Below are 112,500 nucleotides of genomic sequence, written 5' to 3' on the forward strand. Positions count from 1 at the left end.
GCCAGCGGACCTCTGACGTAGGGGGCCTCCCCCTCGCTAACCCCACCGCTGAGTAATTGTTTTAAAGTGACCCGTCTTAATTGTGTAGGAAAGCAATGATCTCATCCGTTGTGGCCGTACATCACGGCCACTTGTCTCTGAAATTCATTTAGAGCGTTATATATTATTATGAAGCACTGGGGATCACTAATAACGGCGGAGACAGGAGTTTGGTGGTGAACCAAGACAAACAAAACAGAGAGATTCCACCTTTGGAACGCGTTCCATCATCAAGCCGGCAAATGAAACGGTGTGCGACTGAACTCTAGGCGGGAACCCAGCGTCAGGGGTGTGGGTGATCCATCAAACGTGATCCCGCACCACTCACGGGGAACGCGTGAGCGTAATATATGGTCGTCTGCGTTAAAACTCTCATTTTCTTAAGCTTAAGGGCTTGACTTTCGCTCAGAGACCCGTTCATCAAAAGAACAGGCCGCCGCGCTCCAAAGCTTTTCGCAAGGGCATACCCTTGCACAACTGACAAGTTAAGTATCGACTTGCCCGACTGGTTATGTGTTTACATTCCGGTTCGCGCCGCGATGCCAGAGACGATGGTTCGATGACATTTTGTTCTGTTAACAAGCCAAATACACAGCAGCACTTACACATGCAGTACACAACTCAGGTCTGTCAAAACACTTACAGGGGCCGGTCTGGATTTTCCGTTAAGAGGCAACATGCCTGCATCGTTTCCGGGTCTAGGAGCTGTTTGGGAGCTGTGTGTCGTGATATTAATAATGCCAGGAGGAGGGGAGGTGGGGGGGAGAAAAAAAAAACCTCTTGAAGAATGTGGCATGACAACAAAGCATGGCATCCAATCCAGTGAAATTACCTTTTGTACTTCCAGTTCATGAACTGACTTGACAACCTGTGAGTAAGTATGAGTAAAGAAACCAAAAGAAAGAAGGCGTGCACAAACCACACGCGTTCTAGTCCCCAGAAGCATAACATGGCATATAGGTGTGGTTAGCATATTGCATGAGGAATAGTTGTTGCTTTACTTTCCCTTCAAATCAACAACTGCTCCCAGAGACAAAACAAACATTATCAAGATTTTCTATGAATAAAGAAAACAATTGAGGATATTATTTCAATTCCTTCACCAGGATTTGTTTTTTTCTTTTAAACGATGGGCTCCTCCAATAAAGGTAAGCAGAAGACCCAATCACCCGATGCCTTCACGGGCTTTGGCGCTTTTATCTGTTTACAAAACCCACTTAGTCCGACCATGAGCTGGCGGCAGTCTCCACGCGGCGTTCAGAAATGTATACCGCCGCTGACTTGAAAGGGACCTCCGCGGTGGGGTGAAAGTTTCTTTTCCCGGCGGCAGTTCATCACAATGTTAGTACGAGGAGTAGGGCAACGACCCAGCCATTGTTCTGCACCTCACTACGTCTGGGGGGCCACGGCAACACGATAGTATGGAATCTCTCTCCGTGGTTACTGTCATTTCTTACTGTTTGCATGTCATGTTTATAAACGTCATGTGTGTTGTAGGCAGCCTGTGATCGCCATGAGTAATTACGTGGTTATGATGAATTAGTAGAACACACTGTTTTAATTATCTTGATGTTTAACGGGGTCTCTCTCTCTCTCTCTCTCCTCTCTCTCTCTCTCTCTCCCCCTCCCACAGAGTTTCAATGCTCCTCCACGTTCTAAGATGAAGTTATGGAAAGGTGCTACTTTTGCCTTCATGCTCTGTGGTGCAGCAGCGCTCTGTCCGTCCTCCCTCACTAGAAACATGGCTCCCGTCAGGCAGTCCAAACCCAGGACTAAATACCCCAGCATGTCGCCGTCCTCCTCTTCCTCTTCCTCTTCCTCGCGAGGACCACCGTCCGTACTCCCCTCCACGCGGGCCACCCCGGCACTGTCGCCCTACTCTTCCTCGTCGGCCCTTTCGTCCTCCAAGACGGTGTCCGGCGAAGCGCTGGAGCGGAGGGCCCGATCGGCGGACAGCGGCCGCTCGCTCCTCTCTGAGTGTAAGACACCCTTTTTGATTTCCTGTTGTTTCCTGTTCCTGTTTTCTCTTTGGGATTTGTTGGTTGTTGGTTGGGTTGCGCTCCCTCTTGCAGAGGTTCGCCGGGATGCAGAGGTTTGACTGCGTCATGGCGTTTGAGTCGGTCAAAGCGCAGGTCTTGGTGTCTCACCCTGTCACTTATAAGTGACAGGGTGAGACACCAAGACGGGAACATGTGACCCCTACGATGCTAATTCTCGTAGGGGTCACATGTTCCCGTCAGGTAAAGGTAAAGGTGAGAGGGCGGGGCAAGTTAAAGATGAGGTGAGAAGACATTCATATCATGTCTTTTTCATATCATGTTTTTTATGATGGAGCGAAAGTTTCCCGGGAAAGCTGGTAATTAGCCCGGGTGGAAAACCATAGAAGGAATGTGATATGATCCTTTGGGATTTTATCGGAACGTGTGGAAGAGCCAAAAACACACTAGCCAGCTGTGTGTGATAGGCCGATTCATGAACGATGCGAAGGACAGCAGAAAGATGTTACGATATCATCGGATGAAATGTTGGTGCAACCAGCATAGACAGGTAGAAGTCACACACACAAGAATTCTGATAAAGATCTGTACAATAAGGTCAATTTATTATTTTTACTTGAATAATGTCAATAATTCCAAGGCATCAGCCTTCATTTCATGGTAACTACAAGTTGACAAGTGTACGTGATCGATGCCTTCTCCTCTGAAGGAACACGGTTAAATTGTGGTGTAACAAGCATCACCTTGACGGTTTTCTATCATCCATATCGTCTTGAGGAGCCCTTGTTAAGGCCTGTCCAGCGGGAAGACCCTGAGATATCGCACAAAGTAAACACAAACCTTGAAAAACAAACGCCTCCATCTGCTCAAACTTGATATCTCATTGTTTTCAGATGTGTTTTGTTTGTTCAAAAATGTCTCCTGGTAGGCCCGGTGGCCCTCATCCTTCCAGTCCCAATGCCACCAGAGCCATGGTTAGATGAACCAACGCGCATGTGTGGCACATCTGGGCATGTAACCCATGTCTCTCTCTCGCTCTCTCTCTCTCTCTCTCTCGCTCTCTCTCTCTCTCTCTCTCTCTCTCTCTCTCTCTCTCTCTCTCTCTCTCTCTCTCTCTCTCTCGCTCTCTCTCTCTGCTGCACCGCTCTGCAGTCTCCAAGCTGTTCCAGAGCTTCACCGAGGGCGAGCTGCGGCAGGTCGTGGGGACCCTGCTGGACCGGAAGGACCGCAGGAGCCGGCGCCTGGAACAGAACCAGGCCCGGAGGACTAAGCGGGCCCGGAGACCCAAGCCCTGCTCCCTGAGGGAGGTGGAGCTGACGGTGAGCGAGCTGGGCCTGGGCTACGAGAGCGACGAGACCCTGCTGTTCCGCTACTGCAGCGGCAAATGCCTGGACCACCGGCGCAACTACGACATCACCCTGGAGCGCATGCGGCGCACGGGCTTCAGCAAGAAGGGCCGCAAGGACAAGGTGAGCAACGGCCCCTGCTGCCGGCCCGTCGCCTACGAGGAGGACATGTCCTTCCTGGACAACAATAGCCGCTACCACACGATACAGGAAGTGTCGGCGCAGGCGTGCGGCTGCGTATGACCCGCCGCCCCCGCCCCCCCCCCCCCCCATCCCATCCCGTTCCTCCCGTCCCCCGTGCTGCCCCCGCCGCCAGGCCCCGCCCATGCGGCCGTGGGCGGGGCATTCGGAAACCCACCACAACGACCACAGCAACCTCCGGTGGCACACGCACTCTGTCGCTGCATGAAGACTTTAATGAGGACGTTGACGAACGCCCAACGGCTATGTGGAATATAAACTCAGAGGAGGAAGCGCAATGAAACAGATTTGTGGCTGTTCCCTAATGGACGATGCCTTTATATATTTTTTACAGCAAGACATTCCATAGAGGGAGTGGAATGTCCCAAGCTGGGACCAAACCTTGTTCACATGGCATGTGCTGCATTAGTGTTGGATATAATATCACTAAACATTACAGAAAAGACTATTTATACCCAAAATAAACGTGTTTTTTTTTTTTAAATCTAACTACGTAGTGACACTGTGAATTGTAGTGTAAGGGACAATTCAGCGACAGGACTGGTTGCTATGGTATCCGTGCTCAATAGTCACACAAAGGCAGGAACACAAGTACGATCGATAGGAATAGGGGTGATTTCCACCGCACAGGGCGAGGAAGAATGCGGCTTTGCTCCACGACGTTTAGTGCTCATCTCTCGACGTTGAACTCTTTGCTGAAGCCATATGCTTAGGAAGAGATTCATGCTCCATTACAAACTCTATGCATCAGTGCAGGACACTTTGGCAACCCATAACGAAACCGGGCGACTAATGTACTTGTCTGTCTGTCTCCCACCAGGAATCGTGGATACCATGCTATACCAAGTGATTGTTTTACCATATTGAAGTTGACCCCACATGTATGCATAGTTATTTGTTTTTGTTACTGAAGCAGTTGCCATGTTATTTCCAGGTATGAGAAGAGAAGTTTGGACGAGAATCCAAAGAATAAAGAAAACAGAAATGCATTTCCATAGCTCCAGGAACCGTGCTAACTGTCCATTGTGTATCATTCCTCAGTGTTGTGTAGGTAATTTAGGCCCACCTTACCCTAGCCACTTCTTAATCAGCTCAGTTTGAAATAATTATACACTGCTCTCCAAGAAAATAAATGCTTAGATAATTTTTCAGATTTTTTATCGTCATAGCCTTTGGGTATCTACTACCAAATGTCTGCATGTTATGACCACTTATAACCCCGATGGAAGTATTTTCCCCTCCTAAAAAGCATTGCCAAAGTACAACGAGTCAAACCCCAAGCATAATAATTGTTCTTACCGGCATAGCTTTATAAACACATTTCAAGTTGCAGGTGACAACAAGTCCTGAAAAATGTATCGGGGCCTGGGTGCATGTCAAACGTTGAGCTCACCCAGCCGGTGGTTTTATGTAATTATTAGACGCAAATGCGAGTAAGAGAATCATTATAATCTTTTTAAGCAGCGGAATGTTTTTCAGACGGAAAGAGAGCAGACTACTTTGTCGAGTTCGCAATTAAGAGTTCCATGTTGGTGCCCATCCCTAACAAATCCATAAATGACTATGATCCACAGGCCACAGTACAGCCTTGTCTTGCCTCCTCTTTTTGTATTGCCTCGCACAATCAAACAGGAAAAATGAGCTGCTGAGATGAACGATGATACATATTTTTCAAATTATTCTCACCGTCACCCATTGCAACTGTTTTGCCTGAAGTATGATAAATTATATACTTTTTCATTTTGTTTTATTTGTACGTGTGTCGTTGACGAGGCGCGGCGCAAGGTGCCGACGCCGCGCGCCTCGTTCATTTGTGGATTCTTATGTGTATATTTATTCAGGGCGTAAATTATGGTTTTGCATATTTATTTAGACGACCACACAGAAACAGGACAGCTTGATAACCGTTGAGCAATTGTGCCAAAAAAATGTTATATCTAACATTCTATAAGGACTGCTGAATAAACGTAAACAATTTCAGAGGTATCCTTGTTTGCCATTTTGTGTCTCCAACACTCACTTTAAGTGTATATTATGCTTGCCGAACTGACAATAATAACTGCCTGTTTACACTCAGCGTCTGATGACAAGAAATGAATCAAAGGGAGTCACCTTTTCTGAGACCAAACTCGGTTAGCGCCCTGAGGAGTTTAGACTTAATTCAGCACTAGATTATCAAAAATAGATGAAAATATGACAAATTCACCCACGTATAACCTTTTGGCCAAATGTAAGGTTAGCTAGGGTATCCTGGCTAATAACCGTTGAATCCTTCCTTCTTAGAACGAAAGGATCCCTCTCACATGCCACTTATCATCCCCTCCCTCTGAAACGAGCCATTCATATTTTAAGCCCCTAAAGTGTTCCTAGCCACATTAGCACTTCACAGCCGCTACGCAATACTTCAAAGAGGAGAAATCTCTCCACTTAAGCTAGGGCCGGTAGCTGCAGACACCTACAAGGTCAACATTGCTGCATGACATAATAAAATGTCAAAGTGACAGAATAAGCAAAATCGAATTTTACTGCTAGTTATCTAGCAGTAACCTACAGCTGTGGTCACTCATTTATATACTGTATAGATTGTCTTAATAGATATGCCTAAATTATATATTCACCTAACCCCATTATTTATAATAACAAAAATATGGTTGCATTTATTCAAATTACTTCAATCAGTCTAAAATGTCATGGTTTAACATTTAATGCAATTATATTATAGTATATTATAACTGGATAATGAGTATAGCGTATACGGTTACAATATAGGTAGCAAGCTACGGCTAATGCTCTTAGCTAATGCCTGATTTAGGCTCTAGATTGACCCCAGTAGGGGATCTTGTAGTATTTAGACTGTGAGCGTGGCTGGGATTTGAATCTAAATACGGAACATGTGTTTTGGAAGGTACAATCCCATGGTACTTACAAGTGCTTACAGGATATAAGTGTTTCCTAAATGTTAATCATATTATCATCCTCGTCAGTTTTAGGTAATCCGATGGGAAGACTTTAAAACTGCTAAACAAAATGTGTCACTTTTATAAATCCTCTTACTAGATATATAAAAAAAAGCTGTGGTTGTGCCACAGTGTTTTACTCAGGCAAACCTGCAACAGCAGCCCTCACTGTGATGCCATTTGGCTTGTAATGCTTGCACCTGTGTATGTTTTAATAAACCTCCCTGTATGGTACGGTTTCTGGATATTTTTCTTGTCTTATCATATGCCAGTAAAGTGCAGAAATAACAGATGATGGCTGGCTAGTATGGTGAATGAATAGGATAGGAAGGAAATTGTTCTGCGAGATCAGTAAGGGGCCGGAAAGTACATGTTTGTACGATTGTTTTGGAGCATAGTGGGCCTTTATGGCTTCATGTGGTCAGAAATCGATGAATGCAGCACTACTGCAGATAATTTGCCATGAACGGACACCATCCATAACACAGCTACACAATATCTAATTTAAGTGAAAGGTTTGGGATGCAAGATAATGTAATGTATGTATATATTACCTAACTTAAATTATAATCGTTTATGTTCATATTCTACTAGAATAAAACCTATTTTGTTAAGTCTGATCACTGAAACCTAATTTAACAAATACATCAATACATATTTCACGTCAAAGTTAAATTGCCAACTTACATTGAACTGTGAACTAAGGTTTATGTGTAATCGCTGAAAACTTCTGTTTCCACACCTGTGATTTCGATTCAGATCACATTTTAAACCTCTCAACAGGGGAGTCTATTCAAGATAACTCACAATCTCCCAGTAGTCATTGTATTAATTCACTGCCTGAGTATTGTCATTTCAACAGGGTAATGCCAACGTTGCAATAACAACTCTTCTGCTTTTCCAGTCCTCAGCCCAAATGAGCGTTGCATCAGTGGCCGCAGGAGAAAATGGAACGTAAACGTGGCCATTTTGTTCTGCTATAAACATATATTTCCACCCCTTGTCACAGCAGCCTGAAAGAAATGGCCTTGGAGGGAGAGATGGTTTACACAGAGAGACAGAGAGAGAGAGAGAGAGAGAGAGAGAGAGAGAGAGAGAGAGAGAGAGAGATGGAGATGGAGAAAGAAAAAGAGGGGAGGAGAGAGCGAGAGATAGACTGAGCGACTAGGACATTCAGGGAGAACAAATGGGACAGGTTGTTTCAAAAACACAATAAATGTCATCTCTGCCATTAAGAAAAAACGTTTCTTCCTTGTACAAAAGTGGACGACATCTTTTTGCATGATTTGGTATTTTTTGGTATAAGGCATGTCTAAATAATTGTAGTACCGTTTACCTTTAATCATATCTATGGACTTTGGATAGCAAGAATATATTGCACCATTGTTGGTGAGGGTAGAGATGACCTAATAATGTTTTTCTAAACACAACTGTTTGAAAGCTGGTTTGAAAGATTTAAGACGGAAGCCATCATCATTAAGCATACTTTGGGCACATTTTTAGCACTGCGTTCTTTTATTGAGCCTGCTATGTTCTTGCTTATCTTGCGGTGTTTTGTTATGCATGGGAGCTCACCACATAAACACACACACATGCCTGCCCGCCCGCCCGAACGCATGCACGCAGGCAGGCACACACACACACACACACACACACACACACACACACACACACACACACACACACACACACTCATGGACACACACACCCACACGATTAATGATGTTAACACGATTATTATCACCGGCTGCATACAACCAGCTATGTGCTATGTCAATAGTCTCTCTTGTTAGCGAGGAGTTTAATGGTGAACCCAAAGCCAAGAAGTGAAAGAAATATCACTTAAGGAAGGAACGTAGGAAGGAAAAGGAATGGCGGAACCTCAATCATAAACAACCCAGAAAAAAAGAAAAAGAAAAAAAAGACTCCTGAGATTGGTTTTATTGTCATATTTTTTAAGAATGCATTTGTGTCACTCTACAGGACAGCTGTTTCTAGTAAGACCGCTGACAGGTACAGCAATAAACACGTCAACGTTTTAACAGAGCCTCCTATGTCCAGCTGGAAAGCTAGTTCATGGTTTCAGACACGGGGAAGAAAAGACAGGGCAGAGGATGCTCTCATAACGAGTCGTGTCTATTGGCAATAGGCGTGTCTCGGTGGGGGGACGAAAAGACTCCATGATGTACAACTGAAAAAAAAGATGTTGAAAGAAAAGAAAAGGGAAGGAAAAAAACACGCAACAGACACAACCACGTGGCCCTGTCGACGGCAGGTGGTTTGTATCCTCACAGAATTACTTTCATACTTCTTAACGAGGAATCACGGGAAAAAGATGTCATGGCATTCTTTCGTTGAACAGACAAGCAAAAGCATTTCTCAGCAATAGGCCTGGTGTTTATTTATTGGACAATACAAATTCTTCTCGCTCTGCAGTTGGTTTAGGCATACCGACCGAGGAGAGAAGATCAGGCTAGAATATGTGGACACACACGAACAAGTAAACACACTGAAAAGGGTATTATTATCAGAGGGTTGTGGTTCCATTTAATGTCATTTAATGCCATTTAATATATTTAGACAATGCTATAGGTCTTAAGCTATGTATATGTATATATATATAGCTTTAGACATATAGCATTATATGTATGGTGTGATTCTATTTCAACATCCTTTGTCATAATGTTTTATTTTTAGCTATCCAAAGAAGTGCATTGCTTTTCATAACCTTCCAGACACACATTGTATATTTTCGCCCCCAATCTTAAGTATGGGTGATCCAAGAGATTTGTTTTGTTCAGTAAATTGTGATTGTTTTCGTGGTCCCGCTGTTTGTTCTTGGGTCATGTCCAAACAAATTTCCTCATCCCGGCTTCTGGCATGACAGTTAACCAATCAACATGACTGAACGCTCTTGCCCTGTGCTGCCCCCTAGCGTTGACCTCTATACATGAGATTGATGCAAACCTTTTTATTGGATGTTCTTTAATAGCTGGAGGGACTGATGGATGGATGGATGCATGCATGGTGGATGCCAGCAAGTCATGTTTTTGGCAGTAAGAGTCATTGTTGCATTAACAGAAGACAGTTGCACACTGCAACAGGCCAAATAAGTTATTGTCCTCCCATGGATATTTTGAGAAAACCAATGGACAATTGTAGTCTATAACCTATCGAGGTTAAGGCCTTAAATTAAGTCCTAATACCTTACCATACCTTTTTCTAATATGTACTACACACTTTGAGACACACACACACACACACACACACACACACACACACACACACACACACACACACACACACGTTGTACTGTATGTAGGAATTAAGAGCTATTATTTGATTGTAATCTGTTAGAAATGGCATGACCATCCGTCACATATTAGTAAGTGAAATGCATTGTGAGAATATCTCTTTCAAGTTTGGCTTAGGATTTAGTTTGATGCGTGGGTGTGTCTAACAAACACTGCATCAATTATGTGATCTGCTAAACACACCCACACATCAATCTTAACAGTAAGTCAAAGTAACAACAAGTAGTTACAAAGGGAACCATTTTGGTGGGGGAAATAGAGGGCTTAATAATACCGGTTTAATACCGGCCTATTCAGTTCCTTCATACCTCATATTTTACTCAACCATCTCTAAAGGTGAGCACTTTTGGATTTGCTTTTCTTTATTTATTTATTTTTTATGTCTCAAATCATATTAAGTCCTGTTTTCTAGAACATAGGAGAAACATGAGACTGAGTTACAATACGGTGTGTGTCAAAATGACCCTATCATTGTGAGCTTAAATCTGACCTTTGACCTGGTTCTGTTTGTGCATATTTGACCTTTGAACTAATGAGTAACATTGCGCTCTTCCCCCCCCCCCCCCCCGTCCTCCTGGCCTGTAGCTATGGGGGGGCCATTAGGGAGCCTGACCCTGATATACCCCTGTTCCTCACCCCAGTACGTGAACAAACTTTCGTGACACCTTGTGGTTAAACAAGAACCTGCAACAGTAGATTAAACATAACCACGGGCGGTTTTATATGCTCACCATAGGTTAGGTAAGGGGTAAAATATAATACAATAAGCAATAGTATATGGCAAAGGTATGGCTTGGTTGGGGTGATGGCTTTGGGTTGTAATGTTATCCCAGTGAAAGACAGAGGACAGGGGGACCTGCTGTCTATACCCAGCATTGCTGATTACAGTCAGTGTAGTCTCACAAATCAGACTTTAGACTAATATCTAAAGTCTGATGGCAGTCAAGCTCATATCTGGTTCAATGGGTCGTTTCATTTTGTAACGCAACCAATCATGGGTATCATCGTCTACCTGTTGTCGGTATCCCTCCTTGGCCAGCAGCGAATACAAAATCGGCCAGTACTGGTAAACTATGGAGGGAAGAAGAGCTCAAATGTCCTGCCTGGACACCAATGTCCTGAGACAAAGTGTCTGCCAAGGTTTTGGGGGTTAAATACAAGTGGCAATGCACACTAGTAACAATGGTATGGAAAGCCCAAATGATACTTGGGCAGTCAACTGTACTTACCTGACTTCTGAAACATCTGGATTCAATACATTTGGCGGCTGACTCGATGACTCATCATGGCAGCACTTCTCTATGGTCTTAAAAGAAGCTGATTTATTTATGACTTGTACGATACCTAATAATTAAATGAGGTAAATGCGAGTGACTTTACAACGGGTGAGCACTCACCCTTGAAGATGGATTCTCAAATATCTCCTGATACACAAGCACCGGCCTCCTCTGCCTTTGATTCTTTCCTAGGTCTCCCATAGGCGATGGGATTCTTCCTACGCACACGCATGCAACATTCCGTACGGTATGAATTGAAGGACCACTGAAGTTAGAAAGTGATCATTGAATAATGAGATGAACTGTTGTTTCTGAAACGTTGAAGTGACTCACGGCATGCATACTCTGGGTCCATAATGTATGTTTGAGTTTGTTAAATGAGCATGTGGTTCAGGGAGTTTGGGCTCATACATCAGACCCTTCAGACCTGTGTGGTTTCTGTCCATCTCTAAAGCATTCCGAGTGTGTTAAGCTGCATTATGTCAAGTTTCTTTTTTGGATTTCCTGACACCTTTGGACCATACTGTGCAATAGTGCCACTACCAGACACGATCGTGAAGTTGACTTCTGACCTCCGGGGCAGCTGGATGTGGTTGTGATTGGCTAATACTCATAACCAACCTTGTGATTGGATGTTAGATCCACTGGTTTGATATAAATGTATACACCAATGGCTAGCATCCCTAGATAGACATGTATATATGAATGGCTAGCAAACCAAGATATACATGTATGCATCAATGGTTAGCCTCCCTAGATATAATACATGTATGTATAAATGGCGAGCAACCCTAGTGATGATAATGTAATAATAATACTAATATATTTTAAATCCTTAGACTGTATCTACAGAGGGGGTGTAAGGGACATCTGTTCTTGCAGACTGCGGTGATATATATACATGCTCAAATATAGGCGAATTCCTCCTCTTCATGACTTCTAAAATTGGGGCCAACCTTGGCAGATTACACTTATTACAGATCATTCTTGCCTTGCCATCGGGTCGGGGGTTCGCAATTGAAAACTCTACAGTACGATTATCCGTGACACAACAGCAACTGTTAGGACTATTCTTAGTAAAAAAAATAATGCTTTAGAGTTGAAGGTAAAATGCTGCTTATTTTGTTGGTTGGTAACTGATTTCAAATTTCATTGAAGATTGATCATCAGTTAATGTGCAACTTCTGCAGAACAAAAAGCTATATTAAACATCAGGGAAGCTAAGTCCTTGTTACTTAAACACTAGAAAACCCAGCTGCCTATGCTAAACAACATACCAATTTAAAATGAAGATTTCTCAAACATCACAAATATGTTCTCCTTTATCCCAGAAACAGATGGTAACTAGTTAGGGTAAAACACACATTTAGTTTTGAAATGATAACTGTCAAACAATTCTCGTTCATAGAAATTCAGAGAGAAACCATGTTAAAGGGATAGTTCAGGATTTTGGACATCGGGTCTCATTTCCAAGTGAGCCAGTGTGTTATTTATCATTGGAGACCGTTTTCAACACTTTTCATTCAGTCCTTCTAGTAGAAGAAATCACTAGTGCAACTCGAGGGGAACTGCTAGCCTGCCAATAAAAACAGTTTTACTCACTCCAAAGTACACCCGATGCAAACCAATTATAATGCCCAACTATCGATGTAAATGTCTGTGTTGATAGAATAGTGTTAGAAATAAACTTACCCTTGCATCACATTGCATTTAGTTTATAATCCCTGTAGTTGGAAGCAAACTACGGCAGCGGCGGACTGATATTACCTGTGCGCTTCTCTGTTTACCTTCTACTGTAGTGAATTGGTTGCTACACCAGAGCAAAGTGAAATTCTGCCACTGCAGTAGTCCCCCAAAATGTAATGTGATCATTGCGATGCAAGGATAGTTTTATTTCTAATATTATTCTATCAACACAGACATTTACATCGATAGTCAGGCATTATAATTGGTTTGCATCGGGTGTACTTTGGAGTGGGTAAAACTGTTTTTATTGGCAGGCTAGCAGTTCCCCTCGAGTTGCGCTAGCCTAGCACCAGCAATTTCTGCAACTAGAAGGACTGAATGAAAAGTGTTGAAAACGGTCTCCAATGATAAATAACACACTGGCTCACTTGGAAATGAGACCCGATGTCCAAAATCCTGAACTATCCCTTTAACTTGAGAAAGCTAGAGCTTTGCGAGAAGCTTAAAGTGCCAATTTGAAGATTTTCCCATAAATGAATGTCAGTTAAGGCACTATCTTTCACCAAATGAGGTAACACAATGGTGATTACTGTGGCCCACAGTCCTTGAGGCAGTGTTATGAATTTTACGAACTGGGTGTCGGTGGCAACACCGTTGGGATCTATTGGAACAATTACAGCTTATCGCCAAAGATGACGCCAAAGACAACGAAATGGAAATATATGCGATAACTTTCACAATAAAAGAAGATGTGCAAGAATACTTCTTCAGAATGCTCTCGAAATGTGTCGTTCTTAATCTTATACATCCTGTGCTGTTGCCAGCGTAATCTCCAATCTCTTTCTCTGCAGGTAGTGACCCCCACACTACCTGTTCATACTCGGGCCAGATAATATCAAACAGGTTTGATACAACGCTCGGTGGTTCCCAATTTCAAGTTTGTTGTAGCGCTCTTGGCAGCCCCAGAAAGATGATCAAACTATTTTCCATGATTCCTCTGTTCGTTATTTAGTAAACATATTTCCAAACAATTTACTTTCAGCTATTGTATACATGGCGAACATTTTTGAATCAAAGTTCCAATCTAATCTCACGATCAAATCAGAATCATATCGTTGGCACTGTTGGCTATGTTTCCATATGCAAGTATTTGACCCGGTTCTTCAGTACACAACACATCAAGCGAGGCGTCAATGTGTATCTGCCCAGACATGCGTTGCGAGTCAAAATTCTAACAACAAAGGAGAAAAAGGAGACAAAGGAGAATCAGCACCGCTCAATCAACTGAAGTGCAGCAAGACATCACTATCATCACACAACTGCATGCCACTTGGGCAGGGAGGTGTTATTAGGTGAAAAGTCTAATTTGGCTCCCAAAACCAGGTCAAAGGTCAAATATTACCCACAACAAAGTCATCAATCAGAGTGTTGCACATTTTTGACACATACAGTAGCATTCCCCTCTCCTACAGGGACCTGGCTGGCATCCCTGGCCAACCACTCTGCAAGACCCTCTGACCTGCCAGAAATGTTTGTCAGCCCTAACTCTTGTTGTCACTTTGACTTACATCCAATTAGGCAAATTACAGGAGTTATGCACACATAACTAATTTGACTCTATCAACAGCCTATTGACTATATTCCCTCCTAAATCCACTTTTAGTATCATCTATAATTCTACCTCAAGAGTTCATATTTAGTCCTACTTTCTGAAGGAATTATGAACCTGTCCCATTAGCTATCTATCTAGATAGATAGACACTACCATAAAAGAAGATGGCTGTTCACTGATATAAAGTTTCATTAAATTCCTGCTCACTTAAATCAGTGCAGGAATTCTTATTTTAACATTTGCATTGCACCGTTTTATCGTTCTGCCTGCCACAGCTTAATTTATTCTGACACAAAGGTCTTATAAGCTTTGCCAAAACAATTCACGTTGACTGAAAGCCATGACTCATTTACAAAAAGTGGCTTTTTATAAGCATGATTCGACGGTCAGATAAGAAAGCCTGTAAAGATGCAATGTCTGCAGCTGTAATCCGTACAGGCTTACACCCCCTCTGAGAACACGAGTGGCTTGACGGTGTGAACTGAACAAGGACTGCGCGTGACCAGCATATTGTACAACTCAGCTCATGTCGCAGAGATAGACCTATCATAAATATATGCAGTACGTCTATTCAATATCCATTAATACATGCTATATTAAATACTACAGACATTAAGATGAAACCTTTTAGTTGGTATTTGGCAGCCAGAAAAGGGGTGTGATTTGTAGGGTTGAAAGATGCAACCGCTTCAGTTTTCTTCCTTTCCACTGTTAAAAATGTCTCAAAATATAAACAATTTATGTCAGCATTAGATGGTAGACGTTGTAAATAAAGAGAATAACCCTGTTCATCCGGTTATCTCAAAATTATTTCCCAGACTGTGTGCAGGCTACTTAACTTGAATAAATCCTCAAGATTTGTTTCTGTGATGTATGGAATGAGAAACATTTCAGGGTTTTACGGATGTTTGTAAACATCAGAGGATCTATGCTAAATGTGCTTTTTTCATGTGCAGGGTCAGTAGTGTGGAAACCCTCCAGTTAGTCAGACATAAACCAGTGGCAAAAGATAAAAGGTTAATAGAGATAAGATACAAAGTTAATAGAGATATCAAAGAGCGATAAATTGTTAAATAGCAATTGGCCCTTACAGCAATAGACTTCTGGTAATATTGCCCTTACTTACTTGGTACTAGTGAGATAGTGCTAAGAGTCAATCATACAGAGTTATCCTGTAGAGCCAACGAAGGCCTCCTGGCACATTCCTTATGTTCTCTCTAAACGTTTTTACGAAGCCTAAAGATAGATGGCGAAGTTTTCTTCTGGGTCTTTTTATTAAGTCGTATTAATATATATATATATATATATATACCGTGTATATATATGGCTTTCATATATTTGGTTCAACTGATTTTTTATATTCTATATTCAAGAGAAAAGGGAAGACTATTAAGCAGAGTCGATCTTTCCTTTTTTCACTTACTTCAAGCTATCGGCAAGCCTGAATTTCAACTATTAGGACAGACTCAGAGCCTGCTAAATGTTTTACTTTAAACATATGGAAATCGTGAGGCATTGCGAGTGCGGCTCATTAAAAAGGTATGCCATTGCATTATAGAACTCTCCAAGTCTAATACGTCCAAATTTTCTGTAAGTTAACGAGTGTTTATTTTGGGAGAGACCTTGCTTGACAGAGCACTAATTAATTTATTCAATAGATGGGCTGTTTTGGAAAACGTCTATTCAGATCATGAATGCAAAGTACGACGCTTCCGATAGGTCTATTTCAGTGATTTAGAGACTGAAGTAAGCAACCGTTTCTAACAGTTCTAGCGCCCCCTGGTGGAGCAGTGAATATTAAATGTTCACAAATGTTTACAGAAGAAGCCATTGGGATATATCAAACAAAAAACATGTTTACGTTGAAACAACTTCACAATTTTCATATTTTCCATCACGCTAGAAGTATGTGAAATTGAAACAATTAATCTGTGACACTTTGGAAATCTATGAGGCTTAAGATGAACTAGCAACTTTTGCCAAAATTCAAGGTTTAGCAAGAAAAATAGAATGCACTCAAAGGATGGGATTTTTGTCTCCGACAACCCAACTGAAGTGTGTTTAATGTGTAACAATTCAAATGTGAAGTTTAGTATCGTTTTATGGTCGCATGCAAACTACTTAATCCATAAAAACATCTCAAGAAAGCCCCCTTAAAGCGGGGTTTGGTCAAGGATGCGAAATAAGAGAGGTCAGTCCAAAATGTTTTTATTTCTGTAAAGGGGGGTCAGTCGGGGGAGTTGAGAAACATGGTGTGCTACTAAATGATATATTCAAATGTACATGGCATTTAAGGGAATTAACAGTTAACACTCCAATATTCCACACACAAAAATAAGTCCATCATTCCAAGATGTAGTTTTTCTTTTTTTTTTCTTCTCCCAAACAGAGATGGATTAACAGTTTTACATAATATTTCGAAAGTAAAAAAATATGTATCAACACAATATAAACCCTTAGGATGTTTTGGACAGAGAAGCCGCTGACTTGCAGAATGTCAATCAGTGTGGAGTTAGACACACGAAAGAGAAAGAGAGAGAGAGAGAGAGAGAGAGAGAGAGAGAGAGAGAGAGAGAGAGAGAGAGAGAGAGAGAGAGAGAGAGAGAGAGAGAGACGAATGAGAAACAAAATACACACGGGGTCAATGACTAAGACATTCCACCATGTTCGGCAAAACCTTCCGGGGGAAAGCCGCCTCTTACCATGGAACCCTCGACTCGGGAGCGTTTGCATTGATTACGTCCTTGTGTTAACTGAACTAACTCACTAGGGAAGCGGAGGAGACGGCCGTCTGTCGACTGGTGTACCTCGGGGCGGGGCCGGCTACAAACAAACAGTGCATATGTGTTAAGTTGCCTTTATGTAAAAGGAAAATAGAAAAACTAAAAAATAAATTATGTTTGCTGGGAAAACAAAAAACAACTACATCGGCGGAACGAGTAGAGGGAGGGAGCGGGGTTGGGGGGGTACAGAGAAGGTGGAAGCCGGGTATGGTCGTCGCGGGAGACGGCGTTCCGGCTGGTCGCCCGCTGTACAGATGGGGCTCCTCCGGGAGCGTTGCGGCGGGTCGCGGCTGTGCGACCCAGAGTAAAAAGGTCCCCCGAAAGTAGAAACTGCAGTCTTAACATGTGCCGCGTGTGTGTGTGTGTGTGTGTGTGTGTGTGTGTGTGTGTGTGTGTGTGTGTGTGTGTGTGTGTGTGTGTGTGTGTGTGTGTGTGTGTGTGTGTGTGTGTGTGTGTGTGTGTGTGTGTGTGTGTGTCGTGTTTTCTAAAATGTAGAGGAGAACACCCTTACGCTCATCAATATGATGAGCAGACAAGTCCCAAACCAAAGCCTTGAAGTCTTTTGTATTTTTTTTCGCTATCGAAAGGAAGAAAAAAATATATATAATACTCGAAAAAACAAAAATAGAAACACAAAACAGGTGGGTGGGGGGGGGAGAGGGGCAACGAGTCCAGATATTAAAGTTGAATGCAGAGAAGATGAACTGCAGTCGGGAAAAGGGGGGTGGTGGGAGGTGTCCGGGCCTAAGGAGTAGGAGGAGGAGGAAGAGGCAGGGGGGTCGGGAGAGCGGGTGGGTGGGGGTGACAAAGTGGGTCAATGGGTGGGGTGGGTGTAATTCCTGGAGCTAGACTTCTAAATATCCAGAGGAACTGGTGTGGAGGACCCATGTTGGTCAACGGGTGTCCATGGAGAGATGCCTACAGCAAAATGCCTCCAACAGCAGCAGCATCCTAGGAGGCCGTCCCAAGAGGGAGGGGGGGGGGGTGTGACGCTATGTGCCTCCCGCCGCCTGGTTCTCTCCTCCCTCTGAGTTACCTGGAGAGAGAGGGACAGAGAACGAGAGACACAGACAGACAGACAAGACAGAGCGAGACAGAGCGAGATAGTGACAGAGCAAGATAGAGAGAGACAGGAACACAATGGACAACAAAATGAAGGGAATTGCAGAGAGAATTTCCTGCATAGTATATATGCAGTATTTTATACACCATTTATCTTTTAAAAAAGGTCCCATGACATGCCACCAGGTGTGAGTGTGATTAGCCGTTACAAGCTGTTTTGACATCACAAGTTGGCGTGTCCACCTAGATGTGTGACGGATAGATGAGCAACGTTGCTACAGTCCACTGGGTAGGCTGGTAGACTGATCGATCAAGCATACATCTAGGTGGACATGCCCACTTGGGATGCCATATGAGCCCGATTTTCAAAACGGCTTACACCAGGTGTAATCACACTCACACCTGGTGGCATGTCATGGGAACTTTAAAGTCAGCAGCCTCAATGGTAAGTGACAAGAATAAACGTTTCTGAAAAGAATTGTCCAATGTGGTATTTTGGCCAGCAGAGTGTGCTGTTGCTTTGCACATCATAATCAAAGCTTCTCACAGTTCAGTTGGGGTGAGAAAGAGCTAAAGACACAGCCGTAGTCGGGTGTTGGTCAACATCATAGCATTTGAAGCACACACACACACACACACACAAAACCTAACATGGGTTGTCAACAGTTTCGCAATATCCTCTTTTCAGATTAAGGGTTATCTCCAAACATCTAAAAGATAATACAGATTTGAACATCGTTTCCGTTAACAATTACAGATATATAAAAAATAACTACACTGATGAATGCAAGTATTGCTTCCCCAATGCTATTGCTTTTGCATTATGTGTATTGTCAGGTTGACAAGCCTTAGTAAAAAATAAATAAATTAAAGCCAGAAAACTCTAAACCTAGTGGAAGAAATCTATAATACCGTCTCATAGTGGGTGCCTGTGTAGAATGTCAATTTGCATACAAACTAAAAAACAATGGTGAACCTGTCTCACCAATCAGACCGTCTCCCTGAGAAGTTCTGCTAGAACAAAGGACTGCTGGGTCCAAGTTCAGTAGAACCGCAGGTCCAACCTGGAGCCAATGTTTACGTATGGGTGTACCATATGGGAATACATACGATTACAACACGATCACAACTAGGGATGTAACGGTATGAAAATTTAACCTCACGGTTATTGTGACCAAAATTATCCCGGTTTTCGGTATTATCGCGGTATTTTTAAAAGTGTGTTCAATATGTTCAGAAAGCACTGATATGCCTACAGAAACTGAAATAGTTAAGTGTTTATTATATTTATTTATATATTATATTATCAAAAGTGCAACTTTTAACATCAAAGGAACAAGGGTTCAGCATGTAAACAGCTTATTTATCAGGAACATTTACAGTAGTGCAGGTTTAATCCAAACATTCAAGACATAAAGAACAATATGTAAACAATTACTCGCTCTCCGTCTCCCGCCGACACTTCCTCCGCAGATCGCCGTGACAGCGACCTCATAATGTTCACTTTACATGCACATTCTTGCCTTTGACCTCAATGAATTTTAAGTAGTGCTTACATCTCCACCTTGAAAATACCAACTTTTCATCGGATTGCTCCGGACTCGCCATTTCTACTGCTTCATCGAATCTGTTTGGTGTTTGTGTGTGCGTGTGTGTGTGGCACGCGTATCCTGGCTTGTGTGTAAAAACACTGGCTCCGATTGGCTACCATGAAACATGACTCTGCCTTAGCCAATCATAATCGCTAACCCACCCGGTCTCCGTCCTCACTAGCCGTTTGTGTGTGCAGCCAGGGGTGCGTTCGGATTACGCAGTTTATTCAATAAATTAATGGTAACGCATTTAACTGTCAGTAACAGTAACAGCGTTGTATGACGAATTAATTAGTTAGATTACCCGTTACCGGCGTTATTCCAAACACTGCTCTGATGAAGCGCTGGGAAGGATTTAAGCACACGGTTTCCACACCGCGGGCGTGGTTATCCACCGCGATAATAATTTTATTTGAAATGAAAACGGTAATTGTTATTGACAACATTTTTATCGCGGTTTACCGTTACACCGGTAACCGTTACATCCCTAATCACAACACACAACTCGACATCAAATCGAATATTTACAGAATTGACACACATATCTCGTAGACACTTAGAAATCACAGCTTGAACTGTGACCTCCCTGCTGCTCCCCTGTCCCTACAAACAAGGGCCCCACTAGGACACACGCATCCAAGCAACTCACCTGTGGCAGAGTTGGCCACCTGGTCCTCGTCACTGTCTTCCTCGTTGGACTGGGACACCTCGGCCTCTGGGATGGCCGTCGCCGGGGCTTCGGGCTCCTGGTCGGCCCGGCTCTTGAGGGCCAGGATGCGGTGGTGCAGCGCGGCGGCCAGCTGCCCCGTGTCCTTAGAGCTGGCCTGGTGGTCGCAGAACGCATGGGTACGGGTGAGAGGACATACGTACAGGTGTGTATGGGATGATTACGTCTTCCCCCCCCCCCCCCCCCCACGTCGCCTGGGGTCTCCTCGGCCCCATGTCGGCGAGACACCGTCACCACTCTAGTCTATGGTTTTAATATTTTCTGATTCATTTTACCCGGCGATATCCTTCTTTAAAGATTGACCGAAAATGAAACCTTTACAAACCTTTTTTGAAAACATCTGAATTGCTATGGGGAAACTTGCAGTGAGGAAACCTCAAATTTCCCTGTGTGACGGGGTGACAGCTATAGTGTCCTATAGTCATGTGATGTGGGCCGCTCACATCAGAAGGAGCAGTCATCACGTAGAGCGTGATGACTGGTAACCGCAAGGTTGCTAGTTTGATTCCCGGCTCCTACTAGCTGAGGGTTGAGGTGTCCCTGAGCAAGACACCTAACCCTAACTGCTCCTCGACGAGCGGGCTGTCACCTTGCATGGTTGACTCCGCCGTCGGTGTGAGAATATGTGCATGAATGGGTGAAAGTCAGGCAATATTGTAAAGCGCTTTGGATAAAAGAGCTATATAAATGCAGTCCATTTATGATGTGTCGGCGTGGTAGTTACCGTTATTAGGAAGACCTTGACCCCCTGGTCCTCTGTGTCCATGGCAGTGATCCGCACGCTCTTCTCGCTGGCCTTGTCCACCTGCATCTGGGGCCACAGCTTGGTGTTGAGGATCAACCGTAAGCTGCCCTGGGTCCTCATCACTGGGGGGGGCACAACATGCACACATTAGGTCTTCACCCGTTGGATTTAGTCCAGTCCGAGCTCATCTCATTTTGAGCTAGGTTACTGTAGCTGAAATGACTAAGATGGCCGCAGAATCAGCAGAATGGCTGCAGCCCTATTTGCATTGGATTAGCATGTCCTAGAAGCCTAGACGTTATTTAGAGTCAAGGATAAACAACAAGAGTAATTTGCTTGCAGCTATGGATCATTTCCCTGGGAAACGACTTAAAGGGTAAAGGTCAAACCTTCCCTTTTTTGGGTTCATATGAAAATAGCTTGAATGTAGGCTCCCACACGATTTGCATCCAACTTAAAGTAGAAGAAAGAAGAAGTAGTAGCTGGGGAAACACCCTTCTCTACAGGGAAAGAAAGGCCCTGAGTGGCAGAAAATATGACATATATAAAATATGATGAGTTTCACTTCAAAAATTGACCTACATGACAAACTGCCATGGGATTACGTCCCTAGGCAGACCTAGTCCAGCCCCACATTGCTGCTTGAGATGCAAACGTGTCAGGCATGCCCGTCTTACCACGATTACCCTCTGAACCAGGGCCCAGGCTCAACTCTGGCCGCACATCCTTACCTAGGCGGGACTGTAGCGAGCCGTCGTCCGTGGACGCCATGTCATTGAGCCGCAGCAGGCCCCGCCCCCGCTCGATCCAGGACTGGGCCGTCTTCTCAAACACAAACAACTTGCATTGGATCTGAACAGGGCCGAGAAGGGGCAGACGGTGGGAGGGTGAGCCAGAGAGTTAATGACCGACTGTTTGATCTGCTCACACCGTGATCAGTCCAGGAGAAAGAGAGGCCAGACGGCCGTACGCTCACCTGGAGAACGTTGCTCTCCGCCTCCTCGCCGGTCTTCACGTCTACTTTCTCTAAGATGCACTTCTTGGCTGTTGCTTTGGTGTAGGCTGCTGCAGACTCCTCCAAAGACTCTGTAATCAGCCCGTCCCCCGAAAGAGGATTAAACCACTAAACCATCTTGTGTGCATTTCATCCACCAGCGATAGAATCCCTTACACAAGACTTCTCTTTAAACATGCATCCATGGGTGGAGGTCAACTTGTGCTCAGGCTCATGGTTGCTACGCTCACTATCAATCAAATTGAAGTAGTCTTTGTCCCACAACATAGGTACTTGGGGAAAGAAATACATCACATCCATTCAAAGTGAACGACGACCACCACTCTTACAATGAAACAACCAAAACATGAGTTTACCCTTCTCTGGGGTTGCGACCTCCTGTGGAACGGGTTCTGACGCTGGGGGACCCAAAGTTGCATTGTTCTCCTCTGTGGCCGACGCCCCCTTGGGTGGACTCTGAAACATGTACATTCGGCTATTGAGTAGACTATGCTTTTATCCGAAACAATATGCAAGTGACACACACACACAGTTTGGCTGGACCCATTGAACTCTATTGGCTGCAACTTTGTACAAACATGTACTTCACATAAAAAACAACCCATCCTTGCCTTAGTCACTACAGCTGGGCTGTACGCGTCCACAGCATATCAATATTTGTTGTGAGACTAAATCTTTGGGGGGGGTTGAAGCTGAGGTTCAGCGTCTCAAAATAACTTCCCTTTCCTAGTCTTATCGGCTTAACATTAAAATAGATAAAAACAAACAAACTGCCGTTCAAGCACAAATCCCTTTGTTGAAAATAAAAGCAAACCATCAGGAACACCTTGAACCCCATGCCCTGTCACACGCTCAAAAGAAACAATATCAGTATTACAGCACCGCTCGTTCCACCTAGCAACATCGGGAGGAACTTAAGCCTGTGCTGGGTTCATCCATACTTTCCAGAGAGAATGGATAAAGTCCAACAAGAGGGCTCATCGTTCGTCACTAATGATCCCAAATACAATCTGCTCTCAAAACAAGAAGTGCCGAAGCTCACCAGCACGCGTTCCGACATGTTCTGTCCGAAGACGAACTTCGCCCCGGAGTCTGCGTTGTTTGTAGCATTTTTTGAGCTGCGGGAAAAACCAGAGCAAAACAAAACGTTGGGTTTGAACGTTTAAACCCCAACTGAAAGGTTGGGGAGCGGAGGACACCGAGACTGATCAGGGAAGAGGAGTCACTCTAGAGCATCCGACATTACCTTGGGGTAGAGATGTACTGTAGGAAATAATTAGTGCCCTCTGACTCCTGTGGCGAGGACTTGTTGTCTTCCGTACTGTTCTCCTCCAACTGGGGAGTAAAGACACGTTAAGAGTGCACCTCTTACCTATCCAATGGAACCCATACCCCAATAGATAAATAAATACTGGAGACATTCATTTGAACTCAAACCCTGTATAAACAGCATGCAAGCTAGTGTAAACAGCCCAGTAAAAGGATGTGAAATGAGGAGACCTTTGCTCTGTCCTTGATATTCTGACCGAAAACGAAAGACGACGCGACGTCCGTGTCGTTCTTCTCGCCTCTGTTTCCTTCTTTGTCAGGGCTCACTGCGTCATCGTCGTGTTCGTGTTTCTGTAAAAGAAGGAAGTATCCGGAGCACATCAGGCTGACGTCCCAATCACGGTTACAAGGTGGTGCGTCGCAGGCACCTCTTGCAGTCGATCCTTTAACCACTTCCCTTCAAAAAAAACACCATCCTGTGTGTTGTGTTGTGTTGGGCTGGGTTAATGAGCCGGTGAATTTGTAGCATTTCAAAGGGCTATCCCATGTTGGGCCTCAGAATGCTGGAACCCTAACCTAATTTTCATATTTCTGGCTCGACACTGGGAGCGGCCCAAGATCACAGTGGGTGTTTCGCTGGGCGGCGCTGCTAAAAACAGATCGCAGGGTTAAATTAAGGAGTGGGCTGCTGCTGCTGCTGCTGCTGCTGCTGCTGCTCACCGGCGACTTGGCCGGGCTGGTGGCATGCTCTGTGTTGTTGAGGAAGAGGGATGGTGTCTCGGCCGCCTCGTCTGAAGATTTCTTCACGCCATTGGTCCCACAGCTGGAGTCTGCAGGTGGACAGACAGGAAATATAACATGATCAGAGACTCTGACATGTATATTGAGACTGGGAGGCAACTGAAAGAAATCAGTTCATCGATTTAAGTTTAGGACAGGGAATTGGTAACGGAGAAGAATCAAAGATCACATCCTAACAAACTTCAGTTACATTGGATTCATGTGATTTCAATGACTAGGATAGACAGATAAACAAAATCTTGAGTTGGGCATAGTTGATTTTACCCAAACCCTGACAGATAACATGAATATATTCATTCTTAGCAAAACAATTCACTGCCCATACGCAAATTTAAATCTGCAACATTAGTTATAGTAAACTGCACAGTTATGTTCTTCAGCAGAAATTTAAAGAATGCACTGTGAAGCTGGAAGCCAATGTTCCAATAATGAAATACTATTATTCTAAGGCAGCCTCAACAACCAGGGAAAGACAATATTGCCATATTCCACAATAAATATATATATTTTTAAAATCCTGGATAATGTGTAGTCAAGGAGACAGATACCTTTTCAATTGGAAGAGCCATACCAAATTAAACTATTTGAACCAATTACTTGCTACTTATTCCTGAAAGAACCAAAGAACAGTTTTGCATAATTATCACCCTTTTTCTCACTACATTTTAAAGGGAAGATATTCATTTCATGCAAATTAGATGTCAGCGTTTGAGCTGGAAAAAAATTATGCTTTGTCATATTCCCCTTTCTGACATTTCATTATCTACTGATGTAGATCATGGTAAATATATATATAATTTGATCTGGAAATTACCCTAGCTTTGTGACTTTTCCCATGGAAATGTAGCATTGCATCCCGGATAATACAGTATATTTTCAGCATGGCTGATCAGCCAAATGCAATCACTGAAAGAGCCACAGGTCAAAAAAGGTCTGAAAGAGCACCCATGGTCTAGTCTCACATCACACCATACAGCAGATCAGCCTAAAGCCACTCACTGGTCTCCATGTGGGTTTTGGCGGGCGGGGCTTGGAGCACCGCAGGGCGGAGCACACTTCGCTGCAGCTCCTTGGGCTTCTGACTGGGGAGGCCTGGAACACCGCAACACACAAATACATCAGCGTACTATACTGCATTCACTGGGTTTACTGTGGATGGTGTGTATACTGCGATACTGCACAGGCATCATTCAAAACAGATCTTATCCATTGTGTTATTCTGTAGACCTGTTGATTCGGGTCAACTGAGAGAACATGGAGTAAAACATATTGTAGAAGTGTACTGGTCTCCAAGACCAGATAATTAACAGATGCATCAAATAACAGTCTGCTTTGAAATAACTGGTAATAAACAAATGTAATAATATGGACAATATTCTTTTTCTTTGGCACAGTGTGGTAGCAATGCATTGCATACCCTGAGCTAGTTTTTTCTCCTGATGAAAATGCATTTCTAATAACCTTCATGCCTAATGATGGGCTTTGAAGGTTAATTATCTCAACATTACTCAACATTGTAATTTATTCTGCAATACTGATAGTCCAACAGCAATAACGTCAACACATTCCTCTTGGTAGAACCCATCAGAACAAAGAGACGCCTGCGACCGGTGAGTGACTTACCTGAACTGGGTGCCTGTCCATGTATGAGAGTCGGCGGCTTCAAACGGAATCCCACAGGCTTTTCCTCTGGACAGACGAAACACAACCGCCAGCAGACATTAAACACACCCAGCAACGGAAAAGAAAGAAAAAGCCTAGCTAGGGAGGCTGCAACCAACTGAAATAAATAAAACAAATAAAAGAAAGAATAGAGCCCCTCAATCTGCCTTTGCACCTTGGTAACCAGGAGACACATAACCACGACAACCCCCCCCACCCCCTCCCATTGAACCCTCCAGAGGGGCTGCCGCTTGGTCCAGACCCAGTGCTTGGGTAACGGGGATTTCTGAACCACTGGGACCACAAGCTTAATCTCATTAGTCTACCTGGGAAGCCTCAGTCTACTTAAGGGCTGTATCACCGAATTCCACATGTAATGGAAGTCAACGAAAGCTCCTCATTCCCTCTGATGGCACTCCAGCAAATCATTGAGATTTAGAGTGTTTTTGCTTTGGGCAACACACACACACACCTCAGAACCCACACCATGCTATAGCAATCTTTAGACAGGACCTCCCAAGGGTAAGCGGGACCCGTGGCCATGACCACCAATGACGGGGAGAGCAAGAGACGGCTGGGCCCCAAGAGGGAGCAACTCACCTGGCTCCGAGTCAGAGTTCCCGGTCGGAGACTGGCAGAAACTCGAGGGCATGAATACATTGTTCTTGGGCGCTGCAAAAAAAAGGAAAAAAAAAAAGGAATTGGCATTACACTCTGCATACAAATCAAAATGAGCATCCTCTTATACAGGAAATGGGGGAGCGGGGGCATAAGACTTACCCGAATGTGAAGGAGGGAACTGCTGTGTTAAAGAGGACGTTCTCTCCCTCTTCACAGGGGGGCAATAGGTTCCTTCGTCTTTGTCGGAATCTGCGTGGGGAAAGGCGACAGACGACAACAGCACGTAAAACGGAGTCGTGATAACACACTCGTGAAAATACACTCAGGACCTTAAAATGGAATGAGGAATGTTGACTGAGAGAATGATTATCATCTGAGATTTACCCTCGCCATCTTCCGCACTCGATCCGTCCGCTGACCGCTGTGAGGAGAGGAAACAATATGTCAGTTAAATATTTTAAAAGAAACGGAATAGTGGAGCAGATTGATGAGGATGCAGAAACAGGATAGTCCAATTACGAGTTCAATTATGAACTGAACAATTTGGCTTTTGACTGGCTTTTTTGGGTTCTCACGCTTTTTAGCTCATAATTCTTTCGTCATAGTACTTTCCATAACCATTTTATGCTCACAGAGGTTCCTGCTTCCCTGTACAAACTATCATTAGCAGCAACCCTAATCTGTATTGAATGAGCAGCATGATAGAAACCTTTTATATAATCAATGACAACTGTGAAATTACTTCAGTGAGGCGTAGTATAACCCATGACATACAAGTGGCCAATGTCAAGAAGTCAGTCAGTAACTGCCAGGCCTGATAGTTAACACCTTTTGATTGACGTTGCTACTATTGGCAAAATAAAGATTAAGATGAACGCTTACAAACGTGTTCAATGGAAAGTTACATTTCATTCAGTGATGATATTTCATTAGAACAGTCACTTTCATCTCACACAAGTACATCTTTGACAACTGTGCCACTTTTAGTTGGTACATAGCCCGCACAAACATAAAATGTTTTTGCGTGACTTTCATACATTTTCCATGACGTGTTCTAGCTTTTTCCAGGATATGTGATAAATTTGAACATTTTCCATGACTGGAAAACAACTTTATAAAATCAGGGTTTTGCAGGACGCGTGGTAACCCTGCACCGAACTAAATATTTTTAGTGTCATCTACAGCAGACATGGTTTGATAAATACATTTATCGATTTATAAGTGTTTATAAGTGTTTTAAGGGGCTGGATTAACCCAGCCCCAAATGCATAGGCTATTCATTTTTGCTATGCCATCTTTCATGTGCATGTGACCAACATGATAGTATAGTGGTCAGTATCCCCACCTGTCACACGGGAGGCTGGGGTGCAAAGCATTGAAAGTGAGTTGGGCACAACATTGGGGTTTCATTTGTGTGGTGGCATGAGATGCCATGCAGCAGCATAGGTCATGTAGTCACAATGCTAGGGAAGCATGTGCAATATTAAATGGTATTTTTGAAATACCATTGTAGATCAGTATTTCTTATTTTCACAATTGAATGACAGACCATTGATTTGAAGTCAACACATTCAGTTATAAATAAATAATACATTACATTCCAAAAGGAAAATAAAACATGTATTTTTCTTGAGGCACCAACCCATATCTTAGTATATCTTACCTTCAGTGCTTTATCTTTTTGGAAGACAAACACAGGAGGCGCTATGGCTGGCTTTTCTGTCAAGAGAGGATGTAGGCTGGTCATATTGTGTGCAAGTTAAGCAAAACAAAGTCTGTACACACATACTGATTAAAACTTGTGTTCTAACACAATCAATAACATCAATAACAAAGTGCAGAACTGTTTACTCCAGAGAAATCTGCAAAGAACCAAACCAACCCATATTGTCAATGGTCAGGGCAAAGCTGGGTGTGCTTGATGAAATAAAGTGTACATAACAACAACTGCAGACGAATATAGAAAGCAGCCGAGTTTCTTCTGTGGGTATCTTTTCAATATTTTCCACAGTACTACAACACTTGTTTGTATGCATCAGTTATCATAAACTATGAGTGTTAGACAAACAAACAAGGTGTTTGTTTTGTTTTGTATAAGAAGTATGGTAAGTGAACTCGCTGTTTAAGTGGATGTGGCCTGTTTAAAAGGGACAGCTGTCACATCTATCATTGTAGCGCTGCATACAGCAATAGTCCGATGGGAAACGACAAGCATAGCGACGGACGTGAATACTACTTTCAATGGCACTCCCAACGATGGATTAGACGTTTGAAGGGAACAGCAAACCATGTGAACGTGTGACCCATATTTAGCCCACTTGGGATCTTTCGGCCCATTTACCCCCCTTCGACCAGTCCCCTAATTTACGGGACAGACGTCAAATGACGTTCACGTCTATAAAACAGCAAATAAGAGTCTCCTTCGCCTGATGTCCCATTTTATACTAGCTGATCCATACCAGCAAATAGTCTCCACCACCGGCATATACGGAGCGCAGCTTAACAGCTAAGCTAGGCTAACTTGCTAATGCGCTCACTGATAAGTAGCTAGCTGGCTAATACGCCTGACAATGAGTCATCTGGCATGACTTGCAATGACACCAATCACTTGGTTCCACTCTGAAACTATTCACCATCCAACGTGTCTCTCTTCAGATTATTACATGGACGTAAAGGGAAAGCCAGAGCCTTGGGTTGCAAGACTTGACATCTCTGGGCTCTCCTCAACGCTGTGCCCGCGTAAATGGACCTCAGACAACCCACCACTGGGACCTGCCTGGATTCAATCCATTACGAAACTATAATTTAACACTCTCCGCCATTGCCTGCGGGACCGACTATTGTGTGTGCACACATGTCGCCCATTGTGTATCTCCGATTCTGGGGTGATCCTGAACTTTGAACCAAACAGCGAACCCATACACTCGTCCGTCCACTCGAGGGCGTTCTGGGGGAACACAGTCATCTCCAGGTGGTAGCCGACGCCGAAGCGAAAGCTAACGTTAGCTCACTTACGTTGATATCTTTCAATTTGCGAAAGACCTGAAAACGTCTCAGGGCTCTGGATGACCCAGTGAACTAGAATAGTTTGTTAGGTTATCAAAGACGGAACCGGCGCATATCTCGCCTATAGCCCGAGTCTTTGTTTTGTTTTCTCACACCGCCACTACTCACCTTCGTTTGCCAAGTCCGCCATTTTGCTTCTACGCTCACACCCACAACCCACCGCGAAGATAATACGAGCTGAAGACTGGGATATGACCAGAACCGAGCGGTCTGCCGGTGTGGTCCACCACTGTACACATCGTGGTGCTGTACATATGGCATCTCGATGGCCACAATCGATTAGCAATAACGCTCTTTCGGATTTATTCGAATTTCTTTACAAAAAAAACAACATATTACATCTATTGTGGCGTCTCCGCGTTGCAGCCTAATCATAGGGGCCTACTTTGTTTTGTTGAATTGTATCAAAACTTGGTCACACAAATTTCAGACTACTGCAACTAGAACATGCTGCATTGTTCATGACCGATTTCCAGGCGTATGTGTTTCCAATGAGGTTCAAATGATTTATTGATGGTAAACCACTGACGATTATGTAAAATCATGCGACGGGTCTCATGAATGAACGTCCGCGTGCATGTCGATGCTAGTAAAAAGCCCCCCCCCCTGAAGACGGGGCCCATTCTGGGCGATTAGTTAGGGTCCAATATTTTCTCACCATGTTCACTATCTTCAGTGACTTTATTGTTCTTAACTTCCCCACTAGGTGGGGATACTCGGACCAGAAATAACCTGGGAAATTATTCTACAATCCCACATATTGACAAGGAATGGTTGTAATACAAAAGGCTATACAATTGTTATTTTTTTGTTAAATTAGTTACATTATATTATATCTAGTCAAATATTAGCCACATGTAAATGTGATTTGAGTGCCCTGGGACACTGATGTGTGAATGTGTAGAGTAAATTCTTTATAAAAAACCTACCTGTGGGGCAATCTGCCAGAATGAACTACAGCACAACAGTCATTGTGGAAATATAATGTGCATTCTTTATTATTTGCATTAAAACTGTTTCATTTAGGTTTGGGGTAGTTTTCATTTTAAAACAGTTCAACAGATTACGAAAATATTTGTCAGGTTTTTGGAGACCAAACGAGAATACAAACAAATTATTAGACAAGTTCAAATTAATGTGTTTATAAGTAAATAGATTTATTGTATTCTATGCGATGTCCTCTTTCTCCAAAACCAGAGGGCAGGAATGTTGATAATCTTTGGCTGCAAAATAAGTTTGGCCCTCACTTTAAAAGGGCCTTACCTGCCAAAATAATAGTGAAACAAGTCAAAAAGAAAATTAAACAGCCTATTGGAAGGATAATTACAACATAGAGTGGCATCCTATGGCCTGCATCCAAGCCCCCATGGCAATGTGTCATCTTTTGACAGTTAGGCCTACTCGCTCCCATTGTTCTGGTCCAATGCTAGTCATCCTCCTGGATCAATAAACATGTAAAGACAACCAGGAATGAGCCAATAGATCTCCACAACTTATAAGAGACCACTTGTTAATGGATGGTAACTTTTCTGAACATTTAGCTGCAGTTTCTCATCAGTGTTGTCATTGTTGATTGTAATCCAGAAAGAACTGCAGAGAACCTTGCCACACTCAAACTGTGCCTGCTAATACCTTAATTAGAATTGATTGCCTGGGGTTAATAGTGATTAGTGCATTGTATATTATTAGAAGGACATTTTTGTCACTTTTAAAAAGTGACAAAAACTGCAAACTGCACTTGTTGTTTTTTTGAGGTTCCACAAGCGTACCTCAAGAACTGATACTGAAGGCAAAGAAAGAAGAGCTCAGTGAAACGCCTCATTGGCACTAGCAGGGTGGTTGCGAGTATCAACAGAGAGTAAACACAGAGATCCACTCTGTCTACCTGGGCCTCGCACGGCCCATTACTGAGTGTCACAAAATGCAGCTTGGTGCACAACATCCACTGTGAAATGCAAACCGCACATTCACAAGCAAGAATAGAAGCATTGGGGCGGATTTGGTATGACATTGCTGACCTATCACCTCTCAACTGCTAGATAATATGATAAAATGCAAGGAAAGGAGGAGGAGGAGATAAACAACAAAGGGAGGTTTAGGCACATGAGATCTTATACAGATTATATATATATATATATATATATATCTATATATATATATATAGATATATAGATATATATATATAGATATACATCTTTAGTCATTATTAGAGTAGTAGAAGCTCATGTACCCCTGCCATGCTAATTATGAAATTGAAACATGAAACAACGTTACTACATTTTATAATAAACATGCCTAATAAACACAATAGTTGGTTAGTCATTCACTTTTATGGTGTGATAAAGATTATTTTATACCATATCTTTGGGAAATTCCACTTTCCATATAAAGCCCAATAGGCAGCATGAGTAGGAACATTTCCTTTGAAGTAATTTGGTACTTTCCCAAAACAATAGAACAATATAAAACTACACCAAACATTTATTTATACAAACATTTATACATGCAGGATCAAGACAACAGGATGCTTCATAAAAAAACACTGTGAAACTACAAATACAAATTAGTTTATAGAAAGCGCATACATTTAATTCCAAAGGGAATCAACACTTCCTGCTTTTCTTAAACCTCCCTGAAGTTATTGAAATCCATGGCTTTCATAAACCTTCAACAGCAGTGTTATGGCCAGGACTTTTATTTAAGTCAGTGTTTTTGTTTCTCCAAACTGATCAAAGTCAAATCAAGTAATGGATTATAACTGAAAAGCTTTCTATCAGCAATCCAATCTTTCATTCTCGCTCAGAACTAAAGTATTGGGTCTCAGCTTGTCAGCTACATGTCTTTGACATATCAGTTGGTATTTAGCCCCAAGCTATGTGAACTTGGAGGCATGGTTGGGCTTTCATGAAGCAAAACAACTAAAAGTGAAAGAACATAGAAATGAAAGAGACCAAAAGGCACAAAGGTGAGTTGTTGAAACATGATGCCTGGCAAAACACCCAACGCACAGCCACCATATAAGAGAGCCTTACCTGCACAGAGCTGGGAAGGATTGGATAATAACACAACTCAGTGAAAATAAAAGGTATGTGATCTGATTTGTTAATTCTTATTCATCAAAAGATATAATTCATCAAAATCATGAATGTGCGTGTTTGAGTCCTTTTTTTTTATTGTGATCATAGAGCATCACATTATAATTGTTCGTTATTCATTATATTTGCAATTTTGAAACATGTTTAAATGTTTAAAAAAGTCTATGACAAAAACTTCTTAAATTGGTGTCAACTAAGTCAATGTTTACATTTTCCTATTGGCTAACGAAAAGATAAAGAAACTCAAAAGTGAAATAATATGTTTAACAAGCTATTCCGGATTTGCCTTTTAAAGCAAAGGGAAAGTTAGGAGATCAAAGGAATGTGGACGATATTGGTTCAAGGTCCACACAGTGTGGGCGTGATCTAGCCTTGATAAGATGTATCGATTGCACACCTCTTTGCTTCTTCTTTGTCGCAGTGTTGTGGAGCACAACTGTCACAAGCAGAGCCATGCGGTTTCAGATGCTCTCCTTCCTGGTCATCCTTGCCTGCCTTTATCTCACCATGGCACAAGGTAAGGGACTTTCCTTAAAGCTGCATTTTGTACATTTTTGGACTGCAACTATTAAATCCATTTAAAAAATATCAGTCCATCCCAGGACTTTGAAATAACTCTAGATCAATACAGGTGGCTTATGGTAAAATGTACAGTACAGATTTAAAATAATACAACTCACTTGATTAGACTCATTGTGGGAAATACCATTTTCATATTCCATACATGTTTTAAGACATAAATGGTCAAGGAGTTATATTGCATAAGTTATTGAATTCTTTATTTTCTTTAGGCTCCTACGATGACTGCTGCTTGAACTATTCTTCAGAAATTAAGCATAAATATAAAAAGTTGGTGGTGAAGTACAGGATTCAAGAAACCGAAGGAGGCTGCAACAAACCCGCTATAGTGTAAGTGTAAATAGATGGAAGGATGAACAGAAAGACACTGAGACATGGTATAAAGACTATGAAACAGATTATCAAAACAACAATTCCACATTGTTCTTTAATTTGTCGTTCCATGTTTTCAGTTTCACACTCAGGAAGGGGAAGCGCTTTTGTGGAGACCCTAAACAACCATGGGTGCAGGAATTGATGCAGAGAATCGACAAAAAGAAGTCCTTCTCTGTCACCAAGGTCCAGAAGGAGTTCATTTCAGAATCTTTCAACCTGAATGTCAGTTTAAAAGCATGAACTGTCGTCTCAACCAATGTTTTCTTTTGTTGCTTTTACACAGAAGCACCACCACCAAGGGCCAAAGAGAGGCTGAAGCCATACTCTCCAATAATATACCATTTATTCTCCTTCCCCTGTTATTGCAAAATCCCCCTGGACACCTGGGACTCCAGGGGTTGGATGTTGGTCAGATATAACTTTGGTTTGCTGTTTTTTTTATATAGTTTTATATCCATGCCATGAAACTTCATATACTTTGACAATATCTAGTATGGTATATGGAGCATTGCTTTTCTAGTGCTAGATGTAATTAGGGGGTGATGGCTTATTGATGTGCACAATGTCTGGGGAAAAGGTTGCAATAGTATTGCGATGCGGTGATGGACTAAACTGATATATGTTTAAAAAAAATGGGATGATTATTATGGGCTTTATTTTTCTACGTTGATGCCAGATGTGTTGGCCTATTTTAAAGACAACCAGAACGCCTTCATGGTAATGTCACGAAACATGTTTAATTCCTTAACAATATCATTCTCCAAGGTGTAACTGATAGAAAGAGATATATTCATTCCTTATGTTCATGTCACGTAACTACTCTATGATTAACAATTAATGTGCTTTTTACTTTATCTCTTCTGGAGTTGTTTTTTTGTATCTTGAACAAACATTCCGCAAAGTGGTTTTTGATGGTTGAGTTGTGTAAATAAATAAATTTCTCATCTTCTCTATCTGTATGGTGCAAAAACAGCAAAACATTTGCCATGACTGACGGCCTCTCCATTTAAGAGATGGTGCTACAATAAAGTGAAAGAAAGTAGGTTCCAAATTAATTTAAAACTAGGTAACACTTTAAAATAAGGGGAAATTAAAGTAATAATCTCGACCATCTCAAAATATGTTCAATGAATATGACAAATATGACATGAATAAATGGTAACACAATGGTGATTCAGCTTTAGCCCAATGATGAAAGCCCTTGCATTTGCAGCATAACCAATCTTACGAGTTGGGTGTCAGTGGGGAATTTCACATAATTAGTGTTATGCGTTGCCAAATTCCAATCAATAAAATATACAAGCACATTGAGATATAAAGCACATACTTAATGCTCTAAATACCGATTAGCGTTGATTTATTACAACTAGTAGGCCTACCTAGTAGGAAGTAGACTTTGGACATCCACACTGAAATGTCTGTGAGATAAGAGCTGAACAGGAAAGGAAGAACAGGAAAGTTTATATAACAGCTTCCAAAGTGAGACACAATTCATTTGTTGGTCCCCAATTGTGTATGTTTGCAAGGGTTTGACTTTGTGAGAACATCTTGTTGTTCCATGTTTCTCGCCCACATGTACAGCGAATGTATTACGTCACCACGTCTCTCTGGCACATGCTGTGTCTTTACTGTGGCCCAATGGCCCCTCTTTGTTATTCTGCAACTACACATTCATTCAATGCATGCACAAAGAGCCCTCATTGCATTTCAACATCTTAAGCTGTCATGCACAGTGTGACAGTGTTATCATATGTTGATCTTTAACGCCACTTGTTCTTTCCCCTGAGATACCGTTCCTCGGTTTTAAGTGATCTTTGAAATGGGAAAAGAAAATTGTGAAACCTTTATAGATGTTTTTGGATAAGACAGTGATCACAGTTGTTGTTGTTGTTGTTGTTTCCGAACTTGGGGCCCACTTAGGGCGGACAAATTGCTGACCTGCTGCCACAGATATTTTATGATACATATTTGATGAGGTGTGTATATACGGTTCGGCCATTTAAAAGGTCCTCATAAAGGTGTTGATGGGTCATGATGTACATAAGTCCACTGATATGATTGGTTTAAATGATGTAGATGCAGAAAAATAAGTTGGGGGCGGACATTTCCTAACCTTAAAATTGGGTCACAGGCTTAATAATGTTAGGTACCACAAGGCTATCATGTTTAACATGATAACAGATGTCTTCCAGAATGTTTTTTCTTATTGTTTATTGTAGTATTTTTGATAAGATCCATAGCTTCTGTAATAACATTTTAACATGGTCTGATAAACAACATACACATTATAAGATCAGTGGTAATGACCCAACACAGAAAACATGTGCCTTAACATTATCTAGGGTGGGGTCACATGTAATCAATGCGTGTGAGAAAAAGGCGTAGCCTATGTGAAAAATCATTAATTAATAAATGACTGTGACGACAATTAACCATAATGATTAACAACATAGCCTACAATCTTCTCTCGCCAAATATTTTCCCACCACATTCATTCACATTGTCATTGTGTTTGTGCGTGTGTGGGCATGTGTGTATGAAAAACAAAATGCCTTATTGCCTTTGGCTTGTGTGTGTATATTTTACTCTATTACTTTTCATATCTTCCCAGACATTTAACTGCCACAACAACACTCATTTTTAATAACAATATCTAGCGATTAATACATCCCTCTATGGATGCCAGCGGATATGCGATGTCATCCATCCATTTGTCTTGTTCTCATACCCATGCAAAGCCTAGTGATTGGCTTGAAGTGTTCTTTCTGTTTCCACCTGTGCTGAGTGCACACAATTTGTCCTGACACCTGTTTTGATTGTTCTTTCTTGTTCAACCTGAATGCATCACGTTATAACCGTTTTCCCCTGAGCAGGATTTAGGTGTTTGCGCAATCAGCATAACATGGAGTGTGTTATACGATTGTAAGAGCTGGATGAAGTAGGGAAACGAATAATTCACTGCTATGCCCTCTATAATCCAGTTGAACAAGTGTACATATAGAAGACAGGTGTCGTGCCAATGTAGTTAACCCTGATAAAAATTGTATCACCTACTTAAAATGAGCACTCTCTGTCCTACCATCAAATACTTTATTTTACAAATACTTTACATCATTAATAATAACTATTGAGAATATAACTTCCTCTTTCCTAGCCAATGTTATAGGGGGACACACATTTCATTTTATCTTTAGCAGGTCGACTACTTTCGACCTGCAAAAATATGTATCCCCTACTCAAAATGAGCACTCTCTGTCCTACCATCAAGTGCTTTATTTTACACATAGGCCTACTTTAGATCATTAATAATAACTATTGAGAATATAAACATCAGCCTTGGGTGAAATCGAAGCCTAGTGTGTCTTGCCGCCTGCACTGGATGCATGCGCGCTCCCGCGGCAGGGGATACAATTTTTATCAGGGGTAACTACATTGGCACGACACCGGCAATGGGTTAAAATATATTCACTGCCGGCTCTCTGATAACTTAATATGTTTATGGACGTCTCACCTAACTGTTTACGTTTCAGCGCACTGAACCCTCAAAGACTGTGGTAACGGCTTGAAACCCAACGCCAGGAACAGGGACCCATTTATCATCTTGATGCTGCGTCCCAACAAACGCCGCTGTTGGCCCCCGCGCCTCGACACGTAGGGGGGGTTTATCTGATACCAACCAATCGCAACCGATCGAAATGGCGATTATGAATTTGTAGGGGAATAAGGAATTCCCGTAAGGAATTAAGAGGATGTGTGTGTGTGTGTGTGTGTGTGTGTGTGTGACAAAAAGTTGTTTTGCTCAACACTAGACTAAATATTTGAAAAATGAACCCCCACTAAGATGCAGAAAAGTATTCTCAATCAAAATGTAAAAAATTTGATTTTTAAGCCTTTTGATAACAAACAAAAAAACTTTATTTTTGCACTTTATTAAAAAAAAATAAAGTGCATCTTGTATTGTTCTGAAGCACAGACTGTAAAGCAGCAATGTATTCTTTTTTTCAACAAAGTGCCTTTTGACGTAGTGGAACAGGTAACTTGGTCGATATCCACTGCTATCTGTTCTTACTTCATGTGTCCACCTGAGTAAACCACAGAAGCACCAGCTGCCCCATGGGACCCCTCCCACGGCTATGTCCTCCATCGTCTACCTTAGCATGCCCTACATAACCACGCAGACCACCGAGGGCCTCCGGCCGCCCCTGCCACCGGCGTGGACCCTCTCCTGCCCCAATTGACCCAGTGACACGTAGGGCCCGGGGCCGTCGTAGCCCAGGGCCTCCGCGGACCTCCTCTTCTGGATGCGGTGATGCAGCACCCTGTAGGTCCCCGTGATGGGGCCCCGCAGGTCCGGGCTGCGGTCGTGGAGGAGGTGGAGCTCCGTGACGCCCAGCGCCGCCAGGGCTGCCTTGGCGTCCGTCTCGTCAGTGCTCAGGACGCGGGAGGCGTCGGCCAGGTGGCCGGGCGTGAGGCCTGGCGCCGGGAAGGCCTGTGGGTACTCCACCCCCCGCAGCCAGTCGCTGGCCATGATCTGCTCCACGGCCGGGCGGTCTGCCGGCACCCGCCTCAGGATGCCCGTCAGCAGCCTGTGGCAGGGCTGGGGCACGTGGGCCGGCACGGCAAAGCCCCCCAGCAGGATGGAGCAGCGCAGCGTGTGCAGGTTGGTGCCGGCGAAGGGCAGGGCGCCGCTCACCATGAAGTAGAGCAGCACGCCCAGGGCCCAGACGTCCGCGCTCTGGCCCACGTAGGCCTTCTGTCCGAAGAGCTCGGGGGCTGTGTAGGGCGGAGAGCCGCAGGGGGTGGCGAGGGTGCCGCCGCGGCCGCAGGCGGTGCTGAAGCCGAAGTCGCCCACCTTGACCCAGTGGCTGGCCGTGAAGAAGACGTTCTCTGCCTTCAGGTCCCGGTGGACGATGTCGCTGTCATGCTGTGGCAGGAAAAGGGATGGGGATAAAGGCACAAGCTTACATTTTCATGATCATTTTATTGTCTATACTTGAATGTATACTGTATACTCCAGTATACTGGAGTGAAGGATGACTTTTAATGGCTGTAGTGACCTGGAAAATGAGGTTACGTTTTACACATGTTCCTGTGTAGTTCAAAGGTATCTGATCTCTACCTCAGATAAGTACTACAGAGCATACATTATGTTTAACTAGATGCCTGTGGGATGTTGTTTTCAAATAATATATCACAGATTATCGCACACACATACCTCAAGCCTGGCATGTAAATAAACATAAAAATAACATACCTGCTGCTATCAAAAGGCTACTTGTGTCGATTAACAATATTTTATTGGTAAACCATATCTTGGTTCTTGTATATAATATATATATATATAGAACTTAAATAAAAATGGAACCCTATAATAATCCAAAGTGTGTCTACAGCTCATCTGCATAGATTTAACTTGGCACTATGAGATGTGTAAAGCAAGGATTTTCACCTCACAGTTCACCACATTCTTACCTCAAATAGATTTATTTGATTTACTTAAAGCTGGCATTGACTTTTGAGCTACACAGACAGTGTGCTATGTGTGCTGAAAATAAGAAGATGCTCATGCTTTTGCAGTGATTTACCATGTGTTTGACTGCAGACAACACCTGGGCAAAAATGAGCTTGCTCTCAAGGTCTGACAGGCGCCCCCTGGTGCAGATGTGGGAGAACAGCTCTCCGCCGTCTGCGTACTCCATCACCAGGTAGAGTCTCTTGAAGGTCTCCACCACCTCATACAAGCGCACAATGTTGGGATGGGCCAGCTTCTGCATGCAAGAGATCTCAGAGTGGAACAGTTCCTGGCACTGCTTCTCAAAACGCGCCTTGTCCAGGATTTTGACTGCCACCCTCTCTGTCCATTAGAATCCATGGAAGGGAGGGTAAAATAAGATGTTGGCACTTAGAAGGCATTAAACAGCTTTGCATTTATTTACGAATGCATTGTTTCTTGCTTTGTCTGTCCTTCTATCTATCCCGTGTACCCCTACCTAGCTATACATACGTTTGCGTAATATGTGTTTGCAATACTGACACTTCAAACCAAGGTATTGGCTCATAGACAGTATGCATCTTAAGTGCTCTTCGCCAGTCTTTGCTGAGATTCCCTACACAAACATAACAAGGGTCAAGTGAGCACTCACCATTGGTCAGGTCGTGTATCCCCAGTCGGACCTGGGAGAAGTTTCCGGAGCCGATCTCCCCTCGTAGCTCGTAAAGAGACACCCTGCGCCCGAAGGTCACCTCGTCCATCACCCTCTCGCAGTGCTTCAGGTCATAGACGGCTTTTTCGAACATGCTCCTCCGCTTCACCTCTCCCTGGACCTCCGAGACGTCTGCCTCGGACCGGTTCTCTTTGTTCTCTTCTCTCGGCGCCACCTTTTTTCCGTGTTTTTCAGATTTTGGGAAGGCGGGCGGTAAGGCGTCAATGCGGCGAGAGATGGCCTTGTGCTGGGCTCCTTTCCCTGGCGCACGGAGGACGAAAGGGGAGGTGGACAAGGCAGGACCATCGGGGAATCAATGAAAGTATCTGGACATTCCTTTCAGAATTAACATAACCCCAAATAATCAGCAAGTCTGTGGAATGTCTGGGGAAGCATAGGTTACTGTGTTGAGAATTGGTACGAGGGGAGGTGTTCATAATCTGGGACATATTATTATATTATTATTATGGACCAATTTTAGCCAATCATGCAGTCCCAATTCTCAATTGCAATAACAATGTAGTTGCTATCACTGTTCGGTTTTGAGTACAAGAGAAGGGATGCAATCATTTTGTTTGTATTTTAGTATCTTTAAAATAATAGAAAGAAAAGCTCTGTACTTACATAACAACTTCCCTTTTGCATGCTTCTTATTCTTCTCGGCGAAGACGTTACTTCCGTTCAAATACATTCTTGATTCTGTCTGTATTTTTCGTCATGGAAAACTTGGAAGAGGCAAGGTTTTCTTTGAGGACTGACTCCTGCTTAATTAAAAGAATGACACACTCCAGACCTCGAATGGCCCTGATGATCCGCCACTGTTCCCTGAGGAGCTTTGTAGCACAGAGCCAACAGCCTCTCCTGCAGGGTACCTGGTCGTATGACCTGCTCCGGTCCTGTACGTTATGGCTGACATAATCCCAACCTCACGTTCCTCAGCATCCAAACTCTGTAATCCCTGAGTATGGGCCTGTAATCCCTGGGCGCTGGAGTCTGTAACAGGGGCAGATGAGATTAGTCCTGAATTACAATGTAACGGGCTGCATGTGATAGATAATAGGTCTGGCCGGCATCGGGGGGGGGGGGGGGGGGGGGGGGCCTTGAGACCTTACCGGGGAAGGTCACAAGTGATTTAAAAGGTTAGAATTGCTTGTTGCTGTGGGTTCTGTGGTGGATGAATATGTATTGTTTTATTGCTATATATTGCTGTACTTGAATGGTTCAAAGTCTTTCATTGAAAAATGTACCCTGATGAGGGAGAGAAAAAACAAATCATGTACCTTCTATGTGGTTTATCCAAATTTTGGTTATTTACGTTTTGTGTCTGCATGTTTTTCATATTCATACACGCGTCCACAGCCCTGCTTTACATACAGTGCCGGGTTCAGGTGTCCGGTTAAATTATGGCGAGGCTGCATTATGTCTGGAGGACAGCCTGTGACCGAGCCTCTAGCCAAAAGGTAAGACCTTAGCTCCACACTTAAAGGGCCCCACTCACTCCTGAGTAGACATGTGCCGTCTCTCTGTCTGTCACACTTTAGCCCTCCCCCATCCTCTGCCCTAAACAGGGCTTATATTATGGATTGGAGTGCAGAGGGTTCAAGGTGGATGCACTCTGCAGTCATGTTGCAGGTGATGTGTCATAATGGTATCCTCATAGGACATTGTTTGGCCACTACAGATTTAATTTTAACGCATCGTTACATCATGGGCAGGAAATATACACTTTTCATTAAAAGGGTGAGCTTAAACATGTTATGGTTCGGTGTTGTTGTGACGTGTCCATAGTAACAGGCTACAAAGAGTTAGAAGCCTAATAGCCTCAAATTCTGAATCTAGGCCTGAAAAAAGAATCTTAAATGTGTGGAGTTCAGACATTGTGTTTATCAACAGATGATTTGGAGTTGATAATTAAATTATCTCTTTATGTTGAATAGGAGTATCATATCATGATGACAACGTATCTATCCAAAGATTCTAAATGATTTTGGGGAGCAGCCATTGAAACTCCTGTTAGGGTATCGCCTTAGTCAAAGTGTCTGGGGGCTGACGACTATCCTAACGATGATCCGGTGATGGAGGGCTGCCATGAGGGGATCACATTAGCACATCAAAGCAACGCGGGCTTCTGATAGAGATGTTGCTCCAGAAGGTATCAGGATGCTATGTCTAGAGACTACCACAACGTTTGCTATTTACTCAAATGAAGTTGCATTTTAAAGTTTTATATGACTTCTTTATTGATATTGGGTTTATAAAAAAACTGCACGTTTCACTGATCGTTTTCCTGGGTGAAATGAGTTAGGGGCCAGAATAACACCAAGTAGTATTTGGTTTTGGATTCCTTTCTATTTTTCTATTCCACGCGTCGTGTCTTCTTTATAATTCCCTCTTTACCCAAGAGATGACAAGATAACAAAGATAAGAAAGGATAATATTATCTGAAAACAAACATAGATGTTAGTTTGTACACAACATGTACTTATCTCTTGACTATAGTCGCTCCCTCCTTGAAACCTTTGGGATTTCAAGGGCTGGCCATTTGGCCCCACGTTGAATAAACACAAAGGTGCCTGGGGCCCCTCCAAAAGGGAGCTTCACGGCCCCCATGCTGAGCCTGTTTGTGTGTTTAGGCCGGGGTTTTGAGGTGCTAAACACCTACCCCCCCCAGAGATAAAAGATGATTAATGCCTTTGAATGAGTCCCGCTTAAAGGCTCAGGCCTACTTAAGCCCTTCATTAAGGTCCAGGCGAGAGGGAAGGTCCACACACTGGAGACAGGGCATCTCACCAGAGCCCCGGAGGAACAAGAGGTGAAAGCTCACCACGTTGGGAGAACTCTGGCCTTTGAAGTGGCCCCCCGTCTGCTAGGAACTCCCTGAGGCACTGGGAATGGAAATTTGATTAGCTCGCACTTTTTCCTTCTTCAGCTTCTTCAGAAAGGAGTTCCCACACCATTGGAGGGAGACGTTCTCTTCCAGTGTCATTCCAGACGGCAGCAGCGGCAGTGAAGTCCTGTATAAATATCAGAGGGTTCGATAAGCACAGGGGACACTCTGGAACTGGCTGCTGAGCAGGAAGTACGGACTACAGCTATGGATACACATGGGTCCAGTCTACTCTATCTGACCGTCCTCTACCTCACCCGTGAGTACTGTTCTGTTGTGTGTTTTGTTGGCCCTTAGGTTGACAGCTATTTGCTAATTGATGTTCATTATTTGTCTTAGCCAAGATACTTTGTAATCATATTTAATATGAATTTATGTGTGAGATGAAGGGGAGGGGAATAGGGAGGGAAGAGGTGGGGAAGAGTGAAAGTTCTGTCTTTTAAATCAAGTAATCAAAACAAAAATAGATGTATTCTAGATAAGTTTAATCAAGTATTTTATCCAAATGTCATTGCTATTTGTTTATATATTTTTGGATTTTCTTCCAGATTGTGACACATATATTATTACAAATTTTAATTATTAAATAGCAATAGTTTTAGAATATACTAAATGTGCCTTCATTTACATTTAAATGTACTATTGAACTATTTCTGGACCTGAATTAAAACAATAATTTTGCTTGCACTCAGCAAATATAAGGAGTTAAAACGAATGTTGATCTGAGCAGCTGTCTGTATGCACTGTATTAACCTGTGTGGTGTGGTTCTCTTTAGTGGCAGAGGTGTGGAGCAAGCATGGGGAGCAGAGAAACCTGTTTGCCTTGAGAGCATGCTGCAGAAGACAGAGCCACTTTGTTTACATTGGTCAAGGTAAAAGGATTGAAAACCAGTTTAACAAACAGATTAACACAACCATTGTTTTGTTTGAAGTAAAACTTCAAATGGGTTCTCTATATGAAAACAGAAGTCTTCTCTCATTTTCACATTATACAGGAAAGTTAAACCAACATGATTTTTTTTACACATCATTCTTTCTTTTTATCAATTAATGGGATTTTTCTCATACCAATAATGTATATTTGTGCGTTGTTGACAGACATCTCTGGGAGTCCAGTCAGCATGGACGTGGGGATGTGCCGGTCCCACTGTGGGGGCGCGTACAGGACATCAAACGATCGCACGCAGCAGGATTACCTCAAGTATTCCTCAATGCTGGAGTTTCTCCGAAGCAAAAAGGTGAGGCGGCCCTGCAGTTTTAAAAACCGCCACAAGGGCGCACTGTTACCTCATTATTGTTCGCGAAGGCATACAAATGAAATATCCCTTTGTTGACATTTGAGGAAATTACGAATCTACTTAACTTTTAAGTCATATATTTTATTTTCAGTCTTTCCACGAAAATATGATAGAGATAGCTTTTTGCCTATTATAAATACATAAATACTCATTATCGAAACCCAAAAGCACATTCAAATGGTATAATAATGAAACGATACCATCAACTAAGGAACACGTTTCAACATGTCTTAACAATATGATATCTTACTAAAAGATGGGGCCGCGAACGGCGTCCACGGAGAGCGCGGACCCACCGGAGCACACACCGTCGTGCGGGCAGAACCACGTGTGCGAGCCCACGGGGGTGAGAGTGGACCGGGTGCTTCTGTTTGAAGGGCCACGGGAGGTCGAGGTGATCCAGGAATGCCATTGTGAAACAAGAATCACCCAGTGTCTGCGGACCCCTGCATTGAGGACCTATTTCTTCGAGACGCCATACGAGACTGTTGTCGACGTAGGAGGATGCGCCAAGTCCAAGGGCTCCCCAGGTGTGTATGGCCTCCATGGTCATAGCTTGGCCTGCCTGTATTATTCAGTTATTCACTTCATTATTCTGCCAGTTATTCCCATAAGTGACAACTAAGGCAGTCACAGAAAATAGAATACAGGCCACTAACCACTACAAGTTTCGGTTTACATGGCGCTGCTTTGTAATTGGCCCTCAGTCTTGAGGGGAACATAGGCCTACATCAATATTAGGCTAAGGTACTGTCTGTTCCTGTAGTTTTAACACAAGGTTGATTTTATTTATGTCTGTCCATGTATATGCCCTTCGCAGCACCGACATGGTCAATGTTATTTCTATAATGGTGCCCTAACAAACCCGATGGCCTCATAATTAATGTTATTCCTAAACCTGTGCTTTTTCTCCTGTCAAAGGGGTCCCTTGGGAAAATTCCCCTCATTGAACATTCCATAACACTAAAAATAAAGCCCTCAAGTCAAATAAAGCTCAAATCAATTGTAAACTTGACTATGTATAAATTAATTCTTGTGTCCTTCTCAGATGGATTCTCCTGTGTCCCCACAAAGTTTGCCTCAGCCATAGTGGAGACTCCTAACAAATTGAACCTCGTCCAGACTGTGGTGGCCTGTGAGCTGAAGGAGAGTTGTTACAGAGTCCCATCTATCGAGTACTACTACGAAATAGTGGACCAAACGGACGGAATCAAAGAGGAGAAACTAAAGGTTGGTTCAAGCAAAATCGTGTTGTTTTTCAAAGGTCTTCGTACTATTTGAAAAGACCACAAGCCTTGAAGCATAAATGCAGAGTTTGTAATGTCCCCATGTTTAGGAAGATTAAAAGTCTTATTCTGATTAGGGCCAGTATAATCCACATGTGTCCTTTAATATGCTAGTGTACAGGAAGCTGCAAAAGAAAAAATGGAAGTGTCAGACAGGGTAATTGCATTTCTTTAGGCTCATCAGGACGTCTAGAGGAGAGTACTCAATCCCCAATAGGGCTAGTGGCTGGCACCGCACACACTCATGTGTTAAGTGCTATAGGATATCACACGTGCATGGCTCCATTGGGCCTACTATACCAATACACATTACACAATAGAGCAGTCTGGCCAGCAATAACATTTGGAAAAAGCCAAATGTTTAAATCTTTAGATTTCTGGTTAAAGAACACACAAAAAACACACACACAAAAAAAAAAGTTGGGTTTTAATTTGTTTTTCACTGATCAGAAGGAAGCCATTCAACGTAGATGTAACTACAGCTCTATCCTTGTCATCATTGTGATTCAAACTATTTGGTGAGGTTCATTGAAATGGACCACTCAATCCTTTTTTTCACAAGGCTCCTCCACATCATAGACATCAGTCATAATCAGAGAGCATGGCCTTCTGTAAAACCAGATTTCATGTTGTGGTTTATAAATAAACTCTGAGCAGAGGCAGAACAAGTAATTGGGCCGGCCCTGCGTCACAGCCGTCTGCCAGCCTTCACACCAGAGGTGTAAAGAAAGAGCAAACACAAATGGTGTCGCAGGTGTCAAATCAAAGCAGTTGCCATGTTAAACAGCACATGGCCCACCCCCTACCCCCTGCCCCCCCACACTGGTCAATATTTGTGGGCTAGCTGTGAGCTGATGGCCCTCTCTGTGTTTTGCAAATTTTTTCCACAGGAAATAGATGTGGGCAGATGTATGGGAGGGTGCACCGCAGGAAACCGATGCCTTCTCAGGTAAGCATGAACACAGCTGGCCCAGTGTCAACACCCACCACCCCCCCCCCCCCAGCCACACACAGAACCTCCCCTGATCCCCCCACTGTGTGTGAGCAGGGCGTTAAATTGATCCTCCTTAACCCAAAACACCAAATGTGTATCATCATTTTTCTATCGGTGTGGAAATTATTTCAAGTCAGTTCATTCATTCTTCTGCAACCAATGCTTGCAAAGCAAACCAGTATTAAAAAATGGATGTTGTAACAGTGAATATATTTCTGAAAGGAAAACAAGGAGGTTTGTTGTTTGGCGGTCCATATATCAACAAAATATCTGATGTTAATATTGCTGTTTTTCATTTTCTTATCATGGTTATTGTAGCACTTAAGCAAAATCTTGGGCAGCACATGTATGTGTTTTAAGCTTTGGTAAACCAGGAAATCTAAAAAATCTAAACAATCCAAAGTAGCTACTATAACAGGAATCCTTTTAGTCAGATAGACACAAGCCTAGTTACCTACTGTCTCGAAATGAATATTCCACAGCAAGCTAGAACATATATATATATATATATATATATATATATATATATATATATATATATTTACAAAAGGCCTGCCCCTGGCTCCAGCCGGGCTGTCTGGTCACCCTGAGGTATAGCTAATGTGTCAGTTGGTGGTTTGTGGGAGGACTATAAAATGACTACATTTCTTTACGATCCATATCCATTATTCATCATGACAGTCCATCTTATTTATTAACATAAAAAACACATTGCCAAAATGTACCTTTCAGGAATTGTTTATTATATATGCGTGAAAAGATGTGTATAAATGAATGGAAAATTATACTTTGTTTTTTAATTGTACTTCAAGTGTATTCAATCACCATTTTCTGATTGCAGGAGCCCCTCTGATCCAGAAATGTGTCGCCTCTGGGCTGAAAGACCACAAACCTCTTGTGCTCCACAAAGCCATGAGAGCCACACTTTCCTGAACCAGCATGGACAGACTCGCACCGTTCTTTCCATTACCTCGTGCCACTGCCAGAACTGAATATAGCGCCCTCCAGTGGAGCGCAACTGAACTGTTCACCGCTAGGACGGTTCGGGACGTGTATTTCTAATGCGGTTTTAGTATTTTTTATACAATTTTGATATTTCACGTAAGCCTTCCATCTCTGCTTAAATAGTATTGTATTATATGTAATATATGTAAACTATATAATTTGTAAATAAAACCTATCCTAAAGCTCTGGATAAAGAGTGGATAATATTTATTCCATTTAGCAGACCCTTCTGAAGCGACTTTCACAGTAAGGTCAGATAGGACTACATGTAATGAATTTAGTATGAATGATTCTAAAAGAACGAGCAGCGTAAATACTTTGAATGAAACAATAAGGCTCTTGGAATAACACGTAGGCCTAGGCCTGTTATCCCTCATAAAGGCTACAGCAATAAAAGACCAAAGGCCATGGTAGAGGAGCTATTTTCAGTTATAACCAAAGGATCCAATTTCCAATTATTAGTTGTCTTTAAACACGTGTCGGAGAGCAAAGAGTTTCTTATTTTTGTATAAACGTGTGAAACAACAAGTTGTGTTATCCTTTGGCTACGTGAGAAGTTTATGACTTGCTTATAGGGTGTTAGGTGGTGGACAAAAAACACTTTGATGTCCCTGATAACAATTATATTGAGGGCAAGTGAGTCAGAATTTAAACTGCACATCGTGCGTAAAGATCAAAGATGACACATGACACGGCACTTAAAACATTCAAAGGACTGTTTTCTCGCATCACACAACTATCTAGACTTTGATCGTTAATGGGGTTTCAAAAACATTGATTGATCAAATCTAGCCCTCTCGTTGATTTTAAGCTTTCATTTTCTAAAGATCAATGCGTAAAACAAGCATCTGGAAATGTTAAAAGGTTACAAGGCTCTTGCCATGCCAGTCGGTGTTGAATCTCTATAAAAATCATTGCATCAGTGATTATCCACATATAACTGGATAAGAAGTTATGCAAATCTCACGATGTGTAGCCAACGACACCCTTCTATTTAAGGCAGTAATGGGAGTCCCGCAAGACACTGTCCCGATTATCCTAAATTAATGGATTCCTGCAACAGCGGTTAGCCTCCCATGGCGAGCAGCAAACACTCCTCTACAGCCCAAATCAAATTTCGTCCGTTTTGTCTTTGCATTTTCGACATCCATAACCAAATAAATAAGATGTTCACATTAATACGCCTGGTATTCCATTTGTCCAAAAATGTCTCAAGGGTCGGTTGGAATTCGTTGATTTGAAGTTTAATGCCAGACGTCTGCTGAATAAATCTGCAATCGGGTTCACACCTTGTTAACCACGCCATTAGTATCCCTTTATATTCGCTGATTGGTGATTTACATTTGCGACCAAATAGCATCTTTACTACTGTTTACCGAGGCCAGGGGGACCCTATAAACGGGGCCTGAGTATTTGATATATAAAGTCGAGCTCCAGGGACCAGCACTCACTCCAATTCCCAGGTCCTGGCTGGTTCGGATGCAGCTGCAGACCATGTCCGAGATGCTACTCTTCGTGCTCAGCGTCGCCTCTCTAGTGTGCAGATCTGCCGGTAGGCCCTCCGTCAACTATTTGGAGAACCACTTCGAGACAGAAGAGGTCCGCTCCGAAGCCATCAAGAGGCTTTTGGAAGTTTTTGGGATGGACGACCCCCCTCATACTCGGGGCCACAAGCAAGCGCCCCAGTATATGCTTGATTTGTACAATACAGTGGCAGATGTGTACGGCGTTACCAAGGACCCCTATCTTTTGGAAGGAAATACCGTACGCAGTTTCTTTGACAAATGTAAGTTCCACGGACAATGCAAATGATCCATCCGTTGTTCATGCTGTAGCCTATATCCTCGTTCAATAGCCGTATGCCGTGCACTGGGAAATAGAGCTACAAACTGGTGGATGTGTATCTTATGTGGTTTCTTTGTTGTTTTTTGGATAGTGCGCAGTGAACAAGAATACAGGTTCAATCTGTCCAACGTGGCCCGAACCGAGAAGGTCCTGACTGCTGAGCTGCATCTTTTCAAGTTGCGCCCTCAGTCATCCGTTACATTCAGCAGACATCATTTCTGCCAGGTAAACATTTCATGGATCATAAGTGGAGGCAAATATCCAACAACAATACCGATCCAATCGCCAGGCGAAAAGAGCTATTTATTTGAACTCAATCAATATTTTTTTCGTCTTCACCTTCAGGTCAGCGTCTATCAGGTGCTTGATATTACGAAAAATAACACCACACAGGACAGAAAGCTGCTGTCCTCTCGACTCATCCCCATCCACTCAAGTGGCTGGGAAGTGTTCACCATCACCCAAGCTGTAAGTGTGCACTGCTCTTTAAAATCCGTCACAGTTTCAATATATATATATATATATATATATAAATAAACAAATAAAAAAACATAATAAACAAGACTTCCTGTATTTAGATGAACTGTGGTTTTTATTAAATTTGTATTATTTTTTGCTAAAAGGTACGCTCCTGGATGGTGGATGAGGGCAACAACCAAGGTCTCCAGGTGGTAGTCAAGACCCTGGGGGGCAGCCAGGTAGACATGAAGCTGGCGCGCTTCGCCTCCGGACGCAACCACCACCAGAGCAAGCAGCCCATGCTGGTGGTCTTCACAGACGACGGCCGGCGCTCTACAACACTTGAGGGAAAAGGTAGGAAACGTGCTGGGCTAAACAGATAATTTCATTATTATCCTTCTCCTGTTGTGGGATTCATACATTTGTATTCAGTAGTGGTGCTGTGTAAAGATATGTGTACTTAATTATGCACGTTGATAGGTGTAGAAATACATTGTGCACAAGTTAGCTCGGCTGGCCGTTGCATCAGTGAGTTTCATTATTATGATCAAAGCAAAACATGACCAAACCTCACCCCTTGATGGTCGTGGTCTCCTCCTGACCTGTCCTTTCAATCTCCAGCTCTACCTCCGCTGTTTGCCTTCAGACGGCTATGACTTCCGCTCACTATATACCGATTGTAACGGGTTGTTCCCTTCCCCCCCAGATCCCATGGACACGCCCCTGCTGCCCCACATACCCATGGCGGGCCCCCCGCCCTCCCGCAGCGCCCGCTCCCTGGACTACGGCGAGGAGGACCCCGGCAGCGTGGCGGCGGCGGCCTGCCAGCGCCTGCCCCTCTACGTGGACTTTGAGGAGATCGGCTGGTCGGGCTGGATCGTGTCGCCGCGCGGCTACAACGCCTACCACTGCAAGGGCTCCTGCCCCTTCCCGCTGGGCCAGAACATGAGGCCCAGCAACCACGCCACGGTGCAGTCCATCATCAACGCCCTGAAGCTTACGCGGGGCATCGAGACGCCGTGCTGTGTGCCCGACAAGCTGTTCTCCATCAACCTGCTGTACTTTGACGACGAGGAGAACGTGGTGCTCAAGCAGTACGACGACATGGTGGCGGGCAGCTGCGGCTGCCACTGACCCCTATCTCTCTGCAAGGCACTAGCCACTGACCTCTCTCTCCCTCTCTCTCTCTCTCTCTCTATCTCTCTCTCTCTCTCTCTGCGAGTCACTAGCCACTGACCTCTCTCGCTATGAGTCACTAGCCGCTGACCTCTCTCTCTCACGCTCTCTCTCTGTGAGTCACTAGCCGCTGACCTCTCTTTCTCGCTATCTCTCTTGCTCTCTCTCTCAAAGACTCTACTAGCCACTGACCTCTCTTTCTCTCTCTCTCTATCTCCCAATGGGATGGCTCAGTAATTGATACAGCCCATGCTACAGCACACACTGCATCGATCAGCATTGATGCAGTGTAAATATCCCCACAGTCTGGATTTGTACATTTGATAAGTGATGAGTGAATTCATTTTATTTTTTTATCTCAATGAATCATAGTTTAGAACAGGCTAGAAATTAGTTATGTGTTATTTGTTAAAGTGGCGTTGTAATATATGTATATACTTATAAATTATAATATATGGCAGTGCAGCAAGTGATATCATGTGAAACATGTAAATATGTATATTTTATGTTTTCCATTGTGAGCCAAAGTTGTAATAAATGGTGAAGAAAAATAACTTGATGGTGAACTTTCTGTACTCCCCAAGGCCTCATTGAATAGAGACTTAACTGGGACTTAGCAGTGTTGTCATGTAAATAACCTACAATTATAATGATTAGTATATTTGAAAATTATCGAATTACATCACATTGCTTATAAACGCCTTTATTATTATATTATTGGTAATATAATAACTTGTAATCTGAGTGGCCATGTAAGATGCGTCAAAGCTTGTAGAAGACACCTCATTATAAATGTGAGAGAGTGAGCCAGAGTGCATGGTTCCCCAGCAGAGGACACTGGGTCATCAGCCAGAAAGTGGCAGACTGGTGATGCTTGTGAAGGTACGATACATGGGTGGTTACCATTCAACAACTAAACCACTTTCCTCCTGTGGGATATACGGTTAAAGAGATTAAAAAGAAAAGCTTTCAAAGCAGAAAATAACTGAAAATATTGAAAGACAGTTCACTTTAGGTACAACACTATTCAAGGCATGGCGTCAAGATGATATAATAAATATAAACATGATCAATGTAACAAAAGCATTTAGTTTAACCCCCCTTTTGGAATCTCTTGCTAAATCTTGCAAATGCTTTGTTCCTTTTTTACAAAAAAAACCCACTGATCCGTAGTCACAAGATTATCTAAGAACACATCAATCTCCGGCCCTGATGAAAGCAGTCAGCTCATCAAACGGTCTATTTGCCCACTACAAAACCCTGGCTCCGCACAGCAGTAACCGGAGCAGGGCCAAGGCGTTGGTCATACAGTGGCACTAAAGGGGGTTGATGGCACTCGGCATGATGCCGGGCGACAGCCCTGCCTCATTGTCAGAGGGGCGCCCATTCTCTGTGGAGAAAATGATGAAATGCTGCCATTATAATGGAGGAACCAAAGGGCCCCAGGGCTGCTGGATACCTGATATCCCTCTTGGCCACGCAGGTACTCTTTTGTCCTGGTATTTCATATCTGACATATCCACAGGGCCCCCGATGGCATTTTAATGTTGGGGCGAGCGATGGAGTTGCTGCTTTGCCGGTTCGTGCAGAGTCATGGGGAATAAACAGACCATATTTTCGGCACAGCAGCTTGATGCCTATCAGGTACGTGTGTGGGTGTGGGTGTGCGTGCATGTGTGTGTGTGTGTGTGTGTGTGTGTGTGTGTGTGTGTGCGTGTGTGTGTGTGTGTGTGTGTGTGTGTGTGTGTGTGTGTGTGTGTGTGTGTGTGTGTGCATGTGTCAGCCCTTGCTCAAAGTTTGTTAATTGTCACGGCCTCTCGTTTTGGAAAGAGAAATTCTGCGGGCTGCTGAGTGAGACTTTGCTTGTGCCGCTCCTCTTTCACATCAATACCTACTTTGGTAAAGGAGAGAAGTCATGCTAGAGAAAGGTGCTGACACCTGTCCAATTCCCCCGTATGGCTTGACGGTTTACTGAGAAAATAAGACTGGAGGCAGCTGCTTAAGATGTCATGGATTTTTGTATTTTGGTCGTTCATCAAACCCTATTGAAACAGATACTGAATGTGCTTGTTGATTATAGATTAAACAGGATTTGCTCTCTACAAACGTATCTTTGAGGTGAGGAGGTTGCTCAGAAGTCAGAAGTTTCTTAAGGTCAGAAGTAAACATCCAGGGAAAGGATGATTGATACTACAGTGCAGCATGTCTTTTGTTAAACGACAAAATTTAAATTAATTTAAATTGATTATTTGTGTAAAGATTATATACGTCAAATCCACTTTTATGTATTCATCAATCATTTAAAAGTCTTACTGCATTTGCAGGATTGCACATATTTTACAAGAAAAGAGATTCTCAGGTGAGTCATTTTATAGATTGTAATGTGAATGTCTAACCATTGTGGTGGAAGATAACAAAGTCATTATTCATCTTTGCTCAACCTAAATCATCAGTACATTTCCTTATTTGAATAAATCAAATGTGATTTCTCGATCAAAATTTAAAAATGTCATTGCATTCATGGTAAATGTTACTGTTACATTTGTACAACAAAGTAATAACAGAGTCTTACGTACCTTTCCAAAGGCTGTTCTCTCGCTATCGGGACTTGGCACCTCAGCTGGTTCCCCTTGACTACACAGACCAGCCAGATGTGAAGTTACCATATGAGTTGATTGGCAGCATGCCAGAGCTGAAGGTAGGCCCAGTAGCCCCCCCCCACACACACACACACACACACACGCACACACACACACACACACACACACACACACACACACACACACACACACACACACACACACACACACACACTGCAGACCCGCTATCCCCATGTTGTCAATACATAATTAATGGGCAATTAATCGACAAAAGTATTTTGAAAGGTTATATGTTACCCAACGCTTTCAAACTTAAAGTAAACCTTGATGTCCTAAAAGGTGCGCTTATCGTGATAAGATAAACGATGGCCTACGTCCTCACAAAACAAAGAAAGTTAAACACCTGAGTTAGCAGGCGTCTCCTTGCCCCCATGGCCGAAAGAGAGGATGGGGTGAACCTGTAATGAGCAAGGGTCTGTTATTTAACCAGAAAACCATCAACCAATCAAATGGACAAATACACTAGATGTACTGCTTGGGTCACCCATCTTTGGAGCATATATTGTAGAATTTACAGGATTGTCTGAGTGTCTGAGTGCATTAGACTATATCATGAATAATAGTGTACATATTGTACACATTATGCATACAGTATATAAAAAAAGGTAGTATTAAAGTATTAAGTATTTAAAAAGTTGGTTAATAATGAAGAGAGGGTAAAGATGCTGGGAAAACAAGTGAGGGTCAGTCATTAAAAGACAGGATCAGCACCTTGTTCCATGCCTTCAACCGAGGATTCATTGCTGATTCAGATGTGGAATGAAATCAGCTCCTGAAAGCATGGAGTCCCCTTTCGTTCCCAGGACAACCCGTTCCGCCAAAGGATCGCTGAGGTGTTCTCGGAGGACGGTGAGGGGAACATGACCCTGGACGACTTCCTGGACATGTTCTCCGTCCTGAGTGAGATGGCCCCGCGCGACCTCAAGGCCTACTACGCCTTCAAGATCTACGGTAGCTACACCCGCTCCACAGGTCAACCAGCGGGCGGTCAACCAGCGGGCTGTCAGGGGGAAGACGAGAGGGGAACCTCTTCAACAAAGGGGATGACCATGGAGGCTGAATTCAGTCCCACAGCCAAATGAAATATAACAATATAATGCTATATATAGGGCTTCTGGCAGGCAGGTAAGACTGAAGAAAGAAATAAAGATTAAAGAAACACATTCCAATAGATAGATAGACGGATAGACAGTAGACAGGTAGAATATAGATAGCCCTTAATGTAAATAGATGTTAAAAATGTTTTAATAGTTAATAGTTAATAGACAGATTGACAATCTAATATATGTATAGATAGACAATCAATAGATAGATAGATAGATAGATGGACAATTAACATTTACAGACAGACAAATCTGATAGATAAACAGAGAATGCGTTTTGCAGACAGTTTGCAGACAGACTAATGTAGCTATAGATAAAGTTAGAGACGGTCAGACAGAGAGAGTGAGGGGTTACAGAGCTTTAAGCATGATGCAGGGAGTTATTAATGATTCATAACGGCCATTATACAGGGGAACAGCTTGTGAAAGCACCGCTTGTGCTGCGCGCCAGTGTCCCCCCCTAATTAAACAAAGCTGACAGATGAAGATATTGCAGGCACATAGCCCTAGTCATGGGTCAAAGGAAAGTTGCCATCTATTATTCAGCATCGATGGAAAAACAGTAAGCAGGCCATTGTTCGAGAAAATAATGCTAAATCCCTCAGAGAGTTCACTGTGGATCCGTGGAGGTCTATAGGTCCCTGTCAGTGTGTCGCATGTATTATGTATATTCTATCTTGTTTAATATCCACTATAATGGGATATATTATATGATTGAAGGATTTATTTCAGAACAAAGTAATTGTAGTGCTTCAGCAATACAAAGGCACAGAGGATAACAACAGAAAATCCACAGTGCCATCAATTACACACTACAAATGAAAATGTAACAAACACACACGCTCACACACACACACACACACACACACACACACACACACACACACACACACACACACACACACACACACACACACACACACACACACACACACACACACACACACACACATACACACACATACACATACAGACACACACACAGAAGTGTGTCTGCAATTTCCCAGCTTGGGATCAATAAAGTAAATCTATCTATCTATCTGTCAGTTCAAAGTACATTAAGAGAAAGAAACCCTGCAAAATAATCATGGTTGACCTTTTCCTTTCTCACCTGCGTTAAGATTTCAACAACGATGACTTCATCTGCAAGCTGGACCTGGTGAAGACCCTGAACAAGCTGACACGCAACGAGCTGACGGAGGACGAGGTGAGGATGGTGTGTGAGAAGGTGATGGACGAGGCCGACATGGACAACGACGGACGCCTCTCGCTGGAGGACTTCCAGCATGTGATCGTCAGAGCACCCGAGTTCCTCAGGTACAGACACACCTCAATATGTTTTGGGTTATTTTTGTTCTTAAGTTAATACTTATAGTGATGATTAAGGATGACCTCAAGTGCTTATGGCTTTATGAGAGAAAGCATACTGTAGAGGTTCGAAACTTCCCCAAAACAAAATTGAGGAAGCAGATATTGGTTTACAATCAATTTCTATGAGACCACACCCAAGTGCTGGGTTGGAGGGAATTATATGTTATGAGGGGAATGATCAGGATTGTAATTGTAAACACAGTACTTGGAATTATTGTATGCTGGAGTTAGACAATTTATTAAATTACAATATACGGTATATGATCGGTATATAACGGTATATGATCATGTGCCTGCTGACGTGCTGAATGAATTTAATTTTGATATAAACTAAATGATAGAGTGGGTAGCTGGCCTTGAACTCGGAAAAAAGATGAGGCAAATATATTCAGCATTCAATAACACATCCAGCATGTATGTTCACAGCACCTTCCACATAAGAATATGAAGACAAAGACCTTCTGCAGCTCACAGACCACACTGCAAGATACACATCGGTCGTTTCACTTCTCCTTTGATGATTATTTTTTTGTACTGCTCAATGTTTTACACCAAAATACATACATATTATTTATATATATATATATATATATATATATATATATACATACATACATACATACATACATAACCATGTTTTTATACAGCAGAATAATGCTGCATGTTGCACTGAAAATAAACTTGAAGACGCTAAACGCTAAAGATTATCCATTCTCCTAAAACCTAATGCATAATTTTTTCTCATAATTTTTTGAGTTAGTTGTGATGGCTGACTGATGACTGATGACTGTTCTGCACCTTATCATATATCAAGTGACCGGAACAATGGATCCATCCCGTCATGGCTCATTAACTGACATTTTGGAAACTTCTACCAGAATACTCGACAGAATAGAATAAATAGACACATCACTCAATTCAATTCACTCACCACATCATGCAACAATACCACAAACCAGGTTTCCTTTTTAAGAATCTCATTTTATTAATTCAAAAGTACACATCTACTAATAGTAGATCCATTTCCGTAAGTTTTACAAAGTACAGTACATTTTTAGGTAGGCTTATAGAATATTCAAAATGTGGTAAAACCGTTTCTCAAATTGCATGTTATTCTTTGCCGGATTGAATGTAACAATGAAAATGTGTCTGTAAAAAAAAGCAATGTAAATAAAGTTTTGTCCACAGAAATGTCACAAAAGAAAAATTTAACTCAAGAGATCCATGTTGCATGAAAATGCTGAACCAACGGATTAATCTGGTGGTCTATGTAAATTAAAGCTATTATAATGACATACAGCAGTGTCTCCACACAATTGAAAGGTCTCTCTTTCTTTCCTCAAATAAGTGTTCACTTGACAGTGTGGGTTTCTACAACAGAGCCCGTCCCTTCCTTAGTGAAAGGTTAAACAACACATCCTCTCTCGCCTTCATTATGTGGGCTAAAATTAGAAAGGAACATCATAACATTTTAGGTCCAAATTTCACAATGCATAGTTCAATCAAGAAGAAACAATTTAGTACGACGCCATTAAGACAAGTGGTTGTGTTGAGGAAATAACAAGAACATTGTTGCAGTCTAGAGAAAGCGTCTAAAGAAAAATGTCTATACTTACAAAAGAAAATGAAGGAAGTCACCAATATGACATGATGGCATTCATATTAATCGTTCACATACCAGCAGAGTAAATATATGAATCAGAGATAAAAAATACTTTATATGGCATATCTTCTACAAACAGGTTATATTTAGATATTGGGTGGTGCTATACAGTGTGGATGCTGTGCCACAAGTGCCACCTAGCTGTCAAACAAGTGAACATTATTAAGACAGCGCTTACACTCATCGTAACACACAACAATAAAAGGAATATGAGAATCTTTTGTAATTTGAGTCCAACTTGGTTACACAATCCAAGAGTATGTAACGACTTAAGGAAACAGGTGAAGGCTGTTGAACTTATATGCTTTCCTTATACAAACACCTCTAATAGAAACAAACAAACAAAAAACAATCAACCAGTGGTGACAATGTTTGTATCCTGCTCACAAGTAATAACCGACCAGCCTCCGACAAATAGAGGTTTGCCTTTGGGTGTCGTAGACTTCTATTGTTCGACTTCCACAAACACAATTAACACAAGTCACAGAGTGGTCCTGTGGCTTTGATCAGCACCAGAAAGCATCACTCGCACCAATAGCCCCATTAAGCATTCCTGGCAGACAAGGTAAACATGTGACCGTTCACTGCAGCTTTACACCAACATCTTCTGATAGAAAGCTGACACTGAAAGCAGTTTCCGGAAGAAGTGAGTTTACTTCTGGTACCTCATATAGGAATGGAGCTCTGCTAACCACAGTTAAAAACAGACAGCCATGTGACTTGGTTTTAAAGTGTTTGTGGAGAACGATGAAAGTCTACAGCTCTACGGGTTAGCCGCCATCTGTGGTTTCCTAGACACGCAAAACAGACATTGCTTGTAGCTAGTTTGGCCATTTCATAGTCAAAGCAGTCTTACTGTTCAGCTCAAATTAGCAGATTCTGGTTCAACTGATTAATAAATTGGGGACAGCTTACAAAATACCAGTACAGTGGTAAAACTAAAGAAGCACGAAGCAAGTATTCAATTACGTGTAATATAATTTGTTAACAGGTTTGCCCAATCTACCATAGTCCAATGAATCCAAAATGTATTGCAGAACTATCACTTGGCACAGACTATACACAAAACGAGTTATTGGTAAAGTGCAAAGACGTGGGTGGGAGGGGATGGGGGAAGGCTCATTCACAATACAGTATGGTGGGGAAATTTGTAAGCAGAGAGGTCTGTATAAACCCGTGGTTTTATTTGCCTGTGTTGTAACCAGAGACTTCATACAGCTTGCCAAAACAATTAATCGCACAATGGATAACGACAACACAAAGGTTTTAGGGCATGCTATCATTTATACTGCACACCACTATAATGCAGCACGCAATTATATTCAAGCACACAAGCGGATGGAAGCAATACTGACGCGCGTACCAATAGATACTTCTGTTGGGACTGGGAGACCTACATTGTACATCATGGAACGGGGAGGATTTTTCTAATGCTTGGAATGTTTTTTGTAGTGAGCAAAACAAGTGAAATACTGGAATAAGGCTAGGGGCCATGTGACCTGTCGTTTATTTTTTACACGCATTAACAATACTTTCTTTGCAATCCCCACACGTTTTGGTCCCACTAAACGATTACAAGGAAATTACTGCAAACCAAAAGCATAAAAAAGGACTGCAAAGGAAGAGAACAATAAGTCTAAAACCTGCGGTCATGGTTTCAAGACTGCATTACTTTTGAAAGCGATTCACTACTTGAACAAGCCGATCAGTCTCTGGTTTACCATGCAAAAAGGGGCAAGGGACAACCATTAAAAACAAGTTGAAGTTTAAACACTTGTAAATACCAATCCCAAACCGTTGGGATTGATTCAACTCATTGGAAGAGCTGCTGTGAAACTAGTTGGGAACCAAACGATGCACGTAGTACTACCAAAGGGACGGAAGAGTCTGTCTTTGCAATACAATATATTGGACTATTTTTTTTTTTTTAATAATCCTGCTCACCAGGGATTCAGTCGTTCTCTGACCCACAGAGGGGAGAAGGGGGGACGACAGGAAGTGTGCATAAACAAAAAGGAAAAGATAAAGGATCCACCGACGGACGCCTTCAAGGACAAAGAGGAGGGAGGGAAACGGGAGAGAACGACAATCTGCCTGCAGCGTAATGATACCGATTTCACACGTGTGAGGACTGGGGAGAGGAAGGGAAGTGAAAGGGAGGGGGGAGGGGGGAGAGAGGGAGGCAGGAAGTGCTGAAAAGGAAGCACAGTCCGGTTGTGTCCAGTATCCTTAAAAAAAAGAAAGGGGCGACCTTTCCCCCCCCCCTCAGAGCAGAGAGCAGCGGAAGAAGCTGGTTTTTTTCTGGGGCTCTGAGATCTTGACGCCGTGGCTGCTCCCCTGAGCCGTGTTGCCCTCCTGCAACGAGAGGGAGAAGAGAGAGCCATGCTCACTGTGTTGCTAGGGACAGATGTGGTCATCAGGACTATTATTCACCATAACGGGGACCCTTTGGTAGCAAACGGTAAGAAATCTGAACAATTGCAGTTCTGCCAATTGTTGAGAGGAGGACTAAATGAATCATCCTGTAAAAAGAGTTTGGTTGTTTTTCCAGTGTCCATTTTTATGTATCTCTTATGCCATTTAGAAGGACTCAATGGAACAGGTAGGGCAATATTGCTAAACCGGTCAGGGAACACTCCCTCCTTCCTCCCTCCTGTACCCAAGTACAGGAAGGAAATTAGATAAAGTCAAAAAGGTTCTGCTCACCAACTTTGTATCCATCTTTGATTTGATGTCTCTCGCAAGCGTCAAAAATGCCTGTAGAGAAAAGCAAGAACACATGTGTTACAGAATAATATATACACATTCAGTTCGCTTACTATGTGATGTGACCAAGACAATAAAAGCGTCAACTCACATTTTCCACATTAATGTTGGCCTTTGCACTGGTCTCCATGAACTTGATACCATACTCCAATGCCAACTGGAGGAGGAAGAACAACCAGTTACCTCTTAGATGGCCACTAAGGGCCATCCAAAGACCGCAATGTTTAGGGTGTCCAGTGTTGTCTTGGCCATACGTTTTATTTGTGAGGCTGAAGGTTTAAGTAAAGCCATCGTAACAGTAAATGCTCACCTTCTCTCCCCTCTCTTTGGATACTTGGCGCTTGTCGTTGATGTCACACTTGTTGCCCAGGACCATCTTTTCAACGTCCGAGGATGCATGCTGAGGCGACAGAAAGGATTAGTTCAAATGAAAGGACACATGTTGGCTTCCCATTGTATATGGTTTTATCTGGTAAGCCTAGTCAGGAAGTCTTGTTTTGGTTGAACACACCTCCTCAATGTTCCTTATCCAATTTTTGATGTTTTCAAATGATTTTTCGTTGGTAATGTCGTAGACCAGCATGATGCCCTGGAAAGGAAAAAAACACTTTAAATACAATATTTAAAGAAAGTACTAGTTCAGGCTGGGCATTGACTTGCTAGTATGTGACTTTAGGCAGTGTCAAAATAATGAAATGGAACATAAATGATACGACACAATTCACCAAATGAATTAGGCTGTATGGAATACACGCAGAAATGATTAGATGTCTAATTTGTTTTATCATAAAATCAGCAGTCAACATTGCTGATAAAAGAGAATGAGTCAGACTACAGAAATTCAGAAGTTAATATTCCAATACATGGCTTATGTAAAGATACAACGTCATAATATAGTCAAAGTGTCTGCATGGGTAGGGTCTGCGTGGGGAGGGTCTGTGTATGTGTAGGGTCTGCGTGGGCAGGGTCTGCATGGGTAGGGTCTGCAGGTTTCAAAGGAGGTTAACCAGAACTTGAAAAGCTGCAGACGCCTACCATTGCTCCTCTGTAGTAGGCGGTGGTGATTGTTCGGAAACGCTCCTGACCAGCGGTGTCCCTGGAAATGATCAATATCACTTTTGTTAAGACATCTAAACCATCAAGACATGGAGCTCTAACAGTTCATATCAAAACACCAATGCCTGTACGTGGTACAATGGGGGTAACTTACCATATTTGTAACTTGATCTTCTTCCCGTCTAGTTCTATTGTTCTTATTTTGAAGTCAATTCCTGAAAAGACAAAAAGCAGTCGAACTAACGTCACCAGTTTACCCCTCATGAAACGTTATGAATAACCAGTGTTTAACAGCGAACAAACGCGTTAAACGTGAACAGTGCTTTATTTGGGACATCTATGTGTGGTGTGATCCTAAACAGTATAGAAAGCAACTAACGGATATTGGAGGTTATACATGACGAGGCTAGCTAGCAGTTAGCTACACGGCCACTCATGTGAACGGAGGGGAAGGCTAACGGCTATCTAGATACACCACGATACAGCAGACCGGATAAAAAATAAAACAAACCGCATACAAGCTACGTGTTGATAGTATACACACGATGACTGGTTCTAACTCTGCTGACAGACGGCTAAAACGACAGTGGTTGAACCTAACTCCTCTGGCGTCCGCCAGCAAGTAGACATACCCAATGTGACTTGTGTTGTCAACACAAGACACAATACCCGTTCAAACGAAGACAATCGTACCTATGGTGGAAATAAACGTGGAGTTAAAGGCATCTTCTGAGAACCTGAATAACACACAGGTCTTTCCGACACCGGAGTCCCCAATTAACAGTAATTTAAACAAATAATCGTATGTCTTCGCCATACTTGCTATTGCGGAAATCCCGCCCGGCAAAACAGAGCAAGCGAAACTGAATATAAGGAAATGACGCCCCCTGTCAAGTGGCCTCTGGACGTCACCGCGAGCCCATTGTCATGCAATTAAAGGGTTTACGTTTAAAGCATTGGGCCTGATTTGTTTATTCTTTTGCTCATTAATGTTTTTATTTTTTTTTCATGATAAGTTAATTTATAGCACAGTTAAACATATGTATCTAGTATGTAACTGTGTATGTATTAAATCGGTGTATGTAATACCACTAATTAACCACGAGGTGACAGTAAATTACTCTCATAATAAAAACGAGGCCCTAACCCTGCTCAGGGTTTGGGTACGTTTTGTTTTTTTGTAGCCTATCCCAGGCGGAAAGCATCATGGAAAGAGCCTGGACCAAAAGCGGGGCCTAGACTTGTCTTCCTGATAAAAAAAATGTAATCTGCTAGATCGAAAGACATACGCAACAAGGCCAACAAACGGTAGCTATTTACCAATCAAGAACCCAAGATATCTAAAAGACTGGTTCTTATGATGACAAGTCTGAAGTTGTGGTGTGGGTGGGAGGACAATAAACTCCATGTTTTGCTAATTCAGCTGAAGTGGCACGCCTTAATCCAGAAGGAGATATCTGAGAGAAAATAATTTATTTAAAACTGTTATGGTTCCCCTATGCGTCCAATAGAGGGTGGTGTTGGTCTGTTAACATGTAGCTTGATACTAATACTACAGCCAAACGTTGACATCAATTCATAAAGCATATTTGAATGATGCAATGCATTGTAGATAATACTGCATCATACAATATCATATTGCCTGATATTTCCCTAAAACAGCACCTGTGGTCAGAGAAGAAAATCTATATTATATATTATATACGTATATCGTTGAGGTTATCTTACCATATATGTTGAACAAAATGCCCACACAATGCGTGCAATTTGTGCATTGTTTGCCCAATATTCCGCAGGTGTGCAGCCTCTTGAAAACTCAAAACTCAAAACTTTTGGATTCACAAGGAAAATTTTTGGATTCGCAAACAAAACTTTTGGATTCGCAAACAAAACTTTTGGATTTGCAAACAAAACTTTTGGATTCACATTAATACATTTTTAATCACATTTATTTTACTTGCAATAAAACATTTTTTGATTGCAGTGTCGATAGTTTTGCTCTCAAATCTATTTTTTGATTGCAGTGTGGAAAGTTTTGCTCTCAAACCTATTCTGTTTGATTGCATAATAAAGACACAAATCTACCTCCATACACCCAGCCCATGATTTTAATCAGTATGACTCAGGCCAAGTGAGGCTGCTGAAACCAGCCATCAAAAACACACAATCCACAGAGGGAAAGAAAACATGGTTTTGCTCTACTGCTTTATGACAAACTTGTCATAAAGTCACAAAGAGGTGTGTACACACACACACACACACACACACACACACACACACACACTCACTCTCTCAGTACTAGTACTTTTTGGATCAGACCTCTGCCTTGTGCATACAGAGAAACTGAAAGAGAATGGATACAATGGGGCAGCCGGCCAGTGAATTCTGATAACATTTCTGATGAATAGTACACATTTAATTAATTGGCCACTAGAAGCTCAAAGTTTAGGATACCGAAGGATCCTTTCACATCCCTTCTTTGGTGCATAGTCTCAGGGATGGTATAATGTATACAAAAGATAATAAAATCTTCAAGCAGAAATGTTTCGTAAGGGCTTTCTACTTTAGTATAAAGGTTTAATAAAAGAGTTTCACTATTACCGTGGTGGTTCTTTCTATGGATGCTTCAGGTTTCCGTTCAGTCGGCACGGTGATTAAAGTGTTATCTAGGTTTAGGGCTCAAGAGCAGGAATGATTGGAGAAATGGAATAGGGTTAGGGTTATTTGTTTTATTTAACCTACTCTTTTAATTTGTCTACATGAAATTCAGACCATTTGGAGGCATCTTTCTGACACTGCATAATCACAGATCTTGCACTCCGTCGGTCGTCTTTGGTCATTAAATAAAATTGTACTTATTCAGAGACACAGAACCAAGTAGTTATTCAGTATTAAAGAAATAGATAATCAACAAAATGCTTAATAGTAATAATAATAATATAACATTAACAACCCTTTAGAAAATAAATCGTAATTATCAAAGTCCTTTAAAAGCACTATTGTGTGCTTTTTAAGTGTGCATGACATTGAGATAATATTGTCAATTCCCTTCCTTTATTCAACAGAGGCTGCCTTTGCATGTGTTCATGAAATGCATCCAGTCATCAAAAATACACACCAGATGGAAAGAATTTCATCAGTTTTATTTGTGCCAAGAGTTTTGTTTACAACACAATTTCTATAGCAACTGAAACTGAAATTGACCCAAACAAATAAAAAATAAAAAGGGTCAGGGAGGGGGTGGGAGGTTTGTGAAGGGTGGTTGCATAACCTCTCACTACTAAGCATAGAATAGTAAAAACCCAATTACACCTAATAGTTGGAATGTAGAAAATTTCATTTTTAAAAATTCAGTATGCGGGACTGTTTCTGAGTTCTCTTTTTCTTTGCTTTGTTGACATTTTACAAACTGTTCAGCTCCTGAAGTGTTTGGTCCAGGACTTTGTGAGTCTCTGCGTTCTGCTCCATTTCAGCTCTTAGGTTCTCTGAAAAATGTATTTGACCAAACAATCATCAATCAATGCTCATGTCAAAAATACAATATTCCTTTCAACAACTATTTTCTTTTGCTTATTAAACATTTACTACAATTTACTAAACAGTGCCAATTAACGTCAATGTAAATGCTCATCGTTCAAGTGCTAGGCTAGCTACTAGCTTTAGCACTACCAGGAAGAGAACATTAAGCAGAATGCTAGCAGATTGAGAACAGAAAAGAGAGAACGAAAGTCTGAGTAAAATAGAAACTTTATTGAGCTTCAGTTGAAAGAATTTAAGATGTTAACAAAGTCAAAGGGAGAACAAAATAAGAGATTAAGACATGGAAGGAGAAGGAAGAAAAGGGGAAAAACAACTCAGAAGCTCGCAAGCTAACCGAAAGTCTACATGGTGTTCATGTCATTGAGGGCATTATCCAGTTCCTCGCTGATCGCCTTGTATCTCAACTTCTGAGTGTACAGTTCGTCTGAAAGGCCAAAGGTCAGCAGACGAGTAGAGGAGAAGCAGATGGTGCATAGACAAAGGGAATGTCAAAAACGAGGCGCAGCATCAGAGGCGACAGAAGGAAGGAAAACAGTGGAAGAAACGGGGAAAGTTAAGGAACACCAGTAAAAGTGACATTTGAAGAGTGTAGGTAACCGCAGGAATAATAAAAGATAGAAGATGGAAATCAGGGAAGTCAATAAAAGTGTACCTTCTAGGTCATCTATGCTCTTTTCCAGTTTGGTCACCGTTCTTTCTGAAAACTCTGCGCGAGTTTCAGCCTTGGAAAGGAAAAACATTAAACCCCATTAACTACTATTCAGAGATGAAGCTACATTTTCTTTTATTTTTTCAGAATCTAAACATGTGATTACCTCTTTAAGTTTGTCGCCCAGCACCTTGATCTCCTCCTCATATTTGTCCTCTTTACTTGAATACTAGAGTGGAACAGAAAAAAAAACCTGTTTACTTGTTTTAACGTGCATGGAATTTTGCAGGGCAAGAAAATTATCTCTGAATCAAAGACACAGATTGGACTTGTGAACCACTCCTCTTTGCAAAATTATTAACACCTGGTGAGTCTTCATTTACAATGTCTTTGTCAGATGTGTTTTTATGGGAAACTACGTTTCAGACAAGCATGGGAGTGTATTAAAGCCTGGATTAATGAAATTATGAAGAAAAAACACTTACCTTGTCAGACTGTGCCTCTAGAGATTTCAGATCGTTGGTAGAGGTCTTGAGTGCCTCTTCCAGATCACCACACTTGCTGTACAAATGTAAAAAGAATAACATGTTATAATACAAAGAGCTATGGTTTTCTCAGTTGGAAAGAAGGCAAACGATACATTCCACAGCCTAATACAGTTACCACACATGTCACTATACATTGACAACCTTGGTAAGTTCACAAAAAAACATGTCATTGGTGCTTACAGTTCAGATACTTCTGCACGCTCCTCCGCTCTCTCCAGCTCCCCCTCAAGGATGACCAGTTTACGGGCCACCTAAAATATCACACACAAATAGTTATTAACTGCAACGTCTCTTCCGGCCCGTGCATTTGCTTGTTTCTAACCAGAGACCAACTAGACACAAATCAATTTTCTTTCATTGGTACCTCCTCATATTTGCGGTCTGCCTCCTCAGCGATGTGTTTGGCTTCTTTGAGTTGCATCTCTTGGATCTCCATTCTCTCCTCGTCCTTCATGGCTCTGTTCTCAATGACCTTCATCGCTCTGTGGATGAGACGCAGACCCCCAGCCCCACGAGTGTCAAGACCCTCATCTGGGTTGATTGGAGGTCAGGGTTTTTACACTAACACAACCCTTTGTGAATGCTTGCCATTAAAATAAGCATTCATTTAAATAAAACCTTAATTTTTCTACTGCTTTCTGAGGAATAGAGATATGAACTTGAATAGTTGATCTTATTAATGCATATACCGTGCCAATTCATATCCTAAATATAAAAAAAAATCGATATTCCTCCTGAATAAACAAAATGTATGAAACATCAATTTTGATAATTAAAAAAATAGAAATAACTTCCTGAGTAAATACTCATTAAACTTCCTGTAATTTTTCTCCACATCTAATCCCCCAAACATACAGTGTCATCAAAAATGTCACCTTTCACTCTCATCCGCAGCCTTCTCGGCCTCCTCTAGTTTCTGCAGGGCTGTGGCCAGCCTCTCCTGGGCCCGGTCCAGCTCTTCCTCCACCAGCTGGATCCTGCGGTTCAGAGAGGCTACATCCCCTTCGGCCTAGGAGCACAAAGAGGGAGGTCAGGGGTCACCCCAAAGGTTTAGTGCTGCCAACCACACCCTCACCACACTTTTTTAAGTTGAACAATGCCCCGATGAGAGCTCTATCATACATGATGTTACTCCTCTAATTATAAGTGGGAGGTTGCAGTTAAGCATTGAAGTTCAAATAGTTAAGTGAATTTCAATCTACAAAGAATCCCTCTTCTTTTTTAACTTTTAACTTTTTTTCTCTGTGGTTGATTAGGAAAGGGCAGAACTAACGAACAATCCTAACCATATAATTTAAATAAACAATCTAAGTGCAAACTCTTTTTCCCGGAGTATGAGGCAAAAGGCAGTGTGTGGGGTGGGTGATTGCGAATTGTCCAACAGTTTCCTGTGAGACCTAGTACCACGTCTGCTCTTCCTGTGTGTAGCCGAAAAGGAAGGAGGATGGGAGCTCCCTTTTTTTCTTTACTCCGGCGACATTACAATGAAAGGCAAAGCCTGAGCTGTGACTCACAAGAGTGCACGGATCCAAAGTATCCGAAAGACCAAAAACATGAAAGCATTACAACCTTAAAAAAGACCCAAGTTCTATATTCTCCCAAAACAACAAATTATGGCTTGTTTAAAGCTGGATTGAGTGGGCCTGTCGATCTCAGAAGATTCAGGGAGGCTACGCCGAGAAAAGTCATTGTATGACTCCTGAGGGCGCAGCAGCATAGCCTACCTGTCCAGACTTGAACCGATAGTCTGCGCGACTATTGTAAATCGTTCCCCTAAGAAACAACATGGACTGGTATGTGTCCAGTGAAAACATCAAAACTGATAAATGCCGAATTATCTCACGTTTTCGCGTAGTTCTACTTCTGTTTCCAACTCCTTTTGTAAAGCCAAGGCACGATCTTCTGCATCGTCCGCCTGCTGCTGAAGAGCCTGGATTTTCTTCTTCACCCCCTCCATATTAGCCAAACTTTGGTTGAAGAACGTTGAAAAAACTGCCCTTGTAGGTTCTTTTCGTTAAATATCGATATGGAGCTGTCTATACTTTGGAGATAATGCTAACTATATCATCCGCTTTACGCCAAAGTTGCGCCCTACTATTTCGTCAGAGGAAATTTTTGTCAGGGAGGAATTCAAGGAAGTGGGAGTTTTCAGGAAATTTATGGCCAGATCCTCCAATCGTGAAAGAAGCTTCGCTTAAATGACATCATAGCGACGGGGGAAGGCTTCTAACTTGTAACTTTTTTTTTTTCACCCTCAGAAGAGGTGTGTGTACTGATTTGACTCCACTATTGTGGACTTATATGGCAAGGTGTAATGCGTTGCTTTGTCTTCATCGTAATATGTAGGCTATGCGTGAGGAAGTGAATGAACATATGAGCCATAGGAATCCTTATCAAATGTGTTGGTAGTAGGCTAAGCATCAGTTATTAAGTTGGTATTACAGTTCTATTCATTTTGCTTTGTGTGTGTGAGAGATACAGAGAGAGAGAGAGAGAGAGAGAGAGAGAGAGAGAGAGAGAGAGAGAGAGAGAGAGAGAGAGAGAGAGAAGGAAGGATATATACGCTGACACATGTCTAAAAGTCCAAAGGTTGGCACTCCTGCCTTGGTTTCCTGGGTTGTTTCAAAACGACTCTCTTTTACAGCAGCTGTAGAATTTTAACTGGTTGGAATGTAAATTGATCAAATTGCATATGTGACCTGCAGCCGGTGGGCGGCGACATTCTTGGGCCTCGAGTGTGTACATTGAATAAATGGACCAATGGAGAATCTATCTGCCCCTTGCCAGCTTTCGTCAATCTTCACTGCCCTATTAGATACACCTGGATGGCCGTGTAACCTTTTTGTCAGGGATAAGGGATGCACATCATAAATAAATAAAATAGGGTGTAGGAATCTTCCTTCGGTTTATTTGCAGTTTGCTTCGGGGCACATGGGTAATCTGAGACTAGGATTGTTTCTAAACTGACCTTTGACCTGTGGACCCGTGTCTGAACTGACATAGTTGGATTCATTGCATAGACACCTTTCATTTGACACAAATAATGAAATGTAGTTGGAATTTAAATATTGTTGGTTTACATTTGAAAAGGTTATCTAGCTTGAGGATCGAGAGAAGCAAGAGAATTTTACATTGTACATTGTAACCAGCGCTCTAAAAGCTTAATTTAATATTCTTTGCTTCCCTCAGAATCTCTCTGTGTTCCTGGAAGGCAAATGATCTTGCTCCCAGAGACAGTCGTCCCTGAGTTTCTTTTTAATGAATTAGCACCTAGGATTACCAGTTTGACAAACAAACAGCTGTACCGCGAAAGGAACATGCAACCCTGTATTCGTCATTGTCTGGGACATCAATCAAAACAAATGATTAATACATGGCTTTAACTGAATGTATGGTTGTTCATGACTGTACGATGAGTCGGAATAGCTGTAACGTCATGGTTGGAAGGGCAACATAGAACATACAGTATTACTCCTAGTGGGAAAAGTCCAGAGCATTGATTTCATTACACACAGGAGTATGGGCTTTTGTGTTTGCTTAGGCCACATTCCTGGCATTCTTGGGCGGCTAGAGGCTAGCCATGCTTTGTCTCTGGCTGCTGTTTGAGGCAATTGCTCTGCTGTTGGATGCATGCAAGTCCATCAATAAGTCAATGCAGTGGTGGTAAATGTACCTTTTAACTTAAACGATAAGATTACAATAAGATGGTAAGATCAGAACCAGAGAGAGAAGTCCCCAGTTAAACGCCCTACTCAAGTCGACTACTCGAGTATTGAAATCCCTCCATGTATAATACACGATACACAAGTATCAAAAGTAGTAGCACTGGTTAATCCTTGTGACTTCATATGTTTACGTGAAGACACACCCATCAGTAGTGTATGGTCCTGTTTGTCCAAGGAAAAAGTGTTATGAAAGTTTAATAAAGTGTTCTGTTTAGGCCAATGTTTTTTTTTGTGATCAGTATATATGCATTTGTATGATACAGCATTTTTGATGAAACCTTTACTCACTTACATACTTTGGAATGGAGAAAGGCCATTCCCCAATAGCCTCCACCAATAGGGAATTACTATATTGTTGGAAAATTGCTTCAAAATGTATATTAATTGTGTAAAATTGTGTTGAGTTGAAGAGATTAGGAAAGGTGCAGGATAGTATCTGGGTTTTCTATAATAATTTCTTAGTAACTTAAGTAGATTTTTTGATGTTAAATAATGTCATAAACCTAAGAAATATTTGAATTCGTATTTCACTGTATAGGCCACTATTAGCATAAATAGTGAGATAGTTAAAGAACAACAACGATGACTACTAAACTATAAACTTTTACACGCATAATTAGTTTAAGGCTAATTTTCAAGACCTGTGTGGCCCTTCCATGGCAGAGGCCCAATAGTCCAATCACTGCACTGGGGTGTGTGGTTTAAGCACTGTATTGGAAAAAAAATGACCCAATGGACCTTTTTACCTTTGGGCTCACTGTTCATTAGTTCCTGTACACTGCTTATATATTTGACCTGGTCTGTTCTAAAAGTAACTGTGTGTGTGTGTGTGTGTGTGTGTGTGTGTGTGTGTGTGTGTGTGTGTGTTGTGCATTTACATCTGCAGCCTTCTTCTCTGACAGCTCCAGTTTCTCCTGGGCGTCCTTCAGGGCCTCGGAGTACTTGTCAAGCTCATCCTCCGTCCCCTTCAGCTTCTTCTGCATGGCGAGAAGCTCATCCTCCAGCTGGCACCAAGAAAAGAAGCAACACAGGGCAGGATGAGACCATAGGAAGCCTACAGGAACCACTACATGCATGGTGCTGTTGGGGTAGAACCAGCCGCCTACTGGTATAGTATAATGGTCTCGCAGAGCTGGCTTTTCCATGTGCCAAGAACTGCCTACAAGTCATGAAGAAGATCTTGATTGACATGCAAGCACAACCAATCGCGGACCATGCGTACGCCATGAACAGTACCTCTATAGAAACAGATATTGATAATGGGATTTATGAACATTTCCAGCGTCCTACTGAAAAAGGCAAATTGGAACGTTTCTGTGAGGGATGATGCTGGTGACTGGAGTTTCTTCATGGCCCTGCACGACTTGACTTGCTCCATGTCTCTCCATGTCTCCAGAGCGAGTCACAACATTACTCACACGGAAGAGGCTGAGACTTGTAGCATAGTAGCTGTGCCAGTCACTCCCAAAGCTTTGCAGAGAATGAGTCACACCTGACAGCTGTTTACAGGAGACATTTGAACGTTTTCTGCTTATTTATTTAGTAGTCCTAACTAGTAGTTACTACTACAAGTACAAGTCTTTTAATCCACTCTCAGAGGCTGTTATGATCAGGGACGTGTCAAACAAGCCCTGTTTTCCTTTTGTTTATGCTGGATTCTGAAACCCTGTTGCTCTCCTTAGTATGTGTGCACTGATGCTAAGACCAACTTGGTTAGTCTGTATATAGTTTCAGTAGTCGTGTCTTCTGTCTGGCCTCATTGTCGGCTGTTGACTTTCATCCCGTCCGGCGAGGTCAAGAATAGCAGAGCGAGCATCACTTAGTGCCAGGCTGGACCTCCCCATGTCACCCAAAGCAAACCCAAAGTCTCAACATATACTCCTCGGATTTCACACTCTTGGCTTCTGAGATCATCGCAACTTACAACTGTCACACTGTCACCCCAACACACACACACACACACACATACTCTGTCCACGCCAACGCCCATCCCACCTCCCCCTCCCCCACATCCCCCATCACGCTATGATGATGACCTTTATTTAGACACCTCGGGCAGCACTTCACATCTCCAGGGCTCTGCTTTGTAGCTCTCAAGGGCCAAAAATGAAAAAGAAATGCCAGGGCATCGCTATCATTAAGGCGGCCCTTGGAGTACTAAACTGTCTTAAGTTTCACAACCCCCCCCAACCCACCTGCCCTCCAACCTCCGCAAACACACACACACACACACACACACACACACACACACACACACACACACACACACACACACACACACACACACACACACACACACACACAATCACTCCCACCTTCTCATCCCCTTATCCCCCTGGCAGCCCCTAAATACGGAGACGTTGACACTTAAGAGTGTCCGGTTGAGGCATTCTCTCCCTTCACTATGGTACAGTGTGTATTTCCTCCTGTGGTCCAGATTAGGGGTAACACGGCACCCCCTTTGGCCACCCCTGAGCAGAGCAAGGCAGGGTAACAGCTGCTCAAGATGCTGCGACACCACTCCTGGTTGTTGGGCCTAATCCCCTGATGCGGGGAATGTATCTGTCACTGTGTCTTCAGCCATCCAGTCATCCTTGTGTGTATGACCGAAGGAGTGTCCCTCCAACCTCTTGTTGCCCGGGCCCCAGGGAACCAGGAATCAGCTGTTCTCTGGTTGTATTTCTGGTTGCAACATGTTGGCTGTGCTTGATGGGGTAAGATACTGCTGTGGGATGGAGCCCACACATATTACAGGTTCTGTCGTGTTCACGAGGCAGGTAATACTTTCAATGTTTTCTTTGCTTCAATCAATGACCAATCTATCAATCAGTTATCCATTTAGAATCAAACCAACTCTGTTTGTTTGCAATAATTTTGTTGTTTGTTGTATGTTTGCTAATTTAACGAGAAGACCAAATCCTCCACGTGGATTATAATGACAATTTGTATTTCAATGCGGTAAAAGGCAGGGTCAAGACACAGCAATACCTTCTGCGGTAGAGTCTCACATCAAATAACATCTTTCTCTGTACCAAGTGATATGTGGGAGTGGGGGCCGTACTCATATTCAGTCTCTCCTCCCTGTGGACCACCCGGACAGCACTCACCTGTTTGCTCTTGTCCTCGGCCGCCTTCTTGTCAGACTCAGCCTGCTCCGCTCGGTCGATGGCGTTCTCCTTGTCCAACTTCAGCATCTGCATCTTCTTCTTGATGGCCTCCATTGTTGTTGATTGGGTTCCGGTTTATGAGAAGCAAAAAAAATAGGGAAAGGTCTGGGGTTCTTCTTCCTTGTTGGAATGAGCAAACGGAGTCTTCTAGCGAGATCGAGATTGCTTCCCTACAAGGTTGACTGAGAGTGCAGCCAGCAGATGTAGACGGGGAGTAGGAGGAGGAGGAGGAGGAGAGCGAGAGGTAGCGTACAGAGCGGGCGGTGGAGCGGAGACTGGTGAGTTGAGAGGAGAGGAGGAGGAGGAGGAGGATGCAAAGTGAGCCCTGGAAGTCAGGCTCTATGCGCTTTAAACTTTGCCGGCAGGCGTTTTTTTGGGAGTCAGCCCTCGGTCCCTTGTGCCTGCCCTTTCCCACTGCTTTACCCTTTCCGCCACTCCCCACTTTTGGCTACCCCTGTTGCAACTGACTGTACCCACCCCCCCCCCCCCCCCCCCACCCTCACCCCATCCACCAACCCCCTCCAGACACCCCTTCACACTCCCCCCCGCACACACACACACGCACGCACACACACACACACACACACACACACACACACACACACACACACACACACACACACACACACACACACACACACAATACACACACTCTCCCTCTCCGGCTCCAAACCTCAGCTCCAGAGTCCTCTCTGAGGAATGAAGTGGTTTAGACACCATGGCAATCTTCAGCCAAGCTCCTTATTTGGAACATGCTCTTCTCTCCCCTTCTGGATTACAAGAGAGGAGTGCATAGAAGTAAACAAGGGAGGAAGCTTGACGCACACAGACCAAAGGAGTTCGTCCAAAGCAATAAGTTGTTGTTATTAATGAAAAACTATGTCACATGCAAAAGTGAGACACACACACACACACACACACACACACACACACACTAACACACACATGGTGAGATGTCTGTGTGTTTAGTGTGGGTCTTGGTGTGTGTGCCTGTTCTTATTGAGGAATGCTCAAATTGATGTTAATACCAGAGTTGGTTAGACGACATAGTTCTCATTCTACGGCTGGATGAAAAAGAATCTGCATGGAAAATATATCCAGCCCTAAGAAAATGAGAGGAAAAGAACCAACTCTAGGGATGCTACTTATTTTTACTTCCAAAAGTACAGTGAGACTGACTGCAGCTCCTCGACAATTAGGTCCCTCTTAATTACAATGGGTTTCCCAAAGCTACGTTTTAATTCTGTTTCCTATAATTAACGAGGTATGAAATATATATCATTTGTGACACAGAAGTGGTGCTAGGGCCCTTAATGCTGAAAAACTGGGACTCCATACCTCAATTAATTTCCTTAATTATTAAGTTATTTTGGGGTATTTTTACACATTCATTGCTTTGACAACAAAGAGCAAAACCTGGGAAAAAAGGCAGGAAACTGTGTTGATATTTTGTAGCTCAAGAATGGCTGTTGGACAACATGAGTCAGAACTTCTCAGCAGGTCCCTGTTGTTTATTTGCATAGATTATTTGCACATCCATACACATCTAAACAAAATAACATGTACAATGCTACATAATAGCAACACCCCATGAAACACCCCATGAAACTAAGAAAACGCAGATGTCAACTAAAAACAAAAATCTAAAACAGCCCTAAAAAAGTTATTGGAAGATCAGACATTTGGGAATCAACATGGACACGATAAACAAATGTTTTTTTTTTTGTGGCAATTAAAAAAAATGTAAAAGTGGAATACCTAGAGATAATTATAAATCAGTGCCTGCTGAACATGGGTGTTTTGTTTGTGTGAAAAAAGTGACAGATGTGTTTGCTTGGTTTGTAGATCTCTGGTTGATGACACCAGATACGTTTCCCTGACCAAGAACCAAGGGAGCATAACATCAAAGACCTTCACGGTGAACTGTAAACTTTCAACACACACACACAACCCATGCCCATCCTCAAACATGTCATCTCCAATGATAGCTTTTGTGGTTCCTGGCTTCTTCAACAAACTGAGCCACTGTCTTAACCAATTACAATCTGTAACATAGCATATAAGGCTGATCTGAATTAAAGGTTGATGGATGTTTGGAAACACCCTGTTCATAGCAGAGGTGGACAGCAGCACATGACCTTCTCAATCATTCAATGAAATCATGACATCATGAAAACCAATGAACTTCTCAATCTGCATAGGTGCATATTTTGTCTTTAGTTCACTTTATTTCATTTAAAGTAGGGCCCAGCCCTCAACTGTTACTCTGTAACCGGCAGAGGAGTTTGAACCTATTTAGGAGCATGTTTATGAAAGCTCTGCAGCCAGCGATTTGCTGGCTCTACAATCCACGGCGTTGACGGCAGTTTTACTGCGTGAGCGGTGCTGTAATGAAAGGCAACTGGCGTTGGACCTTATTTGGTATGTCGGAGCCCTGCTGGGTTCACACATTGTTATGACAGCGCATTTCTCAAATACAATTCCAGTGCCTTCAGAGCTTGAACTTTCTCTGTTTGCTGCCTGCGCACACACACACACACACACACACACACACACACACACACACACACACACACACACACACACACATCCTTTATGTCTACATAAGAAACGTTCGATCTCGTCTGAAGTCAAGATAAACTCCTGGTTGTTGTTCCTCAGGTTGGTGTATATATTGGGAAGCAGACTGTGTGCGCAACAGTGGGAGTAGAGGAAGAAGAAAAGGGGGAGTGGGGGGGGCGAGAGAGGGAGGAAGAGAGAGAGATAGAGGGAGGGAATTGGAGACAGGAGAGAATCAGACAGAGAGTGCGAGAAATCAGAACCCTCCCACAGGAAACTGGGCTAAAGCACTCTTCTCCTTGTATGGTAAAAAACTCCCCCAAAAGCCTCAGGATCATCTTGGGAGTTACAGTCAACAAACTGCTAAGTATAAGTCACAGAGCTATGAGAACGCCGGAGTGGCAGACCGTATTTATGTTGTGTTCATGACGCTGGTTGACCTACACAATACCAACTAAGATTCTGCCCTGCTTGTAAAAGCTTATTCTTCGATGTTATATTTACAAGCAAATTCTGTGCTGCCTGGTTGGTATTGACAGCAACACCGTAGGAAGACCCACTACTTGACATACAATTCTGTCTACTGGTTTGTACATGAGAAACGCTTGTCTCATTTAACTCACAAATACTCCACTGGGGGGTGCAATAGAAGTGAGTTATAGGCTACCTGCCCGCCTATATGATCACTCGACACAACTTCTCTCTCTATTTTTCTTTCTTTTTGTTTTCTTCCCCTTTCTGCATCTATTATGTTCTGTCTGTCATTCTATATATAAACAAAAAGGAAGAGACAAAAAGGAAGAAACAAAGGTAGACTGAGAGAAAAAGCATAGACAGATGGATAGATGGACAGACATATATATATAAATGTTGATATATAGATAGACAGACCCATGGACCGATAGACAAGCAGACAGGCAGACAGATTTATATTAAGATTGAGGTTCCTTGTACATACATGGAAAGTTCTTAAACTCTGTTTAAAAGAACAGCTCACCTCGACGTGAGCATTACCAAACACCATAGGCATGGTTTACAGTGTCCCTGCATTGGAAGATGTGTTGGCTGTTATATTTGGAAATGCGACTCACTGGGGGCTGTGTCTTGTGCCAGTGATTAAACTTTATCCTGCCTCCATCGGCCCCTGGGACCAGACTTCTCTGTATTTGATGGAGCACTCAACCCTCTCCCATTCCGCGATGACAACGCTCCTCCAGACTTGCTGTTGAAGGAAACAAACAGGCCGTGCTACTGATACTGCTACCAGTGTTTGTTCTTGTTTATAGATCCTTGCTAATTGGGACATGGTACATGTTACACATGCATAGACATTCGTAAGATGCAAGTTGTTTGGTGTAAAAAGTGTGTGTGTGTGTGTGTGTGTGTGTGTGTGTGTGTGTGTGTGTGTGTGCGTGCGTGCGTGTGTGCGTGCGTGCGTGTTTTCATGTTTGTGTGTTGAGTTGATTAAGTTCCCTACAAGTTCATTACATATCCTTTTATAGAGCAGACGAAGAGAGAGGGGATTTGTACTGCTTTGGCTCACATTAATCGACCTTCTATGTGCTCATAGTTTGTTCACAGAACATAACAAGAAACAAATAGTGACCTCTTGTGGAACATTATATATTAGCCACATATGTCTAGTGATTTGTTTTTAAGTACCATCTTGTTCAATGTTTGAACACCCCCCCCCCCCCACACACACACACACACACACACACACACCATACTCACCCACTGCATAAATGTGTCACTACAGCCCACTAAGTTGATTTGAATATCATTTGCATACATTGACTTGACATCAAACACACTACTATGTCAGACATTATTGTATATATTGTGATTAGGTATGTCAACATCTCTTCTAATGCTTTGCATTGGGGTTAAGTTAAGGTCTGGCCAAAGGTTTTTTTAAGGGCCCTGCTTCAAACCCTTGGACCCCACCAGTGGCACCTATCCCTCTAAACCTGAATGTTTAATAAAGTACGATGACCCATTGCTGAAGCTGAAACACTACTCGTCACTGGCAGCAGGGGGAGTCAAAGCTCAAAGTGTGCCTTGTTGGGCCGTGGAACCCAGCCTAGCTGTGAGAAAGGTTCATCGTTTTTCTATTGGAAATAGAAAAACACAGATCTGGAACAAACCTCAAACGCCTCAACTCCTTATCATTTTAAGTCAGGACTCCAAAAAAATCGTTGATCTTTTAATAAACAAATAATATCTGCATCTTATATTTGTATTTAATAAATAACAATTAAATTCCTTTAATTAATTAATTTCGTGTTTTTCACTTTTCTCATTTTCTTATTTTATTGTATTTTAATGGTTGTCATTTTAAAGATTTTTAACATGTGATTCCTTCCTTTGCAAAGCACTATGATCTACCATGTGTTTGAATGGTGCTATATAAATAAGCTTGCCTTGCCTTGTGGCATCTTAGCCTAAGGAAGGGCCCCTTCTGCTGACCTTGCCTAGGGCACAGCAAGGCTTTAGGCCTGGAAATGCAGTAGGGGCTGTGTCTTGTGCTAATGATTATTACTCTAACCGGCCTGCAGCGGCCCCTGGGACCAGACTTCTCTCTATTTGACCGAGCGTTCAACCCTCCCCATTCCGACGATGACAACACTCATCCAGACTGTTGCTACCAAACAGTGGCAGAACATATATAGTACTAACCTCTTGTGCATATTAAATATAAATTCTACACTGGAAATCCAGAGTTCTCGCCAGAGCACAATTTAAATTTGCTCAGTGAGTCACGCTGGGAACTAGTGATGGGTTGTTCACGAACGAGTCGGCTCAAAGAGCCGGCTCTTTTAAGTGAACGATGGGAGTCGGCTCCCGAATGCGAGCCGTTGTCTTTTTTGTTCTCCCGCGCTATGGGTGCTACATGCATTCATTCTACACGTGCTATGCGCATGCATGGCAGCCAGCAACCAATCACGAGAACAAGCAGCGAGGGGCGGGGGATTTCGATGCGCGATACACGTTGCCTGTGACTGACAAGAGGAGAGAGACGAGTGTGAGCGTGTGAGTACAAGATGAATGAGACAAGGAAAAGAAGCAGCATTTGGATGCATTTTGATCAGTGTGAGAACACAAAGGTCAACACGCGCACACGTGTCAAAATGAGTGTCAGAATTACGGCATGGCACCATTATAAAAGGTATACAGTAAGCGGTAATATGAAGAGCCGTTTGGGAGCCGAAAGAGCCGGCTCTTGTTGGTGAGCCGTTCCAAGAGATCCGGCTCACTGAAAAGAGCCTAAATTCCCAACACTACTGGGAACAAGCAATATACTCACTCCCCGATTCCCCTGGCTCAGAACATTAACCAATCACATCAGTGTATCTGATATAGGCGGGCCAAAAGCGTTGCTGTTTTACCGACCGGATACGACAAAGAGATACGAAGAGTCTTATCTATTGGTTAGCTCCGCTGCTCTGGATACGTCACCCCTTGTATTCTTCTGATTGGTCGTAGTGTTATCCAATTGTGTGCAGTGATATTTTCAAATGCATGCTTGGTGCCGCCCCTCGAGTTGGGCCATTTTCATTACTCTTTGCCAGACCCTACAGCTTTCTAGATGTGGGTCTGGATTTCCAGGCTATATAAATGCCACATACACTGTAAACCCAAATTTTGCTTGTTTGTTATCTTAACAATTGTTTTCTTGTCAATATGACATGGGTGTGTGTAGAAAGTTGATTTAACTTCAAATAATTAATTGACAACGTCTCAACTACATGGAAGTTAACCAAATTGAAAATCAATGTTATGTTAGCTAGATAGTTCAAACTAGGCTAATTGTGCTTCATCATGTGCTACATTTTGCGTCACGTGGTACATTTTGCCCGCCTGCGTGACTTTGAATCCACCTTGAAGGCGCTTGCGGCCATATTTCTGCGCACAGTTGAAAGGAGAAACGAAGAGGACTCGTTTACTTGAAAAAAGGTGAGCGTAAATTCTTAAACATTTAATGTGTTTGGTCGTCCGTGATACTCGTTTATTGTAAACTTAACTGAAAAAATGTTGAGTGAATCTCATTGAGTGAATGAGTTATTCTTAACCTCTTACTACTTAAACATTAATATATAGTTGATAACACAGTACAAATCATCGAAAGTGGTAGGCCTACTTTTCATAGTCACTGGCGGCAAAAAAATAATTTAAATAAATTCAAAGGCACCATACGTAATGCCTGCCATACGTAATGCCTGCCATACGTAACGTAGCGGCCTACACAGAGCACCGTCGAAGCCTGTTATGTCTCGTCGCCTGGTTGTTTACACACCAGACACAACTTCTCGCCCATTCAATATTTAACCGTTGACCTTCGTTCAAACGTTCAAACTAATCTTCAACGCAATCTTCAAGCGGGTTGGTTTCTGACATACGTCAGACCTGTGTTGATGGTAAAACAATAAGTGTTTTTAATTTTTTACTATCATTACCACGAACACACGTTTGACCCGACCCGCTTGAAGATTTCCTTAAAAGAAGGGGATTTTTAGACGTGAATGGACCTCTGCCCCATTGGACGTTCATTCATTCAGGTGGGTGGTTACCACGCGGCAAGATGTCAGCGGAACTGAACAGCGCAGCTCAGGTGATATCTAGTCAGTATATATATATATATATATATATATATATATATATATATCTATGGTCGCTAAACGTTTATTTCTTGTTATACTTATATTAGTCCATGGGCCAGAGGCCAAAATTGGACTTTTTGGTACCACTCAGAGTGGCAAAGTCTAGTAACATTTTTTGAAAAGGTACATGTCCATAGATGATATTTTGGTATGATAACCCATCCTAAGTGGTAGCTTTTTGACAGTTATCAGCTCATAAAGTTATCAACCCCCTGCAAAAAATAGGCCTCTAAACGCCGGGGGCATATTTTGTTTTGTGCTCATTTTCAGAACTTTACTCATATGTTATGAGGGCATGTTTGGTAGCATTTTAAAGTGTACAATCCTAGCTTTCATTTAGACCTAGTTTTGGGCCTATCTAAAAAATATAAAGGTCACATGGTCAAAGGTCAAACTGTCTCAACAACATTTTTTCCACTATTTTCGCCTAAACTGTAGTCTTTTTTATAGCACTGTGAAATGTAGGAACAGCACTGACACAAATAACAAAAACTGAAATACTCACAGGACTGTAACAATTCAGGAAATGTTTAATCTTCCCATAATATCCTGCTATGAGGGAGGATATGGGTCTTTAAGTGGAACATGGGCCCAGGCGAGAATTGACAATAACTGCTAATTATTTGGTATTTGTCACAGAGTTTTTATTTAGATTTCTATATATCTTTGCCCTAATCATCATCATCATCATCATCATCATCATCGTTGTTGTCCAGAGTTAAGACAACTTCTTCATCCTCCTCAACCCTCTGATTTGTGCATGTTTGCAGTTTGCACATTTTCGTGCAGTCAAGATTGTTGGTGAGGCAGGAGAAATCTGGTAGTCTACAGGTCTTCACACACTTGCAGGCCATGAGAGATTTTATTTAGTTTTCTTTACATCTTTGCCCTAATATCAGCAGCAGCAGTCCAAAGTACATACAGTAGCTCTGGAGGTTTGAGCATCCTAGCCCTTTAAATTTGAACAGCCAATGGCTGACAGTTATTTCAAATTGTTGCTAAATTGTTGCAACTGTGCATTTAAAAAATATTACAGTTTAAAAATCATACAGTTTTTTTGATGGGTGGACAGTTGCTGTTGGGGGTGCTTCACTGTTCCTGCCTGTGAGGAGAATTGTGAGGTGAGTGGCCTAGCAGACAATTCTTTCTTGAAAAATGTTGATAAATTAGTTATAAATACCCCTTTCTTGACGTATATCTGTTTTCAATACATATTGGGATTGCCTCCATCGGATATAATGTAATTTATTTGCTTAGCTTACTGTTCATTCTTTTTAGGTGGCCCAATATTGTGGTAAATTGAATCCTAAAATTAGCCACCTACACAGTTTACTTTTGATGTTTCCTCTTATTAAAATCATTAATATATGTATATTAGGTAGGTATATTACTATATAATGACATATTCATGAATATGTCATTATATAGTGCATACCTCTTAAAATGTCCCTCCTATTTATGGAGCCCTGATGTGTTTAAGCTTCAGTGAAGGATGCAGTGTCACCTGCACAGACAGACAGACAGACAGACAGACAGACAGACACGGCCTATATCATTAGAAGGGAACACAGACACATGCACACACAAAAACATGAAATCTGTGCGTGGAGGTAGCTTTGATTGAATGATGAAATGGACATCTCAATGGTGATTTTAGATGTGCTAATGTTAATGTGCCTTTTAGAGTACCTCAGTTTACATCACAGCAGTGGTGAGCTCATTAGATTTATTTATTGTGTTTGTGTTTGCAGGGGATGTACATCACAGAATAGAAAAGTATGGCAGAACAAAGTGAGACAGAGCCGAAGTGTCCCATGACAGAATGTGTCATACACTGTTCAGATGATAATTCAAAGCTTGTGGCACCTGTAAATATAGAGTCATGGAACACGTTACTGGGAGCAGCTAAAATAAGAGGCTACAGCCCCATCCTCGATCTTGCCAAAGACCTCCCTGAAGGTAGCATACCATCATTATTCTATCACAGGAAATGTCGAAGCATCTTTACAATGAAGAAACTGCTTGACAGCATTGTTGCAAAAGAAAGCTCTTCAGAAAATAGTTTGCCAGAAGATTCAAGAGAGCTTACTAGACGAGAACCACAACCATCAAGGGTTTATGAAGCAAAGTGTATATTTTGTGACAAAGTCAGCAAGTATTTGAAAGGTCAAAGAACTAAAGAAAGTCTGACAAAATGTGCAGAGTTAAGAGCAGATGACACCATCAGGAGCGCAGCGATCAGGAAAAAGGATACAACTTTGTTAGCCACAGTCAGTCGTGAGCTAGTGGCAGCTGAAGCTCATTACCACAGAACCTGCTACAGAGCTTACACAAAGGACCTAGAAAAAGACACTGATGAAAGTAACATGGATGAAATAGAGTCCCCATATGAAGCAGCAGAAAAAATGGCACTCTCTAAAGTGTTTGCATATATTAGAGAAGAACTGATTGAACATCATACAGTAGTCGCATTCACAGACCTGACTAATATGCTTGTTACAGAAATGGCCAAGTGTGGTGTAACACAGGTGATACCCTCAATAAAAAAACACTTACGCCGCAGAGTTGAAGCTGAATTTGGTCCATCTTTACATATCACACCAAATGACACAGGAAAGCTGTTGGTATATCCTGACAATTTGAAAATGGATGAACTTGTAAAAGTTTTCCATGAACTTAAAGAGGAACAGAAGTTGTTCAAATCAAATACTGGCAGTGATGTGATATCACAAGTGGCACTGAAGATCAGAAATGATATCCAGAAACAGGATATTACTCAGGCATGGCCACCACATGTGTCAGATCTGGAAAAGATGAACAGCATTCCTCTGTGTCTAGTAGAGTTTCTCCAGACACTCCTAACAGGTAAAACCACAGGAAGTGATAACCCATCGCAGAGAGTGCAAAGGCTCACTGCATCCTTTGGTCAAGATTTTGTTTATGCTGTTACCTCTGGCAAAGTTAAGCCTGCAAAACACATTTTATTGCCCTTTGCTGTCAAATCTCTTACTGGAAATGTGGAACTGATACAGATGCTAAACCGACTCGGCCATAGTGTATCATATTCTCAGGTAGAAGAAATAGACACGGCCCTCTGTCTTCAGAAGCAAGCAGCAAGTAAAGACACCATCCCATTACCACAAAACATCAAACCCGGTCTGCTCACAACATTGGCATGGGACAATATAGACAGACTGGAGGAAACAATCAGTGGCAAGGGGACATCACACAGAGTGAATGGAATCGCTGTGCAAGCAAAGCCTATCACTGACCATTCTGCTGAGATCAGATCTTTGCCTTGTATCCCAAAAACCAAGATGAGAAGCATTGGTGCAGTTGAGATGATGCTTCCTATTTACAACGCAGGAGAGCGTGCCAACCCTCCTCTTGTACAGACAATTGATACTGATCACACCACATGTCTAAAGGATGCAGCAGACAAAAACCACATGTGGCTGATGGCTCGTCTTTCCAACAAAGATATATGTAGCTGGACTGGGTTCAATATCCTCACCCACAGTGAAACATGTGTACAAGAAGATAATATAGGCTATTTGCCTACAATCAATGCTCCTGCTACACAGCTATCAACAGTAAATGAGATACTTCTCCAGTCACTAAACATCATGAAATCTCTGCAGCTTAACAACATAATTGTTGTCTTTGACCAGGCATTGTATGCCAAAGCTGTTGAAATTACTTGGAAAAACCAGGAGCTACTCAAGGACATCATCCTTAGAATGGGAGTCTTCCATACCACCTGTGCCTTCATGGCAACAATTGGCCAACGGTTTGGAGATGCTGGTCTAAGAGACCTTTGCATAGAAGCAGGAGTGATAGCTGACGGCTCAGTCTCAGGAGTTATTGATGGGCACAAGTATAATCGTGCAGTAAGGCTCCACAAACTGCTCTATGAGGCTTTCTTGAGACTAGCATGGGAAGGTTTTCAACCTTGGTTAGAAGAGAATCACCAGGATGATATTATTCACCTGGAAACAACTCTGCAAACTGCCAACAACCTGTGTGAAGAATTAACACAGACAAGATTTGAGGAAACTCTCAAGCAGGATTCATGTCAGCGTATTCTGACACAATTTAATGAGTACCTCAGCTTCCTCAGAAAAGACAATGGTCCCCTGTCTGCCTTCTGGATGTCCTATGTGGACATGGTTGAGATTCTGCTTTGTCTAATTCGAGCATCACGAGAGGGAAATTGGATGATGCATCTTACAGCAATAAGAGCCATCATTCCATGGTGCTTTGCATATGATAAGATCAACTATGCCAGATATCTGACATACTACTATGCACAAATGTCTCGCCTGGAGACTGATAATCCTGCTGTTCATGCACACATTGCAAAGGGTGGTTTGTCTGTCCAGCTCAGTGGGAACAATCCCTTTGGAAAGATTCCAGTTGACCAGACAATTGAGGAGACCATAAACAAGGACACCCAGACTGCTGGAGGAACCAAGGGTTTCAGCCTAAAAGCAGGAGCAGTCACCAGATACTATCTCACTTCAGAAAACAGAAGTCAGTACCTAAGGCAACTCAGGAACATGACAGGCACCAAAACTACAGGCAGTTTCAGTCATCACGATCTACAGAAGACCAGAATAGAGAAGGACAGGGCTGATGTGAATGCCTTTGTAGAGCTTATGAAAAATAGCTGGGTAAACCCTCTCAGTCCAGATCAGTCTGACATCATCAGTCTTTCCACAGGAATCGCTGTGTCACCAGACATAGCCAGTGATCTGCTGCAAGCTCACCAGACTGGAGAGGAAGCATATCAGAAGTTCAGAAGTGAGCGTTTGGAAAAAGAATCACCAGAAACCAAATTCCACGACAGAATGAAAAAACAGAATCTGAAGACATTCTCAAGCCTCACAAAAAGAGACAGAGGAAATCAAAAACAAAACAAGGAGTTGATATTGAAAGCAGACAGAAATCTCTTTGGGCATATGATAATTGTTTCACAAAGTAGAAGTCTTCACATTAAAGATGTCCTGGCTCATCCACTTGGTCCACTGCCTTGGTCACTTTCAAATCCAGACGGTTCGCTGCGAAAGACCAATAAGGCCGCTCTTGCTAGAGAGTTAGAGAAATCAGCATCAGCAGTTGAAGATATTGGAAATCTCTCTGCATGCATCATTGATGGAATGAGCCTTGTTCAGAAACTGAAAGGTGATGGCAAGACTTTTGGAGAGATTGCTGGTTCTGTGCTGAACTTTGCTTTGCATGAAGGAGGAAAGAGTACACGAATAGATGTGGTGTTTGATGTGTACAGGAAAACATCCATCAAGAATGCTGAGAGAGACAATCGAGGTGCAACAAGTAGCACTCAATGGAAGAACATTGCCCCGGGACACAATGTTGTGCAGTGGAGAAAACTCTTAAGCAATCCAGAGAGCAAAACTGCCTTGATCAAGTTCATTGTGGACCAGTGGAAGCTGCCAGAAAACCAGGTGAAGCTTCAAGAAAAGCAGCTTTTTGTAACATGTGGAGAGACATGCTATTGTCTTAAGAACAAAGATGTGAAAGTTGTGATGGAGTTAAAGTGTTCCCATGAGGAGGCAGACACCCGCATGCTCCTACATGCTGCTCATGCCAGCCAGAATGGCTATAAAACTACAGTGATTGTGAGTGAGGACACAGATGTCATGGTCCTTTGCTTAGGGAACTGTAAGAAGATAAACTGCACCATGTACCTGAAATGTGGGAGTCAGAATAGAACAAGATACATCAACATTAGCACCCTTGCTGAACTCCATGGAGATGATCTCTGTGATGCTCTTGTAGGTCTCCATGCCTTTACAGGTTGTGATAGTGTGAGTGCTTTTGCAGGAAGAGGGAAACTCTGTGCTTTCAAACTTGTTAAAGGAAACAGGACATATCAAGAGGGCTTCAAATCCCTGGGAACATCATGGGATGTATCAGAGCACTTACACAGAGCCATGGAATCCTTTGTGTGTCAGATGTATGCACCATCATCCGACATATGTGATGTGAACGACCTTCGGTACCTGATGTTCTGCACCAAAAGGGGTGAAATGGAGTCAAGCCTTCTTCCGCCTTGCAGGGACTGCTTACAGCTGCATACACAGCGCGCAAATTACCAGGCAGCAGTATGGAGGCAATGTCTGGAAGGACAACCAGGCATACCAGAGCCAAAAGGTTATGGATGGAAAACAGACGTCAAAGGTATGCTTTTAGTAAATTCACTGCAACAGTATAGGTAATTTCTGTCGTTTTAATTCTTTAGTGAAGTAGATGAGACATGGAAAGTGTGTGACTTGGATCTTACACTTCTTCTTTTACTGTAGGTATGCTGGTGTTGGACTGGATGCGAGGGCTCCCAGCTCCAAAGGCTGTCTTGGAGCTCATGGCCTGCAAGTGTGTAAAGACCTGTAGGCTTCCAGGCTGCTCATGCCTCGCCAACAACTTCAAGTGCACAGAAATGTGCAAACTTCAAAAATGCACAAATCAGAGGGTGGAGGAGGATGAAGAAGTTGCCTTCACTGTGGACTATGATGATGATGGATGTGATGATTAGGGCAAATCTAAATAAAAACTCTGTGACAAATACCAAATAATTAGCAGTTATTGTCAATTCTCGCCTGGGCCCATGTTCCACTTAAAGACCCATATCCTCCCTCATAGCAGGATATTATGGGAAGATTAAACATTTCCTGAATTGTTACAGTCCTGTGAGTATTTCAGTTTTTGTTATTTGTGTCAGTGCTGTTCCTACATTTCACAGTGCTATAAAAAAGACTACAGTTTAGGCGAAAATAGTGGAAAAAATGTTGTTGAGACAGTTTGACCTTTGACCATGTGACCTTTATATTTTTTAGATAGGCCCAAAACTAGGTCTAAATGAAAGCTAGGATTGTACACTTTAAAATGCTACCAAACATGCCCTCATAACATATGAGTAAAGTTCTGAAAATGAGCACAAAACAAAATATGCCCCCGGCGTTTAGAGGCCTATTTTTTGCAGGGGGTTGATAACTTTATGAGCTGATAACTGTCAAAAAGCTACCACTTAGGATGGGTTATCATACCAAAATATCATCTATGGACATGTACCTTTTCAAAAAATGTTACTAGACTTTGCCACTCTGAGTGGTACCAAAATCTGGTCTGGCCCATGGACTATATATAGCGGGCGTTTGTCTGTGGGGACCCCGTTTATATGGCTAGAGTCTAGGTGCTTGCTACATCAGGGTGTACTCCCGGTAGAAGCTAAATGCTAAAAGCAATGCTTGCCTGTCCAATAGTAAGGGGCGAGGGAGGGCCTTCAGACCTGTCATGTAGGCCCCATCCATTTTTTGGGTGAAAACGCACAAGGCTTGATGCGCGCCACATTTTTGTGGAGAGCCAGCGCCAAACTGTGTGTGTTTTAAATTAAATTAGGTAGGGCTGGGTAAAAATATCGATTCAGCAATGCATTGCAATTATTTTCCCTGCAATTCGATATCGATTCAGCAATCTTATGAATCGATTCAAGCCCTGGCCAGTGGGGGCGCTGTGAGCAACATCCTCGTGTGATTCGCGCTGTACGGACGGCGGCCGCACTAAATCAAACCATAACAATATGGCGACCGGAGTGAGTAGCAGCAGCAGCGTTAAGCCAGCACCTTCAAACCACAAAGCAGACGTGTGGATTCATTTTGTATTCCCGTGTAAACCTGGAACACAAGAAAGAGATAAAAGTAAGGTGGTGTGCAAAATTTGCCAGGCGGTTCTGAAATATTGTAGCAACACGACGAACCTGCGGAATCACCTGAGCCGACACCATGCAGACGTTCTGCAGCAACCCATGGCTAAATCCGCGGATTCAAAACAAACACAACTCGACAGAGCCCTTATGTGCAAACTGGCGCCAGGTTCTGCCCGCGCACAGAAGATAACAGAGTCAGTGGCTGTCTTCATATGCAAGGACCTGCGGCCGTACAGTGTCATCGAAAACGAGGGTTTTAAGAAGATGGTAAACACGCTCGAACCACGATACGCCATACCAACACGCAAACATATGACAGAAGTCGCCGTCCCGAAGCTGTACGAAGAGAAAAAGTCTGCGGTTTTGGAGTTGTTGAAATCGACAGAGAGAGTGGCTCTCACATGTGATGGTTGGACGTCGAGGGCGACGGACTCCTACGTAACCATTACCTCGCATTTCATTTCAAACGAGTGGGCACTAGTGTCAAATGTTCTGCAGACTAGAGCCCTGCATGAAAGCCACACAGGGAGCAATATAGCGAACCTGTTGAAGGAGGCAATGAATGAATGGGGGTTGGAGGATAAAGTGCCGGCAATCGTCACAGATAATGCTGCAAATATGCTGCTTGCTGTCAGTCTCATTGAGTGTTTGCATGTTGGCTGCTTTGCCCACGTACTCAACTTAGCTTCTCAGGCTGCTCTTAAAATCCCTGCGGTCTCACGGCTTCTCGGCAGAGTGAGGCGAATCTCCGCCTATTTTCACCGAAGCTCGCTAGCCAGTCATGCACTCAAGAGAAAACAGAAGTTGCTGGATCTCCCACAGCATAAACTAGTGACGGATGTACCAACGCGTTGGAACAGCGCATTAGAAATGCTGGAAAGATTTTTGGAGCAGCAACCAGCTGTGTCTGCTGCTCTACTTTCCCCTGAAGTACGAAAACAGGACAAGGACCTGTGCACCCTTACAGAGGCAGACATAACAGCAGCAGAGGATGTCGCACAGGCTCTGAAGCCACTGAAGAAAGCCACCTTGGTGATGTCTCAGGAAGGTACCCCTACTCTGTCTGTCATTGCACCCCTGAGAGCAAAACTTCTGGAGGAAATGCAACTGACCCCCGGTGACTCTGGGATGGTGAAGGAGATTAAATCTGCTGTGCACCAGGATCTCCAGAAAAGGTATTTATTGTTCTACATCATCATGACATTGTTAGGCCTGTTTTTATTCAGTCTGTTTGTTTTTTTGTTTTGTTTTTTACAGTATATACACTACAAACTAATTTTAATTGGAATTTCATGATTATGAGGGGAAAATATATTTATTGTAATAAAATCAATTAATTTCTCTTTATTTTCAAGGTACATGGGCCTGAAGGATGAACTCCTCCTAGCTTCTGCTGTGGACCCACGCTTCAAGGCCCTGCCTTTTCTGTCTGACGATGAGCGTGAGGAAATCTTCGCCAATCTCACCACTATTGTCTTATGCAGTCAGGTCTGAAATTATTTGAACGCCTGGCACATTTTATTTTATTGATAATTTTGCTTCTATCATACATACTCCCACAATGGATTTAAAACTAACTGTATAACTATTGAAATATAAAGCTTCTTCATTTCAATGCAATTTATTTCCTTTTACAACAGGGTGGGCCAATAAATGCAGCAGAAAGTGCAGCAGATGACGTGCTGGAGCAGGAAGAAGAGCCAGCTGATGACTGTGGACCCCCATCAAAAAAAGCAAGAGACTCCTGTGCTTTGGCTGATCTCCTGGGGAACACATATACTCCAGTAGTAGTGTCCAGAAGCACAAGCGACAAAGCTCTGGATGAGGTCATGAGATACAAACAAGTAAAGCCGCTGCCACTCTCCACCAATCCACTCCAGTGGTGGAGAGAACATGAGGGGGAATACCCCCTGTTGTCATGCCAAGCAAAACGGTACCTATGTATCCCCGGAACAAGTGTTCCATCTGAGAGGATTTTCTCTACAGCTGGTGACATTGTCACGGCCCAAAGGAGTGCACTTCATCCAGACCACGTAGACCAGCTGATTTTCCTCAACAAAAATCTGTACAAAATGTAACCAGAAGGAACCTGATACTTCTGCGTTATGTGAATAAAAGAAAAAACAAACATGATTTAAGTTTACATAGGCCTCCATTACATTTTATACAGCACAGTTATTTTTATTTTATTTTTTACTTTTGTACATCTTATACCGGTGTTACGGTATTGTGCTGATTCTTTATTTGTGCACATATGTAACCAGAAATTAGGCACCTGGTTCTTATAAGTTATTGTTCAAACATGTGAGCTCAGAAGAAATCACATTAATTAAGTTTACATAGGCCTACAGTAGATTGCATTTCATGTAATACAGCACATTTATCTGTTTACTCTTGTACTGGTTTTATTATTGTGCTGATGTTTTACTTGTATACACATCTAGTTTGTAACCAGATATTAAGGCACCTGGGTCTTATGTGTTATTGTTCAAGGATGCCATGTTACTGTTAGCTCAGAAGAAAGAAAGAAATACTGTACATGATTTAAGTATAAATACATTATATTTAATACAGCACTGCCATATATTTTTTTAAACTTTTGTATACCATACTGGTATTATTGTGCTGATTTTATATTTTCATATTTTGTTTTTTTCCCCCAAATGCTGTGAGTTATTTATTTACAGTTTCCAAGTGGAAATATATACATAATTTAAGTTACATGCACTTTAGTTTAGTGCTAATACAGCACTGTCTTACTTTTGCACCATGTACTGGTATTATTGAGCTAATGTTTTATTACTCCCGAGTTAGGGGATGAAACAAAATAAATAATAATAAAAAAAATTATCTTTTGTGTATTTCTACTTGATACTGAATCGATATCAAAGCATTTCAAACAATATCGAATCGAATCGATATCGAATCGAATCGTGGCCTACCGAATCGAAATCGAATCGAATCGTGAGATTCTTAACAATACCCAGCCCTAAAATTAGGTCACATTCAGGTGTTTATTGTGCTCACCCTTAAGGTGCTTGCACACCACCGCGCGGCAACCGCCCTGATAACCGCCTCGCTGCCGGAGTGTTCAGTGCGGTGTGAAGGGCCAGGCGGTTTTTTTTTATATGCGGCTGCTGTTGCTGCCGCCGAAAGTTTCAACATGGGGAAAGCTGAGTAGTGCAAAATCTGTGCGCGTTCACGTGGGCAGCAACCTCTTCCGTGCATGAGCATGAACCTATGGGACATTTAAACTTTAAAATTAAGTCAGTTATGTGATTTCAATGAACCAGTGACTATAAAACTGTATTTCTCTCATCTTGGGAAACATCTTAAAAGCAAAGAGACTGTTACTTCACACAAAAGTCGATTTCATAACAATGTCACACTGCAAGAATTGAAATCTGAGCTTGTTATTCAAACAAATGTAAATGAGGAGCACCTGGTTGATCAAGTGCAGTCAGATATCAGTGATGCTGAATTTTCTGGGGTTGAGAATATAACCGAGCATGAAGTTAACACTGATACAGTTCAGGCTAGACTTGCATCTTTACTTCTGCGATTGCAAACTGTTTTGCATGTCTCAAAGACAGCAGTTCAGCAAATAGTTACAGAATTTAGGGATATTGGTGTTTTAGTTGGTGAGCTAAACAAAAATACTCTTGATAAAGCATGGTTGAGGCAGCATGGTTGTACCATTGATGAAAGCACTTTAAATATAGTTAAAGATACTTTGTGCCAGGCTAATAATTTTAGCTGTCTTTCAGAAGGTGGGTCTTTGGGAACTGACAAAAGAAGGTTATCGTTTTTCAAAGAGAACTTCAGTGTTATTAACCCAGTTGAATTTGTTTTAGATTTCTCATCAAAACGAACATTTGTTTATGTGTCAATCTTGGGTGTTCTTCAAGTATTGTTGAATAGGGGTGATGTACTTGACAGACTTTTAGAAGAAAGACAAAAAATTACAATCTGGCCATTATGAATCTTTTTCTGATGCATCATACTGCAAGGAAAATCCACTTATTTCTGGTGAAGATCTAAGTATTTTTCTGGGCTTGTATATTGATGATTTTGAAGTCTGTAATCCTTTAGGGACCTCAAGAAAAAATATAAATTGTGTGCCATCTATTGGGTAATTGCTAATTTACCTGTAAAAGACAGATCATCCTTATCTACTATATATCTGGCTGCCCTATGCAAAAGTCAAGATGTTAAAACATTTGGTTACAGTCCAATTGTTCAACCATTGCTGAGAGACCTAAAATTGCTTGAAAATGGAGGAGGAAAGGAATTTACATCAACAGATTAGGAACTAGTGTCAGAGGCACATTACTATACATTTCATCAGATAATTTGGGGGCACATTCTTTTGCTGGCTTTCAAGAATCATTTAATGTGGACAAGTTTTGCAGATTTTGCCTTGCAGGTCAAAAAGATATTCAAACTTGTTCTGTAAGAAGTAATGCATTTGTATTGAGAACAAAAGAGTCACATAACCTAGACCTCTCTGAGCTTAAGGACAATGTGACTTTGAAAAGTGTGAATGGGGTAAAAAGGGACTGTGTTCTAAATGAACTACAGTACTTTCTTTGCATCACATGTTTTCCACCTGACTTTTTGCACAATCTTTTGGAAGGCATTGTACCTTTTGAGCTGTGTTTGTGTTTGAAAAAAATAATTGAAAATAAATATTTCACTGTAGATCATTTAAATACTGCCATACAGCACTTCCCTTGTACGTTTTCAGACAAAACCAATTGTCCTCAGAAAATTCCAGTAAATTTTCATTTGGTCTGAACAATAGGAGGGAATGGCCATGAGAATTGGACTCTGTTAAGGTTGTTGCCATTAATTATTGGTGAGGTTGTTCCTGAAAATGATAACGCTTGGTCTGTGATTCTCGAACTAAAAGACATTGTTGAAATCTTGGTATCGTCCAGTTTCATAGAAGAAAGCCTCTCTTACTTGGAAGCAAAGATCTTTGAACATAGGAAACTTTTAATTGAAGTGTTTCCTGATGTGAAACTCAAACCCAAACATCATTTTCTTGAACATTATCGGACCCGTGGTGGACTTCTGGACATTTCGCTTTGAAGCTAAACATAGCTTCTTCAAGAAAGCTGCCCGGGATCTAAATAACTTTAAGAAATTTTTTTTGTCCTTGGCCAACAAACACCAACTTATGTTGGCATACTTTTTTGACATGCCATGCCTGTACAAGCCAGCAGTGGAAGTAGAAAGAGCAACATACAGTTCCCTTGAATACCTTAGTCAAACAAGCTATTCAGCACAAATTCAGTCATCTGACCACCCAACCCGGTATCACTTGCCACAACAGCCTTTATACATGGGACAAAATATGTAAAGGGAATGTTTGTATCATTTGGAAGCACAAGTGGACTCCCTGATTTCTGTCAAATCCTGTACATTGTGGTAGTGGACAACAAGGCATTCTTTATTCGTCAACCTTTCTCTACCTGGTACCTGGACCATTTTAGATGTTTTGAAGTTTGCAGCACTGATGATCTCCAACTTGCTGTGGCTGAACCTGCAGAGCTGAACCACTACGCCCCCCTGTCAGCCTACACCATGCAAGGAAGACACCTGGTTTCTCCCAAGGCATCCCTACTGCACTGAGGTAATAATTTTGCTGATTGTCTTGTGGATAATTATAATTGTGCATTAACCCTGAACTAACCCTGAAGCCTGTTTTGATTATAAGACTACCTTATGTTTTATACTTTTCTATAGCTCATCTTTCATTGCCAAAATAAACATTCAAAATGATCTCTGGTCTTGTTTTCTAGCTTATTCATTCCATGAAAGGTAACATTTTGGTCATCATAATCACATCAGGCATGCCTGATGATGGTCTGATTGCCAAAACGTTGCCGTTCATTTAATAAATATGCGAAAAACGAGACGTGTGCGGTACTTTCCCCTTAAAGGTGTCGTGTCAGGGCTTCTGGAGAACGCTTGTTGTCAAAATCCAGGGTTTCCCGCAGAAAATGTGTTAGTTAAGGTGGGGGGGGTGCAACGCAACACTTTTATAAAGGTGGTATTATGGTATATATCATGCTTATTTTCATGCAAGCTGTCAGACTGTTGCCCTGAAGCCTGATCTTTACACAGAGATTTAATACAGTTTAGATTGTTTTATACTTCACTATAATATTCACCATATATTCGCCACCATAGCTAGCAACATGCCAGTTTACAGAGCCTAGGCTGTGTATTACCACTGGATTTGTGATATTGAGATATTCACTGATTTTGAGAACAAGCGTTCTCCAGAATTGCTGACTCCACCTTAAGTTTTGCTGCCAAAATAGACAAAATTGAAAACCTATTTTCAGTATTACATAGGGTTTAAATAAGATATTCAATTTATAATCCACCACAAAAATCCACTCTTCTACTGCAAAGGTGCAATTGAAAATTTGATTTCAATTTGAAGTTACTCGTATGATATGCATAGGCGTACCTATAATATTTGATCATGACACAACCATTTTTGTAAAAAAAAAATTGTTGCATCCTTAGCCAAGATGACATCCGGAGGATAACCATTGACAACATGCCAGAGACTGTTAATGGCCTTCACTTGATGCTAAAAGACAAGCTTGGACTGGAAGGTGACTTGGTGGTGCAGTTCCAAGATTCAGAGTTCGATAATGAGCTTTGCAACTTGAGTTGCATGTCAGAGCTGCCTAAGGACAAAGTGACTTTGAAAGTCTACAGCAAGAATCTTGAATCCTATCACACAGACTCAACCTTGGACACGGCAAGCCTAACCACATCCTCTGAGGAAAGCCACAGCCCCTCTGCCAGTCGTCCTCGTCAGCTGCCACAGCCATTTAACATCCCTACTTTTTCATTTGATGTGGAACTTAAGTTGAGGCACGGAAATGAAGCCTTCTATGAAGATGGAACCCTTCTTGACGTCTCCAAAGACACAAAATCGGACATTTTGGATAAAAATAGCAGAAGCCATCTATGTCTACAACCCATACCCAACACGTGAGGAATATGATTTGGTGTCACAAGCTCTTGTCGAAAAACATCCATGTCTGAGGGAATCAGGGTCGATCAGTGGTTGGTACTGTTGGAAATTTAGTTTGAAGTTTAAAATGGGTAACTTCAGACAGAAGCTACAATTGACTGGATGCCCAGAGCTCAAGATAAACTCACGCTCTCCAGGTACACCTGGGAAAGGAAAACTTAAGAGGGCCAGAAAATCTGAAGTCAATTTCCTGCCAGACATCCCTGAGGGAAAAACACAACGTTCCCTTGAAGAGGAAAGAACGGAGATGGTCACCGAAATGAAGAAGAGGAAAATTGATTGGCAGCAAATAAAAAAAATGATGACCAGCACCTTTTTCTTTACGGAGAAAACAAATTGTGGAGGATGAGCCATCTGTGGCCGACGTCAGAGCAAGATGGCCAGAACTGTTCTCTGAACGTCAGGTAAAAGTATTTTTCTATTTCAGATGAGGTTAGGAGGATCAGATTTGAAACTGATTTGCTAGATAATTTATTTAAGAATAGTTAATATCAGTCATGAATAATTTGGTATACTGACTAAAGCATACATTGATTTTAAAAAATTAAAAAAAATGTTTCATGCAACAACAGTGATGTAATTGAATTAACAGCCAATCACTTGTGTTCCTTTGCTTGTTTTCTGCCTAGATTGAAGCAGAGTTTGCTCGCCTTACGTCTGTTGACCTGAAAGGCTCCCTCTTCGCTGGCCTTGACAAGTATCTACTGAGGTTACTAATCTATCCTGTGTTTCATGCTTACTGCTGTTGCTGCTATGACACCTGGATTTCCCCATGGGTATCAATAAAGGTTCATATTTTTTGACATATTTGTCCACTTTGTGTAGCTCACAGATGCAGAGGAGGACTGGACAAAGGGAATGGCAGTCGGTATGCTTATGGTGGAACAGATTAATGATTGGGTCTGTTTCACAGTGGTCCTCGAGGAAGAAATCATCTTTCCAAGCCTCAGTGACTTTCCAACTGCTGTGGCACTGCTGATGGGTCTGCTCTTTGCCCTCAACATTGACTACCCCAGAGGCCTTAGGTACACTTTTGAGGTAATTCAGAAGGTGCTTATGGACATTGGTGGAGGGCAATGCTCTGCAATGGTTCATGGCTTAAGAAACCGACTCTTGAGGAAGAAAAAGCAGAGTTTACGCTGCTTTTTACATTGTTGATGTTCGTTTTGATGCACTTTTTGTAAATGCACATTGTTGCGTTTTGTTGCGTTTACGTTTTGTTACACTATTTGTAACATTAACATATCATTGATTGAATCTGGAGCCCAAATCTTTGAGCACAGACACACAAATGTATGCATAAAACACGCACGCACAAACACACATACACACAGACACACACACACACACACGCACACTATGTCAATGTATTGCCTACTCTTAGTTGATCCATAGCCCGCTTGTGTGCTTTGAAAGCAAACACACATAGCAGCCCTCATTGTATGTATTGTGATTAAGTCAAGAGCTCTTCTTATTCATTGTATTGGGGTTATGTTAAGGTGTGGCCAAAGGCCTTTTCTTACGGGCCCTTCTGTAGGGCCATTCAGTGCTGAACACAGGGATTAAAACATATAGTCAGCAGAAGGTATCAAAGCACAAATGATGCCATGTTGGGCCGTTGAACCCAGCCTGGCAGTTCAAAATAGAAGCAGGTGGAACATTTGTCCTCAGATTGATATACAATGTGTACCAGTTTGTGACCCTTGAAACCCCATGCTAACCCCATGCAGAGTGACTTCAACTCAACTGATCAATACACAAAACCATTTTGCGGCACAAAATCAATTCACTTATCTGATTTGGACCACCATCAATAGTTAACATGTTATAATGGACAGTCTCATAACATTATGATGAGCTGTAATGAAAACTGTTGATTTTTTTTTTTTTTTTTACATTTTGGTCCTGGTTTAGTAAAAATTTGCCCCGCCCTCAGATATCAGGATAGGTTCGTTGTCGTGTGCATGGTCTTTACCCCACATAAAGGTAGCCTACCAACAGACAGTTGAATAAGATCACTTCTTTAATCATTATAGAACAGCGTATCAGAATTAATTACATTGGATTATGCAGGTAAAACGTTTGATTTGGTTGTGTTTGCTTAATATTGCAATATGCCTAAAGTCATGTGCGGCTTTGTTTTACAACACCAATTCTACATCCACAAGTAAGTCGAATAGTTAATGATTTTTCTTTTTTTTTTCTTGATGAATTCCAAAATAAAAAGTGCAACTTTTCAAACAACCTTGCTTAGAATTTGACCTATTTTTTTTTTTTATTTAACCCTTTTTTTTAAGATTGTGGTGTTTTGGGCTTGAGGAATGTCTAACAGCGTGCTCATATATGCACCGTTTTCCCCTGGCATGATGCAGGCAATACCACACGATGGTTCGTGGACTACGGTTACCTTGAAACGAAGTTCTCGTTGCGCACAGCCGAAGAGCCAGAAGAAGATGTGTGTTACATTCTGCCCGGCATGCAGGAGTCAATCACCGAGTGTGGTTTCAACATTACAGCACAAACATTTGCTATCATCCATGGCTGGTCGGTCGGTAACCTTAAAAGCTTTTTCTGTTGCTGCAACATAGCTGAAATAGGTCATTTATCCTATTTCTAAAGATTTTTTTATCCTTATCAAGTTCTTCTATATCTATCATTTATGTTTGTTTTATAATTATAATACGCATTTATATGTTTGTAATAAGAAAAAAAATCACTCTAAACAAGGTATAATATGGTAAAGTCCCTGTGCTGTCCTTCACGTTTCAGGTGGCGGGAATATTTGAGGGCTGGATGTCCCAGCTGGTCTCTGCCCTGCTGGAGAGAGAGCCCAGTGCAAACGTCATCGTGGTGGACTGGCTGAACCTCGCTCAGCACCACTACCCCAACGCTGCACAGCACACTCAGCTGGCAGGGCGAGATGTGGCGGCGCTGATCAACTGGTTAGAGGTGGGTGAGATCTCATGCAGACCACACACCCAGATTGATTTAGAATCGGAAACAAATGCAGGTCCTTTTCAAAATTAAGGATTGTGAAACGGCCGACTGGCTCGCTACATGGCCTTTTGTTCTAGAACACAGTTACGTCACCTATACTTTGTGTAAAAAAACATTACATGCTCATATCTCTGAAAATATACATTTGTATTGTGATAATTTCATAGTTTCCAATGGTCAAATTCACCTTATTTCTTTACATCTGAGCCTTGGATTTGTCACTGAACCAATGTCACCAACGTAAACAAATTAGTCTCATTTGTGTGTCTACCCACATGCAGCTTGATGTGAAATATGATCTCTCCAAACTCCATCTGCTGGGCTTCAGTCTGGGGGCACATGTGGCTGGGGTCGCAGGAAACCTCGCCTACAGCAAAATTTACAGGATAACAGGTGGGGTTTGGCGTTTTTAACTCATAAACCATTATGTATTTCAAACAGACGTATTTAGGGTTAGAGATTAAGTAAACCGTTGATTTGACAATGTTGAATAAAGCTGTTATCTGAATAGACCTGCTTCGAGAGCTCAGCTTCAACTAGGATCAAAGTTTAAATTGTTTTGGCTCGGCGACAGGGTGGAGAACTGAGCTGTCTGCTACACCCAGGGTCAACTCTTTAGGAATACAACGGCAGCCCTGTCCACCCTTGCACTGAAATCCTATTATGTGTTGACCACTTCACAAGTCCCATCTCTATCCCCTTGTTGTTGTTGTCTCCCCCACCCCCCCCTCCCTCTCCCCCGCCTGGCCTGCAGGCATGGACCCCGCGGGCCCTCACTTCGAGTACGCCGACGAGCTGCGCCGCCTGTCCCCCGATGATGCCATCTTCGTGGACGTCGTCCACACCAACACCAAGGGGAGCCCCGACTTCAGCATCGGCATCCAAAGGCCAGTGGGACACGTGGACATCTACCCCAATGGGGGCATGGACCAGCCCGGCTGCACTCTGCAGCACACCCTGCAGATGATGGCCACCTTCGGCCTCAAGAGTACGTCGAGAGAGGGACCTGTCCTCGTAAGGCTCCCAGCATGCTATGCTTAATGGACACTTAAGGCTTAGGTATGGTTCCACGTCGACGCAGCGCAAGGGGGTTTATGGACCCATTACGCCTTTGCGGGTCCACCGCAAGGGCCTGACGTGCGCCTCCCAAAAATGTTAACTTTGCGTCGAGGCGACGCAGCAGCAAGGGCTGTGATTGGTCCGCTAACCAACACAGGTTTGCGTCTGCGTGGTCCTTGCGTTGGGTCGACCTTGAACCATAATCATCCCTTCAGAACCGCTGTCTGCTGAGCGAGCCATAACAAAAAACGTCCCCTCCCACTCTGCTCCATCCCTACGTTTCAGCACCGTTGAACCAAGTGTTGTTGCATTCACGCACCTTTGATTAACATGCAAGATGGATACCCCTGAACCAATCAGGGAAGAGATGCCCCGATTGGTCAGAATTTAGCTGGGAGCGGTCTGAAGTCTTAATTGCCTCATGCAAAGACAGACACACTTGCAAACATACTCACAGTGCATTTCACTCATAAATAGCTAATGGGTGGCTAGGCCATTTCTAACTAATTGCTTGTAAGATGTAACTTTTACATGTTACCTTCATCATCTTTTACAGTAATAATATAATGTGTAACATTGCAATGATTAACAAACTTGGAAAATGGTCTCAGAATAACATTAAGGTCATAAGAGTCACAACTAGTCCAAAAGTATGTTACTTGAGGCGGGTCACTTTGAGGCGGGTTTGCCATTGATAACGTCTTCTATTATCCATTTAATCAGCAGAAGAAATCAACAAAAGAAGACACCCTCGACACAGTCTGATGGCATCATTGTCTCTTCTTCTTCTTCTTCTTCTTCTTTTTCCCCTCTCTTCCCCCCTTCTTCAGAGTTGGGCCTGATCATGGGCTGTGCGCACGAGCGCTCGGTGCACCTGTTCATCGACTCGCTGGTGAACCGGGAGCAGCAGAGTGTGGCGTACCGCTGCAGCTCCAAGGACGCCTTCGACCGGGGTCAGTGTCTGAGCTGCCGCAAGAACCGCTGCAACATGCTGGGCTATGGCGCCCACCTGCAGCGCACCACCAGGGCCGCCAAGATGTACCTCAAGACCACAGACAGGACGCCCTTCAAAGGTAGCGCTGCGCTGGCACAGTTAAAGGTATGGCGGGTCACATTGGACAGTTGTGCAGAAGAGAGGCACGATTTTGAAAATGAATAACCCTGCCCCAAAAACACCCTTTTTGTGGGTTGCCAGGTAAAATGAGTCCCAAATATAAGACACACACGTATTTAGGATGATGGTTGATCAATATATTCATCTATGATGGTAAAAGAAGTCTAATTGAAAGGTCCACAGTGTATCTAGACTAGCAACGTAACTCATTTGGTGTACGCCTGAAGCGAATGCAGTTTGACGATCTCTATTGTGAGACTTGAATCTGAGGAGAAGGGTTTTCCCAGTGTTTCACTACCAGATCAAGGTCCATCTGTGCAGCTGGAAGAGCTTGACATTCAGCCAGCAGCCTCTGCTGGTGTCTCTCCATGGAACTCTGGGGGACAAGGAGAACATCCCCATCATTCTGTAAGACCTTGATGTTGATGCATTCACAAATAAATCTGTTGTGATTTATATATGTTTTTTTTGTGTTCTGTATCACATAATTTTGGATACTATCATGTTGATATGTATGCATCTTGAAGTTTCAATTCCCTACAACGCATACAAAGTTAAATTTGTTAATAGTATAAATAAACAAGAAGTAGAAGGTTAGGGTTACCAAAACAACTAGCCGTCGCCCAGCTGCTTGCATTAATGCACATTACAACGTAATGTATGTCCCTTAAAGTGATGTGATTCATGTCACAGGAATAGAACCTATAGGGTTTCTTTGTTTTTGCAACATCAGTTTCAGAACAGTATTCTTTGTGTTTGGTCTGTGTCCTGCCCTCCCAGGGTAGAGTTGAGCACCAACCACACCGCATCCTTCCTGGTCACCTCGGACGTGGAGGTGGGCGAGCTGCTCAGGGTCAATCTGGAGTGGGAGAGTGACTCTGTGTTCTCCTTCTTCAACACCAACCAGTTCACCATCCGCAGGATGCGCGTTAAAGCCGGGGAGACCCAAGCCAAGTACTGACATTTTCCTAAAGAGATTTAAAGTGGATAAGTGGATTTGTCTTTTATAGTATCAGTACGATTAGAAGCTCCATTCAGTTGTGTAGAGTAAAATAATATAGATTAAATTCTGTGTTTCATAATGGCCACAACCCCAACAAGAAATTCCAGGATTGTGTTTGGTGCACTAGGCACGTAAGAGTGTGATCTGAAATGTATGCAGGGGGAGATTCATACATGTGGATGTTGTCTAGCATTTTCTATGAAAAACCAATAAACAAAACGCACAAAAGTAAGAGACTAACCATGTTGAAGCTGTTGAGAATGAGAGCACAAGGCCAGAGAATATTGATAGTGTAGCAGAGTTATCCTGCCCTACTATTGTAAAGCATGCTCTGATTACTTCCTCAGGATCGTTTTCACAGCAAGAGGCACAGAACTTGCCCAGCTGGTTCAGGGAGGCGAAGCTGCTGTGTTTGAGCGTACGAAAGAGAACCAGACCAATAGGCTTCATAAAAGGTGAGTCTGTTTGGATATTGTACTGCCACATGAATAGAAGGGTTTGCCAATGAGTGACTTCAGCCAACTCCAGCTCCCTCAGATCATCATGTGTTGATACCTCTTTGCAGGTTGCACCTGCCGAAAGGTGAGCTTCTTTAAATAAGGCATAAATGAGACCACTGTCAGTGAACCCTCACCATCATCTGCACCCACCATCCTCTCCCTGAACCACTGACATCACCACCAGCGTCAGTACCACCCCCATTTTTGTTTATTTTGGATTTTCTCTTTGAGTCCTCCAAAGTTTAAACTTTAGGACACATAAACCTACCAAGTGCAAGGACAAATAAATCTAACATGAGGCAAGACAAGGTTATTTGATTTTTTATCTTAACTGGGAAAAGTTTTACTTTGCATAAAATAACCTGTGAATTTCAAACAGCTTTGCCAGCTTTGAGAGCTTTGCTAAGAGTTGCAAATAAAAGACAAATCTAATATAATTACGCTTAAAAAAAAAAGTTCTCTAATTGGGGAACAATCTTGAACATTGCAAGGACTAGGGTCAGAAGTGGTGAAACAGTAGTTGGATTGCACAAAAAGTTCACTCAGGTAATCCAAGTATGTTTTAACTTACTAATGACTTCTACTGTGTCTCTGTTTCTCTTAACATATACATTACTCACCAAGAGTAGGCATAACATGTGTATGGATTTGGAGTGTAACAATGTTGTGATTAGCAATGTTTTTTTAATTCTTCATGCGCTACAATATGGTACACGTGACTACTGACTACAGTGTATTACACTCTACAGCTGACAATGAATGGGTAAACAAATGGGCTGATAAATTTGCTTTTGCAATAGGCCTACATTGTGATGACCTTGATTCTTATGTTTGCGGAACATAGAGAATGACCATGAAAACGATTGATTACTGAATAAACATAAGCAGACCCTGAGAATACTCATTGGTTACAAGTTACACAGCAGCACCTACTGTTGAGGCACATAAAGGGGCAATGAGTCTAGACCACATGGATTGGACATGGTGACGCAGAGGGACACACTGACAAAATCTGCTGGCCAAGAAGAGAAGCACACTTGGTTTTGACTTCTGAGGTTGGACTAGGAAACAACATTGATCCTAGGCATTTAACGTCTTCGAAGCAATAATAAATGTTTTAACACACACACACACACACACACACACACACACACACACACACACACACACACACACACACACACACACACACATACACACACACACACACATGTATATATATATATTGAATATACAATTCTGGAAAATGCTATAAAATACTCTCTGCTTGTGGTCGACTTGTGTTTAGTGGACTGTGGTCAGTGAATCATGTTGCTTTGCTTATCCTGCGTGCATGAAACCATGGCCTTGGTTTTGTATCCATTTCCTCCTCTGTTCCAAATTATAAGAATAGACTGCACTGCAGACAACCTGTACTTCACTCCTCACTGGACACTGTGGCAGTCAAGACATGGGTCTACAACAGGCTAACACATTTATTCAACACAAACAAAGTACAACCGCACACACGCAGACACACATACACATACTTCAGTTCAACCGCCAGAGGGATTTGTCTTGGCGTAACTGTGTGACTTTTCCATATTTACATAACAACTGTCAGCGATGACTTGTCCTTAAGTCCAGAAGTACAAGACAGACATTCCATTCAATGGCCGAGCTAAGACCAGAGCAGTATTATCCCTCAGCACCGATGCTGAGACCACTGCTTCTTTTAACCCTATGACTGGTTCCATATGTGTGTGTGTGTGTGTGTGTGTGTGTGTGTGTGTGTGTGTGTGTTAGTAGTCAACATATATTGGGTGCTACAATGAGGAAGACTAGAACTAAATATATTACACCATGATGTGATGTTGTGGACGTCATTCCTTGGCCCTCAACGGAAAAAAAGCAACTGACGTCACTGACATGTTTCTTTGCAGGCCAAGAATGGCATTTACAATGCCTGCAGAATCTTTGACAATGATTCTGGTGCAAACACTGTTTGAATACAGACAGGACTTGATGATTATGAGTATGTGAAGAGTATCCGCATACTATTACTGACATTTCTCACAGAATCTATATGAATTTGAATAGAATAGAATAGATTTTATTTGTCATGTCACCATGAAAATTGTCTTTGGTCTCACTGAATAAAAACACATAGGATACATAACAAGCACATTCACTCCATTGAGTAGACATGTCCACCAGATTGACACATGACATGTATACCCCCTGACACATCACATACAGTATACCCCCTCCTCTAGCCCACACACACACACACACACACACACACACACACACACACACACACACACACACACACACACACACACACATGTATACAACATGTGTACACACAAGTATACACATCAGGTACAAGGCAACCAGCAACAGTTCCAGCCGGTTCAAGGCACTCTAGTCTACACCTCCCTTTCATCTAGCTTTCCTTGGTTTGTTGACCATGGAGATCGCATTTGGGATAAAAGATAATTCTCATTTGGGATAAAAGATATTTCTCCTTGTGCATGGTTAGATTCTAAGCCTGTAACTAGTTCAACGCATTTTGGAATCTGAGCATATAGTCCCTCCAGAGTGTCATAATATTAAACAGTACACATGGTTACTCACTGGCACTGGCAGTACCATTATGAGAAATACATTCTCATAAGAAGTTCTATACAACCAATCCAATTAGTTACAGCTGGCCAAAATAAAAAAAAATAAAACATGCAATGTGGAAAATGCTTTCCGTCTTTTTTTTTTTTTTTTGTTTCTAACCATGTGCTGTATTTAGATGACTTGGAGGGTTGATTTCACAGTTCTGAGTTGCAGGGTTACAGAATGCAGACCAGAAAAGCCTTGAGCACGGGGCCTCATAAGTTACCATAGGTCTGATTCATTAGAATTACCTTAATCTGCTTAGCCGAGGCATTTGAGAGTCCTGTGGTCTATCACAGGCCTAACAGTGGAATGAGAGAGGTGGTGTTCACAACCGCTCCATAAACATATTGAAATGATGGACAACAGACACTAATACACACACACACAAACACAAACACACACACACACACACACACACACACACACACACACACACACACACACAAATATCAAATACATGTATGCATACCGGTGCATATATATTAATACATACACAGACATGTGTGTATATATATACATATATTGTGTATACACAGTATATATATATATATATATATATATATATATATATAAACAAATGATAAAACAGCCCCTCCTGTCCCATAGGGGGCGCCAACGGCACATTCAGGTACTTTGTTGCAAAAAAAGGGAAGGGTCTCTTGCCTCTTTTCTCATTACAATACTATGTCAGAAAAAGTGTTACGTTCTACAAGCACCATTTGTTGAATTTTAAAACGCTTACTGATAAGCCGCTTTGGCGGTATAAGTGTTGAAGATGTCTGCAAGTGCGGTGTACGTGTTGGATTTAAAAGGAAAGGTAATGTATTGTTACGAACTGCCTTCTGATCATGCTAACTCCTTGCTTCCGTTAAGCTAGCTTATGCATTCCTTGTTGACAGCTGTTGCAATGAAAGACAGTTTAATCAAATGACGTGGACGCACCAATGATGTTGTTTAGATCAAGGATTTGCATAAAATACACTTATTTGCCTGACCAGTCAGATTTTACAATGATATTGTCCCATTGTTTATGTTTTCCAAGATGAGTTTAACATAGTAAGTTATAAGACAATCGCCCTTACTAGCAGCTCTTCCGACAATTGAGCCATGTCATATTGTCATACCTCTGCATGGGTTGATTATTGGGATAAACTAGGTGCTGGTGTGCCGCAACTACCGAGGAGATGTGGACATGTCAGAGATCGAGCACTTCATGACTCTTCTGATGGACAAGGAGGAGGAGGGGACTCTCTCTCCCATCCTCTCCCACGGCGGAGTCCGCTTCATGTGGATCAAACACAACAACCTGTACTGTATCCTTCAGCAGGGTCGTTTCTAGTGTGTCTGTCAAAATGAATTTATGTTTGCTGCTGTGCAACTTCACCACACGTTCGTTACTTTACTTAACACTCCTCAAGTGGTTGCAACGTCGAAGAAGAATGCTAGCGTCTCCCTGGTTTTCTCCTTCCTGTACAAGATTATCCAGGTATGTTCATCAAGTACCAGTACCAGCTTTTATAAGGCAAAGAATAACCCAGTGAAATTGGAACACAGCAGTTGTTGGATGAGCTTTAACATACATGTTTTAATATTCCTCAAGGTGTTTTCCGAGTACTTCAAGGAGCTGGAAGAGGAGAGCATCAGAGATAACTTTGTCATCATTTACGAGCTCATGGACGAGCTCATGGACTTTGGCTATCCTCAAACCACAGACAGCAAAATCCTACAGGAGTGAGTATTCTTTACACAATGTATTAGTCCTGAGGCAGTCACAGGCAGGAAATATGAGCTTCTTCTAACTCTTGTTCAAACATATCATCTTTATTTACTCAACCTCTTATATTATAATATAATATATGTGAGTTATTGAGAGTTCATTTTTGTAAAAACAAAAAAAGCACCCTGAAGGAAAGTGTTACTTGCAGATGATGCTATGCTGGTAGAAACATTTGCACCACCCCACATCCAAATAGTATAACGCATACAGGGACGAGAACATGATTAAGACATTGCAAAAGTCTCAGTTGCTTTACCTATAAGATATCTATGCCCAGACTGGCACTGGTATGCACAGCATTTCCACAGGTCTCTAGGACTCTCATTATCCCTGGGAGCCTGTCTTGTGCGTTTCTCTGGTCTGGTGCTGATTTGTGTACATGTGACCTGCCAGGTACATCACCCAGGAGGGACACAAGCTGGACACCGGCGCCCCCAGGCCCCCTGCTACCGTCACCAACGCTGTGTCGTGGCGCTCTGAGGGCATCAAGTACAGGAAGAATGAGGTGTTCCTGGACGTCATCGAGTCGGTCAACCTCCTGGTAAGCACCAAGCTTTCTTATACTGGCACGCATTTGAAAAGCTTTGACTTCCGTTTGTGCATCCGCAAACACACTCTTTTTACCCAGAATTCATTAGGGTGTTGTCTTGCGCAGCTCACTTTCAGTCTCACTCTCGTCCTACGTCTCAGTTAGTTAAATTGGAATATCTGGCTTTTTTCTGACTTCTCTCTCTGTCTCTGTGTTCCTCAGGTTAGTGCCAATGGTAATGTATTGCGGAGTGAGATCGTGGGCTCCATCAAGATGCGTGTCTTCCTCTCTGGAATGCCAGAGCTGCGCCTGGGGCTCAACGACAAGGTTCTGTTTGAAAACACTGGACGTGAGTTCACTCTACCTTGTTCACAGATTCACCTGATGCTTTTGCAGACAAATATATTGTGAAGGCCAGGTGATTCTTCCTGGGTTGTTGTACAAATTAAATAAAAAGATTAAAGCTGAATAGTTAATAGTAGTAGTTATTACTTTAGATATGTTGGTATGCCACTAGTAGAATATAGAAAGTCTTGAGCCCTGCACCAGATTTGTCCTTGCTATCTGCGTGTGTATTTGTGTGAGAATTTGTTGGTTATCATTTTATATGTACAATTCCAATATCAATCCAAACAGTAAAAGTATGAAATGTAGGTTACGAATGTAACATTACATTGACATATTACCCTTTACTGATGAATTCATAACCCCATGTTAAAGAATGTATAATATAATATTTATCTAAAAATCATACCTATTTAGCTAAGAGGATAACTTAACATTTTCGTTCTAAGGGACTAATGCAGACAACAATTCTTAAAATGGCTCCAGGTTTGAGCGAGAACTCTGCAGCAGTAATCTGCGGAACAGCATTAGTCCCTTGGACTCAAAATGATTTGAAAATAGGGGTCATGTTGAAAACACAGAAGTTATCCTATAATTGCAGGTTATAAGTCAGTGGTGACATTAACTAACACTACATAACTAGTTATGTAACACAATACAATCTAAATTTCATGTTAAAGAAACGATTGATGGATGCTCAAACAGTATATGATCACAGTATAATCATTGTAATATTTGTGTACATCAGTACATAGAATAACGTCTCTCAAAGAACATTTCACCAAATAACAAAACGCCATAGATACACTGGTTGTGTTTCTCTGATTGGTTGTCTATTTCTTCTTCTGCTGCTGTGCAGGAGGGAAGAGTAAATCCGTGGAGCTGGAGGACGTGAAGTTCCACCAGTGTGTGCGTCTGTCGCGCTTCGAGAACGACCGCACCATCTCCTTCATCCCCCCCGACGGAGAGTTTGAGCTCATGTCCTACCGCCTCAACACTCACGTGAGTGGGTCACGGGGTACACCCTACCCCTTCACAGGGTCCCGTCCAGACTGATTAGTGCTTAGTGCTCAGTGCTCACTCCCCCACTGGTCTTGTTGGGACCCAAGTCCTGGCCACTCGTACTGCTTTTGTTGAAGGGCTTTGTTCCGTGGGTCTGTGTGTCTAAACACACATTACAATGATGCTAGTGCCTACTAATCCTCTGCTTCCATAAAATTGATTCGATTCTGTTTTTAGGATTTTTAGGATAGATTCACAGAGCATTAGATCAGTCTACCAGCCAACCTGGTGGACAAAAGCAACTGGTAGGCTTATTTATCCATCATACGTATAGGTGGACACTCCCACTTGGGATGTCACCAAGTCACTTGGCCAGTTACATTTTGAAATGGCTTTCATCAAGCTCACACCTGGTGATTAAAGAGGCCCTTTCAAAGCTCCTTATATAAAACTGATGTGTCATGAGTTTCTTGGAATGTATTTCAACACATTGTCCACTAGGGGGCAACGATGTTCTATGTTATTTGCTGTAAAAGGCAGTATGCTGAATGGACCTTCACGTTGGTGAATGTCTGTTGCAGGTGAAGCCGCTCATCTGGATTGAGTCCGTCATTGAAAAGCACTCGCACAGTCGAATCGAGTACATGATCAAGGTTGGTTGCGTCTATTTCCAAAGGACTTAACATGCAATTTTGACATGCAGAAGGTATACACTGCACCGTGACCATATAGTGTATTCAAAACCTTCTGCCTGAAGCAGCAGCTCTGCATCAAGTCAGGTCAACTGAGGCCAACCATGCGCTTCTGATGTGTCTGGCCTATTTGTTGCATGAGCTGCACCACAAGCTGAATGAAATTCCATTGAATGCCTCAATTAATAAACAACAAAGGAAAACGTTAGATCTTCGAGCCACAGATCAAGTTCAACCTGACGGGCCGATCTCCCTTTTGTCTGGCCTTGTGTTCTGCTCTGTGTTTTTGTGTCGTCTCAGGCCAAGAGCCAATTCAAGAGGCGGTCGACAGCCAACAACGTGGAGATCCACATTCCTGTGCCAACGGACGCCGACTCGCCGAAATTCAAGACCACAGTGGGTAGCGTCAAGTGGGTGCCAGAGAACAGCGAGATAGTCTGGTCCATCAAGTCCTTCCCCGTGAGTGTCCTAGCCCCGCAGTGCTCCCCAGCGCCCCGTCCTGTGTGTCACGATTCGATTCTAAAACGATTATCGATGCATCTCGATGCAACTAATTTTTTTTATGCACATTTCCATGCGTGAGTTTCAGAAAAATATGTATACATCTGAGTTTGCTACTCAGAGTTTGCTAGTCCCTTCCTACTTTTGTGATGATCATTAAAGACAATCAACAGATGAATTACCTTATCTAATATTATATATTAGATAAAGTCGGTTCTCCGCGCAGAAAACCTAAAAAGTTTTCTGTAGCGCTCTGCAGCAGGCGAACAGAAATTTGCAGCAGGCAAACACATGTATTTAATTATTATTAATTAAAATGATAATTAAAATAATATTAATAATAATTAAAATTCTGATTATTAACATATCTGCATCGAGACGGAATAGTTCTAGGGAGAATCGCGATGCATTGAAGAATCGATTATTGTTCAGGACCTGGGCAGCCCCCTTAAAGAGTGCCCAGTCGGCAGTGTGCTGCAGGACTCTAACCGGGTGCTGTGTGTGTCTCCTCTCTCTCCCGTCAGGGCGGGAAGGAGTATCTGATGCGCGCCCACTTCGGCCTGCCCAGTGTGGAGGCCGAGGACAAAGAGGGCAAGCCACCGATCAGCGTCAAGTTTGAGATCCCGTACTTCACCACGTCAGGCATCCAGGTCAGCTCCATGTCACTCACTCACACACACACACACACACACACACACACACACACACACACACACACACACACACACACACACACACACACACACACACACACACACACACACACACACACACACACACACACACCACACGTGCGTACACAAACAGCACACCCGTTCGCACACACACAAACAAACGTTCTCAAACAGGCTGTCCCGGGACATGCAAACCCTTGTTGCACAAGTATGTTGCCTCTGACTATTATTGAGGAACTCGGAAGACGGCAAGAGCTGTGGGTATTGCAGTGCTAAAGTAGGGCATTTCTGCAACGCTACTCATCCCGGTGTGACGCAGAGTCAGCCGAGGTCACCAGGGCTCCACCTGTGGGGAGCGTCTTCAGCCATGTGGGTCACTGATGTCGGACCTGTGTTAGAAAGCGGGTTAGGGAAGCCGAAATGTATGCCTGTGCTGTGTGCATGGCATAAGAATTTAATCCACAATCATTTATCATGGATTGCAACAGTGATTGCAAGGAGAAGCGGATGCACAACATGTTGAGTGTAGCAAGAGGTTGCCGTGAGGGCTTTCTGTGATGCACAAGGACTACACTACAGTATTATATTGCTGCATCGTTGTCAAACAACAACATTGAAGAGGAGAAAGGAGACATTGCCTATTGAGTTAATGCAGTTGTTTTGCTACTCGTAATAAGTGTTGTTTCCATGTGATCATCTAAGTGTACACAAATTTAATAAATTCATAGCAGGTAATGTGTAGAACAATGTGAATGCCGCTAGTGGAAATTGTGTAGTTTGAGGTTCAAGTTTGTTAAGGCATGCCAGACCAATAATATAGAATACATGCAGAAACATATTCTTAATGTTGTATAATATATAGTTTAATATTTATATGTAGAAAATATAAAATATCTACTATGATGAAGTTGTCCATGTCTGACAATGTTTCCCTTGACTAAAGCAATGGAAGAAGTCATCGGTGCCGACGTGGGTGGGGATAACTCAAACATAACCTGCTGTGAGCCAGGCTTATTAGAGAGTCAGGCAATCCCAACTAGCCTTCCTCTGTGCAATTAATCTTTATATCCAAACATTCAAGATATCTGTGACTTATCGTAGAACTTGAAAATCCAGCTCTCTAGAACAGGTCCCAGGTGTACCAAGCCCACACAACTTCAGGTACCGTAAAACAAGGTCTTTAAACATATTCTTGTGTTGGCCCAAAGGGGCAACAGTCCTCTATATCAAAAGGTTATTTAGTAATAAAGAAGCACCTGTTGACTGGTGAACATGCTGTGGTTGCCGACCCTATGGGATGTACAACTGTAGTGCTATCCATCTGAACACATCCTATCGTTCTACTTGCAGCACATAGATCCATGTGAATCAGGAGGAACTGGCTGCCAGTAAACGGCGGAGCCTCAAAAGAAAGGGGAAGCCTTTCTTGTCTCTTTTTCTTCTTCTTTGCTGACTTTGCAGAGATGGAGCGTAGGTCGAAAAAGCAATGAAGACTGAATTTAATTTGCATATACGATGTATAAAATACAACGTATTTCTCAGTTTTTCATATATTGATAACATTTCACCGTAAGGTACGTATTTCTTTTTTTTTTGGTTAAATGCTATAAAATTGCTTAAGAAATTAGCTACACCATGCCATTTGTGAATTTTCTCTGTGACTACCATTTTAAATGTCACGAGAATATGAAACGATGAGAGACGGTCGTTTCCAGTGTCATTTCCCTCGACGGGTCGCGAAAACTGGATTAAAGCAGAGCCGGGACGCTGCACAGCCCACTCAGAAAGGAGCGGTACCATGCCCAGAGTTAATTGAAACGTATGACGGTTGTCATAGGGGCGTTTTTAGTAGAGTATCAGAATGCTGCTCATCGCTCACGCTAAATGGGCAGCTGACAGAATGTAATCTACTTTTCGTTTGATTTTCTCCCTTTTATTTCTTCCTTCCTGTTTTTTTTTTTTTGCATTTTTCCCAAACCAAAACGACTAGATGCTTTCGGAAAAAAAACACATCAAACACAGACGTGGGCTGCGATTCGTGGGCCTGCAAGATGTTTTTTTTTGTTGCGAATGGATACACATACAGCGGTTACATTCTAGCAGGTGGTCAGTAAAGACCCGTCCAAACGTTGATCTTTTTAAAGAACGTATCTCAGGGGCTGCAAGGCATTCTTTAAGAAGCGGTGTGCGAGGGACGAGGGACACATTGTTTACAGACAATGCAGAGGAAATGGACCTGTGGTCTGCCGTGTCGGGGGCTACACTTCACGGCCTGCGCTGGCATCTTGTTGTGGTGCCTCCCCCCCCCCCCACGCATTCCTGCCCGGTGAGACCTCGCTTTTATTTGTACATGCACCGAGGTTCACTTTGGATGCAAGCCCAAGTTACGGTATCTCCGGGGGAAACCGGCGAGACACACACACACAC

General features: G+C 42.4%; 11 protein-coding genes across 15 annotated transcripts in view; 7 read left to right on the plus strand and 4 right to left on the minus strand.

Annotated features, from left to right (window-relative positions):
- Positions 1-1,675: 1,675 nt before the first annotated feature.
- Positions 1,676-3,625, plus strand: LOC311360600 (uncharacterized protein; the record flags this gene model as incomplete). Its single annotated transcript, XM_084480698.1, has 2 exons — positions 1,676-2,018; positions 3,189-3,625. Exons 1-2 carry the CDS (start codon positions 1,700-1,702, stop codon positions 3,623-3,625), a joined length of 756 nt encoding a protein of 251 aa, XP_084336824.1. The 5' UTR covers positions 1,676-1,699.
- A 13,606-nt stretch (positions 3,626-17,231) lies between these two features.
- ranbp3b (RAN binding protein 3b) lies at positions 17,232-29,907 on the minus strand (the record flags this gene model as incomplete). 2 transcript variants are annotated; one of them, XM_084481528.1, is made up of 17 exons in its annotated part: positions 17,232-18,248; positions 20,516-20,690; positions 21,318-21,460; positions 22,070-22,190; positions 22,315-22,424; positions 22,710-22,809; positions 23,396-23,471; positions 23,600-23,688; positions 23,854-23,973; positions 24,343-24,452; positions 25,423-25,515; positions 26,047-26,112; positions 26,686-26,757; positions 26,866-26,955; positions 27,091-27,127; positions 28,370-28,425; positions 29,881-29,907. In XM_084481528.1, 17 exons carry the CDS (start codon positions 29,900-29,902, stop codon positions 18,205-18,207), a joined length of 1,524 nt encoding a protein of 507 aa, XP_084337654.1. In that variant the 3' UTR covers positions 17,232-18,204. The 2 variants fall into 2 exon arrangements, with proteins under 2 accessions (XP_084337654.1, XP_084337653.1); XM_084481527.1 differs by lacking the exon at positions 29,881-29,907 and having other exon boundaries at positions 28,370-28,453.
- Positions 29,908-32,764: 2,857 nt separating this feature from the next.
- ccl25a (chemokine (C-C motif) ligand 25a) lies at positions 32,765-34,770 on the plus strand. Its single transcript, XM_084480744.1, has 5 exons — positions 32,765-32,857; positions 33,289-33,384; positions 33,659-33,776; positions 33,899-34,004; positions 34,105-34,770. The coding sequence occupies exons 2-5, from the start codon at positions 33,321-33,323 to the stop codon at positions 34,135-34,137; spliced, it is 321 nt and encodes a 106-aa protein (XP_084336870.1). The 5' UTR covers positions 32,765-32,857; positions 33,289-33,320; the 3' UTR covers positions 34,138-34,770.
- A 3,213-nt stretch (positions 34,771-37,983) lies between these two features.
- On the minus strand, positions 37,984-40,715 carry LOC311361311 (serine/threonine-protein kinase NIM1-like; the record flags this gene model as incomplete). Its single annotated transcript, XM_084481482.1, has 4 exons — positions 37,984-38,745; positions 39,407-39,675; positions 39,965-40,285; positions 40,649-40,715. The coding sequence occupies 4 exons, from the start codon at positions 40,713-40,715 to the stop codon at positions 37,984-37,986; spliced, it is 1,419 nt and encodes a 472-aa protein (XP_084337608.1).
- A 2,403-nt stretch (positions 40,716-43,118) lies between these two features.
- Positions 43,119-47,481, plus strand: pnhd (pinhead; the record flags this gene model as incomplete). Its single annotated transcript, XM_084480688.1, has 7 exons — positions 43,119-43,170; positions 43,688-43,783; positions 44,010-44,149; positions 44,466-44,739; positions 45,258-45,439; positions 46,386-46,444; positions 47,331-47,481. 7 exons carry the CDS (start codon positions 43,119-43,121, stop codon positions 47,479-47,481), a joined length of 954 nt encoding a protein of 317 aa, XP_084336814.1.
- A 1,516-nt stretch (positions 47,482-48,997) lies between these two features.
- Positions 48,998-50,932, plus strand: admp (anti-dorsalizing morphogenic protein; the record flags this gene model as incomplete). Of its 2 annotated transcripts, none has more annotated exons than XM_084480872.1 (5): positions 48,998-49,280; positions 49,431-49,564; positions 49,685-49,807; positions 49,963-50,161; positions 50,505-50,932. In XM_084480872.1, the coding sequence occupies 5 exons, from the start codon at positions 48,998-49,000 to the stop codon at positions 50,930-50,932; spliced, it is 1,167 nt and encodes a 388-aa protein (XP_084336998.1). The 2 variants fall into 2 exon arrangements, with proteins under 2 accessions (XP_084336998.1, XP_084336999.1); XM_084480873.1 differs by having other exon boundaries at positions 49,963-50,152.
- Positions 50,933-52,567: 1,635 nt separating this feature from the next.
- On the plus strand, positions 52,568-57,912 carry cib3 (calcium and integrin binding family member 3; the record flags this gene model as incomplete). Its single annotated transcript, XM_084481483.1, has 6 exons — positions 52,568-52,618; positions 53,299-53,333; positions 53,561-53,672; positions 54,438-54,585; positions 55,859-56,054; positions 57,903-57,912. The coding sequence occupies 6 exons, from the start codon at positions 52,568-52,570 to the stop codon at positions 57,910-57,912; spliced, it is 552 nt and encodes a 183-aa protein (XP_084337609.1).
- On the minus strand, positions 57,083-62,427 carry LOC311361000 (ras-related protein Rab-8A-like). Its single transcript, XM_084481167.1, has 8 exons — positions 62,287-62,427; positions 61,748-61,808; positions 61,573-61,633; positions 61,049-61,126; positions 60,848-60,937; positions 60,629-60,694; positions 60,478-60,528; positions 57,083-60,126 (listed from the first exon to the last, which is right to left on the minus strand). The coding sequence occupies exons 1-8, from the start codon at positions 62,408-62,410 to the stop codon at positions 60,037-60,039; spliced, it is 621 nt and encodes a 206-aa protein (XP_084337293.1). The 5' UTR covers positions 62,411-62,427; the 3' UTR covers positions 57,083-60,036.
- A 2,288-nt stretch (positions 62,428-64,715) lies between these two features.
- tpm4b (tropomyosin 4b) lies at positions 64,716-73,601 on the minus strand. Of its 3 annotated transcripts, none has more exons than XM_084480712.1 (9): positions 73,163-73,591; positions 70,934-71,059; positions 67,206-67,339; positions 66,695-66,812; positions 66,511-66,581; positions 66,268-66,343; positions 65,949-66,011; positions 65,786-65,855; positions 64,716-65,078 (listed from the first exon to the last, which is right to left on the minus strand). In XM_084480712.1, the coding sequence occupies exons 1-9, from the start codon at positions 73,274-73,276 to the stop codon at positions 64,996-64,998; spliced, it is 855 nt and encodes a 284-aa protein (XP_084336838.1). In that variant the 5' UTR covers positions 73,277-73,591; the 3' UTR covers positions 64,716-64,995. The 3 variants fall into 3 exon arrangements, with proteins under 3 accessions (XP_084336838.1, XP_084336839.1, XP_084336840.1); XM_084480714.1 differs by lacking the exon at positions 64,716-65,078 and adding an exon at positions 65,125-65,557 and having other exon boundaries at positions 73,163-73,601; XM_084480713.1 differs by lacking the exons at positions 70,934-71,059; positions 73,163-73,591 and adding an exon at positions 68,174-68,474.
- A 23,606-nt stretch (positions 73,602-97,207) lies between these two features.
- On the plus strand, positions 97,208-102,799 carry LOC311361112 (lipoprotein lipase-like). Its single transcript, XM_084481306.1, has 10 exons — positions 97,208-97,395; positions 97,601-97,776; positions 97,998-98,177; positions 98,507-98,618; positions 98,980-99,213; positions 100,115-100,357; positions 100,686-100,806; positions 101,179-101,352; positions 101,749-101,856; positions 101,967-102,799. Exons 1-10 carry the CDS (start codon positions 97,296-97,298, stop codon positions 101,995-101,997), a joined length of 1,479 nt encoding a protein of 492 aa, XP_084337432.1. The 5' UTR covers positions 97,208-97,295; the 3' UTR covers positions 101,998-102,799.
- Positions 102,800-104,375: 1,576 nt separating this feature from the next.
- Positions 104,376-112,500, plus strand: part of ap1m1 (adaptor related protein complex 1 subunit mu 1) — a 12,194-nt gene continuing 4,069 nt past the window's right edge. The window contains exons 1-10 of the mRNA XM_084481307.1: positions 104,376-105,370; positions 105,710-105,866; positions 105,972-106,039; positions 106,154-106,284; positions 106,724-106,871; positions 107,082-107,208; positions 108,064-108,206; positions 108,788-108,859; positions 109,199-109,357; positions 109,924-110,049. Coding sequence (XP_084337433.1) covers positions 105,329-105,370; positions 105,710-105,866; positions 105,972-106,039; positions 106,154-106,284; positions 106,724-106,871; positions 107,082-107,208; positions 108,064-108,206; positions 108,788-108,859; positions 109,199-109,357; positions 109,924-110,049 — 1,173 coding nt within the window. The 5' untranslated portion in view covers positions 104,376-105,328. The remainder of the gene's footprint in view (positions 105,371-105,709; positions 105,867-105,971; positions 106,040-106,153; positions 106,285-106,723; positions 106,872-107,081; positions 107,209-108,063; positions 108,207-108,787; positions 108,860-109,198; positions 109,358-109,923; positions 110,050-112,500) is intronic.

Source organism: Micromesistius poutassou (genome assembly GCF_964030765.1).
Source record: "Micromesistius poutassou genome assembly, chromosome: 16".
Classification (NCBI taxonomy): Eukaryota; Metazoa; Chordata; class Actinopteri; order Gadiformes; family Gadidae; genus Micromesistius; species Micromesistius poutassou.

Bases quoted from the DNA above. Each gene is read 5' to 3' on its own strand.
- ccl25a (XM_084480744.1), top strand. From the start codon at position 33,321: ATGCGGTTTCAGATGCTCTCCTTCCTGGTCATCCTTGCCTGCCTTTAT. The intron at 33,385-33,658 runs GTAAGGGACTTT...TATTTTCTTTAG, and splicing joins TTATCTCACCATGGCACAAG to GCTCCTACGATGACTGCTGC. The intron at 34,005-34,104 runs GTCCAGAAGGAG...GCTTTTACACAG, and splicing joins AGTCCTTCTCTGTCACCAAG to AAGCACCACCACCAAGGGCC.
- LOC311361000 (XM_084481167.1), bottom strand. From the start codon at position 62,410: ATGGCGAAGACATACGATTATTTGTTTAAATTACTGTTAATTGGGGAC. The intron at 61,809-62,286 runs GTACGATTGTCT...TTGTCTTTTCAG, and splicing joins CACGTTTATTTCCACCATAG to GAATTGACTTCAAAATAAGA. The intron at 60,938-61,048 runs GTGTGTTCAACC...CTGTCGCCTCAG, and splicing joins GGATAAGGAACATTGAGGAG to CATGCATCCTCGGACGTTGA.
- tpm4b (XM_084480712.1), bottom strand. From the start codon at position 73,276: ATGGAGGCCATCAAGAAGAAGATGCAGATGCTGAAGTTGGACAAGGAG. The intron at 66,344-66,510 runs GTAAGCACCAAT...ACATTTGTACAG, and splicing joins CGTGCAGAAGTATCTGAACT to CAAGTGTGGTGATCTGGAAG. The intron at 66,012-66,267 runs GTAAGTGTTTTT...GTTCCACTCTAG, and splicing joins TAGAGGCACAGTCTGACAAG to TATTCAAGTAAAGAGGACAA.
- LOC311361112 (XM_084481306.1), top strand. From the start codon at position 97,296: ATGCAGGTAAAACGTTTGATTTGGTTGTGTTTGCTTAATATTGCAATA. The intron at 98,619-98,979 runs GTGGGGTTTGGC...CCTGGCCTGCAG, and splicing joins CAAAATTTACAGGATAACAG to GCATGGACCCCGCGGGCCCT. The intron at 101,353-101,748 runs GTACTGACATTT...TTACTTCCTCAG, and splicing joins GCCGGGGAGACCCAAGCCAA to GATCGTTTTCACAGCAAGAG.